The sequence below is a fragment of the Aristolochia californica genome, unplaced genomic scaffold (genome assembly GCF_029961685.1).
Source record: "Aristolochia californica isolate CCGP_79_NKW_82.1479 unplaced genomic scaffold, dmAriCali1.0.hap1 SCAF_7, whole genome shotgun sequence".
Classification (NCBI taxonomy): Eukaryota; Viridiplantae; Streptophyta; class Magnoliopsida; order Piperales; family Aristolochiaceae; genus Aristolochia; species Aristolochia californica.
In genome coordinates, this window is record NW_027182268.1 from 4,127,897 (window position 1) to 4,230,282 (window position 102,386).

The 102,386-nt window shown below is 36.7% G+C and overlaps 10 protein-coding genes across 14 annotated transcripts; 5 read left to right on the forward strand and 5 right to left on the reverse strand.

The window, feature by feature from the left end:
• The first annotated feature begins 3,441 nt into the window (after positions 1 to 3,441).
• Positions 3,442 to 13,615, forward strand: LOC137936388 (caltractin-like). Its single transcript, XM_068781010.1, has 7 exons — positions 3,442 to 3,518; positions 7,384 to 7,504; positions 7,596 to 7,632; positions 12,031 to 12,058; positions 12,596 to 12,748; positions 12,834 to 12,936; positions 13,387 to 13,615. Exons 1-7 carry the CDS (start codon positions 3,516 to 3,518, stop codon positions 13,449 to 13,451), a joined length of 510 nt encoding a protein of 169 aa, XP_068637111.1. The 5' UTR covers positions 3,442 to 3,515; the 3' UTR covers positions 13,452 to 13,615.
• A 596-nt stretch (positions 13,616 to 14,211) lies between these two features.
• Positions 14,212 to 15,091, forward strand: LOC137937614 (sterol carrier protein 2). Its single transcript, XM_068782714.1, has 4 exons — positions 14,212 to 14,398; positions 14,507 to 14,567; positions 14,660 to 14,759; positions 14,846 to 15,091. The coding sequence occupies exons 1-4, from the start codon at positions 14,270 to 14,272 to the stop codon at positions 14,925 to 14,927; spliced, it is 372 nt and encodes a 123-aa protein (XP_068638815.1). The 5' UTR covers positions 14,212 to 14,269; the 3' UTR covers positions 14,928 to 15,091.
• Positions 15,092 to 16,515: 1,424 nt separating this feature from the next.
• On the forward strand, positions 16,516 to 29,324 carry LOC137936325 (putative N6-adenosine-methyltransferase MT-A70-like). Its single transcript, XM_068780918.1, has 7 exons — positions 16,516 to 17,849; positions 18,031 to 18,129; positions 20,768 to 20,851; positions 20,952 to 21,307; positions 21,410 to 21,626; positions 28,483 to 28,562; positions 28,755 to 29,324. The coding sequence occupies exons 1-7, from the start codon at positions 16,704 to 16,706 to the stop codon at positions 29,014 to 29,016; spliced, it is 2,244 nt and encodes a 747-aa protein (XP_068637019.1). The 5' UTR covers positions 16,516 to 16,703; the 3' UTR covers positions 29,017 to 29,324.
• Positions 29,325 to 29,647: 323 nt separating this feature from the next.
• LOC137936723 (pentatricopeptide repeat-containing protein At5g16420, mitochondrial) lies at positions 29,648 to 32,231 on the reverse strand. Its single transcript, XM_068781574.1, has one exon. It carries the CDS (start codon positions 32,205 to 32,207, stop codon positions 30,567 to 30,569), a length of 1,641 nt encoding a protein of 546 aa, XP_068637675.1. The 5' UTR covers positions 32,208 to 32,231; the 3' UTR covers positions 29,648 to 30,566.
• A 9,193-nt stretch (positions 32,232 to 41,424) lies between these two features.
• On the forward strand, positions 41,425 to 45,866 carry LOC137936923 (ABSCISIC ACID-INSENSITIVE 5-like protein 5). Of its 3 annotated transcripts, none has more exons than XM_068781894.1 (5): positions 41,425 to 41,491; positions 42,435 to 43,631; positions 43,740 to 43,811; positions 43,952 to 43,981; positions 45,639 to 45,866. In XM_068781894.1, exons 2-5 carry the CDS (start codon positions 42,561 to 42,563, stop codon positions 45,711 to 45,713), a joined length of 1,248 nt encoding a protein of 415 aa, XP_068637995.1. In that variant the 5' UTR covers positions 41,425 to 41,491; positions 42,435 to 42,560; the 3' UTR covers positions 45,714 to 45,866. The 3 variants fall into 3 exon arrangements, with proteins under 3 accessions (XP_068637995.1, XP_068637997.1, XP_068637996.1); XM_068781896.1 differs by lacking the exon at positions 45,639 to 45,866 and adding an exon at positions 44,505 to 45,612; XM_068781895.1 differs by lacking the exon at positions 41,425 to 41,491 and adding an exon at positions 41,954 to 42,039.
• A 7,252-nt stretch (positions 45,867 to 53,118) lies between these two features.
• LOC137937009 (uncharacterized) lies at positions 53,119 to 56,355 on the reverse strand. Its single transcript, XM_068782020.1, has 7 exons — positions 55,713 to 56,355; positions 55,165 to 55,222; positions 54,950 to 55,030; positions 54,818 to 54,853; positions 54,479 to 54,718; positions 54,253 to 54,391; positions 53,119 to 53,809 (listed from the first exon to the last, which is right to left on the reverse strand). The coding sequence occupies exons 1-7, from the start codon at positions 55,886 to 55,888 to the stop codon at positions 53,316 to 53,318; spliced, it is 1,224 nt and encodes a 407-aa protein (XP_068638121.1). The 5' UTR covers positions 55,889 to 56,355; the 3' UTR covers positions 53,119 to 53,315.
• A 10,618-nt stretch (positions 56,356 to 66,973) lies between these two features.
• On the reverse strand, positions 66,974 to 68,335 carry LOC137936613 (cyclin-dependent kinase inhibitor 1-like). Its single transcript, XM_068781398.1, has 4 exons — positions 67,908 to 68,335; positions 67,675 to 67,721; positions 67,334 to 67,513; positions 66,974 to 67,241 (listed from the first exon to the last, which is right to left on the reverse strand). The coding sequence occupies exons 1-4, from the start codon at positions 68,220 to 68,222 to the stop codon at positions 67,175 to 67,177; spliced, it is 609 nt and encodes a 202-aa protein (XP_068637499.1). The 5' UTR covers positions 68,223 to 68,335; the 3' UTR covers positions 66,974 to 67,174.
• Positions 68,336 to 79,916: 11,581 nt separating this feature from the next.
• Positions 79,917 to 92,764, forward strand: LOC137936743 (methionine aminopeptidase 1D, chloroplastic/mitochondrial-like). 3 transcript variants are annotated; one of them, XM_068781604.1, is made up of 10 exons: positions 79,917 to 80,170; positions 84,690 to 84,759; positions 85,187 to 85,415; positions 85,572 to 85,733; positions 85,831 to 85,872; positions 86,358 to 86,429; positions 86,629 to 86,708; positions 86,901 to 86,998; positions 87,319 to 87,366; positions 92,599 to 92,764. In XM_068781604.1, exons 1-10 carry the CDS (start codon positions 80,065 to 80,067, stop codon positions 92,724 to 92,726), a joined length of 1,035 nt encoding a protein of 344 aa, XP_068637705.1. In that variant the 5' UTR covers positions 79,917 to 80,064; the 3' UTR covers positions 92,727 to 92,764. The 3 variants fall into 3 exon arrangements, with proteins under 3 accessions (XP_068637705.1, XP_068637706.1, XP_068637704.1); XM_068781605.1 differs by lacking the exon at positions 92,599 to 92,764 and adding an exon at positions 88,392 to 88,792 and having other exon boundaries at positions 79,920 to 80,170; XM_068781603.1 differs by lacking the exon at positions 92,599 to 92,764 and adding an exon at positions 87,459 to 87,762 and having other exon boundaries at positions 79,927 to 80,170.
• A 264-nt stretch (positions 92,765 to 93,028) lies between these two features.
• Positions 93,029 to 93,726, reverse strand: LOC137936287 (transcription factor MYB44-like). Its single transcript, XM_068780870.1, has one exon. The coding sequence runs from the start codon at positions 93,710 to 93,712 to the stop codon at positions 93,125 to 93,127; it is 588 nt and encodes a 195-aa protein (XP_068636971.1). The 5' UTR covers positions 93,713 to 93,726; the 3' UTR covers positions 93,029 to 93,124.
• Positions 93,727 to 98,245: 4,519 nt separating this feature from the next.
• On the reverse strand, positions 98,246 to 99,145 carry LOC137936285 (protein MIZU-KUSSEI 1-like). Its single transcript, XM_068780869.1, has one exon. It carries the CDS (start codon positions 99,062 to 99,064, stop codon positions 98,402 to 98,404), a length of 663 nt encoding a protein of 220 aa, XP_068636970.1. The 5' UTR covers positions 99,065 to 99,145; the 3' UTR covers positions 98,246 to 98,401.
• Positions 99,146 to 102,386: the final 3,241 nt, after the last annotated feature.

Genomic DNA, 102,386 nt, shown 5'->3' on the forward strand with positions numbered 1-102,386 from the left:
AAGAGTGTTACCTCATCGGACCACAAGAGGAAAACCAAGAGTCAATTATGAACTTTTTCTCACCTCTAAATCTCAGTATCTCATGCATAATTTTGTGTCTTATCATAGATTGTCAAAGGCAAATGAAGTATTTGTGAATCAATTATCTGCTATATCTATTCCTAATAGTGTGCAGGAAGCCTTGAAAGATTCTAAGTGGAAAGAAGTCATGAACAAAGAAATGAGATCCCTCCAAAAGAATTCAATATGGGAAGTGGTTGACCTACCTATAGGAAAGACACCAGTCGGATGCAGTGGGTATTTACCATTAAATATAAAGCTTATGGCACCATTGAAAGTTTCAAATCAAGGCTTGTTGCCAAAGGATATACTCAAACCTATGGAATTGATTATATGGAGACATTCGCACCAGTGGCCAAAATCAATATTGTTCGGATTCTACTATCTCTAGTTGTGAATTTTGACTGACCCTTATATCAGTTTGATGTTAAAAATGTATTTTTTCACGAAAATCTCCAAGAAGAAGTATATATAGAATTACCTCCTGGATGTATTATGCAAAACAAAGGATGCAAACATGTAAACTGAGGAAATCCCTACATGGTTTGAAGCAGTCCCCGAAGGCGTAGTTTGGAAGGTTCACAAATTTTATGAAATCTATCAGATATAAGTAAAGTAACTCAGATCATACCGTGTTCCTGAAATATAACAAGGAGGTCATCACAACTCTTATTGTGTATGTTGATGATATGATAGTAACTAGGAATGATACAGAAGAAAAGAAAGCATTGCAAAGTCATCTTGCTAGAGAGTTTGAAATGAAAGATCTAGGCTACTTAAAATATTTTTTTCGTATTGAAGTGTCAAGATCTAAGGAGGGATTTTTTTTATCTCAACGAAAATATGTTTTGGATGTATTGAAGGAAACTGGTATGACAACATGTAGTCCAGTCAGTACTCCTATGGAAGAAAATTTGAAACTGGGAACACATTCAGATCAAGTCTCTGTTAACAAGGAACATTATCAGATGCTAGTTGGGAGGTTAATGTATCTTGCACATACCAGACCAGACTTAGCTTATGTACTAAGTATGGTTAGTCAATTTATACACTTTCCAAGTGAAGAACATTTGATTGCCGTCAACCGTATCCTACGCTACTTGAAATCATCTCCAGGGAAAGGAATTTTATTTAAAAAGGGAGGGGACTTGAAAACTGAAGTTTATACTGATGTTGATTGGGCTGGGTCAATAGAGGATCGACGGTTTACATCTGGATACTTTACATTTGTAGGTGGAAATTTGGTCACTTGGAGAAGTAAGAAACAAGAGGTGGTGGCTAGATCGTCAGCTGAAGCCGAATACAAGGGAATGGCCAAGGCAATATGTGAATTATTATGGATAAAAATTTTGATACAAGAACTACATATTGAGCAGACAAGTCTTATGAAATTATACTGTGATAGTAAGGTAGCATGTGATATTGCCTACAACCCAGTCTAGCCTAAACATGTTGAAGTTGATATACATTTTATTAAAGAAAAGTTAGAAGCAAGAATCATTGAAGTCCCTCATGTTCGATATGAGGATTAGCTTGCCGATGTGCTAACCAGGCAGTGTCTTACCGAGTTTTTAACAATTGTCTTGACAAGTTAGGTATGAGTGATATCTATCCACTAACTTGAGGGGGAGTGTTAAGATTTACTTTGAGATTTCTTTACTTAAGGATAAATCATGTAAATATTCTTTAAATCTGGTAATTGTATAATCCCGTTAATCACTCATAGTTCTTCCATGTATATTTTGTAAAACGGCTATTTAAGCCGATGATGTAAATGAGAAAATATGACTGAAATTGAAGTATTATTTTCAACTCTAGTAGCCAAATATTGGATGCTCAGAGTTTTAAAATTTGCAAGGAAATTCATTAGAAAGCAAAATGCTCGCATACAAAAAGAAATATATTACCCAGACAGAGAATACACTGCAACTTATGAGCTTCTTTTCTTGCCAGGCTTGAATATAACTGACAGAGCTATTTCGTTTTCTCAAATTTGACAAAAAAATACATTTGGAGCACAATATTCCACCTATATCAACATAAATAAAAGTAGGTTTTAGATCCTCTAGTGCAAGTAAAAACAACATCATACAGCTAATTGCCAGATCAATACTCCCAAACCCTGAGCATCCTTCAGACAAAGTTGAAATCTAATCACTACATTGCTTTGACAAACATTTTCTCCTTCGTATCATCTTATTTTGACACCCATCTCTCATTGCCACCATGTGCAACTTTAATAGTCAGGTAAACACAAAAAAACTCATACAAAGAGAGGCAATACAGGGTTTCATGAGTGAAGAGAGCTTTATGGAAGGAGACTAAAAAATTATTATATGATTAAAAAATTAAATGACTTAAATAAGAATTGGTTTTAACATGTATTATAGAAAATTCAGTAATATGCTAAATATTAATATAGTAGTTAGCGACAATCTTATAAAAATAAATACAGATAATATAATAAATTATATTAAAGTAAAATATATTTTCATTAATTATTTTTTGTATTATAAAAATTTCAGTAATATGCTAAATATTAATATAGTAATTAGTGACAATCTTATAAAAATAAATAAAGATAATATAATAAATTAGATTAAAGTAAAATATATTTTCATTAATTGAGACACTCGTTTAACACATAATAAAACTTTATAAATTTTAAATTTAAATTTTATATAATTTTAAATATTTTAAAATAAATGGTTCTATTATGCTACAATATAATTTTATTATTCAAATAATAATAAAATTTTAATTATTTTTAGAAGATTCAATAAGATTCAATAATAACAAAGAACTATATTTAATAATAAATGCTTAATTATTATTTTAATAATGAATATAATAAATTACAATAAGATAGACATATTATTTATTCAAACTATAACATTACATTATTTGAATGTATCAATTTTAACATAACTTTGAAATATAATTAATTCACTTTATTAAACTAACCCATTTGTGTAACTAAATATAATAATATTTTAATAATTTTACATATAAATGATTAAATAATTATGTGTTAAGAAATGTAAATTTTTTAATAATAAAATCTTCTTAACACATTTAATTAATATCAAATTATTATTTTTTAAATAAAAAATATTTTTTCAATTGAGTGAACATATTATATGCATAAGGGTTACATCAATAAGAAATTAAATCTCTAAAAGTTTGAAAGTATTTTAAATATTATCATTAGAAGAGGAAGTCAGATCCGTGCATGGAAGTGTCTACTCGGATCCAGCCGCCTCCCTAGGTAAGGCTGTTGATCTGAAACCATGGGTCTGGGCCGGTCTGGCGACGGAGTATGCCAAGGTCCGCGGAGTGGTTAAATCTGAGGGGATCTACTTAAGCAGGCCAAGGGCCAAAACGCCAGAACCGCGTAAACTTCCGCTTTACGTTTTCGAAGTGAGTTCCTTGCCGAAGACCATACGAAGATCAAAATGGTAAAATTTCAACTTTTAGATCATTTCTTATGATTACTCTTTTGTTTTCAATCATCTTATAGCTTATTTTCTCTTTGAAATCACACGGGTTTTCCGAAACCGATTTTGCTTTAAATTGTATGACTGGATCTGTTCGCCTTAATTGAGGGATCGAGTTATCTACTTTTAAGGGAATTACATGGAGTTGAATTTAGATTTCTTTAGCTGCCGGTTGATTCAGTTGTTTCTGCTATCAGAGATTGCATTTGATGGAAATAAGGAAAAACTAACACCGAAAGAGAAAGAGAACCAGGGACCTTTTTTTCTTATCGAAAGATAAAAAAAAATAGGCTCGCTTCTTCTTTTAAAAAAAATAATTAAATATAGTGTGAGATTAAAAAAAAGTGTGTGAGATCACATTTTGCGAAGGTTGCAGTCCGTCGAAGTCCATCATAAATGTGGACTTTATGCTTGCTTGCTTGTTATGTGCTTGAGCTTCTATGTTCTTTGAATTTTGATTGATACATATGTGAGTATGCTTATGTGTGTGGATGCAATATCTAGAGTAGAACTCCCTTTTCGTCTTCGGTTTATTCAACTTAAGTAGAACGGGAGGACCAAATGAGACATCCGAAGATGAAACCTTTATCAGCTTTAAGCTAATGAGTCAGACCATGAAAAATGAAAGGATCAACAGAGCTAGACACAGACAATCAATTTGGTTTCATGTCAGGGAAGTTAACTATCGAAGCAACTTCCACCTTTCCACATTATAGAGACTTAACGGGAGAAGAGGAAGAAGCTATGATTGAATATGGTAGTTTATTAAAGGTTTGATTGGTAGGTATTGTGAAAAAAGAAAAAAAAAGGTCCATGGAGGCTATATTGGAATTGTCAAAAATTTTCATTGGATGTTGCAACTAGTGTGAGAAGAATGAATGAAGAAGCAAGTGCAATTTTTTGAACTTTTGGCAGTCAAATCTAAGTTGGACATCTTCTTTTTAACTTTGACGAGTTATTTATTTTATGTTACTTTTTAAAGCTAATAAATTTATTAAGTAGATAGAGAGAGGGATGGAAGAGGCAGGCCCCTGTCCTCCTTTCCACTTCTTTCCTAGAAGGGTGGGCCCCCTCCTCTTGACAAAGCATTCAAGAGGGCGTCTGTCCTGCTTCTGACTGGGAGTGGAGGAGGAAGACAGTACTCCAGATTTTTTTTTTTAAATTGCTAGATTTTATTAAGATTATTAAGAGTGGAGGAGGACGACAGTACTCCTCCAGATTGAGCATGGAGGAGGGCGGCCGTGCTTCTTCTGACTGAGTGAGGAGGGAAGCCACCCTCCTCCCCAACTGAGAAGGAGGGCACTTGCCATCCTCCTCCATTTTTTCAAAAATATAAAATGTATACACTAATAATTATTTGTTTTAAAAACATAAAAGATATAAATCATATTTTAATATATAGCTTAATATAATATTCTAAATTTTATTTTATATTAAAAATTAAATATTTATTTAGTAATTTTAATTCATAATTATAGTATCATTTTAACTAACTTATTGATAGTTATTATATACATGATCTAATTATAATTTATTTAAATAGTAATATATCTTTTAATAAGTTTGAATATTAATAATTTTTTATTAATTTGAAAATTGTAATTTACATTCTGGTTTAAACTCTATATGCAACCACATTCCTCGCTCTGCTAATCACCTAGCAGACTCTCAGGCTAAGTTGGGTGTCTCTTCAACACTTTGTTGTAGAGTTAGGCCCCCAAAGCTAGGTTTGTATTTTCCCCTCTTGTTATAAATATACGCACTTTCATAAAAAAATAAATAACTTTTTATTAACAAGAAATAATTAATTACAGAACAATATTATCACATAATAATTATGATGTAACTCATTTTAATCTACTATTGATGTCAATAATGTAACAAATCCAGTGCATTAAGTGTTGAATGTCAGTAGTCTAATTCTAGAATACTATATTCTAGAAATATTTATTCTAGAGTCTTATATACCAACAACAGAATTCCAGTGAAACTCTTCCAGTATAAAAATTCCAAACACATTGACACTGCCTTAGGGGAACTTTTTCTTCCTGACTTGTTGATGCTTTTAGATAAGCTGGTTTTGATTTAATGCATTTACAGTGAAGAAAGCATCTGTTTCTCTTGAATCTGTTGGTTTGGTATCTCTTAGTGGCCATTTAATTACAAAGACTTTTTGAAACTTTAGCCTTTAGTGTCCTTAATTTCTCAGATAGCTCAAGAGAAGTTTTCACAGTTTATAACCTTGTAGAAGTGCCATATAAGTGCCCTTAAATATTTTAGTTGCCTATCATTATATTTAGTTAAAAATACTTTTTTTTGAAAGGAAATACGTGGAAATTTTATTCTTTGTGAAGGGACCTGCTAGTTGGTTATCTCCATCCCTGCTCCAAGTCTATTGACAACATCTATGGTTTTAATGTTATTAAAAATGCAAGCAAAAGTTTGCTATTTCTACCTTTGTGACTTGGGCCTTTGGCTCAATGGTCACATGTTGGTTTTCTAATGTGAGGTCTTGGGTTCAAGTGTCACTAGTGATACTGTGGGGTATATGCATGTATAATCAACATTAAAAAAAGGAAATCAACTGAAAAATTTGAGCAGCTCAGTATGGATGTATTTGTCAATGAGAGAAAAAACATAAATGAGTCAACTAATTACTACTCCCACAAATTCGCCCTTTTATTATGAGTCTTGCCCTAGAACAGGTTCGGCTTAATATGCTTATAACATTGGTCACCTTGTTGTACTGTCTTTGTTGGACATGCTTTTTCCTCTTTCATGATTTCTAGACTAAAAAGTCTTCTATAACTAAACTGGCCAACATCAAAATCAGTCAGAAGTAAGCCAAAAAGAAAACACCTTTTGAATGTGAGTGTTAATTGCCATTCCAAAAAAAAAAAGTGCAGCTTCATTAGACTAGAGAGAAGTCCAAGTGCAATTCATAAGAAAATATTCAATGTGAAGAATATTTACAACTCGCTGAGTTGACCAGTGACTCAACTCTGATTTGGTAGAAGATGGGTTGGACTTGCTTCGAGTCTAACTTTTGGACTCAGGTAACTTGGCCAAGAATTCATTGGGTCCGAGTTGGTCCCAAGTCCAAATCATGTAATCCTGCGTGAAAGACCTTTGCAGACTTCTGGGTGATTCAGCCTGGGATTCATCAGGGCTGAGTTGGGTCCTGGTCCAAGTCATGTAATCCTGTGCAGAAGAGCTCTGCAGACTTCTTTGAACATGCAGAGGGAAAAAAATTTATCTATTGACGGGGCCCCTGCAGTGGTTAGATTAAGAAATACCTGGCAGATTTGGGAACAGTAGCTTCTAAGACCCTTGAAATAATTTTTACTGGAGACACTAATCAAATCCATGTGTTTAATACCTCTATTATTTAACCGTTAAAAAATAATAATAATAAAAATTAATACCTCTATTACTTCTGGTTGGTAAAAGATAAGAGTCACATTTCATTGAAAAAAAGAAGAAGATAAGAGTCACATAACTGAAAATCAAGAAATAATTGTGTAAACTTCATCATTTGTAAGCGCTTGAAAACACAGCACATGGTCTGATTCTGTAATCAAAATGCTGCTTTGTCATTGAAGTAACTGAGATTGCGTTAATACTCCCTTAACTTTGAAGTAAAAAATGGTTGGAATTTTATTTAAGGAAGAAATGAATCAAATACAGCTATGACTTAGAGACATATATGTTATGAAAGTTAAGTTTGTTCTTGGGAGAGAAAGGTCCAGGACTTTTAGATTTATTTCTTAAGAGTTGTATTGAAGAAGCCATGTATGATGTTCTGCAATCACCTGTACTGTGATAGGCAAGCCTTCCTCGAGGAGCATCTAAAAGAGAGAAGCCAAGGGGTCGCCATCATGGTTTAACCCAACAGAAGAGACAAGAGATTAAGGAAGCATTTGAACTCTTTGATACAGATGGTTCTGGTATGTTATTTATATTTCTAGTTACTGTACTTATTTTGTTACGTGTTTTGATATGCGATATTAATGAGAGCAAGTAATCTATTTTATCCAGGCACAATTGATGCCAAAGAGCTGAATGTTGCCATGAGGTACTACAAGGCTGAATACTTCTTTCTTTTATGTTAATCCTTTTAGATGGTCCATCCAAATATGAATGATAGAGTTATGTGAAGATTAAGAGAATAGAAGAGATATGAGAGAGAAATAAGAGAGAAAAATAGAGAAAAGAGCGAAGAGGAAAAGCAGCAATGCTGCATTGGAGTTCTGTGCTAAAAAAGCACGAGGTCCCCTCTTTAATTAATGACTTGAGTGAAATATTTATAAAATGACAAAAATGCTCCTAGTTCACAAAAGTCTATAAAAAAAAAATACAATTCAGAATGAAATGAAATTTGGAATATAAGATCTTAACTAAGAGATCTATCTAACAGAACTAAGTAGAGAATAATCAAGATGAGTGAAATGGCCAAAATACCTATGTACTAATATTTCTACACTTTTCCTCAAGTTGGAGCGTAAATATCAAGTAGTCCCAGCTTGTCACAAAATATTAAATGTTCACGTCTCCCTAGAGGTTTCATGAACACATCTCCAAGTTGGTTTGATGACCTCATATATGGAGTAATTACTTTCCTTTGCAGACTGCATATCTGATGAAGTGACAATCCACTTCTATGTATTTAGTTCACTCATAGAACATTGGATTGTTTGCAATGAAGATAGCTGTTTGATTGTCACATTTCATCATCATAGGTTCTGGATGCTGGAAGCCAAACTCAAGAAGAACAAACTTGATCCACATATGCTCACTAACTGTATGGGCCATAGCCTTATACTCCGTTTCTGCATTAGATCTAGCAACCACCGTTTGTTTTTTACTTCTCCAATTATTAAGTTACCCCCAACAAAGCAACAATAGCCAGAAGTGAATCTCCAATCCATCTTACTTCCTACATAGTCAGCATAAAAATAACCCATTACATCAATCTCGTTATTCTGAGTGTACAATAGACCCTTTCCAGGGGCACCCTTCAAGTACTTTAAAATTTTCTAAGCAACTTCCAACTGTACCTTCCTTGGATTTTCCATAAACCGACTCATAATACCCATAGCAAAGGATATAATGGGCCTAGTAACTGTAGCATAAATCAACTTACCTACTAGGCATCTATACTGTGTACTGTCTGTAAGTACATTCTTGATTTTCGTGGGAACCTCTACTAGTTTTGCACCCAAGAGGCTATATCTCTGTAACATATGCAAAATGTAATATACCTGTAGCATATCCAAAATGTACTTACTTTCGGAGAGTACCATACCTTGTTTATTGCGAGCAACTTCAATACCAAGGAAGTACTTTAGGTAACCTAAATTTTTGGTTTGAAATTGGGTGGCCAAATGCTTCTTAATTTGGTTAATTCCTTCAAGATCATCCCTAAACAGTATAATGTCATCAACATATACTAATAAGACAATTACACCCGTATTTCTTTTGAGTAGAAACATAGAATGACCACAATGACTTCTGTAAACTACATCACAACATTAGTAAACTTTTCGAACCAAGCTCTTGAACTTTGGTCAAGTCTGTAGATAGTCTTCTTTAACCTGCATATCTTCTTGGTCTCCCTTTGAGCAATATACCCAGGAGGTTACTCCTTAAAGACTTTTTGTTTCAAGTCGCCATACAAAAACGCATTTTTCACATCAAGCTGAAAAAGTGGTCACCCTTTATTAATTGTCACAAAAATCAAAATACGTACTGATGTAAGTCTTACCACAGGTGAGAATGTCTCAAAGACATCCACTCCAACGGTTTGTGTATACTCCTTTGCCACCAATCTTGCTTTATATTGTTCAATAGATCTATCAACATTATACTTAATGGTATACACCCAACTACACCCCACAATAGTTGCTCCTGGAGGTGGATCACAGAGACTCCATGTCCCCCTTGATATTAAGGCACTCATATCTTCTATAGTTTGTTTCCATTTAGGGAAAGCCAAACCATCTTGGACGATGATAGGAAATCAAGGGAAACATATTGTGAGATGGGATGAAAAGTACATGAGCGTTTACTTTTCTGGGATGGGTAAATCCAAATCAGAAGGGACTGAACCAATAGGCAAAAGAGGCAGATGACTGGACGGTAGGATGAGACTCAGCTGTAGGAGCTGCTAGTTGCACAAATGATGGCAATTCATAGTGATGACGTCTACTATAAACCTGTAGAGGAGGAGATGGACTTGCACTTGGAGCATCCAAAACAGTGACGGGAACGAGACTCTCCATAGAAGGACCAAGAAAGGATGGAGACTCGATACTAGATGGAAAATAGGGAGTGTGCTAAAAAAATGTAATATCAGTTGACATATATGTTTTCCTTCAAATGGGATCATAACATTTATAACTACGCGAATATCCCAGAAAAATGTATTTAACAGATCGAGGAGACAACTTATTTAAAGAACTACCAAACACATGCACAAAACATGAGCAACCAAAAACACGAGTCACCACATCAAACAACTTACATCGAGGTTCTAAAACATGTAAGGAAACTTGACCACACAAAATAGAGGATGGCATGCAATTGATTAAGTAACATGAAGTCATTACAACATTACTCCAAAGCGACTTTAGGACATTCTTGTGAAACATTAAGGTGCGAGTAACTTCTAGAATATGTTTGTTTTTTCGTTCTGCTACCCCATTTTGTTGGGGGCACATATACAAGATGTCTAATGAGCCATACCATGCGAAACATAGAAAGATGAAAATTTATGATTGAGATAATCTAATCTTGTTAAGGAATAGTCCCACATGGATTAGTGAGTACAAAGATCTTGAGTTTATTAGTTGGGAAAGAGGCTTCCTAAGGTGGCTAGTCATTTTGGGATGGCCTTGGACCCAACTTAACATGGTATCAGAGCAGATACTCATATGTGGGCCTGCACCTAAACTATCTACTTGTAGAGCCACAAAAGATGGTCTACACCTAAACTATCCACTTGTAAAACCACAAAAGAGGGCCTACACCTAAACTGCCTACTTTTAAATTATCCATTTGTAGAGCCACAAAGAGAGGGTCTACACGTGAGGGGGAGTGTTAAGGAATAATCCCACATGGATTAGTGAGTACAAAGATCTTGAGTTTATTAGTTGGGAAAGAGGCATCCTAAGGTGGCTAGTCATTTTGGGATGGGCCTTGGACCAACATAACAAATCTATTATTAGTACAAAAAATGTGAACATGGGCATCAAACTGATTCTTTATTTTATTAAAGAAATTCAGAAATACATCAAATACTTCAAATTTCTCTTGTAGGAGATACTCCCAAGTGACTCGACTATAGTCATCTATAAAAGGAACAAGTATTTAAAGCCAAATGGACTAGGGACCCAACTTAAACCCCATACATCAGAATGAACTAGTTCAAACAAACGGAAATTACGATTAGTAATAACAGGAAGACTAGCTCGACGATGGTTCCCCAATTGATAGGATTTACAATCAAAAGACATATTAGGTTGTAAAGACGGAAAAGATTGAGCAGTTTAACTGGAGAGAGATGCCCCAAGTGAAGGTGTCATAAGTATGAAGAGTATGCAGTAGTGAGAGCCACGGCCTTGGGAACACAAACATCATCCAATAGATAGATGCTCTCCTTTTCATATCTGTCCCAATCCTCTGTTCGTCTACTAGTCCTGAAAAACACAAGAAGTAGGAGAAAAGGTGACTGAACAATTTAAATACTTAGTAATATGACTCATAGATAAAAGGTTAATAGGAAAGTTTGGGATAAAAATAGCATAATTGAGGGACATCTGCTGGGGTGGTAAGTATAATGCCTTCCCCTTGAATAGGTGAGGTGGACCCATCAGCTAAAGTAACATGACGATATGAATGAGATGGATGAATAGACTGAAACAAGGAAGACATATCTGACATATCAGTGAAGGCTCCTGAATCAAGCATTACTCAATAGTAGAACAAGCCATGACCAAGGAGTTTAGGGCAGGAAGAAAAGAAAACAAATTGATTTTGAATTTACCAGTCCAAAAATTTCTTGATTAGTGTCCGAAGGGATTGAAAAGAGAACTCAGATAAATAGAAGATCTGATACCATGATTCCCAAGATGATCATCTAACGCTCTGATACCATGAAGATTAAGAGAATAGAAGAGATTTGAGAGAGAAAAATAGAGAAAAGAGACAAGGGGGCTGCGTTGGAGTTCTGTGCTAAAAAAGCATGAGCTCCCCTCTTTGATTAATGACTCAAGTGAAAGATTTACAAAATAACAAAAACGCCCCTAGTTACCCAAAAGTATATAAAACATAAAATACAATTCAGAATGAGGTGAAGTTTGGAACATAAGATCTTAACTAAAATTTCTATCTAGTAGAGCTAAGTAGATAATAATCAGGGTGAGTGAAATGACCAAAATAACCCTGTACTGATATTTTCACTATGTAATTGCAGAGCTTTGGGGTTTGAAATGACAGAAGAGGTACGTTTCGATTATCGGTCATTTTCCTATTATTGCTATTGAGAGCTAATGATTCTTTTCCTTTTCCATTTCTTTTGTTAAAAAAATGTCATTAGCTATTGGCTCCTAATGTCTGATTGAGTAGCAGGTCTCTGCACTCAAGTTCGATGGACTAGGATTGACATGTTAACCTGCATTTGGTTTGCCCCATGACTGCTAAAATATGTAGCAATACCTTGGATTTTCAAGACTAATCCTACAATATCCTCTTTACTTTTTTGTGAGCTTGTAGAACTGCTGCATGTAAAAGCTTTATAATGCTAGATATTTTTTGAGGAAATAGTAAAGTAACCTTTGAGAAAACAACAGTTGGAAAGCTAGAAAAAATTCCTTTCAAGAAGGAAGCCGCATCCATCTTTTGTTCTCCATAGAGCATGTCTAATGGTTTCAACAGATTGTTTTGAGGTGTAGAGATTCCACTTGTTGGTTCTAAAAAGCTTATAACCTTTATTGGTACATATGTTTTGTCTAAGACATGGAGTTTTTGCATTGTTGCAGCAAATCAATCAAATGATTGCAGATGTAGACAAGGATGGCAGTGGAGCCATTGATTTTGATGAATTTGTGCACATGATGACAGCCAAAATTGGAGAAAGGGACACGAAGGAAGAGCTCTCAAAAGCTTTTCGTCTAATTGACCAAGATAATAATGTGACTTTGGATACCTTCCTTTCCCTTTGCTCTCTGTACTATTTTTCCTTTTCTTTCATGTATTAACATCCAATACTGCATTCAGGGTAAGATATCTGCTGCAGACATTGAGCAAATAGCAAAGGAGTTGGGTGAGAGCCTTACCGCACCAGAAATCAGAGAGATGATTGAGGAGGCAGATCGTAATGGTAAGCGATTCCTATTTGGCTTTTATTTAGTGATTTGATTTTTTAATTGTACTTACTAAAATGGGTGACAAAAGCAGGGTTTTCTAATGTGAATTTATGTTAACTTAAAGTGATCAACAGGGAATCAGCCTTCAAAATTTTGAATTGGTATTTTTGAACTATTTATAAATGTGGTAATATGACGTGCAAAAGAGTTCAAAAGTTCAGTAAAAAGACTCCAAGTAGATAACTTAAGGGTATAATATAACTAAAAAGGGGGAGGGTGATTACAAATAAAATTGGTTAAATGGATGAGATGATGCGAAGGTATTCAGGAGGGTGCATTCAGGGGCTTTAATAAGCTATCTAATAAAGAGTTGGATGACTGATCCTAACTCTGTTTTCTTATCTTTCTGTTATTTGATTGATACTGTATAAAAGCTCCTGAAAACATTTTTCAAATGTGTGCAGGAGACGGTGAAGTTGATGTTGACGAATTCTTTAGGATGATGAAAAGAACCACCTTTGGGTACTAGATGTCATCGAGTCTGCTCAACTGTTAGAAAATGCCCTGTTAGATTTTCTACTGGTCTGCAATTGATATAATGTCTTCAGTTACATTCGTAGATACTTACATGTTCTGAGGAAATGGTTCTTGAATTTATCTAATTAATTTGTCAACGCAAGTTAAATGCTCTAAGAGCCGCTCCTTCCGATAAACCAATTGATGAAATTGAGGTAGATGTTAAATGTTAAATTTTGACTATCTAGGGGGGTGAGGGTGATCCAATAGGAAAAATTATTTGGTGTGATCATGATTAACGGTTATTTCAGTTGATCAATGTTCAATCTCAAAGGTCAGATCAATGTTTGAGATAGTGGTTGATTGGATAACCGTTTCCTGGTTTTTTGGTTTTTGTATTTGATCTTCCCTCTCATTAACTATATTCAATTTTAATTTTAGCCCGTTAGGTTAATTTTGTGCTTGATATTAATTTTTTCCAATTTTTCTGGCCGTTATTACGCACTCAGTTTTCTAACTATTCTTTCTTACATTGTAAACATTTATTAACTGGGCCCACTTAAAATCCGTGGACGGTTGGTGGATAATCTCTTCCGGACAGATGGGTCCCACTCCGACTCAGTTAGAAAAAATGACATAAAAGAGGTAAAACATAAAAACTGATAGAAGAACACGTTGGGTTGCGTGCTATGACGTCCATCGTGCTAAGACAGTTAACTCACCCACCTCGAGCATCCGCCGCTTCGGCTAATAAAGGAAGGATGACCATGGAGCCTTCGCGCAGCATTCAGAAGGACACAGCCCTGACCCCCCTCTGGCGCGTTTTAGCAGATGGCTCCCTCTTCTCAGCTGAAGTCCGATGCTCTCTTGGAGCAGATGAAGCTGCATCTCGCCACCGACGCCGGTAAGAAGATCACCAAGAAGATCGGTCTCGTTTATCAGATCAACATCGCCCCCAAGGTCTGTATGATTTTTCGTAATTGAGCTTTTTTTTTTTTTTTTTGGCTTTTATGTTTCTTTAATTCGTTGGAGGGAAGAGACAAACCCTTGTTTGTTTCTATGATGCAGAAAATTGGGGTGGATGAGGAGATTTACGTAGTTGATCTGAAGAAGGGAGAAGTTACGAAAGGTGAGCGGGCGGGGGGCTATTTTGATGAATTTTGAGAAATTTGAAAGTCTTGTCTGATAAAAATTTGGGCTTTTGGTTTTTGCGGATTTCAGGTGCTTACGAAGGGAAGGCTGATTGCACGTTTTCCTTCAAGGATGATGACTTTATCTCTGTTGCGATGGGGAAGATGAACCCGCAGATTGCTTTCTTGCGGTGGGAGTATTTTCTGGATTCTGACTGACCTCTGAATTCTTTAAGAGTAAGTCTTACTTCAATTAATTTGCTTTGTTGATGTGCAGGGGCGCAATGAAAATTAAGGGAAGTTTGAGCGCAGCGCAGAAGTTCACTCCCGACATCTTCCCAAAGCCTTCTAAGATGTGATGACTGAATTCAAGGAAGGATTTTAATCACAAAATTGATAGGATAGAGGTAGTCTTGAACTCTGTCAAGTGATTTTTATGAAAGTTGTTAGAAATATTTATTTCTTATAATAATGTGCTCTTCCCGAACAATAAGTTTTTACTGGTTATTCCAGATTTGCATAAGCATTGCCTGTAGTGCCATCTAGTTTCAGCCCGCCTCATGTGAGGGGAGGGGCCAACTCCAGATAGGGCTGGGTATGGGTTGGTTGTATCATGCATGGAAATATAATGTAACTTCATCTGATACAACTTGATAGAGATAGGGTCAATTTCTTACTCTGCCCAAGTGGGTATGGGTGAGGAAAAGCCCTGCATTGGTTTGGGCAGGGACATCTTTCCCTCATTCTAATGTGTAAAGTTATTTGTTATTATTTTGAAAAATATATTTACATTTAAAAAAAATATATATTCTTCTCTTTACTTCGGGCATATGGGGTAATAAAATCTTAATTATGTCATATATTCTCATTAGATTTTGTTTAGTTTTATGATTTTATTAATTTATATACTTTATATTTTATATATTTAAGATTTTAGTAATAAGATATTTTTTATTTTTTTATAAGATTATATATAACCCTTGCTTATTACTAGAATACCACTCCAGTTACATGAGAGAGAAAATAAAAATACATATATCTTCAACAGGCCTCCTCAAACTAAGATATTGATGTTGGAAAGTGTTTTGAGATCCTTGAACTATTGGTTAGTAAGAGCTTTAGTTAAGATGTCTGTAATTTAAAGCTTGGAGGAAATAAGTCATACAAATCTTTCTTGAAATAAGACTATCACGAACAAAATGTCTGTCAATCTCAATATGCTTTTAAGTGATCATGTTGATAGTATTACTTACATGGTTGCAATAAAGCTTCAAATGAGAACTAAAAGAAATGACCAAATGAACAAGTAGATTTTTTGTCTACAAGAGCTTGACTTCATCGTTTGCCATAACTCTAAATTCTACACCAACTGTTTCTTACTTTTTCGTGACACCCTCCCACTAACAAAGCAATGGTATCCATTAATTGGTTTTTACTCGGAGGTAGCTTAGTTTGTTCTCATGTCCTAATTTTCCAAGTATTGCCATTTCTTCTTCCGTTTGCTCTCCACTATTGAGGAATAGACATTGCCTCTACAAAGGACTTAGGAATAATTGAGGAAGATAAATTTTCAACAAAAACTCTATGGTTTAGACCGGTAGACTCATGACGGAGATAATTGGTGAGTGGATGTGGGGAACAACAATGAATGTCTTTCTACCAGGAAGCTTGGGGTACCGATCACCGACTACCAGGAAGGATTGAAAATGGTGGCTGCGAGAATTGTAGTTTGTGAAGCGTTTGAACCTGAAAACCACCTCCTGGGGCTTTATGTATCGGAACCAGAACCCAATCAAACCCATGTCGAATCGAAATTCCGAGACGTATCGTCCGTTCAGTTTGTATAGAATTCTTTCTTTAATTCTGTTTTACTAAAATCATATTTTAAAATTGCTTCTTCGTAAGATTTTTTTTTTTTCGCATTAATCGCTCTCACCTTGAGCGTAGTGGCTCTGGATTTTCCTGTCCCGAAGGAATTTCAAGTGCCACGTCGAAGAAATTCATGAGGTTATCAAACACCGAAACACGAAATTCGTCGCCGATATTTCGGTCCGAAATTTTCTGTAGCTTTTCCCCTAGCATACTCCGAGGGACCCCTACAATACAAAAAGAGCTCCAGCACAAATTCTCCAGCTATGGAGTCGGCCCAGATGGAGAAGAACGATGGAAAGGACTCTCTGAAGCAAATGCGTCATCAGATTCAAGAGGAGATGCTTTCTCTCAAAGAGATGCGCCAGCAGCTCCAAGACCGGATAGAGAGTCGCCAACTGGATCAACAAACCCTGATCTCCTCTGTCCGGGCCCTCGTTCCCGACATCGTTTCCTCACTCGATCTTTCCCTCCGGTTAGTGTCGGCCTTCAATGGCCGCGGCTACACTCCGAGTCCTAATCCAGTCGAAAATCACTCCAGTCGCCAAAAAATTCTTCATAAACCTATCTCCCCCACTACAGTAACGCACAACTCGTCAAAACCTTTTTCGGGCCTCTCCCCGAATTGGAGCCGGCAGGATGGTGATAAGTCGTCCAGCGACGGGGCCGACCCGCTCTCCGTCGTGCGGTCGATGGTGGCAGTGTGCCTCCTGGAGAGGGTTCCATTCACAGACGTCGACTCCGCCGCTGTGTTGAGGAAGCTGGAGGGTGACCCGTCGGCGACTCCAGCCGAGAAGACGGCGCTGCTGGAGCTAGGCGGAGAGGCCGGGGCGATCTCCGCCGTGGAGACGGCGTTACGGGCAATTGCGGCAGATACAGGTGCTGTTGATTTGGAAGATTTTGTGGTGAGTGGGAAATCAAGGATAATGGTGATGGGTATTGATCGCACTCGCCTTTTGAAGGAGTTGCCGGAGAGCTCTCAGCTACCTCAGGCGGAGTCCAAGTCTGTAGAGGCAACTCAGAGTAATCCGACGGCGGGCGTGGATGTTAATGCATCCAGTTTTGGGTTAGCGAGGCCACCGGTGCAGGATATATGGATGGGGCCGGGGGACCCGCATTTATCCGGCCTGCCACCAATGCTGCCTGGAGGAGTAGGTCCAAGAGGCGGGCCTCGGGCGATGGGATTAATGGGGATGCCGAGAGCTATGGGTGTGTCACCACTCCATAGACCGCCATTGGCATCGGTAGGGGGTCCTACTTGGAAGCCGAAGACAGAAGAAGACGAGATGAAAGATTTGGAAGCGTTGATTAATAAGAAGTCATTCAGGGAACTGCAAAAGTCCAAAACTGGGGAGGAACTTTTGGATCTCATTCACCGACCTACAGCTAAAGAGACTGCTGTTGCTGCTAAGGTGAGTTTTGGGTTTCTCTTTGTTGTTTCCTCTATATTATTGATTCAAGAAGAAGAGAAACAGTTACATTTCCTTTTCCTTTTCTCGGCTGAAGTTTTTAATCGATTCAAGAAGGAGAAAAAATATTTTGTTCTTTATCCTTACTCCGGCTGATGGTTTTACTCTTTTTATTTGGTTTCAGTTCAAGACGAAGGGTGGTTCGCAACTGAAGGAATACTGCTCGTCTTTAACAAAAGAAGATTGCAGGCTACAGAAGAGTTCTTTCATTGCTTGCGAGAAGGTTAGTAGGTGCTCTAATTTTCCAAATGGATGGAACAGTTCTTAAAAGATTGCAGAAGCGATCGGATTTTGGCCTCCGTTTTGTGAGAAAGGGCTCCTAAGGAACTGTAAATGTCTAGACTGGGTCCATAAGCCTTTTATATCCATCTCTCCCCACCCCCTTCTGCCATCAGGCTCAAACCTAACTTTGATACCATGTTAAGTTTGAGCCATTTATAACCTAAAAATAGCTGTCCTCTTAAGAGGCCTATTGTCTGATCTTATATGGGGCAGGAAATAGACAAAGTGATGGCCTTGGGGTCAAATCTAGCTTTAGTATCATGTTAAGTTTGAGCCCAGTTATAACCTAAAATAACTGGCCACTTAGGAGGCCTGTTGCACACACTATATAACCAACAGAATACCAAACTTTTTCAGATGTGCTACTTTTTACCCATGCTAACAACTATCAACAATCTTTTCAAAAAGTGTCAATTCACTAAGAAAAATTCATCACAATGTGGACACAGCATTAAACATCAAGCAAATTTTAGTTTTTGAGAAAAGGAGATCTTACGTTCCTTCTATGTCATATAGTTCTGAGTTCAATCTTTTGACACTCAAAGTGATAAAAGAGATCATGAAAGAGATAATTTACAAAAGCATCTACTGAAGAGTTCAATCTTTTGACACTCAAAGTGATAAAAGAGATCATGAAAGAGATAATTTACAAAAGCATCTACTGAAGGTTCTGTCATGAGCTGGTTGAGATCTTTTTGACAATATTTAAAACCCAATTCAGGACTTTCAATAACAGACCGTTCAAACGTCATAACAATTGTCCAAATGACCAAAAGCAGAAATCTCACTGTGGGAAATCATCCAGCTAATTGTTTAGACGATTAGAAGGTTGCAAAAGATCGTCCACCTAATTGTCCAAATGACTTGTTGAATTATGTTGCCGCAGCACACACAGATCTGACTTCTGGACTTCGATTCGAGCTCTATAGGTATCCAAAATTTTGCAAGTGGTCTATCATTATGAAATGTAGCTCAAAGAGAATATTTTAAGTATTTTTTCATGATTTTAAATCAAGTGCTTAGTGGATTTTACTGGGGAACAAAAGTCTTGTCAAAACATAACAACTTTATTTCAAAATGTTAGAACTTTGTTTTTTTTGTTGATTCTCCACCTTATTTCATAAAAAAAGCTTGTTAATGTAACCACGACCATTTTTCCTGCACTCTATAATTTTAAATCATCTTAGGAAGTCAATTTCGGAGGTTTAAGCCAGGGGCTTAGCTGGCTGTTGATAAGCCCTGTGTAAGTGTAGGTTGGTATGCCAAATTGGCTACTGAGAAGCCTAGAGTGCGTCTAGACCTTTGAATTTAGTTGGTTGCTGAAATCCCAAGTGTGAGGTCTTAGCTAATGAATCTAGTTTGATGTTGTGAAAATCCTAAGTGCAGGTCTAAGCTAATGAATCTAGTTTGATGTTATGAAAAACCCAAGTGTAGGTCTAGGTTAGAGAACCTAGTGTATTGTAACATGTGTGAGGGTGTGTTTTGTAAATTAATTGTTTTGGCCAATTGAGTGGTATAAGTCCGTGCGTGGGCAGCAATATAATTCGGCCTTTAAGGCCTTATATAGATGTTATTACGCTATGCTTTAATGGATGTAATTCTGAGGTGCGAACACCTTGGAGATGGATATAACAACCTGAGTTTGGGTTGTGAAAATCTTTGTGTTCATTGTCGGATTTATTACTTTTGCAAGGTTGTTGAGTTTAAAATAAAAAATAAAAATGGAATTCACCAAAAAGTGAGAACACACATTGGCCACGCAAAAGAATTTAAAATTTGGCACTTAAGTGTGAAAAAATTTATTCAGTCCCCTTTAGGCTTGTTCCCACGGGATTTAATTCTTAATCCCACTGCTCACACCCATTTAGGATCTTGAGAGTTAAGAGTTTGTAAGTTGATAAACATTTGGTTATGTTGAGACAATATCCATTAGTATTATGATTAAAGGGAGAGATCCTGGCATTAGAATAACATCAGTACTTTCAAATTTACCCTGCTTTTTAGTGTAACACCTGTTTGTAGTCATTATGTTGCTGAGGTGAAATTGCCATGACATACTGCCATACTTATTTGGAGCATAATCTGTAGCATTTGTTCCTCTTCTCATCATTAATTATTTTTTCTAACTTTTTTATTTTTGATATCGAATAATAGTAGTTACCATAATAACACTGGTTTTATATCTTCACAAATTGTTACCGTGAGTTTTATTTGTTAAGATGATTACGTATGTTCTCTACTTTTTTTTTTGTTTTAAAGGCTCGACTCTAAAAGTTTGATATGCTGGTATCAGTCTCTAGATTTTTACTCACTGCTGGCATATAAGAATTTTATTTTGTTTTGTTTTTAAGTAAGCTTTGTGTGAGTTATGGAAGGTGATGTCTGCTACTGTGCTTTTTGGAGGCTCTGTAGTGAGAGGAGCTAGCATCTCATAAGCTTATGTTTTTATGCTGTTGAGCACTGAGCTCTGGGAATAATGCTAAACCTAGTTCATTCTTGTGAACATTGTGTAATTTTGCATAGTTAGATTTGGACTTATCTATACTCTTCTTGGTTGCGCTAAAAATATTTCTTTTCAGGTTCATTTCCGTCGCATTATTGCTCCCCACACTGACATTAATTTAGGTGACTGTTCATTTCTGGACACTTGTCGCCATATGAAGGTAACTTTTACTTTTTCATTACAATCAGGAAATGAAATTTGAGCTGATTGTTCACACTATTTTATCACAATATGTATTTTGACTCGTATTATTTAAACAGACCTGCAAGTATGTCCACTATGAGCTGGACCCAACTCAAGATGTGCCCCCCATGTTGATGGGGTCTGGAAGTCTTCCCGCCCCTAAGCCAATAAAGCCTCAGAGAGCTGAATACTGTTCTGAGGTGGAGCTTGGTGAATCTCAATGGATTAACTGTGATATACGTAATTTCAGAATGGACATATTAGGGCAGTTTGGAGTTATCATGGCTGATCCTCCTTGGGACATTCACATGGAACTGCCATATGGAACCATGGCTGATGATGAGATGCGAAATCTTAATGTTCCTGTATTGCAGACTGATGGGCTTATTTTTCTTTGGGTTACTGGACGTGCAATGGAGCTTGGTCGGGAATGGTATGCCATATTTCCACTTGGTTACAAGTGGTGATCACTCTTCTCTTGATCATAAAATTTTAATTGATACTAGCACGTATGCTTGGTTTACTCATTCAACAGCTTAGAACTCTGGGGTTACAAACGTGTGGAGGAGATCATTTGGGTCAAGACAAATCAACTCCAGCGAATTATAAGAACAGGACGTACTGGTCATTGGCTCAACCACAGCAAAGAGCATTGTCTTGTTGGGATAAAGGGGAACCCGGAGGTCAACAGAAACATTGATACAGATGTCATTGTTGCTGAAGTTCGAGAAACAAGCCGTAAACCAGATGAGGTACCTGGAGTCATCTTTCTGTCTGTGGATATTTAACATTCTTGAATGGCCTGTCTTGTTTCTATGTTTAGTTTTGTTGAATTTAGGACCCCATGATTGAAACCTCGAACAAGATGAGAGAGGGAGAAGAAAAAGAGCAAAGAGAGAGAGCTTGAGTAGAGAGGAGAGAAGAGAAAAAAGAGAAAAAAAGTTTAGGCTAGAGAGAGATTCTTTACGAGTTGAGAAGTGGAGAGCTTGATTGAACCCTTCAACCAGGACCCCTATTTATACTATTTTCATTATATATTTAGAGATAAGATAGGATCCCTAATATCCCTAATTACATCAATTATGATTATCCAAATTTACATAAATCAAGGGAAGATAAATCGATTACATTAATCAAGGAAGATTACCAAATCTTCCAACTCATGTGATAAAGATGCCAGCTCATGTGATGACTCATCATGCCACCTCACGTGATCATAGTGGGTCCTACTAGCTCGTGTGATCATGGTGGGTCCTACCTTGTAACACTCCCCCTCAAGTTGGGGGTGAGAAAACATCGTAAATGCCCAACTTGCTGCAAATAGTGGACAAAATCTTATGAGTGACTGGTTTGGTGAGAATGTCTACAACTTGCCCTTGTGAGGAGATATGTTTGAGAGATAATATGCCGGCTTGGAATTTCTCTCGTATGAAATGGCAGTCTACTTCAATGTGCTTTGTTCTCTCATGCAAGATTGAATTTGAGGTGATATGTATTGTCGCATGATTATCGCAATGTAGATCCATATAGGCTTCTTTAGAGAATCCTAGTTCAGTGAGAAGGGATCTGATCCATAGAAGCTCACTAACTGTGTATGCCATGCTCCTATATTTTGCTTCTGCACTAGACCTTGCAACTACATTCTGCTTTTTACTTTTCCATCTAACCAAGTTTCCTCCAACCATTGTACAATATTCTGAAATAGATTTTCTGTCATCTCGGGATCCTGCCTAGTCTGTATCTAATAACCGTTCTATGTTGAAGTACCCATGGTTCTTATAGAGAAGCCCTCTTCTTGGAGGTCCTTTCAAATATCGCAATATTTTTTCTAGTGCTTGCCAGTGAGTAAGTTGTGCTTTGTGCATGTATTGACTCACCACACTTACTGCATATGATATATCTGGCCTTGTTACACAGAGATAAATGAGTTTCCCTACAAGTCTTTGATATTTTTCGATATCCACATCTTCTCCAATGCCTACAAAAAATTTTGTATTGGAATCCATAGGGGTTTCTACTGGTCTACACCCCATCATTCCTGTCTCCTCCAGTTGATCAAGGATATGCTTCCTTTGAGATAGTATAATCCTATGTTTGGACTGTAGTACTTCAATACCCAAAAAGTATTTAAGTAGTCTAAAATCTTTTGTCTTGATTCTTCACATATCTTTTCCTTGGTTTCCTGAATGTCCTCGGGATCACTACCGGATAAGATAATATCATCAACATATACGACCAAAATCACTTTGCCTCTTTAGGTGTGTCTTTAAGAAATATGGAGTGATCTATGGAACATCTGTGAGATCCAGCCTGTATGAGTGCTTGACTAAATTTATCAAACCATGCACGAGGAGACTGTTTCAGACCATAAAGAGATTTCTTCTATCGACATACCGACTCCCCCTCAACCACAAATCCAGGTGGTTGTTGCATATAAATTTCTTCCTTTATATCTCCATTGAGAAAAAACATTTTTCACATCAAACTGATAGACCAGCCAGGAAAAATTAGTAGCAAGAGATAATAAAATACGTACCAAGTTAATTTTGGCCACCGGAGAGAATCTTTCTTCATAATAAATCCCATAACACTACGTATAGCCTTTAGCAACGAGGCGGGCTTTAAGGCGAGCAACTAACCCATCCGGATTGTGTTTAACAGTAAAAATCCACTTAAAACCCCATAGGTTTTTTATCTGATGGAAGAGGAATTAGAGCCCATGTCTGATTCTCATAGAGCTTGCATTTCTTCGTCCATTGCCGCCTTCCACCCTGAATGTTTCAAAGCCTCTTGATAGGAATGTGGGACTGAGATGGAGGAGATAGACGCAAGAAATTGACAACATGAAGAGGATAAACGATGGTGAGACACAAAATTGGATATAGGGTGAGAAGCAGAGGGCCTAGTGCAAGTTTTGGGTTCTTTTCTTTAGGCAATGGTTCGAGTATCATATTGTGGTTCAAAAGGAACAGGAGAATATGGACTTACCTCGATGGGATCCGCAAACTCTGCAAGTGTGGTGTCAGCTAGTGCTTCAGGGGGTTGAGCAATTTCCGTAGCACGGGGCATAACTGGTCAAGGAGAGGCTGGTACAGAAGAGAGACCTGGTGGAGCATTGTCAGAGTAGTATGAAGAGTCTTAAAAAAAAGTTACATCCTTGGACACAAGTAACCTTCGGAGAGTGGGATTGTAGCAAATATAACCCTTCTGCGTGTGAGAGTATCCTAAGAAGATACATTTGATAGATTTTGGATCAAGTTTACTATGTTGTGGGAGGTAATATGAACAAAACATGTATAACTAAAGACTTTCATGGGAAGCGAAAAAGGATCACCATGTGGAAAAGGGATATGGGGATTTATAACCGAGAACGGAAGAGGGTATCCTATTTATAAGAAAGCATGTAGTAAGGATGGCATGCGGCCAATAAAAGTATGAGACTTTCATGGTATACATTAAGCTACAAGCTACCTCAATAAGGTGATGGTTCTTCCGTTCTACTACACCATTCTGTTGGGGGGTGTAGGCACAAGATGTTTGATGGATAATGCCATTCTCTTGAAAAAAATAGTCAAGATCTTTGGAAGTATATTCTTTGGCATTATCAGACCGAAGTACTTTGATTATCTGACAAAATTGATAGACAACCATAGCATGAAAGGATTTAAATATGGATGGTATTTCAGCCATGTGGTACGAGAAAAATCATCAATAAAAGTAATAAAGTACTTGACTCGGGAAATGTTTGAGACACTCAACGGTCCCCATACATTTATGTGGATCAATGAAAAAGGAGCACTTCTAAGTTCTGGACAAGGTGAGTATGTGGTCCTTTGGTGTTTGTTCAGTTGACACACTTCACAATTAAAATTTGACTTATACTTAAAGATAGGGAAAAGAAGATGAAGAGATTGGGTGGATGGATGTCCCAATCGATTGTGCCATAGACTTGTCTCAGTTTCCTTGGTTGAGACGGCGTTTATTTGAGGCACGTCCAGGTAGTAGAGCCCCCCTTGTTCATGGCCTCCACCAATCACCTGCTTCATTATAAGATCCTGAAACACACAAGAAGTGGGTGAGAAGGTAATTGAGCAATTAAAATGTTGTGTTAGCTGACTAACTAATAAAAGATTCAAGGGAAAAGTAGGAACAAAAAGAATATCTGTGAGCGGAAGTCATGGTGTAACAGAGGTGGATCCTTTCCCGAGAACTTTAGTTTAGGAGCCGTTAGCTATGGTAACAAGTTTATTCGAGAGACAAAGAGAAACTGAGTGGAGTAGATTTTTGTTACCTGTGAGATGCTCAGAGGTTCCTGAGTCAATTATCCAGGATGAAGAGGAGGAAGTGGCAGAGATCATACCTGAAGCGTTGGTGGCAGCAACAGTTGAGGAGGAACTTGGAGGAGAGACGATCAATGTTTTCATTTTCTAGATAAGTCATACTCATCATTGGTAAGGGTTTTCTTTTCTGTTGATGGGGTAAACTGGTCCTCCTTTGTATCACTTACTGAGGCTTAATTAGCCTTAACCCAATTCGATATGCTATGGATTGTAAAATTCTAATCTATAGTGTGACCATATTTCCCACAATAGGTGCATTCCCTGTCGTTTGTTCTAACAAAACCATTCCTTCCACCTCTTCCTCGTCCTCCTCTATAATTTCTTCCAATGCCTCAGCCGCGGTCGGTTGATGTTTCCCTATGCCCGGAGTCCATAGTGGATGACACTTTAGTAGGAGAAGGATAAGAAGAGTTTGGAATCCGGAGTAATGTGGCACATACATCATCAAAGGTGGGAATAGTAGAGGCGCTAAGGAGTTGACTTTTAGCAACTTCGAGATATGGCTTAATGTTTGTTAGGCAAATGGCACTAGCTAAGGCTTCCTTCTGCTTGTCTTGGACAGAGACATCGGTGGAGGTAGGCTGAGCTACCTTCCATTCTTGAAGAAGGCCTCTAAAACAAGCCAAATGTTCATGGATATTTTTTCCTTGTTTAGACATGAACATTCTTTGGAGAATATCATATGGCGTGTGTAAGTTGTCAGAGCTAGAGTACAACTTAGTACATGTCTCCCAAATTTGTTTGGTGGTGTCGAGATGAATAACATTGTTGGAAACAGGTTATTTCATGTTGTTGATGAGCCAACTAATTACCAAAGTGCCATTTTTTAACCACTTAGCATAAGCAATATCTTCTTCATCAATGGGTGGCCCAAATTTGGTGAGGTGACCAAGTAGATCCCTTGTTATAAGGAACCGTCGAACCGATGTGGAACAACTCAAGAAATTTGATATCCCTTACAAGGGTATAGTAGTAATCTTGATAATATCATTCTTGTTACCCATGTATTCTTCAGCCCTAAGAGGCAATTCAAGGGTAATATTGTACTCAAATTTGAAGTAACCTAAGTAAGCTGCTTGGAGATTCAAGACCAACCAAGGCTAGCTCGGGTAGATGGGAGGAGAAGCCGAGCTTATCAAATCTTTAGGCAAGGAGGGAACCCTCTTAGGCCAGTCAACTTGTTGGCCAAAATTTTTTATAATTAATACTCTAGTTTTCCTTGTAGAGAATAGAAAAAATCAATCAATAAGCATGAGATCAAGTAAGGTAAGGTAGCGATTCCCGATTAGATCTTTCCAAGATCATTCCAAAAATATATTTGGCTCCGGCTTGGGATAAACCAGTATATATTCAGTTCCTCATGAATTAGGCAAGATATAATTGATCGAAAATCAAACAAAATCAGGCCTAATCAAGAAGATATTGTAAGATTTTAAAAAACAACAATCTTTCTTCAAATCGATTGGCATCAACTAGCCATTTCCTTTCTTATTTTGTGCTTGATTCCTTTTATGCAAAACACAATATTCGATGCTTGATTTTCCAAGAACAATCAGCCACCTTGTGACTGTCAAAAAATTCTCCAAAAAATCACAAAACCGAGTAGAGTTCTTCAAACAACTCGGTTAATGGAGAAGCTTAGCATAAAAACTAAGTAATTAGATTTCTAAAATCAGATGGATAAAAAACCACTCATAATAGGCTCAAGAACAATTTTCTTCATTAGGAAAATCTTGTTCCTACAAAATTATAACTTTTTATGCAGAAAATCTCAACATAAACCGATTTTCAGCCAAGAACTTACAAACCGACAAAACTGCCGTGGTAAACTTCTTCTAATCCGAGATGCATAAATCTCAATAATTATATAAGATGAAGATAACAATAAATAATCTCTGAACCATTTTCTAAAGATTCGAAAACTAAGAGCATGAAGTAATAATAACAAGAATGAAAAACTTATATCACAAGTTTCAATCTTGCTTCACAAAGAGCCTTCTATGAGTAGCTTTGAGCATAACTTCTTAGAGCATTCTTTTGACGTGGGGGTCCTAAATGTGATGCTCTGATACCATGTTAAATTTAGGACCCCATGATTGAAACCTCGATCAAGATGAGAGAGAGAGAAGAAAAAGAGCAAAGAGAGAGAGAGCTCGGGTAGAGAGGAGAGAAGAGAAAAGAGAAAAAAAGAGTTTAGGCTAAAGAGAGATTCTTCACGAGTTGAGAAGTGGAGAGTTTGATTGAACCCTTCAACCAAGACCTCGAGCAAGATGAGAGAGGGAGAGGAAAAAGAGCAAAGAGAGAGAGAGAGAGAGCTCGGGTAGAGAGGAGAAAAGAGAAAAGAGAGAAAAAGAGTTTAGGCTAAAGAGAGATTCTTCACGAGTTGAGAAGTGGAGAGTTTGATTGAACCTTTCAACCAAGACCCCTATTTATACTATTTTCATTACATATTTAGAGATAAGATATGATCCCTAATATCCCTAATTACATCAATCATGATTATCCAAATCTACATAAATTAAGGGAAGATAAATCGATTATAATAATCAAAGAAGATTGCCAAATATTCCAACTCATGTGATAAGGATGCCAGCTCGCGTGATCATGTGGGTCCCACCTTGTAACAGGTTTTGTCCTATATAAGTTGCCTTTGGGACTGATGCTGATAAAAAAATTTACAGAGTCCTTTTAAAGGCAGAGGTATTATGCTCGTGGGAGCTACTTGTTAGCTGTTTTTATGTTATTTCCGCATATGCGGTATTCTCTTGCAATTTGTCCAACAGATCTTTGTCACTGGACTTGCATGCTTTCTCTCTCTCAATATGCTTGTTAATTGCAGAAACTGTGGTAAATATTTCTGAATGAATCTTATATATTCATTGCATCACATTTTTAATAAGTTTCTTCTAAACTTTATTTGTTTTATTTATGTTTTGGTGTCATAAATATTATCATCACTAGGTAACTGTGTGAACATACTGATCAAGTTATGCACATTTTTTACTACTACATTTCTCTTTTCAGAGACGTGAAATATTCAACAATGTTGTGATAGTACAGTTTATCATAATCTGCACCTTATGTGTTATTCTACTGATTAATTAAAATTGCCCCTTACAATACTATATTGCTGTCCCAAGAGAGTTTATGAAAGGGTTCCAAAGAGGGTGTTTGGTCATATGAAGAAATAATGAAAGAAAGAAGGAAATCGATAAGTTGGACTTGTTTTCTAGTTGGCTATGTAATAATTGGAATTTTTGTCCTGTAGATGTACCCGATGTTGGAACGGATAAGTCCAAGAACAAGGAAGCTGGAATTATTTGCACGGATGCACAATACACATTGTGGGTATGTGCAATTTGCAAAGTATAGTTTCTTTTGCTAATAAAGCTTTTGATTTGGCAAGTTCTGCTGTTTATATTAAGTGAAATTGCTTCATGTTATGACAAGAAGATACGAACAATGTATCACTTGCTTGTCCATGGTTTTGTTCTCTTCTGATCCAGTAGCATTAATGGGTGTTACTTGTCAATACATTAGGTGGATGTCACTTGGTAACCAGTTGCAAGGGGTTCGTCTTGTAGATGAAGGTCTTAGGGCAAGATTCAAGGCTGCCTACCCTGATGTTGAGGTACAACCACCTTCCCCTCCAAGGTCTTCTTCCATGGATGTAGACTCGAACGTTACTGCTCAAATGAGAAGCCCTTTTGTTGGACTGGAACCCAAATCCCCTTCAGTCGCTACTGAGAGTTTTACTGCTGAACAGAAGCCAATGAGTGCAGATGTTGAAATGTTGGGTTAATTTATCATCCCTGTGATCAAGCCGTAGCTCCCCCTGTATCTGTTGAATTCCTACCCATGCTATCTAAATGAAAGTCAGATTGCTTCATATGTGGGGACTGTCTTCGAGAAGTGAACATTGCATGCCTTCCATACTGTAAGGGTTTATTTGGCCATCTTATTTTTTCAGCCTGGGATGAAGAAAATAGGGGTAGAGTGGCTTTTTTTTTTTTTTTTTTTTTTTGTTATTACAGAAGTGTAGTTTTGTAAATTTAATTGTATTCTGGCAAAGTTTTGGCGATATGATAAAGATAATTATTTAGCCTTTAATAGTCTACATCATAAGTTTGCTAGCTTGCAGATTGGTTCAATTTTAGTCTTTTTTTTTAGCTGTTTGATTTGGAAGTTCAAAACTGGGACACAGGAATCCGGTTAAGACAGTCATAGACAAATTATACAAGTTTGAATGCGTGCCTGGAGATACCCATCATCCATCAAGGCCTTAACTTCTCAAACAATATACTATTTTGAAGAGTTTTCGGCTACTTGTTTCATAGTTTCACCCATCAGATTACAGAATTTGCAAAGTTTTACATGTATAATTAGGTTGCCCTGCATCTTGATCCTCAATTCATAGATAATCAGGTTACCTGAAGCATCTTTTTCCGTATTCATTCTAGCGGAGAGCATTAACTTGAACAGTTCTGAAGTCCACACCAGGAAAACGGGGAATTAGAAGATTTGACAACAGCAAGGACTACTCAGATGTTCTTATTTTGCACTGGCTAACGGGGGTACTGCAGGACCTTAAATTGTCAACAGATGATCATTCAGCCTTAATCCAACTGTTAACATCCCCTTCTTACTCCAAACAATCAAGTAACAAAAGGCAGAAAGTAAATAATAGAACTGTCTTCTTTAAGTTATGATTACAAGCACATCAAACACGAGCAAATCTGCATGACCACAAAGCAGCAGTCTTCTTCAGGACCCGTTCCCTTTTTAGACCCAATCTTGTAGAAACAAGCTCAAAGCAAGATACTGTGTATAAATAGCAAGAGAAGCAGGGAATTAATATGGATATAAAAGGGTCATATCCTGTTAAGACTAGCATTTGATGTCAAATCCCTGAAGATTCATCACTGAGGTCAACACTGCCAAGAAATGCTATGTGGCATATGCTCCCTCTTTTTCTGGTTGGACTAATAGGAATCTAATCCTAATTCTTGCAAGATCAGATATGATCTAGAACCATTGGACTGAAGCTCAAATCCCTACTCTCTCAGAGTAGGACTAATCGGTCTCCCAAATTACTCCAGAAGCCTCATAAGCTCACATGTGACCTTTGGGCCATACATTTTAGAAGCCAAGAACAAAGCCTCATCAATTTCTGTAGCGAGTCTTAACTCTTTGGTCCTCTCATATTTTGTTCAGCAATAAAGTTTCCATTTTCAATTATACAATTCAGTATAGGAACTTCCAATCAGAAAAAAGCAGAAATCCTATGGCCGAATTATATGCTTGGAAACTTGATGTCACATGAAAAATAACAGCACCATACTATGCCCCTCTCTAGCCTACTTCCTCCAGTAGTCCATCAAACACTACCATCCAACCATCTGAAGTTCCCACAACATGTTTCACAAATACACCCCAACAATCTTTGTCAATGAAAACTACTTCACTCGATGTTGCAATCTGAAGAACATGCATAACTTTATCTTTCATCCCAGACTCACAAAGCCCATCAATCAACATAGTGTAAGTAAGTTTATTGGGTGCACAACACTTCTCTAACATCTCTGGTAAAATATTTAGTGCTTCCCCAGTCATTCCCTTCTTAAGAAAGCCCTTAATTAACATATTAAAAGTAAATTCATTTGGTTCACAGCCCTTCTCCACCATATCATCCCACAGCTTCCCAGCCTCTTGCAATTCCCCATTCTCACACATTCCCGCTATGAGTGTATTATACGTCAAAGCATTTGGTATAGAACCCCTAACAAACTCATTAAATAGCTTTCTTGCTTCCCACACTTTCCCCACCTTACAAAGCCAATAGATAAGAGTGCCTGAGATGGCATTATCAGGAGTGCAGTTTTTCTTCAAAAGCTTCTTCCAAATATGACACGCATCGTCCACCTTCTCCTCTTGGCAAAGGAGATCAATTACTCTACAAGCTAGGCCTGAACTTGGAATAAAGTTGTTTTCTAACATATCATTAAGCAAATTTAAAGCTTCACCACCTTTCTTAGCCTTACAGTATGCCTCAATTGCCACACCATAGGTAACATCATTTGGTGCAACGCCCATATTTTCCATCTCGTCCATGACTTTGATAGCATCCACCAGTCGACCATGCTTAAAATATCCATCCATCAGTATCGTATACGTAGTGGGATCAGGGATCCACCCTCTGTCCAGAATCTCATCAAAAATGTTCCTGGCACCAACAAGATCCCCATTTGCACATAAACCACCCAAAATTGTGGTGTAAGTCACTACATTTGGCACCATTCCCATACTCGGCATTTCATCAAGCAGCTGAAATGCAGCACCGGTATCCCGTTTTTTACACAAAGCCTTGATGAGAATGTTACAAGTAAATACATTTGGTATGATGCCGAAGCGTTTACGGCAGTTTTTAAACAGGGTATGCACAATGTTGTACTCTTTAGTCTGAATTAGAGCATTAAGAAGACAATTGAAAGATCTCACCGAAGTTTCGACCCCAAATTCTTTAATCCTGAGAAAAGTCTTCAGGGCTAGTTTGGGACGATTGGCAAACCCGTAATTACGAATGACAGCGACAAAGAGATTTTCACCACAGCGAACGCCACTCCGGTGTAATTCGCTAAGGAGAGACTCCATGGGCTCGAAGACGCGAGCGCGGGCGAGCTTCTCGATCATGGCATGGTACGTATTATAATTATGGAAGAAGCCGGGGTGGAATTTTCCGGCATGGTGGAAGATTTGGAGTGCCAAGTCAAGGTTTTGCTGTCTGGAGATCATGGAGACGAGGCGCTTCTGGGAAAGACGTGAAGGCCAAGGCTTGATGGGAGGGGTGACTCGGTACGATTTGAGGAACTCATCTTTGGAGGTAAAGTTGGGGAGTTGGTGGGGAGCGACGGGGAGGATAGGATCGGCGATGGTGAAGCGGCGGGAGAAGATCTTCACGAAGTTGCGTTGGAAGAGGTGCTGACGGAGAAGCATCCTCTCAAGACTCAAAAGTAATCAGCCGGCTGCCAAAAGACACTCCTGCTTCAGTCCTCATATGGTCCATAAATTCCCTTCACGATCTTGTTGTGGCTCACAAGGGCACGACAGTCCTAAATAAATAAGGTTAAGCGTACCATAGCATTTCAAATATAGTTTCTTCCAGTCACATAATTAAAAGGGCTACGTACACTTAAAGAGTTAGAGTCTAAGTTAAATAGAATATCTCAAGAACTTTAGTTTTATAAAGAGGAACCATCAAGACTCCAAATATTAGGTATGAGTATGTTTTAGAACATAACATGCAAACTCTTTTCAGAATCATATTTTTAAAGTTCATTCAAATATTTTGGAACCCTTCATTCATTTAGTTTTGACCTTAGTCATGCTTAAAACTTAATAGAATATACTAGAAAATAATGTAATCTATTATACACTTAGCTACACCATCAATTATACAAAAAGCGGCAAACCTTCAGCATAAAACAAATATGATCGAACATGACAATGGCTTACCAATACAACCCAACATACCGATCTGTTAGGTGCGAAGAGCTACCGCTTACAAGAGTGGACGGAACCACTCTGACACCCACCCACCCATTCTTGACCACCTCTCACGGGATTCGAACGCGGGACGTGGCGTGCCCAACTCTGATATCATGACAGCAACTAGCCAATACAACCCAACAGACCGATCAGTTAGGTACGGAAAGCTACCGCCTATAAGAGTGGATGAAACCACTCTGACAGAACAACCTCTGTAAGTATGATCTATCATACAATTTGCTGACAGACAAGTTCAGAAAACATGATCAATTAACCTATGCAGGCGTGATCGATCAAGAAGAATCCTTCCAAGCATGATCGATCAACCCATAGTAGCATTATAGATCATCTTACTAAAAATTTTTAGCAAACACTTTGATCGATCATAAGGCCATAAGAACTCCAAAATATAGTCATTGGAGGGCGATTGATCAATAACCGAAAAGGTATGATCGATCAACCCGTTTTTGTTGGTTTTTGTTCAACAGTCTAAAATAACTAGTTTTAACCTAAAAACTTCTAAATAGAGTCTCAAACTTGTCCCTAAACATCCATTGAGCATTTATTGGTAAACCTAAACGCTTAAGAAATATTTTCAAGTGCATGTTTTTTATTCTAAAATTTTGCAAGAGAAAATCTTGATTTATGTCAAATCCTTCCAAATCCTCTTGCGTTCTTTTTGGCACTTTTAGTTCTTGCAAAACTTCAAATACATTCTTATTCGTACCTAAAGTGTTGAAAAGTTTCTCATTACTCAAGACCTCTTAAGACATCTCACCAAACTATCTCCTCTTATTGATGAGGACAACTTCTATATTAACTGGCTGAATAATGATACATTGGTTATTAGTTGACTTATAAATAACATGAAATTGTATTATCTTAGAGGAAGTATGTTCTTGATCTACTTGAGGACACAAGGATGATGAGATGTCGATCAACCGATATTCCTATGGATGCTAACACAAAGTTATGTGCAAGCTCTAGTGAAGATATTGGTATAGGTAAATATTAGAAATTTGTGGAAAAAATTATTTACCTCACATTCACTAGACCAGATATATCATATGCAGTAAGTGTGGTTAGTCAGTATATGCATAAACCACAAATTACCCATTGGCAAGCTATAGAGAGGATACTAAGGTATTTAAAAGGAGCTCCGGGGAAGGGACTTTTCTATAAAAGTCATGACCACTTTAACATTGAAGGTTTTGCGGATGCAGTTTGAGTTATATCACCTAATGATAGGAAGTCCACTTCTGGGTATTGTACCTTATTTGGACATAATCCGGTTACAAGGAGAAGCAAAAACCAGAATGTTATTGCGAGATCTAGTGCAAAAGTAGAATATAGAGACATGACTAATGCAGTCAGTGAGCTTTTCTGGATTGGATCCCTTCTCACTGAATTGGGGTTCTATAAAGGAGTCTCTATGGAATTGTATTATCACAACCAGACATCGATTTGTATTGCTTCAAATCCAATTTTTCATGAGAGAACAAAACATGTTAAGGTAGATTATCATTTTATACGAGAGAAATTTCAAGCTGGCACTTTATCTCTCAGACATGTTTCATTTCAAAGGCAAGTGACAAACATTCTTACCAAACCAATCACATTTGAGATTCAAACTATTATATGCAGCAAACTGAGTATCTACTATGTTTTCTCTCCCCCAACATGAGGGGGAGTATTGGAAGATAAAATTGAAGTATAGTAGCATGATGTAATTTACCATTGATTTTTGTCCCTTTCTCTCCCTTCTTAGGGTAAAGGGTAATGATGTAATTATGTTTTCTCTTAATATAATACATTGAGGGGGAGGATTAAACGTTACTAAACCTAATCCTCCTTCCATCCTTCTATCTCAATCTCTCTATCACAACCTCAGTTTCTCTCTTCTTCTCTCTCTCACTCTTCTTTTCTTGTTATTCTTCTTCTCCCTCTCCACTTCATCTTCAATTTCTTCTATCTTGTGTTGATTATCTATAACAACATAGATTATATAACCAAATCACTATGGGAGTCAAGGAATTTGTATATGTTGAGATTGATAAGTTGGATTCACTAAAATCAACGACAACTCCAAATTTTATGATGATAAAGAAAACCTCCTTAAATCATCTAAGGGATCTAAATCTCAAGTACCAAATCTTGAAGAGAACCTATAAAACTTAGATAGTCAAGAAGAACCCACCTAGGAGACCAAAAACTATAAGTTTAACTCTTGGAACAAATCATTGGTGATCCAATGCACAAAATCATTACCATGAACATATGAAAAATATACATTTGTTTCTCAATTAGAGCCCAAAAGTTTTTCTGAAGTTGAAAAGGATGACTTTTGGATTATGCCAATACCAGAAGAGCTCAATTAATTTAAAAGAAATCAAGTTTGAACTGGTACCCAGATCCTAAATCAACAAGTCATAGGTGCAAAAAAGGGTTTTTAGGAACAAAGCAAATAAATCAAATAAGATTATGAGAAACAAAGCTAGATTAGTTTCCAAGGATTACAACTAAGAAAAAAAGAATAGATTTTGAAGGAAATTATACAAGTGTGGCAAGATTAGAAGCTATTAGGATTCTCTTATCTCATGCATGTCACAAAAACTTAAAGTTATACAAAATGGATGTAAAAAAAGGTATTCTTAAATGGATACATACAAGTAGGCGTATTTTGTAGAACAACACAAAGGATTTGAAGACATTAGCAAGCCAAATGATGTCTATAGATTGCCTAAAACTTTATATAACTAATCCCGTCCCTTCCTTTCCACCTTGTACTTTAAGCCCATTCTTGAGATCTTTACCATCTGCCCTTTTTAGCAGTTCTTGTGAAAGGATTAGGCCTTGTATTAGGGTGAAATTTTGTTTTGGTAATTAAGTTAATGGGCTCAATTTGAGATTAGGCCTTGTCTTAGCAATTGGCCCAAGTTTGAGCAGACAATCAGGCCCATACTCCTCTTTTATCAATCAACTTTCAGTAAACATTTTATCAAGTCACTTTCAATCCAATCTAGTAACGTCAAAGTGAGTTCCCGGGTCACACTCCTTTAGAGGGTCAACGACTTGGCGGAGCCACATGGACGGTCAAGATCACATCACGTCCCAACTCAGCGAGTCACGGTAAAGAAAACTCCGCTTATCCATGTGGCCTATGTGAAGCATCACGTACTCTGCCGCTCCTCTTTACACGCGTCTCCCCACGGCTGAAGGCGGCGTTGGTCGTTTGTCCGTTTGCGCCACCGGCCAGACTGTTACTCAATGCCACGTGCATGCCGTAGATCGTGGGGGAGATCGTGCGGCTGTAAAAGCTGGCAATTATTTGGCAAAAAAGGTCTTGGGGTGGTCCACCACGATATGAGGTGCGAGATACAAACGTGGCCTCCGGATAATTGTGCCACGTAAGATGCCATGGTCAGTGGAAAATCATGAGATCTTCTTGTATGGAAAGGGACCCGACGGTGAAGACAGTGGAAATAGATTTGGTTGTGGGCCAGCAAGAGGGATAGGAGTCAGACCTAACCGGAACTCTTCGGTCCATTCCTTGTCTTCATCTGGTTCTTACTTGTAGATATTTTCAATTACTTGTAGATATTGTAGTAGATAATTCTATATATTTTATGTAAATATAGTGAAGTGGCATTATAAAGATATTTATAGTATAAATACGTTTGAGGGACCTCATGTTTTCGGAAAACATTTTTATAGTTGAAAATTTTTACTAGACAAATTATATAGTAAGAATTTCTGACCAAGATGGGTTGAAAAAATCAAATGGAAATTTTTTGAATAAGTATCTGGTAATTGATGTTGTAATATTTTTATATCTAGGTAATTTTTCATGACAATTTTGTGTTTGTCAGATAAATATTGTAATATATGAGATTGATTATTAATTTTGATTTTTTTCCCTGGAAAAAAGAAAGTACAAGTCTACAAATTTCTATGTAATTTCCTAGTAAGACGCTAATAGGATTTTATCTGAAGGTTTCTTGAAAATGTATATCTTGGGAAAAATATTTCTAATTTTTCCTGGAATATAAATTTTCAACCAGAGATACTAACAAGCTATAGGAGGCAAAAGAACCAACTCATCTAACTAGTTTGGGTTATTCATTTAATGAATAGGCTATTCAATTAGACAAGTCTCCTTTAAAGTCCTTGCAATCCCCACCCTCATCCAACCTGTTGGTGTATCCAATTTTGTATTTTTGGTAAAAAGATTTGATTTCTTATTTTGTTGATTTATGAGATTAGTTCAACTACTAGTTTAATAAGAGGCGACCACTTGTTAAGTGTCATCCACAATCTTTTAGGTTAAATCTTTTCTCTAACTTGAATATATCTTAATTGGCGGTAAACAATATATTTAAAGAAGAAGAAAATCTACATTAAAAAAGTAGAGTAAGTATAAAAACAAAATTGGCTACCGTACTTTTATAAAAAAACAAAAAAAAAAATCTAACTAAACCCTATAAAATTGGTTGGATTCAATTCAGATTGAATAAGACTCATTTTTAATTATTTGTAGATGTTGTATTCAAATTGAAATTGGACTTTTGTTTGGTGTTCAAATGGGAAAGTGTAGGACTTAAGTGGAGTGAGGGAGTTAGTCTAGTGAGGGACTTTTGTTTGGTGATCAAAACTCTAATAGCTAAAATTTACACAAAGAGATTTCGACTCTCTTTTAAGTCACGTGTAGCTCAATACATACTTTTTACAACTACAATCTCCCCAAGAGATTGACTAGATTCTATCTCTATCTGGCCCTTTCTATCTAGACTGAATAGGTCATAGATGAACCTTTCACAATTTGAAAATAAAATAAAAGAAAACTTACACCCTTGACATGGAGAGTTCATTCTCCTTGAGAGATTCGAGCTTACATTTATTTTGCAGTACAATGTGGAGTGAGGGAGTTAGTCTAGTATGTAATGCAAGGAAGGGAAGGGAAATAGTGGAGAATTTTTCAAGCTCTCCCTCTCTCTCTAATCCACTTTTGAAAAGTTTTTCAAGATGGAGAATAAATGGTCAAAGGATTTGCCAATAAATGTCCATTAACTTCTCTATATATATTTTGGTGGGGTATTTATAACTTCCCCAAGTTAAACTAGCCTTTTTTTTTGTTGTTTTCAAAAATCAAATTGTTGATTTATCAATCGATCATAACAACTCTTTTTGTGTTAGGATGTGACTTATTGATCGATCAATATGTTACCGTTAGTCTTGAAAAGTTAAGTTGATCGATCATTACTAGCAGATGATTAATCAATTAGAATTCCCTCAAGCTATGCAATACAAGTATGATCGAACAATGAACTTCCTATGATCGGCCATGCTTTATGTTCTTGACTGGCAAAAATCATGTCCGATTGATTAATCACGTGGGATGATCAATCATTCCATGTGAATTTCACTTGCCTGAACAATATTGATAGATCAATCCAATTGGGATGATCGATCATGTGCTACAGCATGATATGGACATGTCCTCGATGATCGATCAATCGACTAAGGTTGATTGATCTTTGGCAGATGTTGATCGAACATTTTAGTGCCAATTCAATTAAGTCGACTTTTAAAGCATGAGAATAACTTAGTCTAAGTGTTCTAACATGTTCTAAAGGATGTATATGATATTCCTAAACATGTTTATATGCAATGTATATCTGAAAGCTTCATGTACACCATTGTACTTTAAGAAGGGAATTAAAATAGTTCTCTTACATTTGTGATTGAGTTTTAACATGTGACATTTATACTTAAACTCTAGTCTTTTCGCTGACTTCTTCCTTGTGGGTGCTTCTTCAAGAGACGTCCTTCAATGTTGCTTGAGGTTTTGAATAGGTTTGATCGTTTTTTAAGCTTTAGACCTTGAGATGTTATGACTTTTGAAGGTAAAGTATTTGAAATACTTCTTTTACAAATTGTCAGCTCTACTAAGTTTTGATATCATCAAAAGCAATAAGGGAGTCAACCCATGGTCAACCCGTAGTCAACACAAAGTCATCCAACTACTTTGGATGATTCACTCTATGAATTTATGAACCTCTTTCCTGGCCTACCATGTCTCTCTAATTTTTTATTTTTTGAAAGGATTCATTTTTTAAAAAAAATTAACTAGAATCAACCACTTTTCGAGCTTAATCCACATTCTTTTGGCTAAAAGTTTTCTTTCTAACGAGGATATATCCAGATAGGTGGTAAACAACATCTTTAAAGGAGAAAAATGTCTATTATAAAGTAGAGGTATTACAAAACAAAATTTGGCCACCATAATATTATAGTAAAACAAAATATATGTTTAAATCCTATTCAATTTGTAAGGTTCAATCTTAGATCTTATAACACTCATTTCAATTACTTGTAGATATTTTAAAAGATAATTAGACATATAATTTAAAAACTTGTACTTTGGGCTTGTTTACTCAACTAGTCAACTGAAATTGGATTTTTTGTTCGATTTTGGAATCACAAAACACTTAAGAGGCAAAAGAACCAACTCATTCATTATTCTTACTAGAATATATTCAAAGAGGTGGTAAACAACATCTTTAAAAAAACATAATTTTTGTTACAAAGTAGAGGTAGTATAAAACAAAAGTCGCCAACATACTAACGAAAAAAAAAGCTTTCAAATAGTGGGGGTTCAATCGAGATCTTATAACATTCATTTAAATTACTTGTAGCTATTTTAATTGATAATGATAATTTTTTTTTTTTGTAAATCTCTATCTTATGTTTGTGCATTAAACTAGGTTCAACTAAATTTTTATTTTTTTGGTTTTGATACCATAAAAGACATATGAGGCATTGGAACAACTTTCAACTAGTGTGGATAATTCATAATCAATCTGCTATTCATTTAGACAATCTTTTTCCTACCCGCCCAACCCTGCTCCACCAAACCAGTCTCTCTAAATTTTTAATTTTTTTTGAAAAGATTTGATTTTTATTTTTCTATTATATTAGTTCAATTATCACTTTTCAAACTTAGGCTGTGTTTGGAACATAAAAAGTGGAGATAAATATTTAGTCCAACACTACTCAATTAGTCATATTCAATCCATATTTTATAACACTTATTTCTATTACTTGTAGATGTTGAAATAAATAATCGAATTTTTTTTAAACGCGATCTTGTCTATTCTACTAGGTTTTGGTTTGGTTTTAAAATCACAAAATATTTAGGAGACAAAAGAACCATGTAGTATTTGAAAATTAACAAAAGTTTGTGTTAGTTTCTTATATTTTGTGGAACAATGCAGTAGGGATGTTTATCGGTTATGTGAGATGATAAGTGTTCAGGCTTCAGGCTTCGAGGTTCAATCATATAAAAAATACTTAAAAAGGAGCTCAAACCCAATTATGAGGGGGATTAAGCTTAAAAATATTTTTTAAGTGCAAAGTCTAAACACAAAATACATTAGTAAACTCCGGTTGCTAGAATGACAATATTGCTCTGAAAACTCTAGACTGAGATACGATGAAGAAAAGAATGAAAGAGTTCTTATCATTCCAATTTGGTTTAGACTTGATTTTTTTAATCTTTTGTGTCATATTTTTCGCAAACCAAACAAGGCCTAATAGGACATTGGAGTGACTCTTATGGCTCACATCATGTTAAATTAATAGACAAAGCCATTGTAGTTCACCTAATCTAAAAGAATTGAGTGAGAAAGGACCATTGAGTGAGGTTTTCAAATCTCCCTAATGTTATATTCTATTGAACTAGTATCTGTTTGCCTACTTGTTTGAACTATTCTATTCCCCCAGTCTTGAATTCAGACTATCTCTCATAGCCGTAACCATCTTCAAAAAAAAAAAAAAAAAAAAAATATTTCTTAGAACAGTTCATGTAAAATAAGATAATAATTGAAAAATTATGGGGTAAAATTATGATATAACATAATGAAATATACGCAAACCAAAAGAAATCGGTTGTGGTTTTGATTTTCCAAAACCAAAATTAAAAAAATACTGAAAAGAAACCAAAAATATTAAATCTGACCCCGACCTGATCACCATCCTTACTCCGTCCTTGTAAACCATACTTGCCTCGTCCACATAAACTTCACCGGTCTCCATCCTCATAAACTCGACCCATCCTCAACCCAAAATCACTCTTACTCCCATATCGACTTAACAACATGCCCATCATGTCCCTATTAACCTAACCCATCCTTGTAAACTTGACCCAGACCCTGACCCTAAAATCTAAAGAGTTTTTCTCCCGCCCCATCCCCAACCCACATACCAAAAGCCAAAATCTAGGGTTTTCGGATCAATTAAATTCTAACTGAAACCCGAACCATACTCCCATATGAACTTAACAACATGGCGCTCACACACTAGTACAAATCATGCAGTGATACCATTTTAGATACTCCTAGAGCCACCACACAAATCCATCCGCGTTTCTTTTCACATATCCACGACGCCACAGGCAACAACAGCGGTCTGAACGCACAGCTGGACGGACCTGGTCCTCCCATGTTTCGCAGAGTAATTGGTTAGACGTCACATCAACCTGTGAAGACCGATGAGATTTGACCACGTTGCGGAAGCTGGTTGGCAGGCCACAATTGTTTATTACTTAGTTTAATGATTTGCTTTATTCGAAGCTCTCGCTTTCTTAAATGCAGACTATCTCTCCGCCCTTCTTTAGTCTCGCGACACTTGGCGCTCCAGAGGAGAAAAGGCCATCGCAGAAGGAAAAAGCCGAGGTAAATATGCTTCCTTGTCTCCTCCTCTCTGAAAATGGAAATTTTATTTATTTATTTATTTTTTTTCTAGTATTTTTTTTTTTTACTTTTTTTTTTTTTTGTGTGTGTGTTTGGTCTGATTTCGTAGGTTTAGTTTGAATTATGAGGAACTTTGCTTTCGATCTGTTGGGAGTAACGTTGTTTTGATTTTCTTTTTCCTGAAGTTGGAGTATTGATGATTTTGTCAGTAGCTGGTCCATTTTGAGTGGGAAAAAAGCTTTTAGGTTTTATGGTTGGGATTTTTTTATATCGCAATTCATGTGATCCATGAAGCAGCTCTACTGCTGCGGATGTACTATCGACGAACCGTTTTTTTTTTTTTTTTGTTTGGTTTATTCTGGTATGAGGTTTTTTCTAGTAGGTAGCGAACTTCAGTTGAAGGATAATAGGTCTTAGGGTTGCGCTGATGCCTCACTTCATCTATTTTTTCACTGATCTCAGACTCTGGATTTTCAGAAATTTGGTTTCCCTCTTCTTTCTTGTTACTGGCTGATATCAGTGTGGGGGAGGTCAGTTTGTGGTTTCCATCTCTGAAGCTCTGTTTTGCATAACTGCGTGCGAACTCGATATATTTTCATGCATCAGGGAGTTATTTATTTATTTATTTTTTGTTATGTTCAATCCGAGTAGGTAAAGTGCGTAGTCGTAGAGTTCTTTCTTGGAAGAATATATAGCGGATTTGAACTTTGTTGGATGGAGTGAGTTGGATGTGCTTACTTGTTGAGTATATTTGAATTTCTACTCTGTGTTTTTCGTTGTTGAAATTTGGTAGGAAATATACGGTTTAATTTTTTCTTTTCCTGTCTCGAGCTGATACGAGTAAAAATTGGAACTTTTTACTACTGCTGCATGAACATGCTAGTGGCAATTTCATTTTCTTGATTTTGCTCTGTGGTTTTTCTAGGACTTGGGAGTTGTATCTGATCAACACCAGGTTATCCCTGTTTCACAAAAGCCAGTATGATCCAATCGGCTTCCATTCATCACCAGATAGCATAGGTAGCTTGATTTGATAGATCCTGTGCTTTAAATGATGGGGTCACACGTGAACTTCAGGAACATGGAAAATAGTGAAGGGCGGCCACTGGGTACCTTGGCTCGCCAATCTTCAGTCTACTCCTTAACCTTGGACGAATTTCAAAACTCTCTTGGGGGTTTCGGGAAGGATTTTGGATCGATGAACATGGATGAATTTCTAAAAAACATCTGGACTGCTGAAGAGACCCAAGCTATGACCACAGCCTTTGGATCTGGTGAAGGTGTGCCACACAGTGGGAGTTTGCAGCGACAAGGGTCGCTGACACTCCCAAGAACACTTAGTCAGAAGACTGTTGATGAAGTGTGGAAAGACGTATTCAAAGAAAGTGTGACAAAAGACGGGAATAGCAATTTAGGGTCAAGTTTTCCAAAGAGTCAGCAAACTTTAGGAGAGATGACCTTGGAAGAGTTTTTGGTGAGAGCTGGGGTGGTGAAAGAAGACGCACAATTGACTGGAAAACCAAGTAATAATGGTGGATTTTATGGAGATTTATCACGTTCTAACAATAACAATGCAGGTCTGTCACATGGTTATCCACAACCAGGTCAGACCAACCCAGTAGTTGGTAATGGAATTATAGAGATCAAGAATAATAATGATATAAATCAGATTCCAAATCAATCACCAAAGTTCTCAATGAATGTGAACGGAATTAGGGCTCAGCAGCAACTTTTTCCAAATCAAGTCACAGCTGCATTTGGCACTTCAATCCATGGAGGGGAACTTGGGAATCCAGGGCTGAGAACTGGAATTACTGGTATGGCAGATACATCAGTGAATAATGGATTTGGACAAGGTGGAGGTGGTCTACCAGGTGGACCGACGTTGGGGATGGTCGGTCTAGGTGCTGCATCTGTCAAGGTTGCAACAGGATCACCTGCTAACCGACTATCTTCAGATGTCATGCGTAAGAGAGATGGGGGCACTTCTTTGTCTCCTGGTCCTTACACATTTAATAAGGGAAGGAAATGTAGTGGTGCAGTGGAGAAAGTTGTTGAGAGGAGACAAAGGCGAATGATTAAGAATAGAGAATCAGCTGCTCGATCACGCGCTCGTAAGCAGGCAAGTTCACTGCTTATTTTGGACATTGTTTGTTACATGGATTTCACTCTTCCTGAGCTTCAGCCTTTTGTTCTTTGCTTCAATCTCATTACTTTTGGGTTGAAGCAGGCCTATACAATGGAACTGGAAGCTGAAGTTGCGAAACTTAAAGAGGAGAACCAATTGTTACAGAAGAAACAGGTATATTAGTGCTTTTTTAGCATGTAGAAAGTTGTAGTGACATGCCTGGCTATTTAAATTACAGAGAGGCATTTATTGTTCAACCAGATTGCTTGATTTTCCCAATTTTACCATATTTAACCAAATTTTATTCATTGCAGGCAGACGTTTTGGAAGTGCAGAAGAATCGGGTAAATTACTTCTTCAATAGTGATTGCCTTTATTTCCTTTGAGGTTGAAAATAGGAATCTTTCTGGTTCTATTGTTGATCATCTGTGTACTCACTTCAGTGTATATAAATTGCAATAGTATCCTACTACTCTTAAATCGAGTACTTAGCTTAAATTGTAAAGAGGAGGTAGCTTCTCAAAATACAAAAAGCATAGTGGTTGAGAACAGGAAAACCAGAACCTGTGAGAGTGAGGGATCATGTGGCCAGGTAGAAAACCAGTTGTCATAACTAATTTTGCAAAAATCACACCATGAATGAGTCAATCACTCCCTGTTCTGCCCACTTTTCTCACACTTGTGCACCCTGTTATCACCACCTGGTATAGTTTGTATGCCATCTTACATTTGATTTTATACATAATTTGTTTATGCATGTAGTAACTATTTTTAGATGCCTTTGTTTTGCATATATATTTCTAGTTACAAGGATTTTTCCTTGGCACAATGAAAAAAAATATGGATTTTGAAAAGGGTGGTGGGCAGGACTGGGCTGTGTGAGGTGACCGAGTTTGAGCGTCTGGGATGGAGAGGGAAAGCACTTTGTGCGTCCAGGATACGGATCGGCCAGAGATTTGTCTCTTGAATGGGGATTGTCTTTGGAAACACTGTTTTTGTCCTCTGTGGCTTGTCCTACCTTGTAAGAGTTAAAAGGTTTGATAACTGGTTCAAAAGTTTTCATGATAATTGAAAACCTTATTTTCTTGCATCGTTTGTATTACTTTGCCCTCATCCATTATGTGCATAACTAGAGTGCTTGAATGGCTCTGAAGTAATCTAACCTTATTCTCATTTGTCTCTTGGCTGCTTCCGTTCTAATGCATATGAAGGAAATGATTGACTTCTATGGCATTTTCACCATCAGGGTTGAAGTCCAAGTGAACTGATGTTTTGTTCTATTTCCTGGATAGTTTTTTTTATTAAAGAATGGATTAATTAGTACAAAGATCTTGAGTTTAGTAGTTGGGAAAAAGGTTTTCTAAATTGGCTAGTCATTTTGAATAGGTCTTGGACCCAACTTCATACTTACAAAATGCGGTAGAATGTATGAGTGTAGACTGCTATTTCTTTGTAAGCAAAATAACAACTCGCAATCTCTAACCCTGACTATCCAGATTTTTAGCATCATCTTGGAGAATCATTGATTTTTGAAACATAATTATGATGACTGGGTAAATATCCGTGTGAATTTGCTGAATACAAGCTACTGATTAATGAATTCCATGTGAATCATATAGCTAAACATTGCATTATTGTGGCTGTAATTATCATCATCAGAACATCGTTCCAACTATTTTTGCAAATGTATCTTATTGTGGAAGTGTGCCATGCCCTTGGAATAGTGCAAAACATGGAAGAATCAAAAGACAAACTGTTGTTGTCTGGTTATCCACTCTCAAATATTATCCCAACTGATCTAGAAAAGAAAACAAGCTCAAAACTCCAATGAGCTTCGAGTTCACCCAAACAAGGGAAGCTTCTGCTTTGAAAATCCAGTTCCTGATCCGAACTACATTCTGGGATCTGGGTTGTATTGTGTAATAGAATAAACTGATTGGATCGGTATGGTCCCTTCTGCTCATGTCCACGATAAGATTTTATAGGTTTTTGGCTATGCAGGTTTTGGAAATAATAAATCAGAAGCATGTATCTAAGAAGCGATGCTTGAGGAGGACACTGACAGGACCATGGTAGAGGATTTGATTGTGAAAATGAGTGACTAAATAAGCATATCTCCACTATGTATATATTGACGGGAAGCACAGCGTGATGTAAATAAAGGTACATGAGATAGATAGTGTTGATTTTGAGAGTTTTAACAGTTTCCCAATTCTTTTTTTGTCTCTACTTCGGCTCTTTCCATATCCCATGTTTTTACCATCCCATTATCTGTATGTGTAAACAATCAAAATTTTGCGGGTTTTTTTTATGTTGATCTGTTTCTTTCGCTAGAGTCGTTGGTTACCTGATTATTGCAGTGATTCGGGGAAGAAAAAAAAAAACTATTTTTCTGTTTATTGCGTACGCGTTTCTGCTGTGAAAGCTTAGTCCCTTGCAGGTTGAGCCTACGGTTCTCTAGAAGTGAAGATAGGAATAGGAGAACTGGACGTGAGGGGATATCCTCGACCTCTTTGGTCCAGGAAATCCTTGGACGGGACATTGCTGAAACCTAGGCCCAATTATTAAGCGTGATCTGATGATTATCCATATCCAGGAATTTCCTGGACCTAACTCGTCCAGGACATTGAACCAAAATATCGTATGCATTTTGTCTTGGATTGTAAACGGATCAGATATTACGGTTCCCAGATTCATCTATTTACAAAATATCCAAATTCCGAAAATTAAATAAAAGTATGCGAAAATTTGAGTAAATTAAACAGAAAAAATTACATTGAAAACTAATATTTATAAAACTTAGGCCCCATGCTTCTTGTTGGAAATTTAAATTTCAGGGAAAATTAGAAATATTTTTCATACGCATTTTTAAGAAATTTTAATATAAAATCCTATTAGTGACTTATTAGGAAATTATATAAAAAAATTTAAAATTTCAAAGAAAATTAAATAGACCTGTTAATAACTTTTTTTAGAGAAATTAATAGTTATTAAAAAAAATTCATACGGTTTTTACCCCGTCTTGGCTGGAAAATTTTACTTAGAAATTATATGATTTTCTTGGTAAGAATTTTCAAAGTAGAAAAATATTTTTAAGATACAACAAGTACTAATGGTCCCTAAAAACGTATTTCTACTAAAAATATATTTTTTAGTACTTTTTAAAAAAGAGACTAAAAGGGCCTAAAAGTATAATTGTTATTAAGAATAATATTTTTATATTATAATGTTATAAGTTAGGAAATCAATATGAATAGATAGGACAATCAATTTTAGATTTATATTATTTATTTTTTAATAATTTAAATTTAATTATAAATTGAACAACATATTTTTATTCAATTTTGGTTTCATGATAATTCTAAAGAGTTCCCAGGATTTTCTTTACTTAAAAATTTAGAAACTTACTTAATTAGAGGAAAATTAATATATTTTTTAGAAAATTTATATATATATATATTGTAGATAACCCATTTCTATTATGTCCATTCATTTAAAGATATCAAATATAAAATCATTAAATAATATTTAAAATTTGAAGAGATATTGGATTTGGATAATCGCAAAATTTGGGTATCTTGGTTTAAAATTTAAACCTAGAATCGATATCAGATATACATTGGATCTGCATTTCGGATATTCATGTTCAGAAGTCAATTTCTTCTTCACTTGTTGCCATTTTGTTAAGAAAAAAAAAAATTCCTCTATGATGTTTCATATGCACTTCTATTATCTATTCAAACATCCAAAGCTTTTTGGCAAATGACTATTGATCTTGTATGCCATATTGGAGTAAAGAAATTAAATATTTTGAGTTAATTAATTATGAGTAATAACCCTAAAGAAACGTTGAAAATGCTCTTGTAATCCTAGAAGAATTAAGTTATTTTCTTTTTGCACTTGGCTTTTGACCATGTTGCAGACAAGATTATAGAGACACATCATGATAATAGGTTATGCTATAATTGTCAGATTTAGGAGCAATGGTTAGTTTTGCAATATAGTAGTTACACATAATTGCATGCATAACACTCTTTGTCTTTTTTAAGTGCCGATGTTATGACAGTGTTTGGTAGCACCACAGAGTGGAGGGAGAAGAAAAGAAAGAAGAACAGAAAAAAAAAAAAACTAAAGGAAGTTTCATTTTTTTGGATGGATATACGACGTGAGAGAGAAAATGGAGGAGAAACAAGGTATTTCTTGTTTGGATTAGAAGTAGAAAAAAATGGAAAAAATACTAATTAAATTAAGAACATCAAACTCTCATTTATTAATTTTATTATAATAAATATGCATTTGTTTCAATTGATTTCAAAATACACACCAGCATAAGAACTAAACCACCTACAAGTATTTAAAAAGACCCAAAAATGGACAAGAATTAAAATACCTATGAATATTCAAATAACCATTCTCCCCATTTTGAGCTTAAAGATCCATTAAGAAATCATTAGAAAAAGGACAAATCATACAAAGATAAAAAAAAATTTAAATCTAAATTGGAAGATTGAATGAAGGGAGATTGCATCCGTTAAAAGTACCCAAGTGAAAGTGAAACAAACATAGATAGATAGATAGATAGATAGATAGATAGATAGATAGATAAAGAGAGAGAGAGATATGAGGTAAACGGGATTTAAAGTCTACAATTAGATGAACGACTTCCCTCCTTGGATTTTGTTGCAAATGCAGCATGAGACTCATCAACATTTGTTATTAAAACACGATCACCCTCTGACAGAAGAGAAGGGCTTCAAGCTACTGTTGGCAAATTTAAAAATAAGAAACATTATTCTGAGGATCGATATGAGAATCTGAACCTCCCATTTTTTACTAAAGTAGTTGACTCACTGAATGAAACGCTTTGTTGTTAAACCCTATACAACCAAAATACATCCACAACCAAGATTGAGTGGATATCTTCTTCTCACTCTTACAATTGAAATTTGCTTATCGTCAAAAGTATACAACATGTTCGTGCTACAAAGATTAAACTCACAACATCTAGAATTTTCTTATTTCAAATCTAAATAAATGTAGTAGTTATTAAATCAGAAGTCAAAAGCGTCATGGAACTTCAAAAGAATGACATGAATCCATTATAAGCTTTCTAAAACCAAAAGCAAATGTTGAAATAAAAAAGAGACTATTTGCCAAAGGAGAAAGCAGTATCGATTCATGTCTTTCTCTCCTCATTGTGTGAAAGTTGATGCAAAACACTTCAAGCATTCACAGTTAACATTGCCTAAAGAATTGGCTATCATATCTTTCTTCTTCACATCTTTCACCATTGAATCTACAGCTTCCCTTCCAAGCTCGTTTGAGTAGTTTTCCTTACTTCCTCCGGATACTAGCCCATTAAACAAAGAAGAGAAGTATCTCATTTTCATAATTACTATAACAAATTTCAATCTAAGGGTGTTAGCCCAAGTGGCTTCTCAGGAGGAGGAGGAAGGGGAGTGGGAAGTGAATTGAGTTTTTACAAATAATTGTAAATACAAGTACAAGTAAAAGTAAAGTACATGCACACACCACAATAACACCAGATTTTGTGTGATCAATGTCCCCCTATTGTTATTTACTATCCTAAAACCCATGCTTGGGAATTCCACTAATATAAGCTTTATTGGTTTGGAATAACACAAAAGATATTACAGCTCTCTTTTAAGCCACGTGTATGCTCAAGTACACGATTACAAGTAATCTCCGTTGAGATTGAGCTAGATTCTAGCTCTATCAATCTCTTCAATACAGATTCAAGGATCTAGATGAACCTTTTAAATAAAATCAAAAGTTTACAAGAAAAAAGAAAAGCTTACACCCTTTGATATTTGGAGAGACAATTTTTTTCTTTAAATTTGACCAAGCCCCTAGATTTGATGCACAATGTGAATGAGTTTGGAGTTTGACTAATCGAATGCAAGGAGTAGGACTTGAGAAAAGAGGAAAAGATTTGCAAGGAAGACTTTTTCTTTCTAAAAAATTTACTTAGAGAAGGTTTTTCAAGTTTGATAACTTTGAATGTAGTGGGTAAACCAATAAATATTCATTAATTTATCAAAAGAACATTTGGTGGAGTATTTATAAGTTCCCCAAGCCAAACTAGCTATTTTTTTACTATTTGCAAAAGTGGAACTTTTTATTGATCGATTAGTATAGGGTATTGATCGATCAATCTAGTGTAACAACTGTATTTTGGTTACTTATTGATTGATAGTATGATCAACCAATATCCTTTTGTTAGGTTTGACAAATTAAGTTGATTGATCAATGTGCAAGGAATAATCAATCAATTAGAATTCCTACTGCAGTGCATTATAAGTATGATCGATCAATCATGCTTCATGTCCCTGGTTGGCAAACTTTTGTATGATCGATCAACGTCAAGTGGTTGATTGACCAAGGAATAATCAATCAATTAGAATTCCTACTGCACTGCATTACAAGTATGATCGATCAATCATGCTTCATGTCCCTGGTTGGCAAACTTTTGTATGATTGATCAACGTCAAGTGGTTGATTGACCAATCTTCGTAATTTTGTATTGCCTGGACACCATCGATCCATCCGTCCATAGGGAATGATTGATCATGCTTTATAACTCAGTTTAGTCATGCTCTGGTTGATTGATTAATCACCCTTGATTAATCGATCATGCTTTATATTTTTGGCCTATGCACATTCTTTTTGCTCGATCATTGGCAGATTTGATAGATCAATCCAGTGCCGAATCTCTAAGTGTGTTTTCAAAGCATGATTAAAATTTATCCTAAGTGATTCTAATATGTTTAAAATATATGTATACATTGGTAAAATATGTAGATTATGCAATTGTCCTAAGGCTAAAAAAATTCCTATTGTACCTCAAGTTTAAATGTTTGGGGTTATTTTCTTACATATATTGAGTTTTACAGGAATCTCATTGAAGGAAGTCTCACAAAAATGTCTCTGTTCAGTTTTTTCTATTCTAGTATTTACTTTTAGGATTTAGACTTTGAATGTAACGAGGACATGGGTAACTTATTTGTAATATGGTTCAACTTATTTCCTCAGTTAATTATCAAGTCAATAAATTATTTTCTCTTTCTCCGTAATTTCAACATGACCGGCGCACAATAATCCTTCGTTGCTGCTGCTCGAACTGGTAACCCCAAATCCGTTCCAGTCTGTTGATGGCTACCGGTATTTACACCTCACAACCAACCTGTAATTAAAGTGTGGGGTTCAACGTCGATGTCGCCGCAACTGGTACAACCAACTCTTTTGAGTTTTATCTTTTCACAACGTAAACGAGGCAACCAAGGTGAGAATCGGAGCAACTTCTGACTGATATAGTTACTTCCAGAGGATTAGATCGGACGACAGAATGTCATACTTCCACGGCATTTTCTATTTTTGGAGTTTTCAGTTGCAGCTGTAGCTACAGTAACGCAGGCAATTGAAGATAATTAGTTATTAACTTTCGCCTTTTGAACAATATATATAAGAATGGCTTGTTTAATTCCCCTTCTCTTCCAATCATCTGGTACAGAAAGTGGGGTTTTTTTCTTCTTCTAGTTTCAGTTTGTTTTACTGTAAGAATCTTTTTCAATTCTCTGCTGGTTTTTCTTACAATCCCTCTGTTCAGTTAGTTTAAGCACTTGCTGAGAGGAGAAAACATAAAAGAAGTACAGACAAAAAAAAAAAAAAGTACTGCTAACGACAGAAATGAGTTGGGTGGGAAGGAAGGAGACGACGGCAGTGGCGATGGTGCTGGTGTTGATGACGGCCACGGTGGTGGAGGCGTGGACGTTCGAGACATTGAACGAAGAGTATGTGAAGAGGAACAAATGGCTGCAGTGTGCAAAGGAAGGATGGGCCAACTGCTTGAAGGATATGGGAGGATATAATCTCCTATCCGGTGTGCTCTGCCCCTACGCCCTGTACTGGGAATGCGAGTATGCATGGCGGATCGGCCGTCGTCCCATCGACAAAACGGATCCCTACTGGGACGACAAGTGCTGCGTCGCCGAGCATCTCCCGGGAAACACCACCACCCTTAACAACTAATTTGTATATTCCATTCTCCCAATACCAGATTTTGTATCTTGGCATCTTTTGCCCTTATATGTCAAACTTTCATTACAAACAGCTCTTTTAGTTTAGTTTTTTTTTTTTTTTTTTACATTCTTGTGAGATTTCCAGAGATAATAGACATACCTTATAACAGAGACTTATCAGAATTTCCAGAGATAATAGACACTTACCTTATAAAATGATAATAGACATAACAGTGAGTGAATTTTGGGAAGAAATCAATAACGATAGAATTAAAAACAGAAAACCGATAATGACAACAGCGAGCCGAGCGGGTGAGGGGGGAAGGCTTTTTAAACTGCCCGCCTTCAGATCCCCTCTTCACTCTCTGCCATTTCTCCCTCCGAACCCCTCTGCGTTTGATTTTTTTGCATCCACCAGAGAGATCGAGCTCGGGTCCCCAGTTTGCGTAAGGTATGTAAGGCCTTACATTTTACATTCGTTTCACTCTTCCCGCTCAGAGAGGTCGAGGTCGAGCTCGGCTGGGAAGACGACCCCGTGTGCCTCAAATGCGAGGCATGCTGGGTTATTCTGATAATTGCATAAATTTCAATCAATTTATTATTTTAAATTTTAAAATTTAAATTTTAAATTAATTACTTTATTAATTAACGTTTATTAAATTTCAATTAATATTAAATTTGATAGTTTTCCAATAAACAATTTAATGAAAACTATTGAAGGAAAAATGATTTTTCTGTTTTTCAGACAAACACAAAAAATTGATGCTAAGTTCTAATAAAATTTTCATAAAAATTAGTACAAAAATATTTTTTTCTATTTTATGGAAACCAAAACAATAACTAATTTTTATTATATTTTTATCTTTCTCTTTTCAATTAACTATTAAATGTATTATCTTGATTATTTTTAAAATATTAATTAACTATTTTACTATTTTAGTTTCAACGTGATTTCTTTAAATTAACTATTAAATATATTGTCTTAATTATTTTTAACTATTTAATTTAATATTTTACTGCTTTACTTTTGAAAAGTGAAATAGCATTTTTTTCATGTAATAAAAATAAGTACCTTATAATTAAAGAATGTTTTTTTGTTTTAATTTTTTTAAAAAAATTTATTTTTAATTATTTTATTATATTATCTTAATATTAATTATTAAATTTATGAAAAAAAAAATTTTATTAACTTGTTATAATCTGAATACATTAAACTCCTATGCAAGCCAATTCTGAGTACACTTTATTACATAATAATTCTGGCTTTGTAAGACTTTTTATTATAAAAGTAATGTAAAACTCTTTCATACATATTCTTCATCATTAATAATTATTTTTTTATAAAATACATTATCTTAATATTACATTATTCTATTATAAAATATTATTGAACAAACTTTTAATGTTTATTATTAATTTTTAACAGAAAAAACCTACATGATTTGGCCACCTATAGTTGCTTGAGACAGAGATAGGAAAGAAGTCATGAAACGGTGATGATCTCACAGTTTTTTTCATCCAGATCCCTCTCACCTGCAAGCTTCATACTGTTCCACCCAAGCATCTCCTGTACAATTCTCTCAGGCAGAAACAAGAAAGATACAGACATTTCTGCCCAGTTTATTTTCATGTAACAGTCCTAGAGTCTTGACCTTCTTATGCATTTCATAGGATTAAATGGATTATTCCTGCTCGAAGATCTAAATCTGTTCCTCCTACTGAATGACCCGTTCTTTATGTCCCAATCTTCTACGTTCTTGGGAATGCAGACGTCGAACAGCATCCCACCCAGTACACTGTGTGCACTAATGGCCGGCTGGCTCCTTTGCAGATGGATTACTCTTTGCTTTTCCTCATCCTGCACAGAACCTACTTCCCTTCCTTCCTGGATCTCCATCGAGCTTGGCAAAAAGAAGTGGTTACTTGAATCCACTGCAACTCTTCGGAGACTCTCATCCGACTTTGCAGCAGCTTTACTAAGATTGCAAACCTCATGTGTTTGGTCAGATGTGCCTCCTAAACCCATTCTTTCATGGTTGAGCTGCTGAATTCTCTGGAAATAAATTAAACAAGCTTTCTCAAGAAACTCGGTGACACGAGCGCTGTACTCAGTCGGATGGTGCTTGAAGTGACCTGCAATGATAGGAACAATGAACTCAAAATCAACTACTAATACACAAACAAGCAGTTTCCTTTCTTTTGCTTTTGCTTGTGCTTGTGATTTTTTTCCCATAATATTAAAAAATCGTTTATGATGCTTAAGTGAAACATCTGTCAATATCATTCATCGCGGAATTTACTTGTGCTTTTGAGCTTCATTCCAGAGATAATGATAACTGAAAATTAGTCACTATATTAATATAGAGATCTCTGGGCTATATGATGTGTTTTGCTAATTAACAGCAAATTTAATCACATCATTCTCATTTGATCGTGTGATAAACCAAATGCTGAAAACCTGATTAGTCAACTTATTATGACATTTGTTGGCATCTTTGCATCATGAACTCTGTTAGGGTTTTATATTAGTCCCCAATGGTTTTGAGATCCTCATATATGAGTGACATAGGACAGACCTACATGAGGTGAACCGGTCCATTTCACTAGTTTCACATCACCACCAAGCTCTTGCAGACGTTGGGCAAAGTTACAAATAATTTGGTAGGGAGCAAGCTCATCATCTTCTGAGCAAAAAATCAGAAATGCGCCCATGTTCTGGGAACAAAAAAACGAGAAAAATAAATTAGGGAAGACACTTGATAACTTCACAGTTTGGACGGGTAAAGAATATGAAGATCTTACAACTGAAGAGTACAGGGTCTGCCAATACTCTGCCCTCTGGGCTTCAAACCTGTTAATAAAGAGACTGTCTAGACCAGAAGCAATGGCATTTGCCATCCACGAAACTATTCTTGGTGGCTGATTCATCTTGAGCACTGATGAATGCAACACAAAACGAGTACCCAGATCACTTGTAAAATCTACAGGGCTAGAATCGTATATATAACCACAAATGCAGTCTCTGACGAACTGGTATTTATCCTTCATAAGAGAAAAGGAGGGAGGATGTCAAAGCTCCAAAGTCAGATATGACAACATAAATAGTTAAATTAATATAAACTACAAAACAAGAAAACTCACTGCATCGGGTTGTTCTTCACATTTCCCCTCAATTATCTGCCAGTCACAGAAAATTTGTTAAGCCCATGTAAGAGAATTTACAGACACTCAGATACACTGGAAGTAACAGATACACTGATGTCAGCAACAGACCTGAAGCACTTTGTACATGCATGCTTTAGGTCCGCCCGAAAATGCAGCAAACACTACCGGTAATGGTTTGATCTTCAGTTCCTAAAATCCATACAAACAAATAAGAAGATCGCTCTTACATAGTAAAACCCATTTAATAATATCTTTCTCTTCATAGGAAAAATGGTTCTGGCAGACAATAACCAAATGTAATTGCTGGCACATTAGTCACATACCTTAACAAGCTCACCAATTAAACCAAGCGCTATTGATGTGGCCTTGTCTGGGAAAAACCTGTTAAAAATTGCAATCCAGAACTTATTTTTATAACTTTTTATCTGAATTACAAAGGTTGCAGGATAAAGCACGCGGCTAGAAATAGCTTTCAGATGAAAAAGGAGAAGCTCATTTCAGAATCAAAGGTTCTTGGAGAAGTTTCAACAACAAAAAGTTCTACTGGATTATATTCCCAAATAGCATGCACTAAATGAAAAAAATAACTCCATATCCCTCTGAATTGAAGCCTCCGCCCAACTTTCCAGGTTCTAAGACACGAAGATTCAATGACCTCAATCCTACCTCAAGATTTAATAAGTATGGACGCGATGGGGTGGAGAGCTTGTAAAGACACTGAATCATAACACTCTAAAATCGAATAGAAAATCTCACTACGAATAGAAAATATCCAAAATTCAGTAATCGTTATTTTTTTTCTTTCATCATAATTTAACCAGCAAAATTAAAAAAAATATAATTTTGAAAAGAATCAAACTGCGAAACTTACATATTGAGAAATTCGGAATGGCAGATGAGTGAAATCCACCCAGAAGATGCGTACAGATCCACGAAGCGTTTCAAATGTTTCTCGTCACTCGACAACCAGGCGAAAACAACAACGACTCCCTTCACCCCTCCACTCTCCTTTCTCCCCCAATAAAACCTAGCTCCACTTCCCCACATCTCCGCTCGAGTCCTTATATTTTCTCAGCGATAGTAACCTATTAACTTCCAAACTAGAAACCTTCGACACGTAGCCTCTTAGATTCAGAAAGTATTCATCCCAACAATACAGTGCACAACCAAACAGCACTTCATGGCTTCATAGGCTTCAGAAATCGAATCAGAGACAAATGTTGCGGCATTTCCGGGTACAAGTCATAAAATTCCACGCCAACAGCCCTAATTCAACCAATAGATAACAAAATTGAGCTCCCCACTCACCACAAATTCAGCGCCAGGTCATAAAATGCACACTCTTCGGGTTCTCTCGCGCTAAAAACCAGCAACATAACCCAATTCTTGCCCACTCAGGATCGGGAAGAAACGCGGAAAATGGACGTCAAAACGGGAGAAAGAGGCAAGGAGAAAGATCCGCTGGCGCCAGCAGTTCGGCGGCTTTATTTATGGACGGCGACGGAAACTAACGTACGTCGTTGAGCGTATGAGAAAGCCAACTACCAACCCGTGCTCCGATTTGCGCAGGATAAGGATTAAGGATAAGACTCCATTATTGAAGACTGCATGAAATGACCACGCAGACTGCCTTTCCGTTTTTTCCTTTTAAAATGCACTCCTCTTTTTATTCAAAATCTGACAAAAAAGGAAAATAAAAAATGCCCTCTTTTTTTATTTTTAAATAGTAAGACATTTTCTTTTTAAAAGCTTCTTTTAAAATTGCGCCAAATAATAAATAAAAACTTTTAAAAATTAAAAAATTAAGAAAATAATTTTTTATTTAATTTTTTTCTTTTAAACTTTATCTTGCTTTAAATAAATAAGTAATTATCTTGGTATAACACAATAAGTACAGTGTAGCTTTCAATCACAAGTGTCTTTATAACTTGAAATGTCATCTAGTTGGTAGTTCACTATCCTTATCGGTCCTAAGTGAATAATCTTTAACTTGAACTTTATGTATAGGTTTTGAGAATATTGAATTATTGAGTGCTGGTCCTGCATGTGAGTTCCATTGGGGTAGTGCAATATAGTTTTGTGCATATATCTGTTGAGATATCGACCGGGCCTATCTAGGTATAAGTCATGTTGCGCCTCTTACTAATGCCTCGAGGTTTTAGCGCAACTGGTTTCAACATGGTATCAGAGCAGGTCGATCACAAGTTCAAATCCCCCCCCTGTCCCTTGTATGTTAGGACCCGAATGTACACAAGTTGTCCCCGTGCAGAGGAGTGTTGAGATATCGACCGGGTCGGTCTAGGTATAAGTCCTGTTGCACCTCTCACTAATGCTTCGAGGTTTTAGCGCAACTGGTTTCAACAATATCTTGTTTTGTTAGTATCTTTTAAAGAACAATCCTTGATTTTCAACTTGATTGTGGCTTCATATTCACACTAACATTGGTGATATCTCCAAGAGTATATTATATCTATATACACTACTATGACACTCGATATTATTGAAGTATTAACCATCCTTCTATCACACGTAATAGAACACCAACATAGGGATGAAACGTGAAATAAATTACTTAAATTTGGTGCTCATACCTATTAAGTTGTGGAGCCTAATCAATGCCCTACGCTAAGTCAGTATGCTAATCGACCTTTGCGGTAAGGTCGTTGTGGGGGTTGGAAGGGGGGCAGAGTTCCCGCCCGGTCCATGATATATTAATTGCAGTTTTATTAAGGGTAGTTTGGAAATTTTACTCTTGTATCAAGGGGTACTACTATTAGGGTTTTATCATCACCGAGAAGGAGCTAAAGTTGTAGCTCGAGAAAGGTTAGAGAAAACACCTGTAAGTGTGTGTGATTTCTCTTGTAAATTATTTCATTTTTATAGTGGATTACTACAATGGCAGAAGATAGGATGTAGTCTCACCTTGAGGCCAATTTGTATAAATCTTGTATAAATATTGCGATGGAGGCTGAGAGGGAGAAGATAGAGGGAAAAAATTTTGAAAGAGGAAAGCCGAGAAGGGATAAGAGAGCGGGAGACGGAGAAGGGAGAAGAAGCCGAGAGGGAAAAAAAATTCGGGAGAGGAACGTCGAGAGGGAGAATAGAGCGCTTTTGGTCCGGGGAGGCAAAGGCGCGTCCCACGTGAGGCTTCAAGCGAAAGATTTGGAAAACCGGGCTGAAACCCAATTCCTCTGTTTTAGCTTGGGTAGATGATCTACTGTTTTCAAATGAGCGCCAGCATCATTCACCACTAACCGCGTAATCGAATGAACTATGTAATATACGTCATTTTAACTTCATTGTTAACTAACCGCCCCCCCCCCCCCCCAAAAGTAATCTCATTTTCATTTGTTATAATGATGATACCTAAAATTGTATTTGTGAATCCTAGGTCTTTCATGTCAAAATTATCACTTAAGTATTGCTTGATTTCAATAATTTTGACATGTTCATTACCAAAGTCAAAATTTTATCTACATAAAGACATAAGATAATAAAAGATCGACCAAAATATTTTCCTTTACACATTTATCAACATAACATTTTCTAAAACCATAAGATATTACATATTTATTCACATATATTGTGCATAAACCCTTACTTAATTAGTTAGTTAATTTACTGATTTTGGGATTAGTTTAAAATTTTCAATTTAATGTAATTACTAATTGATTAATTTAATAATTACTTATTAATTGTGATTAATAAATAAAAAACTCGATGAAGTCGAATTATGTAATTAAATTATATTAATCAACCAAACAACCCATTTAATGTAATAAATAATTATTTAATTGAATTAATAAAAGTTAGCTAATAAGTATTTAATAATTAATTACCCAACCATTTTTTCTAACTTAATAAAAAATTGTAATTACTTAAATAAATTATTTAAGAGGACCATAAGTTTGAAAAGAAAACAGTCAACTGATATTTAAGTAAACATCTTCCATGAGAAAATTTCCCCTAAGATTCAACCTTTTTCCCATCATCTTCCCAATGCCATTACCTCCAAATTAGCCTCAACCAAGAATAGGATACATGTATTTCACAAATAGGGGACAACAGATGTACCTAGTGCCTATATATTATCGTTAATATTGTGCAATGGATAGTTACAATTAAACAAAACAGCTAGCTATTTGTTTGAAATTAATTGAAGTCATCATCATAACAATCTTTTGGTTTCAATCGATCATTACAATATGAAAGATCGAGACTCAGGTTTGTTGGACACCCAAGTCGGGTATTGACCATGCTAAACTATAATAAAAAAATTTTGAATAAGTATTTGACAATTGATATTATAATACTTTCAACGTAAAGACAATTTTTCAAGACAATTTTGTATTTGAAATTTTATTTTATTAAAATTTTATTAGATAAATTTTGTATTTGAAATAATGTATGAGATTAATTATTAAATTTTATTTATTCTAATGGCACTAACAACTCCATTTAATTTTCCTTAGAATTTCTTCGTTTAAAAATCACGATCGGAATTTGCAGGAACAAAGTGAAGTAGGCCCACCCGTCGTATTCTTAGAGATGGGGCCTACAGGAAGCGAGCAGGACGCGTGTAAACCGCAGTAAAAATCGGGGAAAGGGAGTCGTGACTGTCGCATCGAGGTTGAATCTTATGGACGCGACGGGAATGGAATCCTATGAAGTTCGCCGTCGCAGTGTCGAGTGGGGACCACGACGTCCCCATTCCGGCATGTTACCCGCCCAATTTTTCTTTTTTAATTTTTAAGATTTTTATATCTCCAAAATCTAGGGCCCAATGTCAACAGTTCATAAAGTCCAAATGGTCTGGGCTGCATGAATGTGTGTTCTATGGGACTAAGCCCATGATACTCGAAGGGACTAACTACACAAATGGCCACCCAAAAACACCTAAAAAACCCTTAGAAAAAAGAAAGAAATTTCTTATATACTTGGAAAATAAAAATGAAAAGAAAATTAGTAATATTTTTAAATTTTGACTATTAAAATTTTCTCTCAAATATCTATTTCTTTTATTTTCTCCCAAAATTCCATCAAAATTTTGGAAGAACGTTTATTAACTAAGAGAGATAGAAAAATATCTCTCTCCCATTTTTTTTTCTTTCTTTGTGTGGGTTCCAAACAAGCCATTTCTCTCTGATTTTCTTTTCTCTCTATGATTCCTTGCTCTCAAACAACAAAAAATAACTCTCTCCGTTTCTTTTCTTTTTTGTGGATTCCAAAGAGTTATGAGAACATTGAATTAACTATGCCCATGATCTGATTTTAACAAGCATTACTAACCCATTTCTGTGGAGATAGATGCATCCAAATGAGTGGTCCCATCCTCTAACCAATGGCCGGGTAGGTGAGGTACAAAGAAATCTGCCTGGTTAGTCAGGTTGGTACAAACTCTGATATTGCTCCATAAACTTGACTCAGGACTCAGATACTCATCCCACAGAGAGAATTGAAACTGTCACAGTTTCAAACCACGAGATCCATTAATTGAATGCACAATCCTGCTTTCCTTCCACCAACTAACACCCTCTATGCTCCAGACAGTGACAGGGAATCAAAGAAACTCACATGGCCACCTTGTTCCATTTTCCATCAATTCAGTCCCTTCATTGGCTACCAAGTTTTATCACAGTTAACCCATTTCACCATACAATTAAGAACTCACCATCAAGAAGTCCTGTCCAATGTTCCCCTCTTTGCCCAAGTTGGCACCACCGTGACTCATACCGCCAATCCATCACCGTCTCAGGTAACCCTGTGCACCAGAAAAAATTCCTCAAGTTGGTCATTTCACTTTGAGTTACAAGTGCAGTAACACTGTAACAGAGGTTGGATCAGACGGTTCAAAGGTGAGTGGTCCCAAACTTGGACTGATCATGGAGTTACTTGAAGACTTACCCTACTGATTCTCGCAGCAAGAAACATACCAGGGAGCTGAGGAATTAAACCCAAAGAAAGAGCTCTTAACATAGTAATTTTAACAAACATGTAGCAGGAAGAAACAATGGACAAGCACAATAAAATGAAAACATACCAGGGACACTGGAGAATCAACCCAAAGAAAGAGCTTTTAACTGAGTAGTTTTAACAAACATGTAGCAGGAAGAAACAATGGACAAGCACAATAAATGAAAACATACAGGGGACACTGGGGAATCAACCCAAAGAAAGAGCTTTTAACTGAGTAATTTTAACAAACATGTAGCAGGAAGAAACAATGGACAAGCACAATAAATGAAAACATACAGGGGACGCTGGGGAATCAACCCAAAGAAAGAGCTTTTAACTGAGTAATTTTGACAAACATGTAGCAGGAAGAAACAATGGACAAGCACAATAAATGAAAACATACCAGGGACACAGGGGAATCAACCCAAAGAAAGAGCTTTTAACTGAGTAATTTTAACAAACATGTAGCAGGAAGAAACAATGGGCAAGCACAATAAATGAAAACATACCAGGGACACGGGAATCAACCCAAAGAAAGATCTTTTAACTGAGTAATTTTAACATACATGTAGCAGGAAGAAACAATGGACAAGCACAATAAATGAATGTCAAACAGGTATTAAATGGTGGGCATGTGGGGCTGAAACCTTCTCAACTGCCTCTTCCTCTTTGAATGTTGGGTTATGGGACATAATGTTGTACACCCTGGTTAACTCCTTCCCCAAGTGTAACTTGCTTTAGGGTTCCCTCCCCTTGTTTCTCTCTCTGATCTTTGTACCGGCCACCCTTGTGCTTTCGTACATGAACTTCATAACAGAACAGTAATAAAGATAACAGCACTGATGTTTTCAGTCCCTTTCAAAAGTCATTTCTATTTTCACAAAATCGCTCTAGCTATTCACAGAAGAACAATTGCCACTGTACTCTTGTTCTTTTTGCATTAAATTGAACATTTTTTTTTATGGTTGTAGAGAACAAATAATAAAAATCAGAAAAGATTTTTGAACATGGAAATAACCTCAAAACACTAGAAATAACCAAGTCTCCGTAACTCTATTTGCATCTATAAAAACATGGAAAGCTGCCACTGTCCTCCCAGCAGTGTTTCTCTTGCAGCAGTTTCCAAGAAAACACAAGCTTCAAGGTGGCCAAGAGAACTTACTCAATATATCTTTCCTGGCGTGCAGTGGATAGTTCTATGCTCTGTAACTTTCTGTGGAATTCGCAGAGCGAGCCAGACATGATCTGTTCAAAAGACACCCTTTCTGCATCAGTTCAGTCTGTCTTATAAGATCCAAGGAAGCTGAGTTTTGTCAGACTTCATTTGTCGCTTTCCTTTCTTCTCTTGGCGCATCCAACCCAGTATGCGTTTTTTCACAACAAGGGCGATTAGTCTGGCCTGAACTTTAAATAATTAGGTGTGACTGGGTGCATCAACCAGAGCCAGATGTGAAGCCAAAGCCAGTTGAGGGAATCAGTAATACGGCAATAGCATAGCAATGTCAACTGATAAGATTGATATTTGAGGGACCCGTTGTGCCATCATAAGAACAAGAATGACTAAAAATGATTTTATTGAAAGAAAATCTCTTTCATTGGGTTTCATGTGTTTATGTCTTTTTCGTTTATTTTTTTTCTATTGTTTCCTATTCGACCAACAGGAAACTCATTGTTTTTTAGCTTTTTATTTTTATTTTTAAATAAGAAGAATTGGTGTGCAATTTTTTATATCCCCTAAAACTGGCATAAATAAACACCAAAAATTTGTAAAACTAGAAATTTTCTTTTGTATTTTTTAATGATTTTTTTATTAGCACAACAAACCCTTAGTAAAATAGTATGATAACAATGATTTTTGTTATAAATATTTGAAGGAATTGGTAGAAATCTAAGGTCCTTTTAGTGCCATTTCCAGGAAAAGTAAGAAAACTTTTCTAGGTAAAAATGTGTTTCCTTTGTACATTAGTGCCCCACTTTTCTAGGTAACTCATATCTACTAGAAAAACATTACCTAGAAAATCATTCAATTATCCAAGAAAAGCCTTTCCAAGTAGAAATGTGTTTCCTGGATTCATTAGTGCCCCATTTTTTTAGGAAACGCATATCTACCTGATAACCTTATCAAGAAAATCATTTGATTTTCCAGGTAATGTTTTCCAGTCATTAGACCCATGAAATCTCCTACCTCGAAAAACATCAAGCTCCAATTTGTTCGACACCTAATTCATATTTGCAAAGCCGCTTCCTCTCCGGATTTCTCCATGATGCTCCCTCCACTTCTCAGTGCTCTCTTTGGTCCTCGATCAGGTAATACTCTCTCCCTCTCCTTCGTCTCCTCTCCCTCTCCCTCTCCCTCTCCCTCTCATCTCCACCGGTTTCCCCCCTCTTTTGTGATCTTCATCATCCCCTCTCATTTCGTTCCTTCCCTCTCTCTCCTCCAATTTCCTCACTCCTTTTTGGTTTGTTGCTTCATTTTGTTTAATTCATGATCTTGTGCGATTTTTTTTGCTTCATTCTACTCATTGTCGAAGATATGTGACAACTCTTTCTCAATGGAATGTGTTTGAGATAGTCCTCAACAAAAGAAGGGAGCTCCTTGTTATTATTACTAGTTGTTGCTTCTTCCAAATTGCGAATTGGTTCATTTGGTTCTTGATCTCCAAGGACCCTCTATTTGTTAATACCATTGTGTATTGTTTTTGGTACTACTATCTCCTCACTTTTCTTTTTAGAAATCTTTTAATTTATGATTTATATTAATTATACAAAACTCATTTCGTTGAATTATGCTTTGTGGTTCATTTTTGAATTATGCACGTGTGTTTGTTCGAAGAGAACGCTTGTAGTTAGGTTTTGTGGATAATTTCTGGTGATTTTCATCTTTTGAAAATGGTTTTTGGTTAATGGATATTTCATTTCTTCTTTTCTTTAACTTAGCGGAGTTTCTCTTCGTCATAGTGGAAACGAGTAAGCTCTGGGTGCCTAGGAATCCTAAGACCTAAATATTCTAGGTTTTGCTTCATGAAGATGGACTTAAATTTGAGGGTGGTGTTTGAATATCCACATTGGGTTATGTAATTTCAGGATGGACTTAAATTTTCTCTGTGTTTGACTTAAATTTCACGAGGATAGACATAATTTCTTTGTTTCATTCTATAATTTAATGGTGACGAGGATTTTCAAGGAATACCCATACTGGTTGAATTTGGATTTGGGGCAATTATCATATTTAGCTAGAGGTTTTCAACTTTGTAGCATAAATAAAAATTTAATTTCTCTCTAAAATTTTAGAATAGTAGTGATGCAACCTATATGGAGAATATCAAAGCAGTAAGGTTTTTGAAAAATGAAGTTTTCTTGTCTCTTCTATCTAAAAATAAAGAGGCTTGATTTTGAAAGGAATTTCAATGTCCCTAAGTAACCTAATAATAAGGAGCAATGGGGCCTAACAGTCTAAAATTGGCATGAGCAATGAGCAATGTCATGAATAAGGATTTGAAAAAAGTAACCTAATAATATTAGAACTAACAAAAGTAGAACTCAAGGAAGGCTATTAATTAAGACAATCTTTAGTCATATTAATGAGGATATATTTTGCTTTTGTATTGTTGTATAATGAAAAAAAAATTACTTAGGGAATTGATCAAATTTTCCTTATTTTCTCTTTAATGTTTTTTTAATTAACACACCCTTTAATAATCTTCAATGATCTTAAAAATTATATTGGCTTAAAGTGATGTTGTCTAGATGATACATACAAGAGATCTAAGACAAAAGGAGTCAAGTTATGATTTGAATAGTTTAGGGGGTCAAGGGTGACAACTTTTTAGAAAAGTAAGGATCAAACAAGGTTTCAACTTGACTCTGAGTGATTTGAGTTGCAATATAGATAAAGCCATATAGATTTGTCCTGTAACTTTACTCCCCTAAGGAGGGTCAAATTTGGTTGGTATCAATGAACTTGAAATTCATGAGCTCATTTGGTCTTGAAGGCTTGACCTCACTTAATGGAATTTAATGAACCATAGCTTGACTAAGTATATATCAAGCCAGAGTTTCTTTTGGTTGAAGTCAAAATTGATTAATAAGATTGAGTATGTACAAGATTGATTATTGTTGCCCAACATCAATTGAATTGCTACAGATAGAAATTAACCTAGCAAAAATTAAATTGCCTTTTTTGTAACACAAAGTAAACAATATTTTACACTTAATTTTTGTGGTTCCCACATACACACACATACGTACATGCACAAAGTATAAATGACATTGAGGTATGAAATGCCACAAGTGACAAGTGAAATGTTACATGCCTTAGAGGAAAAGAACGATTGAAATGATACTTATCTTATGTCTAAAGATGGATGAAGAAACTTGTTGGTAGACCCTACTATTCTAGTTTAACATACTAATTCTAGTATTCCGATTCAAATAAATTTACTATGTAGGTTTTAATTTAAATGGGAAAATCCACATTTGCCTTTAGGCTGTGTTTGTAACACAGAAAAAGGAGAGAAAAAAAAAAGAAAAAAAAAAAGAGGTTTTTTTTTCTCTTGTTTGGATGCCCGTGGGAAATGAGAGAGAAAATGGAAGGAAGAAAAATATAGTTTTTGTTTGGATATAAGTGAGAAATGAAAAAGAAAATAAAATTAATAATATTTTAAAATTTTGACGATTAAAAATTTCTCTCAGGTTTTCATAGAGATTTTTTCTCTTATTTTTTTCTTCAAGTGATTATCTGCTGGCAAATAAAAAAAAACATTAATAAAGGAATATAACGAGGAACTGACCATTTTATTGTAACAAGTCAAAGCTGCATAGGATTCTGATGAATTCCACCAAATACCCACATTTCTTAACTTTCAAGAAAGTTATTTCCTCCGCTACCCCAAAAGTACCAAACCTAACTGAACGAATTCCCCAAGGGTCCCACCCATCTTCCCCACCCCCAAGGCTTCCAACTTCTACACATAAAAAATTCAACCCAAGAAGATCTTTCGTAATCCGCGCCCATGCACATCATCCCCACCTACGCAGGTCAAATCGCCCGAAAGAAACCCTTGTTTCTTTTTCTTTTTCTTCTCTTTCCCAAAAGCCCTGAATAGAACCAACAAGAGAAAATAGAGAACAAAAAAAAAAAACTCACTTTCACTTATTAATTCCCTTCTCATTTCTCTCCCATTTTTCCAAAAAATCTGAATCGGGATCGGCAAACCCACCGGAGGCGCACACACACGCTAATTCATGGAAATCATCATAATCCGTCTGGGAATCAGAGATCAGAAGGCCAAATCAGGTCATTTAGTGGCTAATTGAGCTTGGAATAAGGGAACGGAGTAAAAAACTGTGAAAGCAATGTCAATGGCAGATTTTCAATACATGCAACATTCCCTCGTAAACAAATCAGGAAAAGGAAGCTCAAACCGAGCTTTGATTTCATAACATGAGGCGCGCACCAGATCCGAAGCCAATTAAGAAAGCCAGACACCCCCCTCAACCACGTGCACTTCTCGTTTTTCAATTTCCTCTTCTTTTCCTACGCTCCGTGCATGTGGGACCCGCCTGTATGGAGTCACTTCTAGAAGCTGGACCACCATCCGCTTAGTTTCTAATGGTGTATATGCGGCTGAATTCTGCAAAAGAGAAAAGAAAATAATCAATGGGTCCCAACGATATAAGTACAAGGATGTGGGACCAGGAAACCCAGCTACCCTCGATAGTGATTGATCTTGATTGTGAACGAATAAGGTGGTCCCATGGGCCACAAAACGACGTCTCTTGGGTCCTGATCAGTTTACATCGCATGAGCTAGTGATGAGGTCAAGTTGATTTCGACTGCCTTTTGATTGCCACATACACTGAAATTCTCGGTGTAAATGACACCCACGAGCTTCTGATCTTTTGAGCTTTCTGGTTGATAAAGGAAGAAACTGTCTTACGTTCTGCTTGATGGGAGAAATGAAACATCTCGTTACCAGTTGCTGATGAGTAAGTGAGAGAACGGCGAAGAAAAATCGGCATTTTCAGGGTTACCTTGCTCTTGTTTAATGCTTTTTATCTGTATTATGATGTTAGCCATTTCCTCTGGCAACAAATTGAAGAGTGAAAATAGAAGAGAAAAAGGGTAAAATTCAAAAGAAAAACTGACTGGAATGTAGAAGAAAAAACGGACGCAGATACCGAAAATCAACAAATTAGGGCTAGAATTTTATTCAAACGTTCCTCCCAAGCAAGAGATTTGCAGAAAAGAAAGCTTATCCGTATATCATACAACAGACAGAGCTAGCTTCCTACGGAGAGACTGTACAGAAAATGGCAGAGAAAAATAATAGTAACGACAATAATTTCCCGAAACCTCCTTTCCTTCTTCCCGTTTTTTCATGTTAGCCTCACCCACTCGTATCGCCCTTCCAACGGCACATCCTTCTTCACATCAAAATTATACCTACAAAATAGACAAGCAGCACATGTTAGGACGACAGTCTGTGAAAAGGCGCCGGAGAAGTTAAAACTGTTTTTGTTCTGTTTGCCTCTTACTTTTCTACAAATCGCTTGTGTTCGTGCCTTTCCGCTGCCGCGAAGAAATCCTCGATCTCCGCCTCCAGCGGCATCTTTGCAGCCGTTGGTTTCCGGCCGGAGTTCGAGTCGGACGGAGCTGTAGTCGAATCCAGATCGTCGTAGTCGGCTCGGAGGTTGCTCGACGGTGTTGTCTCTCTTCTACAAGGCCAAGATAAAAACAAGGAAGACAAAGATAAATAGCATGGAGAAGACTCAGAAACGTATTTGATATTTGACCTTGCTTTAATTTCAATTAATGAAGGAAATATTCGCAAAAAACTGATAAAAAATAAATGTTCGAAGAGAGAAAGTAAGAAAACCTTTCTCCAGAATCCAAATCAATCGTGACCTCGAAGCCCTCCCCGGCCTGCAAAAACCGTAAAAAACGAACTCATTAAACTGAAATTCCAGAGAAAGGGAGAGAGTGCGTTGGTGTTATATAAACAAGACGGAGATCGTCCAATAAATGATAGCTTAAGATTGAATTTAAGAGTTTCAAGTTTTGGTTTCAGTTTGAATTTCAATTTCAATTTAAAAAGTAATAAGGTTTCACCTCATGATCCTCGGATCTCAACCTCTCCAGCGTCTGGTCGCACGATCCGTTGCTGGAGCATCGAGAGGTCACGATCCGGTCGGCGCTAGGGCATCGATCCGCTGCCAGTCTCATGGAGCTCGGCGACTTTCGACAGGACACCGGCTTCTCCGGGGCCACCCTTCGACCGCGCAGCGGCAATTCAACGGCACCTGCGACCTTCCTCCGCTTCCCGCTCGCCGCCGCGAGCGCCAACGTCCGAGCCCGCGTCAACGGCCCTACCTCCATCACTGCAATATCTCCCATACCTTTGCATTTCCGCATGTATTTCCCCATCTACCTCCTCCTCTCCCTCCCTCTGTATTCTTTCTCTCACTAGAAATCTCTCTTTCTCACTGTTGGGCTTCTCTTCCTCACTCCTCTGGATTTCTCCCCTCGCTAGCTGAAGGTGAAGGAGTGAAGACGAAAAAGGAGGGGGGCTTTTTAGAGGGGATAAAAGGCGACGAGAAAGAAATGATGAAGATCCAACGGTTCAGGTTTAACCTCATTTTTTTCCCCGTTGGAATTCCTGGATCTCGATTCCGTTAACGGAAAACGGGACGAGTCACGGCGCCGTTTAGGAAGATGAGGTCGATCCGTTGGCCAATGATAAGAAAACACGTGGGTGCCTGCAGGCCGTCAGAGGTACCGGCACGAGCCGGGGGCGACCGGGTGTAGCCGGTCGTTCAAATTCCCGGATCGTGCGGGGTTGTTGTGTCCGGACACGGGAGTCCGTTTGGTAGGAAATCGGTCTGAGGCGTAATCATCGTGTGAGCGAGTGAGGTGACCGTAATACCCTTACGCAAAATGACGAATTTGGACGGAGGAATCAAATCTCTTGAAATTCGGTTCCGACTTCAACTTCCACGATGCCAGAATTTGTACTTTTCGGATAAAAATTCCCTCTTCCTTTTCTATTCTTCGCCGTCCAAAAAATAAATTCTTTTTCTTTTTCTTTTTATATTTTTCCTTTTCGGATTCTCTGAGACCTGAAAATGAAGATAATAAATAGTTACAGAAAGAGTTATTCGGACGGCCGTGATCATCTCGGAGTTATACCCTACGAGATTCGTGAGAAAAAGTGTGGGGCCCGGGGATGGTTAAACGAGAAAGAAAAAGGATACGTGCATGGCATTAGACCAAGCGTTGTATCGTGTTTCTGCAACTTGTATGTGCCAGGGTGGTGGTCCCCACAAATGATTGATCAAAGTTCAATCGTGATCTTTTACACCGAAGACACGACAAGGTTTCATTAGGGTGGGCCCCTCTTCATAGACCCAATGACATTCGCCCACGTAGGTCATTAAGTGAGATTGTGGAAAGGGTCCACCATCAGCCAGTTAATCAAAAGTGGGTCCCCCACATTTGATCCAAATTCCGCCCTCTGCGTGTACATATTCGTGTGGGATATATACATTGCACATCCTTGTTGTGGAAAGAGAGAATTGAGAGCAAAAGGGGGGTGACACTCCATGCTCCAATGAGTGGAAAAGCTACATAAAAGGTACTGTATAGGCCTCCCCTCTCAGAGTGAGTACTCCGGGGATGGGGGGCCCTATTTTGTGGAGGGCACAGAAAACAAGATCACATATTGGCTTTATGAATATATTTTTTTATGGGTCTTACTATCCCAACAGCCAAAGGGTACCCTACAACTTTATTGGAAAGTGCTTTCTTTTCTGCAAATTACTGTTTGCTTGTAAAACACAGAAGGCATCATGAAGAAGTTGTTGGAAGAACAAAAAAAATTTACCCTCTTATCATTTAGATTCTTCATAAAGCTGGTTCCTACCACTAACCTACTATTTTGCTTCTAAACTAAGAAAGACATGAAGGAGCCTCAACAAGCTTGTTTTCTTAAGGAAACAACTCTCATCTCCTGCCTGCACTTTCCAAAGTTTCAACTCTTTCATCAGCAAAAAGAGACAAGGGAGTGGGCATATGATTCACATCATCACTAATTTAGACTTGATCTTCTTCTGCTTCATTCTCTTATTTATATATTTGTATGTAGGGGTGGTACTACGTCAAACTGTTCAAGCTTAGCTCGAAAAAAGTTCGACTCAGTTCATTTTTTACTTGAGTTTTACTCAAACTCAAAACTTGAAATAAGGTTTGCTAAGTATGACAAGTTTCAAACTTGACTTGTTAGTTCGTGAGCCGACTAGTTAGCATAGATTTTCTTAGGAAAATACCCTTTAATTGCTCTCGTCAATTCTCTCTTTAGTTGGTTGATAGTTGATTTTATTTACCTCAAACCTCAAAGATAATCGATAGTTCAACCCTTTTCCCTCAACACCTAATGTTGCTGTTTGCTAATGGAATAAACACTACTGATGGAGGTAGTTGCTCTTGCTTTTAGGTCTATTAAGTTGGTTATTATATATTAGTTTGTTCCATTGTAAAGTCTTGGACTCCTCTATGATACCATACGAAACACGAATGCGACTCGGTGACCATACGAAAAATAATACATGATCCACGTAAAATCTTGCTAGTATCAAAATTTTCTTTTCATGGTTTGGTCACAAAAGGGTAGTGGTTCACATTTGGTGAGGCAGAATGAGTCTACCATGTCAAGTGCCAACTAGTAACATGGGGCACTACTCATGCATGGTGCAACATAGAAGGGACGAATTGGAATCATTTGGGGAAAAAACGGGGAGTGAGACGAATGCGAGTGAGTGAACGAAAGAGATTCCAATCACCTCTCTGTTTTTTCTCTCTCTTTCGTAAAGTGCGAGATCAAAAGTTGTACACGGAAACCGACGTGTTTGTTACAAGAAAGTAATGTCACGTGGATGTGGGCCTCCGGTGCAGCCCATTGAAACACGAGCCAGATAGTGGGCCCATGTGTACTGTTCCACGTGAGAAAGGGCGCAATTTGACATGTTGTATGTTTCACCAAGGTGGGTGGCCTCCCGAGTGGGTTTTGAATTTTGTTCTCTTTTAGGGTGATAGAAAGTCTCATTCATATTAATGATAGCTTATTCTACTATATGCCTTTAATTATTATATTCCCTACACTATTATGCTTCTTTCTTTTTCTTTTTCTTTTTCTTTTTCTTTTTTAATATATAGTACGTCTGGTAATAATAAATACTTTATTTTTTGGAGGCTCGGGAAATTTTTAAAATTTTTCCAATTTTTTTTATAATTTAATTGATTTCCATTTTTACTTAAAGGCGGACTTGTAAGAAATAGAAATTAACTCGGGTGAAAAGAAAGGGAAAGAATGAGACACAAAGCAATGAGTAAAGACTTGGAAAAAACGATAAATGTTAGAGTTGAATCAAGAGAGGATGATGAGGTTTACCACTGATTCGATTAGCGAAAATCAAACAAAAAAATTAGTTTTGTGCAAAGGAATGAGAGTGGGACTTGAATGGAATGGACAACATCTTCATTTCAGTCACCCACTCATAGTTGAAATTTGAAAATTGAGGGCATTATTGTTTAAAAGAATGAGTAGAAGCATGTCCACTTATGTTTCCTAAAGTGAAGTTAAATGGTATTCCTTTGATCTTTAGGAAAATTCCACTTTTTTGACCATCAAACCACCAACCTTGTCCTATTATCTACCTTTTTATTTACTAATGTGAAAGAAGAGACTTGTTTGGTAATACTCACTTGTCCATTTTCACCCATAAGTAAAATATACATTTATTTTTTTAACAAATAAGAATATAGTGGTCAAGTAGTTTTTCAATACTAAGTGGCACATTTGTATTCTTGTATGGTTTTTTAACTTGGGGTATGGACTCATAACTCCCTTGGATTTGGATTTGGAATCGGACAAGTCAGGTTGGGCGGTAAAGCTCGACCTTTTCTAAAATAGGTGAGTTGACTCACCTAATCATACTTAAGAGTTGGTGGCCCCAAGTTGTTTCCCAATTTTAAGTAAAAAAACATGGTCTATGCAACTCTCTCTCTCTCTCTCTCTCTCTCTCTCTCTCTCTCTCTCTATCTATCTATCTATCTATCTATCTATCTACCTATCTATCTATATATGTATATATGTATATATGTATGTATGTGTGTGTGTGTGTGTGTGTGTGTGTGTGGGGGGGGGGGGGGGGGGGGGGGGGGCGACTCTGGGGAGGCGACTCTCGTACCCATGTTCTTTCCCTATCTATTTAGTTATGTCCTAAGTGCTTGCCTAACTCATTGCTCACCCCATTCCCATTCACATGGCATTGTCTCGTCGTCGTTGTCACCATCCCTAAGCCCCACTGCCTCCCCTCACCTCACCGTCATCTTGTCTCCCCTTCCGTTGAGCCTCATCGTCGTCTAGTCTCCCCTTCCGACGAGCCTCGTTGTCATCTAGTCTCCTCTTCCTCTTCCTCGCAATCACTACACATTTCCAGTGGCGTTTGATAATTTCTTCATTCTTTCATTTTGTTTTTCCTCTTCCACCAAAGTTTCTCCAAGAGTCTCCATGCCGTTTCAGGTGACAATGTCACCATTTGGTTGCAATCAAACTTGCATCTTATATTTTTTTCTTTTTTTGCCAAGGTCTATTAGAGAACAATATTTGGCTATTGCTTTGTTTGCTTATTTGATTTTTTTTCTTTGTCTATTTAAATTTTGATTAATTTCGTTTGTTAGTGTAGTTTTTTTTAAATATTTCCTTGATTTTTGTTAAAAGAAGTAGGAAATTGATGTTCCTTATAGATGATATCGTATCAACACCCATAAGCACTTGTCTTTGGAGTAAGATTGAATGTTGAATGAGCTATTTGAAGTTCTTGTGATCATTTATGTATGTCGAGCTTTTCATCACATCAGTCTTGTCCAATGTTCATATCACTTATCCATCCAAAAGTTTGTAACTATGATTTTTAGTTTCTGATGTTATTGAGCGGACCATTAAATGTTGAATAATTAATAAGATCACGCGAATTGTTGTAACCAGTATGGGCAAAGCTCAAATGTCAACAGGGTATTAACAGGGTATTTATACATGAATATATATAGATAGATTGATAGATAGATAAATAGATAGATAGATAGATAGATAGATAGATAGATAGATAGAGAGAGAGAGAGAGAGAGAGAGAGAGAGAGAGAGAGAGAGAGAGAGAGAGAGAGAGAGTTGCATAGACCAGGTTTTTTACTTGAAATCGGGAAAAAACTTGGGGCCACCAAGTCTCAAGTAGGATTAGGTGAGTCAACTCACCTATTTTAGAAAGGGTCAAGCCTGTCAAATTCCAAATCCAAGGGAGTTATGGGTCCATATTTGAAGTTGAATGCCAAATGAGAATAAAAATGTGCCACTCAGTATTGAAAAACTACTTGGCCACTATATGTTCATATTTGTTAGAAAATACATATATATATATATATATATATATAGTAGATACACTTAGGTAAATTAACTTAAGCATTATTAGTTATCATAATCAACATAATTGTCATCATATTCTCTCAACTCTATGCCTTCATCCTAATTGTCTTCCATGCAAGTTGCATGAGTTATTTTTTGTTATCTCTATGCCCTTAATTCTTTTTCTTTAGGCCGCCCCTCTTTAGGTTTATATGCTTCTAAATTTTCCCAAAATATAATTCATGATCTTCCAAGTGGGGTCAGCTTCCTTTCTTCTATTTTATTATCTCATCTCTTTGAAACACTCATCTAACTATACATCTAAAACTATGTAAATAAAATATATATATTACTTATGGGTGCATATGGACAAGTGAGTACACAAGTCTCTTCTTTCACATTGGTAAAGAAAAAGGTAGATGATAGGACAGGGTTGGTGTTTTGATACAGGGTTGGTGTTTTGATGGTAAAAAAGTGGAACTTTTCTAAAGATCAAAGGAATGCCATTTAACTTCACTTTAGGAAACATCAGTGGACATCTTAGAAATGCTTCAACTCATTCTTTTAAAAAATAATGCCCTCAATTTTCAATTTTCTAAAGTGTTTGATGCTATTATAGGGCCTAAAGATGACTATTCTTTTTGTAAGTGCCTTGAGGTGTTAAGTGTATGTATAATTGGCTGTGTTGAGTTGTATACATGTTGTATTGTTTCCATTTTATTAAGAAGACTTTGTGGCCTAATGGAATGGCACCAGACAATAGGAGATTAGGGTTCAAATCCCAGCAGAGTTATGTTACTCTTATTGTGTACTAAAATCTTTTAATTTTCTTAGTAAACTATTTGGTGATATTGGTTTGAGCTTTCAACCTTAGATTTTTTTTCTTTACATATTGTTTCTTGTACTTCTGTTGTTCAACCTCCAAAGAGCTATTATTTGCAAGAATCTTGACACAAATGACTTGTAAGACTAGTTTAGTTGGAAAAATAAATTTATTTATCTTGTTGTTTTCTGTTTTTTACCACTTAGTAAGAATTTGGACCGGTGCATGCAGAAAATGATTTCTCTATTCCACAAGTTAAAGAAGCTGTTTCATCATATCTAGCAGGATGGCAATCATAACCAGTAGGTTCAGCCTTTCTTGACCTAATGACAGTAGTCCAAACGAGGTTGTGCATGAGTGCTTGGCTCTCGCCTCACATTGGTAAAGAAAAAGGTAGATGATAGGACAGGGTTGGTGTTTTGATGGTAAAAAAGTGGAACTTTTCTAAACATCAAAGGAATACCATTTAACTTCACTTTAGAAAACATTAGTGGACATCTTAGAAATGCTTCAACTCATTCTTTAAAAAATAATGCCCTCAATTTTCAATTTTCTAAAGTGTTTGATGCTATTATAGGGCCTAAAGATGACTATACTTTTTGTAAGTGCCTTGAGGTGTATACATGTTGTATTGTTTCCATTTTATTAAGAAAACTTTGTAGCCTAATGGAATGGCACCAAACAATAGGAGACTAGGGTTCAAATCCCAGCAGAGTTATATTACTCTTATTGTGTACTAAAATCTTTTAATTTTCTTAGCCAACTATTTGGTGATATTGGTTTGAGCTTTCAACCTTAGATTTTTTTTCTTTACATATTGTTTCTTGTATTTCTGTTGTTCAACCTCCAAAGAGTTGTTATTTGCAAGAATCTTGACACAAATGACTTGTAAGACTAGTTTAGTTGGAAAAATAAATTTATTTATCTTGTTGATTTCTGTTTTTTACTATTTGGTAAGAATTTGGACCAGTGGCCAAATTAGTCTCATCCTCATTCTTTGATAGTGTCTTACCAGTGCATGCAGAAAATGACTTCTCCATTCCACAAGTTAAAGAAGATGTTTCATCATATCTAGCAGGATGGTAATCCTAACCAGTAGGTTCAGCCTTTCTTGGCCTAATGATAGTAGTCCAAATGAGGCTGCGCATGAGTGCTTGGCTCTTGCCTGACACTTCGCATAAGAATAACAGGACAAAATGTCAAGAATAGTAGAAAATAATACACAACATGCAGGTAAACTTACCAAACTTTCACTCACATTGTAAATTCACAACAGTTCTAGTATCACTTGATTTACAACCTCCATCATCTTCAATGGCTATCTATTAATCATTGATATATTTTTTATTTATTTAAAATCTCAAGACATTTTCTCATGCAATAATATATTTTGTAAGAAACCTTGGACATACAAATAAATACAAAGAGGCCTTTTCCACATAAGAGCAAAGAAAATAAATGACTTTATTGGGAATCGAGCATTATCCATCAGGCCACAAAGTCTTCAAAGACTCTTAATTCATCCATTACAAAATTCTTGGACTATCCAATAGATAAACAAAACATAAGAATTAAGTTCAAATGGTATTACATTTTAAGACATACAAATAATAGACCTTGGAGGTGATTTCTCATTGCAATAATTTTTAGACATTCAACCACACAATCTAGTTTTGGGTCCATAAAGAATGCCACCTACAAGTTTTGTTTCATATCAAGGTTATAAATCTCAATTGTGTTTATGATTATACTTTAAAAATCATGTTTTCTTATATGTGATGCTTAACTAACCTCATCTTAAGTTAGAATTTCAAATAAAATGCTTGTCTTCTCACGATCTAACCAACACTTGTTCTGCTATTAACAAGTACCTGTGTAGCAAGTAAACATAACAACTATATGAGCAAGAATAGCCATGAATGAAAATTCCCAAGTACTTAGACATTGGAGACAACATACTGTTATGGATCAAGGCATAACACCGAACGATGCTCGCCAACTAATAAGGCACATGAAATTCAATCAAAATGACATAAAATCATGTTGTATGTTTTTCAATATAAAAGAGATAGACAAACAATGACATGAGCAATTATCAAAGGTGCGGTTTCTACAATGATAATATTTTGAAATTGGGGCTCCCTCCAATTGTATAAATTACCTGTACCAAAGGAAATAGGATGTTGAAAATCTATACCATAACCAACTGAAATAAGTAGAAACAAAAATATGGGAATAGTCTATTTTTAGTTAAACAATCTAACCCCTGGAATGTTAGAGTGGTTCCATCCACTCGTGTAGGCGGTAGCTTTCCGCACCTAACAGATCGGTCTTTTGGGTGTATTGATTAGCTGTTGTCATGGTATCAGAGCTGGGCACGCCACGTCCCACGTTCAAATCTTGTGAGAGGCGGTCAAGAATGGGCGGGGTGGGTGTCAAAGTGGTTTCGTCCGCTCTTGTAGGCGGTAGCTTTCCGCACCTAACAAATTGGTCTTTTGGGTGTATTGGCTAGCCGTTGTCATGGAAGGCCATCATTAGATTGTAAAAGAAAAGGATAAAACAAAATAGGTGTAGGAGACATAATTGCATACTATTTCCCCTTCATTTAGAAAAAGCTTAGCAACCTCAATACCAGTAGACAAGATGAGTCAAATCAAACTCTAAACCCATTAACAAAACATTTAAATTGAACCCAAAAGAAGATTAGAAGACTATACACAAGTGGCACACTAAAATAATAAAAAAACTGCACTAGTCCACCAAGATTCTCTCATTTGGGAATGTCATCATACAAAACCAAGAAGCAAAAATAAAGATTTTACTAGTCAAACCCAATGAAAAGCAACCTCTATTCAGAAGTTCATAAAATTTAACTACATCAATCATTTCTAATATAATGCCAAAGTGAACATTGTAAAAGAGTATTTTCAATACATAGCACCATACACAGGCTTACTTCAATAGACAGATAGATGAGTTTCTACATAGCTTTTTAACTTTTTGTCTAACATTCGAGCTTTAAATATATCTAGTAGTACCATACACGTAGCATACCTTGCAATATGGCCACATTATAACTCCATTATCACGACATATCTTCTTTAAGACACTCTTACATACACATGCAAAGACCAATACTAACATGAGATCATAAAATTCTTCAGGTCACAATATACCTCTTACATAGAGATAAATCATGTTAGGAGATAATGATCATCATTCTTGATCTTCAAAGAGCATCATACATTTAATAGAAGAGATGATTTAAGTAGCTCATTTACAGGTAATTTTACCAAAAAATCAACATGATGACATGGCCTACTTTAGTTTTTAATTCGTCTAAGTGTACTTATTTTCATCCACTTAGACCTCTCCTGCATACCGCCATTACAAAATGAGACAAAGGTAAATAAATCAACCTTTGTAGTGCAGAAATTTGGTGTCAAAGCTTGAATATTAGAAATACATTATAGATAAAAGTCCATCAAAGCCCTAGGGAATTAATGAATACTCATTGATGGCCTCTTCTAATCGCATAACCATTTGCACTATGCGAACACCATTGAGACAACTGGTCCGGTAAACTTTGTATGCCTCATAAATGTTAAACACAACCTCGCTCAAGACAAGTCTTTGAGAATCCACCAAAGAAAAACCAAGTAGCTTTAGCATGAATTTGTGTGGGACGAGAGATGAACAATCACCTCAAGCTTCACAAGATCTGCTCGAAGTTCCCTTTCGATGATAAACATTGACGAGGAAGAGCTTGAGGTGAATGATGAACGGGGCTAGCAATGACGGCGTAGAGCGGCACTGGATCAGAGGGAATGGCGAACATGAGATGGCAAGTGAACAGCGGTGGCAAGGGATAGGTGGGAGGAAGCTAATAAACCAGAAAAAGATGGAAATGGAGGAAGATTTTTTTTTTTTTTCAAGTTATACCTTGGTGTTATCCAATAAAGTGTTCAGATTTGAGAACATTTTAAAAACTTAAGATATAAGGGGATGACAATTACACATAATTGACCCCATAAATAACCCAGAATAGATGACTATAAATGATATTTTAAGTAAATAAAACTAGAAATTCATTCAGTTCACTTTTGCTCAAATTGTAAAGCATTAAGTATGTGCTTCATTCACTCTTATAGATAAAAGGGGAGAAGGAATCACGCAGGTGGGCTTATGATTTGGTGCGACTCGAATACTTGGCTCTAGGGCTGGCATTGAATGGAGCCAGTTCGCGAGCGTCTCGAGCTCGACTCGGTTTGATTCGATTTATTTGGATCTTGAATTGAGTTTGAGATCTAGATGAGGTTCGTTTAAGTTAACGAGCCAAACTCGATATAACCATGGTTCGGTTCAAAAGCTTGCGAGCCGGCTCATTAACTTAACGAGCGGCCTAGAAGGCGGGATTCGGGAGCGGGAGTCGACGAGTCGTCTTCGTCTTTGTTCGACCCTTCGACTTCGAGTTCGATATTTTCGTATTGGCTTCTCGGGAATCAGGAGGAAGAGGGAAGAGGTCGCCAAACTATGGATTCAAAACTCGAGGCTTCAAAATCAGGTAGGTTCAGTAGGAATTCCATCAGCTAAATCTAATAAATTCAGAGGAGACAACACCGGATCATGCAGAGTACGCGAGGTCACCAAGCTATGTATTCCTCTGTTTCAGGCGGTGAAGGGCTTCCAAACTTTCCGAGGAGCCATCTTTTAGTTTCACGGGATTAGAAAGAAGGAATAGAATCTCTTCTGCCCCTTCGTGTTTTCCGTTGGTAAAACACAAACTTTTTTTTTTGTGTGTGGCTGCGTTGCCGTCTTCGGTTGATCTCGGTTGTACATTCAGTAGGGTTTGCACCCAAAAATGGAAGAAGCAACATTTGGTGGACCAAGTTGTGTAACAGATTTTTCCCGAACTCCCGAATTTACCTTTGGAATCTAATAATCGAAGGCACCGAAAAACTGTCAACCACGAAAACTTGTTGCAGGCCAGAACTCAGGTTGTTTCGTCTGAGGCTTTGACTCGGGCCGACACCCTTGCTTGGTCCGGTGTCACCTCCTCCGTTTTGGGGGGAGAGAAGTACAAAATCCATACAGGGGTTTAAGTAACAATAATAGCATAGTCTAATAGGTACTGATTTAATTTTTTTTTATGCCAAATCTATTTTTTTCTCTTCTAAATTATGGCCCGCATAACTTAACTATTTAATTTTAACTCTTTGTCTTAGGTTGTTGGTGATGTGCTAAGGATTTGTCAAATATTGACCAATTTCATTAGATAAATACTACTATTTCGTATTCTTACATGATCTCCTAAGCAAAAATATACATATTTGTATTTTTTTATTTGTTACACCATATACTTCTCTTATGTGAAGATATTTTGTACCTTATTAAGCCCAAATGAATAATCTCTTTTTTTAGTTGAATAATGGACCTGGGAATTTTGAATGTCAATAATTGTGAGAGAGAGAGGAAAATGTAAAACTGCTCCATTTTTATAGATGAATTATTTTTTTAATAAAGTTTATACATAATTATATAATTTTTATGAATAATTTTATGCAGAGTATATAGATAATTTTATATACAATTTATTTGACATATATTTTATTCAAAATTTTAAATATAAATTAAAGCTTGGTTTAAACTCAGTTAAAATTATTGAATTCAAGATCAATTGGAGTGGAGTTCAAAATGTTTAAATATGTCCTGCTCGCTGCTCCTATTTGCTCTCATCTCGGTGGAGCCGCGGTTTTAACATTTCGTTTTTGAGTGGATCTAGGCTCTCCACCCTGTGCACGAACGACTCCCCGCTCCCCTTCTGGGCACGCTAGATTCTGGCCTCTGAGACACTTCTTACAACAAAACGTTTCTCTTTTCATCTTTGTTTTGTTGTCTCGATAAGCAAGAACAGTAGAGGCTCTTTGGTCTTTTTGTTCTGAATTGGGGTTGGAGATTAGAGAGAACAATTTGGACTAGAGATTTTTGCCATGGCCTATACACCACCTCTACAGCAACGACTTGTTTCTTCTTTTGTTGGTGAAGGGTTCATTTGTTCACAACGCCATCTTCGCAGTCTTTTCCGCTACAACCCAGGTGCTCATAACATCACTTACTTATTATTTGCAATAGCATAATTTTTTTGTTGCTTTTTTCTTTCTAGCTGCTGTCGTGGTTGTTCTTCTGCGTGTGGATTAATAACTGAAGTCGTTGATTCCCACCTCATCTTTCTCGTTGCATTGTATTTGTTATTCATGTTTTGGACATGAGTGGAGGTACCTCCGCTAGTCATGGACATGCTATCTATCCCAGGGATATTGATAATATTTTTTTGAGGATGTTTTTCTTGCTTTTATTTGTTTTCATATTTCCCATTTCATTCTTTTTGGGTGCGAATTGCAATTTTGAGTTCACACCTTGATGATTGTGGACTAAACCAGTTGGTCATGACACTTCTTTTGTCTTCTTTGTAAAAAAGCGCAGACTACGTCCGGCTTTGAGGTAGTTTAAAAACATTCACGTCGTCACTGTTCAGATGCTCCACGGGGACTGATTCTGATGGGAAGATGTTCTCCGTCAGCAGCTTTCACCCTTTCCAGTATCTATTTAAGAACGTTCCCAATCACACACCTCACCAATCTTATTCAAAGTTTCACCGATTCAAAAGCAATAAAACTAGGGAAGCAAATTCATCTCCAGATAATCATTCAAGTTTTAAGTCGAATTCATATTTAACAACCAAATTGACTCAATTGTACTCTGATTGTGATAATTTGGTTCCTGCACTCCAGTTGCTTAATGAATTGCCACAACCAAATGTCTTTGCTTGGACAGCAGTGCTAGCCTTGCACTGTAGAAATGGGGAGTTTGATAATTGCCTCCAAATGTATCAGGAGGTTTGAGTACAAGGTGTGGCACCTGATGGGTATGTCTTTCAGCCAGTGCTTAAGGCCTGTGCAAAACTGTCATTCTTGAAGGATGGAAATCGAGTTTATGGGAATGTGATCAAGTTTGGGGCAGCACCCATCTTGCAGGTTTCAAATACTTTGATCGATATGTTTTGAACCTGATTGAATCACTTGGAACACAAATTTGGATGCATATAATCAAATGAGGCTAATTGAAGAGCTCTTTGAAGTGTTTAGTTAGATTAAAGGGCCATATATTATCTATTGGATGTCTTTGAGTGGGGCTATTCAAGAAGCGGAGAGCATGAAATGCATTGGTCATCTTCAAAAAAATGGTACAAGAGGGACTTGATATTCTTTCTTGTGCTTTTTAATCATCCCTACATTTAAGGAATTTTAAGTGGATGAGAAATTCATGGATTTGGGACAAGCTCAAAAATTTGGTTTCCGTCTTTCAGCAAGAGTTGCCTTGGTGACAATGTATTTGGTGTGTAAGAGAATTAAGGATGCGGAAGTAGTTTTTGAGATGATGAATAGATGTGACACTATTACATGGAATGCAATCATCTTTGGATTCTCTTGTTTGGGGATGCTGCATGCAAGTACTCTTGTGATATTTGCTCTAAAGGAGTTCATTGTGATCCAATCACTGTTTTTACCTATTGAATTTCTGAAAAAGAGAAATATTTCATTAACTTGTTTTAATTCGAGTATATTGAATATCTATTTATAATAAATGAAACAAATAGAATCTGATTACAATTAAACTACCCTTATCTCAGTTACACCCAAAGTCAAATACTTAAAGATAAGTCCTAGAACAATTAAACAAAATATTAATAGAAGACTAACCACCTTTAACTGAGACCTTTCTATGATACCTCCTCCTGTGAGACTCCTGTAAGATTCTACCATGGCTCTGTGAGACTTCTTATTATGAAAGTCATGTAAGACTCTTCTATATCTGCTCTTCAACAACACCATTTTTCTTGTCTGTGATCTCAAATTTGGAAAAGAAATCTATGCCCATTTACTGAAAAGCTTTAATGACATAGCTGTTTCTGTACAAATGCTCTAATCAACACGTACATAAAATGTGAATCTGTTGGACTTGCTTATTCTGTCTTCAAACATGACAGAAAGGGGCAGTATCACTTGAAATACCATGATAGGAGAATATGGTGTGAACAGCCATGGTGAGTCTGCATTAAGACTTCTTCAAGAAATGAGACGATTAGGTACTGAACCAAATACCGTGACATTCACCTCTATGCTTTATGCATGTAGCCATGCAGGTGTTGTGGATTAAGGGCTCAAAATCTTCCATAGGTTAGGTGTCGACTTTGGAATTACTCCCTCTATGGAGCATTTTGCTGAGGTTGTGGATCTCCTAGTTTGTGTTGGCCAAATTGAGGATGCATTTCGTTTCATAAATAAAATGTCAATGGAGCCTAATGGAAGCATTGGGGATCTTTGCTTGCTTCTTATGCAATATTTCAAAATATGAAATATTGCAGAGGTAGCAGCAAGGATTTGTTTAGGTTAGAACCCGAAAACACTGGAAATTATGTAATGTTGTCAAATATATATGTGAGTTTTGGTGGGCAGGATGATGCTTTGAGAGTAAGGAAGATGATGGGGACCAGAGCTTTGAAAAAGGTTTCTGGGTATAGCTTGGTTGAATCCAGGGACAAATCAAGTTGTTAAACTTTGACTCTTTCACAACAAGATCTGGTTATGAGAACTAGGCTGAAGTCAAGGTTGATTGTAGCGGGGAATGTGCATTATGGCATTGGTTGTTGAATGATGATGTTGACACACTGAGAAAGAATTGGGGTCATAGGTCTACCACATGTTTGATGAACATGGCTGACCTTTCTTCAATTTTTTGTTGTTCTCTCACCATAATTTCTGAAAAGAAAAACAGTTAGAAAGCAAATATAATTTCCCTGGCATGGTTATTGCAACAATACCCCAGTAGAAAGTTATATCCAGATTAGGCTGCTTATTGTATTCCCCTTGCTTGTGCTTGTCAGTGGCCAAGCCATGGAGGAAGTGCAAAGTGTAGCAAGTGAAAAACTGAGAAATGTTTATGGTTTATAACTGCATCCAGAGACTGGTCATACTTAGTGTGGTTCCAATCCATCCAGTGAGATGGTAATTGATGGCTCTTCCTTACTAGAAAGATCTGTAAAGACTTCTTTAACTGAAAATATTCTTTTCACAATATACTTATCCCTTAGGGTATTCATACTGGGTCCGTTTTGGTGTTTCACTCCAATCACTATACTCAGCTGCTGTTTATAGTCATGCATGCTTTCTTGAAGTTTTCACAGTAACTCGTTTTTTCATACATGTGTTTATGACCCCATTGGATACTTCAGGCTCTTTTCATTTTGTTCCACTCACTAGAACACACATCACACTGAAGAAGCAGCAGACCTGCTGGTAAGAAGGGCAATGCTAGTAATGCAGCTGAAGCAAGAAAGAAAGCTAGGTGAAGCCATTGATCAATTTAGTATTTACAGTTTGGATAATTAGCAAAACAATGGGAACCTGAGAAGAGAGAAGAAAGATTATGAGGAGAAGAGAGGAATGTGGAGAGAGGATTCAATTAAAGAAATTCCTGAGAGAGGAAAGATACAAATGAGAGATTACCTAATAGATATAGTTGTACTCTGAAAAAAAAGAGAAGGAGACCGAATGGGGAAGGAAGATGCTGACTGCAAGGTGTTACCGGCTGACCCCTTCCCTAGGCAATGCATAGGCAATGCTGTTTGTGTTCCTAGGAGTGCAACTAAGAGATACTCATGTTTTCAAAAATATTTTCAATCTAATCAAAGTACATCAAGAAATGTGTGGATGGAGTCTTATTCTCACTAACCCAACTAATAACAACACCCGAGTCACTCCCAACAATGGGGGAAGCAGAAAATCTGCTCATGAAGGGTTGAAGGCCCTCGGGGAGGGTCTGTCAACTCCGTCACCCTTGTGCTGCATCAACTACTAATCTGCCCTTGGTCTTTAAACAATGTAAAATAAGTGAAACTTGAAGGTGGAGAGAGATAAAGAGAAGCTCTTGAATGAGCTTCGTTGGGGGTTCATGCACAATTCTCAATGCTATTTATTAGGTTTAGTTGGACATTTACAAAAATGCCCCTCTTTATATGAAATCACTTATTCCCTTATATTATTCTCTCTTCCTATGAATATAAATTTTTTTACGTAGACTAAATCAAACATGCTGAGTAAGATGGTGCAATAATATAAAATAACTGATCATGTAAAATGACCAAAATGCCCTTGAGCTGATTTTCTCACAAAAAAAAACTGTTTGTTCATAACCACATGTCTGTTTTAGTGCAAAATCGCCTGATGAAGCACTAGTCTGATCCCACGTCTTGTTTGGCAGAGTTGGGATTTAAGATGATTCATGGCCTTCCCAGTATCATTGTCCCGTTAGTCCTGGTCCATGGCTTCAGAAGTTTATTGTTGGTAGTCGTTTCTGAATTTGGGTTTGTCTTTTATCTGCTTGTCTAGCATGAGGTTGGGAATCATGTTGTGATTATTTTGCGGTTTCTACCTTTTTTGTGATAATTGTTACTTGTTAGCTAACATAGGCTGTCCTCTCTACATGCAAGAGTGAAATTTTTTATATTTTTTAAGCAAACAATTAGCACAAGTTATTTGATGTTTATTGTGTACAGGAACCAAACATGTATCCATGCAACTACCAAGAGCACTCTCTGGCTTAACTAATCTCTTTTTCAATAAAAGGTTCTTTCTCCTTCTCTTTATTGTTGTTTTAGGTTATGCATTACCAAGCTCTGTCAAGTTGCAGGATATTTATCGTTTCTGTATTCAGCCAAAGTTTGGAGATTTTTTTAGTTTACATTGATGATGGAAACTTGATCAATGTGGTCCTAGAAAAAAAACCGTTCTGGCTCCCCAAGTTTATTTTTATTGGCTTTTTTACCATAGCTAGCTTAGACTTTGGCTCTTTAGGTAAAGCCTAGTCCTTTATGGTTTTGTTCTTGATTAGTTATATGTCAAATATTAAGATGGAGGATATTTCTTTGAGTGTTTTTAAGTTCATTATTACTAACTGAAGACTATTAATAGAAATATTATCACAGTCTATAATTTTTATCATATTTTTCCATGTCTTTAAAAGCAGTATGTTAATATGCTGGTTTGCTTGCAGAGACAAAGACTATTTGGTTAATAATAAGCGTAAAAATCTAAGACCTGGAAAGGTCTCTCCTCGGTTGCCAGTTCCTGATCATATAATGAAGCCGCCATATGTTGGTTCAAGGCAGTCACCTGGGATATCTACGGGGCCTGAAGTGCATGACGAGAAGGGAAAAGAGTGCATGAGAGCATCAGGGCGGCTTGCAGCTCAGGTTTTAGAGTATGCAGGCACTTTGGTTAAGGTGATACTTGTACATTGTTTTGATGTCACTTAGGAACTCAAATTCTGTTGTTTGTTTTGATGTACTGATCGATACTTCTAGATGTTTATTCAATATTGCGTCGTGCTACTTTGAGTAGGAGTTGATTTTGCCCCTTGGCTTCATGTTTATTGGCAGCCAGGAGTAAAGACTGATGAGATTGACAAAGCAGTTCATCAAATGATTATTGATAATGGAGCTTATCCTTCACCTCTTGACTATTGTGGGTTCCCCAAGAGTGTGTGCACATCAGTAAATGAATGCATCTGCCATGGGATTCCAGATTCGCGTGAACTTGAGGTCTTGTATGCTAATTCTTGGAGGTATTTTATGATTTGTCCGTTTGTATCTACAATACTTTTGTACCCTAACTATGCTTAAATCTACTTGTTTGCAGGATGGGGACATAATCAACATTGATGTTACTGTTTATCTAAATGTATGTTTATTTCCTGTCCTTTTTGGCAACCTTAGTGATTTGGTGTTTAGTAGGTCTTTTCTTCTTCTTGATATTAAGAATCTTTTTTCTTTTCATTTCTGTAGTTTCCTTTGTTATTACTGTTGCAGAATATTTGGTTCTTAATATCTTTAATCCCCTTATGTCACTATGTTCAAACAAGTAACCTTCAAGACTGAAAATGTTTCCTTGATACAGTCACCATTTCCTCCTCCCTCCACCTCACCTCTAAAAAAAAAAGAGAGAGAGAGATAAAGAGAGAAAACTATTGAAAACCATTATCTTAGTTGTTTTTCTTTTAGTTTTGTTCTTTGGTCTATAATACGCATGTTTCATTGTCAGTGCAGCATGTTTGTTATGTCTATTTAAGTTGTTTAGATGAGATAAGTGTCTTTTAGGATCTCTATAATTCTGAAATTAGTATTATATGTATATCTTTAAATTTTCTGGTGGAACTTAATATGTAGGGTTACCATGGTGACACATCAGCAACCTTCTTCTGTGGTGAAGTTGATGAAGAAGCTAAAACGTTGGTCAAGGTATAGTGTCTTTCCCAGTTTCCTATGAGCTGATTATGTTTTTTTTCTTGCTTCTCACTCTTGATTCATATTTAATTCATAAATACTGCTGATGGTCCTCTAGATCTCAAAGACTTGATAATCTTTATATTTGGGTTTTACTTCTTATTCCTCGCATTCCAATTTAACTAAAAGGAGAATTTGACTTTGACCATCTCAGGTGACCAAGGAATGTCTTGATAAAGCAATATCAATTTGTGCTCCAGGTGTGGAGGTCAAAAGAATTGGCCGAACAATACAGTATGTCACGACACGTTATAGAACTGGGAATTCACACAAAAGTGCATGTGATCCTTCTGAGAAAAAGAACTTCATAACTTATTTCCATAATATCATGTTAGATTCTTGATAGACAAGCACAATTTACCATCTATTTTGAGAACAATAACTTTATGCTTTCAGGATTTTACTCACATAATAGATATTATGAAGTGATCATGCAGATAAGTTTGGATATGGCGTGGTGCGCCAATTTGTGGGCCATGGTGTAGGAAGAGTTTTTCATGCAGAGCCTGTTGTTCTTCACTACCGTGAGTATTCTTATGCAAGGCCTCATTCTTAGAGGGGCGTACAAATTTTTTGTCGGTACTATTCTTTAGTACTCAATGACAAGTAACTGTCGAACATAATTTTGCTTGCATTAGCTAAATCATCTGGTTTGAGAAACGATAATTCAATCAAAGCTTGTGCATTGTGTTTGTTTATATTTTTTCTTTTTTGTTTCTGCATTTTCTTCATTGAATAACCAAATTTTGGAATCTGCCTGTTGGAGTCTCGAGTTTGAGACTGTTCTCTCTCTCTCTCTCTCCCTCCTCTAAATTCTAATATCATCAACCCCTCTCGTCTGTAGGAAACAATGATGGTGGGCGCATGCTTTTGGGTCAAACATTCACAATAGGTAATTCATTTGCATTATTTGATTTAACCTGGTTAACAGCATTTGTCCATTTTGCATAGCTAGCATGATATTTTCTCATGAAATTGCTGCAGAGCCAATGCTAACAATAGGTAGCATTCACCCTGTCATGTGGGATGATAATTGGACTGTAGTAACAGAAGATGGAAGCTTGTCTGCCCAGTTTGAGCACACGATACTAATTACAGAAAATGGGTCTGAAATCTTGACTCAATGTTAGACTTAGTATACAGCTCTCCCCAAATTCTTAATCATTTATAGATAGCCTTCAATTAAACATCATTTTTTTATATTTGATATTGTCCCTGAGGATCATCCTCTGCATAATTTGATATTCTTTCCTTCACTTGGGAGGTAATTGATGCAACATTTAGTACCTGGAAAGACATTGTATCTAGTAAAAGAGGTACTCCATTCTCTTCTTTTCTTTTGTATATATATCTAGCAAATGGAAGAAATTTAGAAAGCCCTTTAATAACCCACTAAATTGAAACATTTCTTGGATCGATTAGAGGAAAATGGGGATGAATAAAATAAAAGTAAAAAATGTGAATAAAATAAACTTTCAAAACTTACTATGTTGAACAAAAGAAAACAAAATTACAATGTCAATTACATTAAATCCAGATAAAAATCCATAGTATTATCAGCTTCAATCTACATTCGATCTCATTTGCATAAAAATGAATTGCATATGAATTTTGTAGTCTCCAAATTTAATCCTTAACATATGTGGATGAGCAAAAATATTAATTCACCTAATCTAATCCTATATGGGGTAATCTCTTGTCATATGAAGAAATTTTGTCTTTCTTAAAATTTTCATATGAAGATATTGTGATGTTTGTACTTTAGCAGTTGACACTTCTTCTAATGTTACTTGAACTGGGACTATTCATACTTCTTCTTTGTCACTTGCCAATGTTTTGTTTGTTCCAAAATTCTCTATCAATCTTTTGTCTATCACTAAGTTCACTCAAAGTTCACCTAATATGTGTGTTATCTAGGACCTCCAAATAAAAAGGAAGATTAATCCGGCCCTGTGAGTGGTGGGGTATGCTACCTTAAGGGGGAGCAACAATCATCTTCTAGAACTTCAAAGTGACTTTGACATCAGCCTATGATTGGAATCTTAGTCTCCAACATCCTAGAATAGACAAGTTGAGAAGGTTGATGCCATCTTTGGGGTCATCATCATCTTTTCAATGCGAAGCTTGTGAAGTAGGGAAACAACATATAGGATCAAATCCAACCAAGAATAGTCTTAGTTCTATTAGTCCTTTTTAGTTAATTAGATTTTGATGTATCGGGTCCATGTCCTACCCTAGTAATAATGGATGTTAGTACTTTCTTATGTTTATTGTGATTTTAGTAGAGTCACATGGGTGTATTGGATTGTCTTGATCTGGAGTAGTTGATGTCTTTATATGATTTTATTCTGAAATTCAAACTCAATTTGTATCACTTCCTATCAGTACAGTATCATCCACATAGGCTTCCATAATGATGAACCCATGACTAGTATGTTTAGCAAATATAGAATGATCTGGTTCACACCTCTTAAAACCAAAACCAATCACCACCTGATTGAACTTGTCAAATCATAGACTTGGAGATTACTCGAGTCCATAGATAAGATTTTTTAAGTCTACATACCTTCTCCCCCCTAACTTCTAAGGTTGGAAATTGGGACATGTAAACTTTCTCTTTGAGATCACCATTGAGGAAAACATTTTTTACATCTAATTGATTACGAGACCATCATACTTTGTACTAGTAGACATTAGAACACGTACCGACTTGAGCTTTGCCATTGGAGAAGGGTTTTTTTTTTTTTTTTTCATAATGAATATCATAGGAGTAGTTATAACCATTTGGAACCAGCTTCACTTTGAGGCAAAAGATACTACCATTTGCATTATGTTTAATAGTGTTAGATTTAGGTTCTCATAATAAGGTCCTCGACCAAGAGGGTGAGAGAGAAGAGGAAGAAGAAGAGGAGAAGAAAAATAGAGGAAGAAGGAAGAGACGAGCAAGGAGAGAGAGGGACGGCTAAGGAGATTGAGAGAAAAGTTTAAGAATGAATTTGAGAGAGAAGAGGGGAGACTTAATGATCTAGCCCATTTTTGTGCTATTTATAGTTGAAGAATGAAGTTTACAATGATTACAACGCCCTTAGGGCTATCAACTCTCAAAAGGAAAAGACATAAGAAGATATACATCATCTTCATTAATTATACGCATGTGTCATCCTTATGAGAATACTGTTAAATTACATCCTTGCCACCTCTTTGACGTGGGGAAGGTAAATGCCACTTTGAGATGTCTTTCAATACTTCCCCTCAAGTTGGGGGAGAGAAAACATTGTAGATACCCAACTTGTTGCATATAGTGGTTTGTATCTTGGATGTGACCTTCTTTGTGAGTATATTTATCGTTTGTCCTTGAGATGAAACATGTATGAGAGATAAAGCTAGTTTGAAATTTTTCTCATAAAAAATGGTAATCTACCTCAATATGTTTTGTTCTTTCGTGGAAGACTGGATTGGAAGTAATGTGGATGATTGCCTGTTGTCACAATAGAGTTCCATAGGAGTCTTTTTGTGGAACCCTAATTCAGTAAGGAGAGATTTTATCTATAGAAGTTCATTGACTGCATGGGTCATAACCCTGTATTCTGCTTCAGCACTGAATCTAGCAACCACATTTTACTTTTTACTCCTCCATGTAACCAAACTCCCTCCAACTAAGAAGCAATACCCAGGAGTGGACTTCCTGTCATCAGGTGATCCAGTCTAACCACAAATCCTTCAATGTTGAGGTGACCATGACATTTATATAAAAGTCCCTTATCGGGAGTTCCTTTTAAATATTGGGGAATTCTTTCCAGAGCTTGCCAGTGAATGAGTTAAAGTCTCTGATATTTTTTCCATATCCACATCTTTGTCGGAACTTGTACACAACTTGGTGTTAACATCCATAGGAGTATTTACCGGTCGATATCTCATCATCCATGTGTCTTTTGGTAGATCAAGAACGTACTTCCTTTGAGATAAGATAATGTCATGTTTTGATCGGAATACTTCAATACCCAAAACATATTTCAGAAGTCCAAGGTTATTTGTTTTGAACCATATATTTAACTTCTTATATTCCTTCAGCATCACTGTTAGTTAAGACAATATCATTCACATAAATTGCCAATAATACACTTATTTTCAAGGTGTTCTTAACAAATACGGAATGATCAACTGAGCATCTATGGAAGCCAAACCACAACTTTGTTCGTTGTCAAACTAAACTCGAGAAGACTGTTTTAAACCATATAATAATTTCTTCAATTTGCATACCAACTCCCCCTCAACCACAAAACCAAGTGGTTGACACATATATATCTCCTCTTTAATGATATATATAGATAAATAAGTAAAGGCAATGCATATACATTGTGATAATGGGCCACTGATGAAGCCATAATTCTTGTAATCCATGTTCCCATGAGTATGGGTAATATTGTAGATGTTGAATATTGTCACTATTATATAAAAAATTAAGCCTTAAAATGATGAGTTTATCATCTAAAAGCTTCACTATCACGGACAAGGAAACTTTCTCAAACCACCTTAATTGTTTGTATCATCTATCATTGTGTTATTTTTGTGTTATTAACAAGGGAGAGTAATCCTCCCCCTTTTCAAAGCAATGAAGGGAATGGACCCCTCCTCCATGAGTTCAAATGTGCTAGTTGTATGTACTAACATTGGGCTAATTCCATCACAAGTCTCAAATTGGATGTTTGATACAAGACATAGCTAAACTAATTCCAATAGGGGGGTTAGTGCACATGATTCAGGACATGATCTTCATGTGCATTACGTAGTTCATGTCCTGATGTCGTTAGGGGGCGTCGAAATTCATGTCATGTACATGAATATACATGAATCAAGAATTCATGTCTCAAGAGTAACGGGCGGAAAGTGTTTTTCGCCCGATTTTGAGAATCATCCACTTGATTCTCTCGCGCAGGCTCTCTCTGGCTCGACCGTCTCGCTCTTTTTTTTTTTCATTTCGCTCGTTTCGTTCCCGCAGCCCTCTGTCGTCTCCGTGAAGCCCGAGCTCTCTGCTCGCTCTCTCGTCTCCGCCGTCCCTCTCCGGTCTCCCTCTTTACTGCCTCCATCTCTCATTGCAAACGTTCTTCTGGTGTCCTTCTCTTTCTCGGACTCGCTCTCCCTCTGAACCTCCTGCTCGCTTCTCCCTCTCTCTTATCTCTCCGTCTCTTCTCCCTCTCTTCTCCCTTTCGGCATCTCACTCCCTTCTCCCTCACGCTATCATTTTTCCCCCCAAAAGACCTTCCAATTTCTTGCGATTTTCCCTATTTCAGTTTCGTTTTTCTTCGATTTTCACATTTGGACTTCTCGGCTTCCCTCTCTTCTCCTTCTTTGCGTACCGTCGGAGCGCTGCCTCTATCGGTGTTGCCCGCCGCCGTCGCCGTTACCCATTGGCCCGTCGCCGTTACCCATTGGCCCGTCGCCGTCGCCGTTGCCCGATGGCTCGCCCCTGACGAAGACAACGATAGTTTAAAACTATCGTCATTAATTTATAAAATAATTATTTTTATTTATTTAATACATTTATTTTATAATTACTATATTAAAAATAGTGATTTAATAGTCATAATTAAAATATTTTTAAAATAAATATTTGATAAATTATTTTGGCATAATTATCCAATTGCTATAGTTAATTAAACCAATGGTTTTAAATTTTGTGATAATATATTATTAATTAATAATACATAAAATATATTATATACAAATATATAGTGTGTTAAATTTATGATTAGATCAATTTTTTCTCTTAAATTATTTATTTTTAGGTTAAAGTATATCATATGTTATTAATAACTCCACGTTATTTATAACGTTATTAATAACTCGTTATTTATTTATTATTTGTAATTAATCATGTGCGTATTTCATTGGCTCATATAATTACCATATTAATATATAATAATATATCTAATTCAATTAATAAATATATTAATATATTTAATTATACATTAAATAATTTATTCGTGTAGTAATAATGGTTGTTTTACCTAATTTGGAGTTTAAAGATTATATTGTAATTAAGTGTATTGTAAAGGTTTAGAGATTCTCTTGTTTTTTATGTTTTTCTCATGTTGGGGCACTAACACTGGAAATTGTTTTGTAGTGCACATGAAGTTGTCAACATTAACACCAAATGCGAAGATGATCTTTATGTACATGACTGACATGATCTTCATGTTAGACATGAATTTGATCTTCAAGAATCCATTTGGGGCACTAACCCCCCCATAGTGGAATTGTGGAAGTACATAATTAGCTCTCGTTTATCAATTTCTGCCTTATCAATGGGAGGAAAAAATCATTCGGTACGAAACGGGTATCTCAGTCATCCGATCATGATCAACGACTATCTAAGCTATCTGTTCAAAGGTTATCTAAGCCTTCTAAGCCTTCTGGTCAATGATATCAAACAACTAAGATAACCTTTTTCACATGTTTTGTACCAAATGATCACGTTAATAAGAAAAACAGAAAACCAAATCCAACTATAAGCTTAAAGCAGGCAAAGGAATTATTTTGGCGAAGACAATAATCTCAAATTCCTTTTTTGATGTGTTAGACTTTTAGAATAACAGTTAAAAGAATTAGAAAAAAAGAAGAAAAATTAGTGATTCAATGGAAGCCTGAGTTCATTGCTCCATATAGTTCTTCACCTCCCTCGCAATCATCTCCCTTACTCCTCCCCAAAAATCTTCCGGAATATTCTCCCTGTAGCCGTCCTCCGCCACCGGCCGGCTCACGCCCTCCCCGGGCGGGCCGAGTCTCAGATCCGTCTCCGGCTCCATTCCCTTCCTCTCCCCGTCGTCCCCCCTTCCCGCCGCCACCTTCCTCTTCAGCGTCGAGTTCCAGTGGTTCTTCACCGCATTGTCCGTCCTTCCCTGCAGCATCCTCGCAATAGTGGCCCACCTGTTCCCATACCGCGCATGCACCGCAACGATCACCTCGTCCTCCTCCGGCGTGAACGGCCTCCTCTCCACCGCCGGGCTGAGCTGGTTGAACCACCGCAGCCGACACGATTTCCCCGATCGACCCGGGATGGAACGGCTGATAAGGGTCCAGTTCCTCGGCCCGTGCCGCGCGACCAGCGCCATCAGTGCCTCGTCCTCTTCAGGACTCCATGGCCCCTTGATCCTTTGATGCCCCGGCCTCGCCCTTTCCGAAGAGAAAGACGACGAAGACGACGAGTTGCTGTTGCTTGTACTCGGGCCTTCTGCCATAACTGAGAGGAAGAAGAGAAGCGAACGCCAGAACCTCCAAAAGCCTCTTATATATATATATATATACACATATATATGTGGAAGAGAGTACGTTCTTCAGTTTCTCCGAAAGTTCTGTTCTTTTAAATGTGGAACGGTGGGACTGTGGAAGAAGAGCGTTTTGGTAGTTTCGGCGGAGGCGGTATGACCCACAAATCTGGATATGGTCGGTAAGCCGGGTCCCACGGGTTGGACTCTTTGGAGTATCCTTTTTAGGGTGCCTGGGACTACAGTAGTCCGCGGGGCTGACCTGTTTTCTTGTCTAGTTTTGGAGTTGGTTTTGGCTCGGTTAGCAGGCAGAGATTTGGGTTTAGATTGAATTATAACTTAACCAAGAGAGGAACTTAAGATGAGAAGCGAGTAAGAAGCTAATATAACGATACAACTAGACCATTTTTTTGTGACAAATATAGTTTGGGGACAAAGTCAAGGTCCATTCAGGCTATTCTGGTTCGGTTTATAATCGGGTCCGAATCGGTCCGAGTCGAGTTTTTACAGAAACTGTTTTTACAATTAAGTGGACATTAGGGCGAGTCAACCATTTTATGAGGTTGCGCAGGGTTTGATGGGACCCAACCAAAGGTTTGTTACACTAGTGGACAAATTTTTGGCATCTCGAGAAGAGCAACAGCTGGACCCCACCGGATGGTCCTCAATTTGCATAAGCAGCTGGTTTCACATTCTCATTTTATTTGGGCATGTGGTTAGAGGAGATAATCTATGAGAGAGAAGCTCGTAAGAGCTTTAGATTATAAATAAATAAAATATGCCGAAATTTAATTGAGTAAAACTAAGAAAAACCCCCCATTTTGTGTTATACAATCAACTGATCGTCACACGCTTCATTTGACAAAAAAAAACAGAAAACTCTCACAGCCGTCTCAAACTCTCACAGCCGTCTCACAATCTAAAAACTCTCACTAGCTATTGACCAGTCATTCTCGTAGTCCACCTTCTGTGTTCATGCAGATCTGGAGCGTTTAAAACATGGCAGTTGAGAAATCCGAGCGTTTTTTCCACGACAACTGGGCCCCATCCCTCTCCCTCTACCCCCCCCCCCCCCCCCCCCCCCCTCCTCGGCTCCCGCAACTTCCAGCTAGTCTCCTCAGCCCTCCCCCAACCAACGGCTCGATCCTCGCGTCGGCTATTATAAAACAGAGTCAGCGCCCTTTGTCCACATCAGGTGGGGCCCCTGCCAGACTGGACGGAATCTCTGATGACGCAGACTCGCGGAGGAGTTTGAAGTTTGAAATGTTGACCGGAGTAGACGACGCGGGAACGTAAAGCCATTCATTCCCCTTACAGTGGTCCAGCCGCCCACGTGGAATTTTTCTCCCAGACCGGATTTTGAACCGGGTCCGGAGAGGACAGGCAGTTGGGCGGTTGAGAAGAGAGGGGGTTGTCATTTTGCGGGAGGACAGCTAGCGACGACTCGGTGGATGTGATTTCGGTTTCTGGTTGGGGAGATTCAGATTGGGTGGGATAACGACGAAAAACATTGCTGACGTGGCTTTTTGTAGCTTGCTTCTATCCTCTATCGATCTTGGGCATATTGAAAGGAATAGTTTTAAGTAAACGTAGAGGGGGGAGAATAGGTTTACTATGCATTATGAATTTTTGAATTTTTTTGCACAAATATATCTCCAACACTAGGAATTTATAGTGGTTCATAATCACTATATCGGATTGTTATTCCGTTTCCGAGGAGTTCTTACCCTGAAATTGAAATATTCAGTGAGTATAGTCAAATGACATCCACATCTCAAAACCACATTCGATCTATTATAAGAAAAAAATTATTTTAAGTACAACCACTTAGAAAAATAATTACAGGTTATCCAGAGTGACCAAAGAGCAAGGGTTTCTTGCTTTACAAGCAGACACAAAATTACCTCTTAATAGGGTAATAAAAATTATTACAACAATGAAAGATTTCACAAATTTTCGATCGAATCCATTTGATGTCGTAGACTCCCAGATATACATATTTCCTACAAAGTCTAAATCTTTAATAGATTCAAAACTTATTGTAACTTGGGTTCGACTCTTTGTTCCTTTCAGTTGATTGTATTAGCTCAACTCCTTTACTATGGGGTTGACTCCTTCATAAAAATAATAATAGTAATAATAGTAATAATAATGATGTTTATAATAATTGTTGGAAGATAGGCCCAAGCCTACACGACCAAGGAAGACTCACAAGATAAGTCCAAACACATAAGAAGTAGGCCTCACCATGATTACTACGAGCTGACATCTTTATCACATAAGTTGGAAGATCAAGAAGGACTCACAAATGCATTTATCTTATGGTCACGTCCTAGAAGAATTCTAGTTTGATTTAGGTTTGTCTTTTTATCTATATTGAGTTATTTAATTATGTTATGACTTATCTTTAAGTGCTAGAGTTTGGGTGTAATTGGGATAAAAGTAGTTTTATTGTAATTGGACTCTACTACCTTCCTCTATTATAAATAAAGATTCATGTACTCTTATTAAAATAAGTTACTTGTTTAATTTGTCCCTTCACCAATACATATAACTGCTTTAACGTAGAAATCGAAATAATTAACATGAAATTATCTTGGTCTAAATTACTTATTGTTATTAACTAATACATATGACTTTTGTCTTCTATTTTACTATTGAGCACTATCGTAACCCCATCTAAATATAACTTTTAAGGAAGGAATAAGAGAAATGAAGGGATGTCATTTTTGTTATTTATGAGAAAACATAGATACATATGCAAAGATAAAATAATGGACTCTAGTTGTTATCATAGGAGTGATATAAATATGTAATAAACCTAAAAATTTCTTTGACCAGTTTTCTTATATAATGGTCCAAATTTTATTTTAACTATCAAATAAGTAATTGTATCCATTAAAAATTAATAAACATATAAATTATTAAAATATATTTTATAAATAAATAAATTTAGTATTAAATATATAATATTAAATTTATTCTAAAATATAGAAACAAATTGAACTCTTGACAAACACAAAAAAAAAAATGTTGAGAAAATTTTTCCCAAAGGTTTAACTAGTAAATAAAAATTTAAAACATTTATTTTTATTTTTGAATATTGAATAATAGTTTTAATTTTTAATATTTAAAATATTAATTGTTTGATTTTATTTTTTTAAATCCTTTTATTGTTTATAAATTTAAGTATTTTAATTATATAAAAATATTAAATATGATGAAGGTGTATACACCTTTTTGCTTTAATTAAAAAAGAAAAGTGACTGCACAAGTCAATTAAGTTTTTAAGTATCATTCATTGATTATTATTGAATTTTAATAATTATTATTCATAATGTAATATCCATATTATTTCTAATTGGCATAATTTTAACATATTGATAAATTATTATTTAAAAATATGAATATAATTAATTAAAATTATTTTTATCATTTATTTAAGATAATCTTATTTATAAAAATATTAAATGTTAAAATGGTGTCTACCTCTTTTAACTTAGATTAAGTAATTACATAATTTATTTGATAATATATTTTTTATAAAATAATATTATTTACGTTTTAAGAAACAATTTTAAAGGAGCAAGTAAAATTATTTCAAATTTAAGTAATTTTTTTCTGTCAATTAATTCTATTTCACTGATAAAAGCTTAAAAAAGAAGGCGAGAAAGAAATTACCAATAGAAAAAAATTCAACTACAAAATTTCAGCAACGCCCATGTTTCACGTCGATATGAGGCTAAGAAATCTCAGAGCTAAGTTACCTTTAACTCCAAAAAGATATTTTCTATAACTCATTTCTTCTACTTCAAAGCCTAGAAGAACAGAATTTTTTCCTTCCAATCCAAATAGGCATCCTTGTCCCTTCACCCACTCTCGGCGGCCATCGTAAAACCATCGAAGCTGCCTTCTTTACAGTACTCACATGCATGAACAGAAACTGTTTTCACGCGCATCACTTGAGTTCATGGGTTTCCACATGTTCGCGATTCATCCCTTTTCACTTTTTTTTGCCTCTTTTACTGTTTTCCAGATGAAGACACTGAAGATCTGCTGAGAATGGAGGAACTCATCGGTGACACTTCCGGCTATATTTTTGCAAAATGGGTGATGAACATGTTAGCAAAATATACAGAAAATTGGCACCAAAATCCGTCTTTTTGAGCAAAATTATTCCAGATTTTGTAGTGTTTCTCAAGCCGGATCACTAAAAAAACATTGAATTTGCCAGTTAAAATCCAATCATCTGGGTTTTGAGTTTTCTTTCTTTACTTTCTCTTCGGCTTTTGCAACCAACACATGATCTATCTCCTGTCTTTTCTCTGTTTCCTGCAACCATGTATGGATTTCTGGGTACGAAACTATGAATCAGTTATTAACACTTTGATATTATAATCCTCCATTATCGAGGACTTGAGCCAGGAATGGATCCATTGAATCCAACCTCTGTACAGTTTGCACATCAAATGTCATTTATGAAAGAGTGAATGATTTGATACCATGTTGAAACCAGTGCGTTAAAAAGCTTGAACCTATTAGGAAATCAAACGCCCATGGATCTTATACAAGGACTGGCCCGGTTGATACAAAACAAATATTCCAACATGATCTTCCCAACTCCTATCTAAAGATAGAGGTTTTGGGGAGAGTGGATTCAGCTTACTGCACCTTCACAAAGAAGATGCTTAGCTCCGGCCCGCTGGTCCTGTCGGGATTTACTATGTACAGCGCTTCGGAGTCTTTCGATCCCACCACCCTCTCGAACCGAGCCCTCATATACGTCAGCTCGCCGTCGACGGACTCTTTGTCCGACGGACAAGGGAGAACACCAGCACCCATGGAAACCCCCCTCAAGAGTTGCATCACATGGACCTCGACCTCGGATGTTTGCTTCCGTCGACTGGAGTACCCGATCTTTCGCCCGTTGCAGCAGACGCCCCAGATAGACTCATCCATGAACTTCTTTCTATGCGTCATAGTCTCACTCTCTAGTGCAATCCTCACCAAGCCGGAGGCCATCTCCTTGTGCAAAGCGTTTGTCAGTATAGGCAGCTCAATCACAAAGTCCGGAGCCAACTTGGGTTCCTCTTGGATAGCCAAACTCACCCGGCCTCGCCGGTAGCCGAACAACGTGCAGGTGATCAAGCTGTTGGACAGTAAAGCCTTCCGGGGCCGACCCAGTAGCGCCACCACTTTGCAACCGGAGCTCAACAAGGAGAGCAGATTGAACATGTGGAGGAACCTTCCCTTCTTCGACTGCCGACCTCCGGGCGTAGCTTGGTGGAGGAGCGTTGAGATCACGGGGTTTTCCTCAAGTAGCATGGCCTTGTGATCACAAGTGATGCAGAGACATAAGGAAGAAGAGGAGCGGCTGTGTTGGAGATTGTGGTGGTGGAGGGGGCTTCACTTGATAGTTCTAGTGAAAAGGATACAAGGATCATTAAGGCATATATAGAGAGAGGGAGGTGGCTAGTGCTGCGTTTGGAATCTTTGAAGTTGGGTGCAAAAAGGGGAACCCTTCAAGTTGGTTAAGAGAGAGAAAGTTAGATGGGTTGATGTGACCAAGTATATTGATGGAAAGGAGGTGAATGTGATAAGATAAGGCAGATAGGACCACAAAAGGGGTGGAAGATGGAAAAAGGGTTCTCTATGCTCTAGTTTGGCATGTGCTCTTCTGATCATTATTGTGTATAGCGATCATGCCTATCCACTTTGTGCTTTCCATCCCATCTAAAAACCTCACTAATTTAGTGCCAAGACCAACTCACTCTTTTGCTAGCACTCTCCCCTCTCCTGCTGCTCTTAATGACAAGACACTAAGATGCAGTTGGGAAGCTTCATATCCAACACAAATCCCGACCATTTACCAGATTGATGACCCTTGATCAAAGTTATAAGATGTTCTGTAGTGCTTTGGCCAGAGCTAGATAATCTTGGAAGCTTTTGAATGAGGCCAAGACGGAGGAAAATAACAAGGGGAACTGAGATTTTCTGTACTGAATAAAGAAAGATCACTCAGGAGAAGACCCACAAGCCACACATCACCCTGAACTCCCCACCATCATAAAACTCGTGAGAGAACTGTGACACAGAGACAGCTCTATGGACTCAAGAATCACCATCAATGAGCTTTACATGATGGCACTTTAGGTCATGGCGCTTTCATTCTTTCCAAGTGAAAGGTCTCTCACATTAACACTGTCATCTTGTCTCTGCCCCTCAATAATTAAGGTTGTCTAATAATTGAGGCCATGGGAGCATCAATGGTCAGTGATAGTTTGTAAAACTTTGCAACTACTTTAATTGGAGGAGCAATCACTTCTTTCCAGATTGTTCAGAGGCTCTAAAAGAGGAGAGATTTGATGCCCAATAATCATGTCTTGAAGAATAATCTTCATACCCTCCAAACAGAAGACAAAACTGTTTGAGACAGGAAAATTCTCAGCACCGAGTCAGCTACCTGATTCAGTTGAATCATCTTTGTTCATATTTTTTGCTGATCTACTAATGTTACGTTAAAATATACATGAACAGAATTAGCTTTCAAGAGATGAGAAGTTCTACCCCAAATCACTTAACCTGCCGAATATGACCATCGAAGTGTAAAGGTTCTTTGAGAAAGTAACAGTAGCACTTCATCAGTTCCATCAATGTTTTGAGGAGAGGTTCATACATGAACAGAAGTAAAACTATTTCCCAAGTTTGATATGTTAGGCTCCTTATCCAAATTCATTCTCATCTCTTTAGCAGTAGTACCACTAGACCTGATTGCACGATCTTTCCCAAAGAAAAAATGTAAGTCATCCTAGTTTAAAATAAGTTTATGTCGATATTGTTTTACATCTGGATAAACTTACATATTTGACAAATTATTAAACAAAATCAGTATACAAAGTTAGTTAAAATATAAAAACTAAATGTGTATAAGCATACCTTTATGTAACTGACCCACACTTGCTAAGCTACTTCAAACATCATGGTTGAGTGATTAAAACTGAATCCACTACTATTATGATGGAGTTCCCAAAGTGTAGCAAAGTTCTTCTTCAACGTCTTTAGTCAGTTTTTAATATGTTGGATAGGTATACATTGCAAGCCACAAAAAGATCCAAAATTCTCTTACCTAACTTTGAAAGCTACTGAATAGGCAACTTCAATAAATGTCCTATTAGTTTTTTTGGCCCTTATTCATTTGGTCTATTAGAGTTTATATAGCCCTCAAAGTTCTTATTGGAAAGCTCTAGAACGAATCCTTTGATATTTGAATAAATCTTCTGGACAAGGATAGCTCTAGAATGAATCCTTTGATACTTGAAAAAATCTCATGGACAAGGATTTCTATACAAATGCCACAGTCATGGTAATATTGAAAGTTTTGTAGATGCTGATTAAGCAAGCAATCCAGATGGTAGGAAATATACATCAGAATATTGCACATTAGTTGGAGGAAACCTGATAACTTAAAAGACCAAAAAGTAAAATATGGTTGCCAAGTCTAGTGCAAATGCAAAATATAGAGTTATGACACATGCATTAAGTGAACTGACATGGATTGTGTCTCTTCTCTCAGAACTGGGGTTCTACAAAGACACTCCAATGAAACGTCATTGTGATAACCAAACGGTCATCCATATTGCCTCTAATCCGATCTTCCATGAAAGGACAAAACACATCGAGATTGATTACCACTTTGTCAGAGAAAATTATAAGCTGGTGTCTTAAGCCTTGGATATGTTCCATTTCAAGGTCAAATTGCTAATATATTCATAAAACCTATTGTATCAAAGATAACGAACACTATAAGTTCCAAGCTGAGAGTTTATGATGTTTATACACCAGCTTCAGGGCGAGTGTTAAAGACAATAAGAATGGTGGCATTATTTATAATTTATCTTATGATTCAGTCTTTATTTTCAGCTTTTATGTTCAAGGGTATTTATATAAAGTTTCATCTTTAACTGATTATATAAAGTTTGAGGGGGAGGATTAAGGTTTTTTACTTTGAAATCCTAATCACTGCCACTCTCTGCATTACACTCGAGCCTCCCATGTCTCTTCCTCTCTTCTCAACCTTCTTCCTCCTCTCAACTCAATCTCTCTCTCTTTCTCTCTCCCCTCGTCACCTCTCTTTTCCTTGAAGAACTTCTAAAGATGTGTTAATGCAATCCTAAGATTTTAAAAAATTACTCTTCAATCTTAATCTTGATTTTAAATTAAATTATTAATTATTTTTTGCATGACTTGGACTTGTGTCTTGTATTGTGACTTTCAAATTGTGAGTCAAATTAATCAAGATGTTTCTTCTCTAACTATTCATGCTCATGTTATGTTCCATGAGGAATAATCCTAGACCAAGGGTGGATAGGTTTGCTAGCTTCGCCGTAAGTTTTATGTTTTTTTACTCTGTTTTGCGTGTGTTCATACTTTAGCATATCTTCAGTGCCTAATACTAATTTCAAAATCAAGAAGAATACACAAGTAGTAAATCACACAAAAGATTTATAATAGTTCTTAATCTAAACTTGAGTTGTTAATCCATTCCTAACGGATTTAAGGGTTTGAATTAACCTTCTTATGGTTATTGATCGTATATTTATGGTTAGGCACTTTATGTAAAATATTTTTCCAATATAATTCCTTGCCT

Bases quoted from the DNA above. Each gene is read 5' to 3' on its own strand.
- LOC137936388 (XM_068781010.1), top strand. The intron at 12,059-12,595 runs GTACGTTTCGAT...GCATTGTTGCAG, and splicing joins GGTTTGAAATGACAGAAGAG to CAAATCAATCAAATGATTGC. The intron at 12,937-13,386 runs GTAAGCGATTCC...AAATGTGTGCAG, and splicing joins TGAGGAGGCAGATCGTAATG to GAGACGGTGAAGTTGATGTT.
- LOC137937614 (XM_068782714.1), top strand. From the start codon at position 14,270: ATGGCTCCCTCTTCTCAGCTGAAGTCCGATGCTCTCTTGGAGCAGATG. The intron at 14,568-14,659 runs GTGAGCGGGCGG...TGCGGATTTCAG, and splicing joins GAAGGGAGAAGTTACGAAAG to GTGCTTACGAAGGGAAGGCT. The intron at 14,760-14,845 runs GTGGGAGTATTT...GTTGATGTGCAG, and splicing joins CCGCAGATTGCTTTCTTGCG to GGGCGCAATGAAAATTAAGG.
- LOC137936325 (XM_068780918.1), top strand. From the start codon at position 16,704: ATGGAGTCGGCCCAGATGGAGAAGAACGATGGAAAGGACTCTCTGAAG. The intron at 18,130-20,767 runs GTTAGTAGGTGC...ATTTCTTTTCAG, and splicing joins CTTTCATTGCTTGCGAGAAG to GTTCATTTCCGTCGCATTAT. The intron at 20,852-20,951 runs GTAACTTTTACT...TTATTTAAACAG, and splicing joins ACACTTGTCGCCATATGAAG to ACCTGCAAGTATGTCCACTA.
- LOC137936723 (XM_068781574.1), bottom strand. From the start codon at position 32,207: ATGCTTCTCCGTCAGCACCTCTTCCAACGCAACTTCGTGAAGATCTTC.
- LOC137936923 (XM_068781894.1), top strand. From the start codon at position 42,561: ATGATGGGGTCACACGTGAACTTCAGGAACATGGAAAATAGTGAAGGG. The intron at 43,632-43,739 runs GCAAGTTCACTG...GGGTTGAAGCAG, and splicing joins GATCACGCGCTCGTAAGCAG to GCCTATACAATGGAACTGGA. The intron at 43,982-45,638 runs GTAAATTACTTC...TTGGCTATGCAG, and splicing joins TGGAAGTGCAGAAGAATCGG to GTTTTGGAAATAATAAATCA.
- LOC137937009 (XM_068782020.1), bottom strand. From the start codon at position 55,888: ATGTGGGGAAGTGGAGCTAGGTTTTATTGGGGGAGAAAGGAGAGTGGA. The intron at 55,031-55,164 runs GTATGTGACTAA...TATGGATTTTAG, and splicing joins TAATTGGTGAGCTTGTTAAG to GAACTGAAGATCAAACCATT. The intron at 53,810-54,252 runs GTCTGTCCTATG...CTATCATTGCAG, and splicing joins GACCGGTTCACCTCATGTAG to GTCACTTCAAGCACCATCCG.
- LOC137936613 (XM_068781398.1), bottom strand. From the start codon at position 68,222: ATGGGGAAATACATGCGGAAATGCAAAGGTATGGGAGATATTGCAGTG. The intron at 67,722-67,907 runs GTGAAACCTTAT...CGGTTTTTGCAG, and splicing joins TGAGATCCGAGGATCATGAG to GCCGGGGAGGGCTTCGAGGT. The intron at 67,242-67,333 runs GTAAGAGGCAAA...TCTATTTTGTAG, and splicing joins CACAAGCGATTTGTAGAAAA to GTATAATTTTGATGTGAAGA.
- LOC137936743 (XM_068781603.1), top strand. From the start codon at position 80,065: ATGGCCTATACACCACCTCTACAGCAACGACTTGTTTCTTCTTTTGTT. The intron at 84,760-85,186 runs GTTCTTTCTCCT...GTTTGCTTGCAG, and splicing joins AATCTCTTTTTCAATAAAAG to AGACAAAGACTATTTGGTTA. The intron at 86,999-87,318 runs GTGAGTATTCTT...TCTCGTCTGTAG, and splicing joins GCCTGTTGTTCTTCACTACC to GAAACAATGATGGTGGGCGC.
- LOC137936287 (XM_068780870.1), bottom strand. From the start codon at position 93,712: ATGGCAGAAGGCCCGAGTACAAGCAACAGCAACTCGTCGTCTTCGTCG.
- LOC137936285 (XM_068780869.1), bottom strand. From the start codon at position 99,064: ATGCTACTTGAGGAAAACCCCGTGATCTCAACGCTCCTCCACCAAGCT.